The sequence below is a fragment of the Thermobia domestica genome, chromosome 13 (assembly GCF_964235325.1).
Source record: "Thermobia domestica chromosome 13, izTheDome1.hap1.1, whole genome shotgun sequence".
Lineage (NCBI taxonomy): Eukaryota > Metazoa > Arthropoda > Insecta > Zygentoma > Lepismatidae > Thermobia > Thermobia domestica.
This window is the reverse complement of record NC_137466.1, coordinates 99,629,736-99,769,201: the sequence shown is the minus strand read 5'-3', so window position 1 is coordinate 99,769,201 and position 139,466 is coordinate 99,629,736. Positions and strand designations below refer to the sequence as shown.

The 139,466-nt window shown below is 34.9% G+C and overlaps 1 protein-coding gene across 1 annotated transcript; it reads right to left on the bottom strand.

The window, feature by feature from the left end:
- Positions 1-24,144: 24,144 nt before the first annotated feature.
- On the bottom strand, positions 24,145-105,510 carry LOC145668386 (serine protease snk-like). The gene is made up of 7 exons (XM_081736174.1): positions 105,218-105,510; positions 67,984-68,628; positions 59,574-59,734; positions 49,744-49,850; positions 46,585-46,844; positions 31,146-31,312; positions 24,145-25,148 (listed from the first exon to the last, which is right to left on the bottom strand). The coding sequence occupies exons 1-7, from the start codon at positions 105,297-105,299 to the stop codon at positions 24,981-24,983; spliced, it is 1,590 nt and encodes a 529-aa protein (XP_081592300.1). The 5' UTR covers positions 105,300-105,510; the 3' UTR covers positions 24,145-24,980.
- Between the last annotated feature and the right edge of the window lie 33,956 nt (positions 105,511-139,466).

Here is a 139,466-nt window from a genome sequence, read left to right as displayed (position 1 = left end):
AAAATGTTTATTTTAGTGAGTTATACCATAGGCGGAGCTAGGAATTGTCTGCTGGGGGGCAGTGGGGCAGACCTTTCGGTCGGTCTCGGAGGTCTTGGTAGATGGTCTTCTTATAGGTGGCATTTTTATTTTTTGTCAAAAAGTTGAGGGGCGATGCCCCCCATAACTCCGCCCATGAGTTATACACTGGTATTACAAGGCTATTACCTTTGTAAACAGTTCATACTTGAAGGTATTCCTTGTACAAAGTGGATTCTGGTCTCAGTAAAGTCTAAAATGTATGTTAGTTATCAACACTTGATATTAGCGTTGTTAGTGTGCCAAAGACGAAAAAGAAAAAGACAAAACTTTTTTTTAGATTTATTTAATTATCTATTATTATTATTATTATTATTATTATTATTATTATTATTATTATTATTATTATTATTATTATTATTATTATTATTATTATTATTATTATTATTATTGACGAAATTTGTCATGAACATCACGTTACGAGATTCAGTTTACATTAAAATTAACCAACGATGGTAATATGACAGAGGTGCTACTATTAGGGATGCGCACGAGACAAGATTTGTGACTGTCTCGTCTCGAAAATGTGCTGTAAAAGTGATGTCTCGACTCGAAAAATGTATATTTTTCTATTGGAAGAGCCGTGTCTCGACTCGAATTTTGTCAGGGAAATCCTGTCTCGACTCGTCTCGTGCGCATCCCTAGCTACTATTGTTAGGTAAGAAACTGTTATATCCTGTAATACCTGTCTCCTATTTTTTGTGTTTATGTATAACGTTCGGGACGAATGTTGATGGGGTTGTAGCAAACGTGCAACCTTCCCCCTACTATTGTTATTTTTGTTCTCTTCGACGGATACCATCAGCGTTGTGGACAACCAAAATATCGTCCGCTTGCTGAAGATTTTTGGACACAATACAATGAATATGAGTATACTAAGGTGATGGACAGTGCGCTTCAGAAATAGTGAAAAGCATGAGCACGACAAACCATTAGGTTGTCTCATACTAGTCCAGTAGGTTTCGACACATTTTCATGCGCTGACTTCTGTGATCGTCTGTAAGCATCCTCGGGACCCATCTAACTAAAACTTTGCAATAACCCAGATTATCCAAAATCTTTTCCAAGATACTACAGCCGATATTCAGCTGCACACACAATTTCTTTCGTAATCCGCGATCACACTTGATCAAAGCGCTCTTCATTGTGACAGATGGCAGCTGAGCAGGAACGCCCGGACCGTGACTTGTCGTGCACATCCTTTTCACCACTTTTGAAACCACACTGCTCACCATCGCCTTACTTTCAGCAAGCGTTAATGAGTATTAGTGGGGTGCAATTTATTCAGCAGTCAGAATCTCAATAACACATTTCTGTTTTGTACACACCTGAATGTCATACGCCATTCAGGTTGACTGCTGTACTGCTGTTATCTGACGAAAGAGAACTAAAATAACAGGATGTTAGCAGGAAGATTCTGCCTTTATAAAATAAAAACAACATTTGTTTCGGACGGTATACATGTACACAAAATAGTATGAGGCATTAAGTTCGAAATGTCGCTCATATATCTGTAATGTCTGCGATGTATAGACAGTGATGATTTCAGATTTGCTACGGAGATGACTTTTAATACACGGGAGGTGAAAATAGTAGAGATGCAAGGACTCGGAAAAAAAACAGGCTTTTTTGGAAAAAACTCGGTTTTTTTCTGCTTCGCTTTTTTGCTGGGGAAATTTTGCTTTAAACTAATAAAGCAGACTTTGTTTCGCTTCTCTACAACAAAAAACTCATTTAAATAGTGGTTGATGCAGATAATAATATGAAACCTCGAAAATAAACCATGAAAAATTTCAAAAAGATTTTTTAAAATTCTTAACATATTTACATTATGAATTCCAAAGGATTAACCAATATATGTAATAATATTTTAACCTCTTATATACAATAAGTACTTTAAAAATGATACACAAATAACTAGCAAAATTGTATGTAGTATTTTTACTTCAAAATATCACACACCCTCTTTTTGAAACAAAATAAACAAAAACATGAGAGAAATCTGCACATTAAGAGCTTTGTTTCGGGTGGTTCAGTACTTTCTTGTAATTTTTCAGTTAAGTTTTAACTTTCATATACATTGTATGAATATTTCGAACAAATTTTTCACTGATTGATCACATACGTAATAATATGTTACCACCTATCAGGTGTTTCGGATCTGCAAAATCGGTAAAGCTCCAAAGTCTGTAATGCACTGACTGCTCCTTAAGCTTGTTTAGAATCGGGAAAGTGTCGAATTTTCTGTTTATGGATCATATACGTAATAGACGGTTCATCTGAGCGTATGGGTTTCCTAGGCTGTAGAACATATAACCACCATCACGGTTTCTGAATTTTTAACAAGAAAATTCAACACATAGTCACGAAACTTTTTTTTATATAAAAAAGAAAACTATGGAATACATTTAAAAAGAGTGGAAGAATCAATCACTGTTCCAATTCACAAGAAAGACGACAAAATTGATTGTAATAATTATCGAGGCACTTCTCTTAACATTCTATTAATAAGATTGACCCCATACGCAGATGAAATTATTGGAGATTATCAGTGTGAATTTAGTCGAAATCGACCAGATATTTACCATTCGAAAAATACTAGAAAAGAAATGGACATATATTACTCAGTATATCAACTGTTTATTGATTTTAGAAAGGCTTACAACTCGGTAAGGAGGGAAACATTGTACAACATTCTTACAGAATTTGGAATACCGAAAAAGCTAGATTTATTAAGTGTTTAAATGAATTCCATAGAGTAAAGTCCGAGTAGAAAAATGCGAGCTTCCACGTCGATATTGGCCTGAAACAAGGATATGCGTTATCGCCGTTATTATTCAGCTTTGTTCCGGAGTACGCTATAAGAAAAATCAAAGATAGGAACCAGGGCCTAGAGTTGAATGGTATTCAGCAGGTCATGGTGTATGCTGATGATGTAAATCTGATAGAACGATCGAAAGAAATGCAGAGGCCTTATTAAACGCTTGCAGGGACATGAGTAAATGCAGAGAAATCTAAATACAAGGAAGTTCACAAGGAAGTTACGGCAAATAATGAATGCGTTAAAATATCAATTAATACTTTCGACACAGTGGATACTTTCAAATATCTTGGATCAGTATTACCAGACCAAAATCATACCCACAAAGAAATTAAATGTCGACTAAAATCAGGAAATCCTTGTTATTATTCAGTTCAAAATATTTCTGTCAAAGAATTTAAAGCTTAAAATATATAAAATGATAATCATGCCAGTTATGCTTTATGGTTGTGAAACATGGATGCTTACGCTGAGGGAAGAACGCAGACTGAAATTATTTGAGAACAAAATTCTGAGGCGAATATTTGGACCCAAGAGGAACGGGAATGGGAAATGGCGGAAACTTCATAAGGAGGAACTACATAATTTATACGATGTACCAAACATCGTTAGAGTCATCAAGTCTAGGAGGCTCAGGTGGGCAGGTCATGTAGCCAGAATGGAAGAAAGTAGGAACGCTTTCAAAATTTTAACTGGAAATCCAATCAGAAAACGTCCATTACGAAAACCTAGGCCCAGATGGGAAGACAATATTAAGATGGATTTAGCAGAAATAGGGATGCAGAGTGGAAACTGGATTGAATTGGATAAGGACAGAAGTCAATGGAGAGCTTTTGTAGCCACAAAGAAAGAAAGAGAGAGAATACATTTAAGTTAAGCACAACTGCACAACAAATATGAGTGAGTGGTTAGCTTTCGCGCTTCTATCGTTAAGTCCGGGATTCAACCCCGCATTCGACCATTTTGACAAAAGTTTTTCTTAATTCCACCTGTGAATGTAGAGATAGTGCTTGTACTGTGAGTCCTGGCCGACTTACTTTCTAATCGTTTTTAAATCTTTGTTATTGTTAATTACCAATAGTGATGGGTTTGTGAAGAGGGTTAGGGTGGGGATGTCTTTCGGATTGAAGCCTCTACCAGAAATTACGGAATTTCTAAAACAAACTAAATATTAGTTTTGCCTTTACTCATAAACTTCAAGCTGTCCTCAAATAAAAAATTAGGAATTTTTAGAAAAACTAAGCATTAATAAGAAAAGCCCCACCCAAAATACTTTTCTAAATCCGCCACTGATTATCAGTATAAAATGGTCTTCAAGGTTGTATCTGGAAGATTATAGTTGAATATACAAACGGAACGAAATATTTGTTATGCCCGTACTCATAAACTTAAGCTCCTCTTAAATAAAAGTTAGGAACTTTTAGAAAAAAAACACTATTCAGAAAAAACACTCCCAAATATTTTTCTAAATCCGATACTGATTATTCCTATGAAATGGTATTCAAGGTTGTATCCAGAAGATTATTGTTAAATCATTGCACAGCTACAGTATAACGGAAATGTGGAAGTACGCTCTGACAGATATATTAAAAAACGTACGCTTTAATAGATATATTGAAAAACATCAGTTTAATTATGCGCTAGAAGGTAGAGTACTAAGCTCTAAGAAGTGAAACACGGATGACTAAAATGAAATGATCTAGAGAAGAAAAAATGTCGATAATTCAGAAGTTAAAATAAAGTTAAATAACTTCTAAAATTGCCCTCAAATACTACGTACTTTTACTTTAATTCATAAACCATGTGCTCCATCCATCAGGATGGTGAATTCCAGAGTGAAATATGGCATTCAGGTCATGGAATCTTATTTAACTTTAGAGTATACTATAAGAAAGCTATTTAAACAGAAAAATCATGAAAAAGAAAAAAGCCAAAATTTTCAAAATTCTCGTTTTTTTCCCAAAAAAGCCGGCTTTTTATGTGCAAAAAACCATCGATTCAAAACAGCCGGCTTTTTTGCATCTCTAGAAAATAGTACTGCGAAAATATTGGTAAACTGCATTGAGTACAATCGCGGGCAAATTTCAGAACAAACTGATCATTCGGGGACAATACTTACTTTTTTTCTTCTATCCGGTATTGCGTGAATTTGTAAATGTTGAACATAAAAAAATTGGAATGAATTGTAGTCTTCTTTCCAGATCCCATTTGCTTCGGTAGAGTAAAAACTATTATCAGAATTTTAAATAATTTCTTTTATTAAATTTTCACTCCTATATTTTCTTCTTTTCCTTCTAAACCGTTTTGCCAGTTAGCTGAGTTTGATTTTTCGGATCACTGACCTTCAGCTGTTTCCATTTTGTGTTAAATCTACTGTAACACTATATTATACCATATCATTCTCCATACTTCTTTGGCCGGCCTCGTGCGCATTTCCTATTTAGTTCTGTAGCATCCACGTGATAAGCTGCATATTTCGAAGGTATTCTTTTTGCATGCCCAAACAATCTCAGTCTACTTTCTTGTAGCTTTTCAACAACTGGTGTCACCTTTACTTTTCCTCGAATCACTTTATTCTTAATTCTGTTCTTTCCTGTCACCGTAGCATCTTAATCTCCGCTATATTCATATTCTGTTCCTCTCTCTTTTTCGTCGTTCAGCATTCCGCTCTGTATAATATGGAAAGTCTCATTACTGTTTTGTAAACTTTTCCTTTAAGGGGTATGGGTACCCTACGGTCACACAATACTCCTGCCGCTCCTCTCCATTTTGTCCAATCCTGCTAATTCTACTGTTTACATCTTCTATTCTTGCATTATCCTGCAGTATTGATCCAAAGTATTTGAATTTCGTTGTCATTACCACTTCTTCGTCAAGTCATATTCTTGTAGTGTCGATTACGTTTTTCCTCAAAGAACAATATAAATATTCTTTCTTGGTTTTACTAATTCTACGCTCTTTGCTCTCCAATACTTCTCTCCAGTGCTGTCTTGGTTTCACTCATCAGCACGATGTCGTCTGCAAATACCATATTGAAAGGTACTAACTAGTGTTTGAAGTGAAAAAGAACCAGAGGCGGTATGTTTTATTACGATTTTGACTTGATATACGGGCTACCTAATTGTTGAAATGCAGTGAGGGTATGTTGCCTAAAAGATTGCATTTCTATTTACATAGTGAGTCAAAACCATTGAAGAGCTTCTCTGTAGTAATGCGCAGGAGGACATGTAGAGGCTTTGAACCCCTCCAACTTTCTGAAAAAATATCCCCTTATATTGTGTTATAGAGAATTAGGGGTCATCTACATATTACGTAACGCATTAAGAGGAGGAGGGGGTTCGGACTTGCTTTACGAAATGTGACAAGGGGGGAAGACGGGGTTTGCGTTCTCGTTACGTAATGCATGTTTTGCTGTAATTTTTATTTTTATTCTGATGTTTATATGCAATCTTCCCAACAAATGATTTTATTCACTTTTTTAAAAATAAATACATATTTCTATTGTTTCGGGAAATTCGAGAATCATGCAGAATGGATTCGAAGACGCTACTAGACATCAGCATGACTGGTGACGAACATTTCGTGTTTGTGGCTATCTCAGCATTGCATTTACGGCACAGGCTTTTCTGGAGTTAGTTGTTAATGATCGTAACCGATGCTTGAAAATGGCTTTGCGTTCCCACTCATATCGCTATTTCTGAGAATATTATTTAAAACTTTACATCTGAATCATTACCGCACTCTATTCTTGTAACGGGTTTCGCATGTAGAACAACAACAACAAAAAATCTTTTTCGTGAAATAATATTTTCCGCGACGGATGGTCCACGATATAGAGCAAAATACCATATTGAGAACCTAATTCTTCGGATATCCATCTCGTACTGATTTTTTTTTTTTTTTTTAACTTTTGCATTTGAATATTTCTAGTAAAATCGAGTTTATTTGGATTCTGGCACTGATTTAGTACAAGAATAATTTAAAAAGGGATGAACTGAAATTAAAAGTCCAAAGAAGATGCTCGAAAGCTTGTTCTCAGAGATGTCCCTGCTCCTTCAAGTGTGCTGTCACTTCAAATCTGTGGTCGACGAGGTAGAGAATTTCTTTGCATTGTCGATACTGGCGAATTTCAAATACAAGAAGCATCCTGGATCCCGGAAAATGAGGTTGATGTCAGTTATTTAGATCCTGTTTCACCTGTATTTTTCGGCAGTATTTTTTCTTTGCTACTCATCAGTGGCCTAAAAGGATGGGTGCGATTTCCTTAGGAAAACGACAGTATGCAATTTCGAAAAATTAAAACTGGTTAATTAGGCAATCTTATGGGGTTAAAATAATATTACGGTACTATCATTTTCTAGTATTTTGATTTGTTGGTGAAAAGCACTACAAATATATTCAGATTACAAGTATTTTGTAATAAAAGTTTCTAGCATTAAACATAGTTTTTTTTATATAATAAGCCGCAAAATAAGCAAAATTGGTGAAAAAAACACATATCAAAAAATGTTGCGTAACAAAGGGGATAGGAGTTCTGTCTTGCGTTACGAAGTGTGACAAGGGGGAAGGAGGGGGTAAAAATTGGTCAAAAATAGCGTTACGTAATATGTGGACAGCCTCTTATACACAAAAATACTCAAAAACCGAATGAGGATATTAATAATTTCCTGCGGGAAAACTCCCGGTCCCCCACTCGACTGTGGAGTATTCCAAACACCCGGGAGGTCCGCTCCCACAGTAGACAACTCCTAAACCCTCTCAAGCTCAAAACATGGCATTTATATGCATTAAGGCAAGAAGACACACACATACACACATAGGTACGTAATAAAATAATAATTCAATATAACACATCAAAATATTAAACTAGGTGAACTTCTTTGCAGACATCTCATTTTAAAAACAAAAGGTAGGGAAAATATCGGTGTTGTCAGTTTAGAAATTATTTCTACATAAGAAACATAATCTTTTACGTGCAAAGCTAATCGTCAATTACTGTGTAAAAAAATTGATTTATTAAAGGTATTTAACATCTACTTTCCAGTGACGGTATGTTTTAATCATTGAAAAACCAGAGACGGTATGGCTTCGTCACTGAAAAACCAGAGGCGGCATGGCATACCACTGCATACCGTCTCACTTTGACCCAGGGGCGGACCCAGGGCGGCGATCAGGGCGATCTCCCCCCCGCCCTTAGAAGAGGAAACTTTCCTATTTTATATACATAAATAAAACCCATCCCAGAGTTTGGAGCTCTTAAAAGTAACTTTACGTAGCAGTATTACAACCCACCGCCCCCAGAAGTCCATCCTGGATCCGCCCATGCTTCGAGCACTGGTACTAACTCCTGGGTGTTAGACGTACATTCAAGTCCAAAATGATTGTCGCATATCTATAACTGTCTTCTTGTAAAAATATAATTTGATAATGATTTTGGAGGGTACTTTTCATATTGATACTATGTGTATAATCGGGAAATGTATATTTGTGGTAAATTTCATAGGAAAAGAATTATAAATACGAAAATTAGAATGAATAAAACAAAATGTTGCTAAATGGACAAGAAAGTTTTATTTTCGTTTTATTGTTCTTATTTACTGATCTTTTGACATGAAATTTGCCACATACATGTCTTTGCCAATTATACACTTACTAACATTGTAAAAAAAATACCGGCCGAATTCGTTATCAAATTATATTCCTAGAACAACATATATATATATATATATATATATATATATATATATATATATATATATATATATACATGCGACAATAATTTTGGACATGAGTGTACATCATAACTGCAAAAAACGTATAGACTAAGACCAGATCCCTGACGAAATCCCACTTGAACTGTGAAGTCATCTGCTATTCCATCTGCGCTTTTCACTCCTGCCCTACATCCATCATACCCGTACATATATATATATATATATATATATATATATATATATATATATATATATATATATATATATATATATATATATATAAAGAGGTAGACAAAAAATCTAAACACTTCATACAGGACACGTAAGTTTGGCCCTCCACTGTGCAACACGTATTGCCGTTGCCGATCGCTTTTTATTTTCAATGTGTCATGTGGACCTTCCTCTCCCCTCGGCAGTAACCAGTTTACCTGTGAGTTTCGTGGTGTGAAAGTGGTGCGGTAAAATGGGCGACCTGACAGGCTTCCAAAGAGGCATGATCGTTGGTGCCGGTCTGATTGGAGCTTCAGTGGGAATAGTGGCAAACATTGTGGGAGTATCGAAAGGCACTTTGTCCAATGCCACGAGGGCATACACAATTCATGGGCAAAGACGTCTTCAAAGCACAACAGTGGTCGATAGACAATCCTGTCAGATAGGGACCGGAGGGCATTAAAACGGATTGTAGCAGCTAAAAAGAAGACTACTGTAATGAAAATTACGTCTGAACTTAATTCCAGCCTACAGAACCCGGTTTCATCGAAAACAGTGCGACGGGAACTTCATAAAATGAAAATTCATGGCAGGGCCGCTATCGCCAAACCCCTGGTCACTGCAGTAAATGCGAAGAGACGTATCCAGTGGTGCAAGGACCACAAGGCGTGAACTCATGAGCAGTGGAAACACGTAATGTGGTCCGATGAATTGACCTTCACCTTGTTTCCAACAACCGGTCGTGTTTACGTATGGAGAACACCGTCACCGATGATACGGACTGTCTTCTCCCAACTGCAAAGCAGGGGGTGGTTCTGTTACAGTATGGGCAGCGATATCTTGATTTTCTGCAGATCCCATCATAGCCCTGCATGGAATGATGAATGCTAAGGCGTATGAGGCCATTTTGGGGGACCAGGTTCTACCCATGGCCCAAATATTGTTCCCAGATGGTGATGGCATCTACCAAGATGATTTGGCACCCTGTTACGCTGCAAAAACGGTGAAATCATGGTTTGAGCAGCATGACCAGGAGCTATTACACCTTCCCTGGGTCGCACAATCACCAGATCTGAACATCATTGAGCCATTGTGATCTGAGTTAGAAAGGCGTGTTCGGTCTCATTACCCTCCACCAGCATCACTTAAGGAACCGGAGCATGTTTTGGAGGAACAATGATACAAAATTCCACACACCACGATTTATGAGCTGTATACGTCCATTCCACGTCGAATCCAAGCTGTTTTGGACGCAAAAGGAGGCCCCACACCATACTAGGTATGATTTTCACACTTTTACAAACGTTTTAGATTTTTTGTACAATCCCTATATATACATATATCTGGAATTATACAGAGGTGTATGTTCGGAACACGCTTTTTCAGTGTCCACTAAATAAGGTATCGTGACACTCTATCAATACGCTTTCTGTAGGTCGATAAAAACCATGATGATCCTTCTGGTATTCTCTATACTTTTCCATTAACATCCTTGCAAATATTGTATCCATTGTCGATGGTCCTGGCAGAAAACCAAATTGGTTCTCTGTTGTCTTCCCTTTCTCTTCTTCCCTCAATCTTTCTTCTCTCACTCTCTCCCAGAACTCCATTGCATGGCATCATCACCGTCTCCTTTAGTCTAACCGGCATAATCATGGGACGTAAAACTTAAAAATTTCATTTCATTTTCCATTGCATGGCTTATAAGTTTTATTCCCTGTTGTTCATAAGTTTCCTGTAGTAGCCACATTCTTGCATATCTCCTTTATTTTTAACACCGAAACAACGTAGCTGCTTCTCCATTCTTTTGGCATATTTTCTTTTTCCAATACCGTATTAAAAAGTCGAGTAAACCACTGCACTTCTTATTTACCTAAACTTCTTTATGCTTCAATAAGGATATTACCCGGTTCTTGTGGTTTACCACTTTCTGTGTTTTCCATGTATTTTTCTACCTCTGTCATGGTCACAGACCGAATCAGTCCCTGATTCGTGAGTAAAATTTCGCAAGTTTCCCTCAGGTTTTCTTCTTTGTGAAGTTTCTGGAAATACTCCTTCCACCTCTTCTTTATCTTCTCTTCACTTGTCATTACCTCGTTATTTTCTTCTTTGATACATGTACATGCGAAATGTATTTCTTTTGTCTCTCTCTTATCTTCGAGTGCTTGTAAATCATCTTTTCTCCCTTTTGTGTTTCCAGATAGTTGTACAACTCATCTTAAGTTTGACTTTTTGCTACACTAACTGCCTTCTTGACGTTCTTCTTCGCTTTCTTGTAGTTCCTCAGATCTTGTTGATTGACAGATATCTGCCACTTTTTGTATCGTTCTTTTCTCTCCTTTACAGTTGCTTGAACTTCTTTATTTTACCACCACGTTTCCTTATCAAGAGGCCTCTTTCTTTTATTTCTCGCACAATTTTTCTTGCGGTTTCCCTGAGCGCTACTGAACTCTGGTCCACTCCCCTTTCGCAAGCATCCTTGATTTGCAGTATTTGCGATGTGGTAATTTCCTTCCGAATATTTTCAGCATTTGCCTTATTTAGTTTCCACCATTTTATTTGAACAGATACACTTTGTCGTCTTCTTCCTGCTTTTTCCTTGATGCAGATATCGGCTACTAGAAGGTGGTGTTGCTCCGTTAAACTCTCGCATGGTATTACTTCAGAGTCCTTTGCATCACGTTGCTTTTGTCTCCTCCATAAGACAAAGCCGATCTGGAAACTTATCTGTAATAACTAGCTGAAATGCCCATTCTTCGCATGAGGGCTGTATTTGGAAATCAACAGCTGTGGGAGTATCACCATTCATCTCAGCGACCGCGAAAGCTATGGATTTGACACAAATATCGGTCATTTTGGATTATTTTTACATGTCTCGGTACCCCCCCCCCCGCAGGTGACCCCGGCCTGCATGCAATGGTAGCTGAATTTGAAAGTCATAGCTAACAGAAGTGTCACCATTGAACTCAGCGACCGCGAAAAGTATGGATTTGACACTAATATCGGTCATTTTAGATTATTTTTACGTTTCGCCTCCCTTGAGACCCCCTGGTTCGAATTTAAATAGAAAAAACGCTTCGTCTTGTTCTGAGGCCTGGACCAAGGTACCTGTGACCAAACTTTGGTAACTCTCGGTCGACTTGTCTGGTCCCCCAGGCACTATTGGTCCCGTGACAACCCCGCTTGAACAGATCCCTCGAAAATGAGCGGTGCAGGGAAAACTATGGTATGGGCAGTCATATGGGGAACAAAAATCGTCAGTTCGTTTTTCATTCCAGGAACGTTAAATGCAGACCGATACCTCGCGTTGTTGCAGGAGAACATAATGCCGGCTCTGATGTCCGAGGATGGTACCTTCCCCAAGTTCTTCCAACAAGATGGTGCACCTCCAAATTATGGCATCCAGGTGCGTCACCTCCTGGATGAACAATTCCATGGGACGTGGATTGGTCGACGTGGACCAGTGGAATGGCCTGCCCGATCACCAGACTTAACCCCCCTTGATTTCTACCTGTGGGGACATGTGAAGGCTATGGTGTATGCTGTGAAAATTCGTGATGTTCGCCATCTGGAACAATGTATCATGGCTGCTGTGAGCAAATATCTCCAGAAACCTTAATACGTGTCCATAGCAATTGGGAGAAGCGTCTGAACACGTGCATTGCCCAGCACGGACAACATGTTGAGCACATTATGTAATACGAAAGTCACACCTGCAATTGTTGATAACTGTTTACCAGATAAACATAAATGCATTTTGACTTCAGATTCGATTTTCTGGTAAAATTCTAGCCTATGGTCATGTATCACATGACCCACGTAGCGTTTGTAATAAAAAAGTTAAATTCAAGGTGGCGGCCGTCCGCGTACTCTACGCCAGAAAGTGTCCCCCTAACCTTCAAGTATACCTACCACATCAAATTCGCTGAAAGTACATCCATTTGGATTTTAATAGGGGTGGTAAGGGACTTTTGAGACATCCTATATATATATATATATATATATATATATATATATATATATATATATATATATATATATATATATATGTATATATATATATATATATAAGCTTGTATCCATTTACTATTTTCTTTAACTTGAACCAAGAGGGGAAATTGCCTCCTCCCTTCAATTTTCGAAAGAGAGTCTGTTCTTCGAAATATGTTAGATTTGCTTACTCACACAATACGTTTTTAACATATTTATTGTAGTTAATAACATGCGTTATTCTTTTACATGAAGTATTGTGTGCATTAAGGTGTGCGCGTGTTCGCAGCCTCACATGTGTGTCGATGTCTTATCACCTATCCACACCTTCTTGGAAAAATCCTGCATTTCTGAATGCAGTGTATATTTATTAAGATCACACAGTGTGATTTACAATATTCTGTTGTTAGTCAGTCCGTTCGTCTGTTACTCCGCATGATAACTTTTGAACGAATATGAATTTTTTAAGATTTTTTTTTTTTTTTTTTTTGCAATTGATAACTAGATCAATTACCTCGGCCAACTTCGTTAACAGAGTCAGTCCGTTAAAAACTTAACAGATAACGGCGACTTCAACGTTCGCTATCTATAACATCTCATATTCCATAAAAAGTAGGACGACTATGAGGGAATGTGAGCGAATTTTTGAGTTCTACTTTCTGTAACAGATAGTAAGAGCGATTATCTCGGCTGAGTTACTTAATGGAGTCAATCCGTTAATGTACTAACGGATAACGGCGAATTTAGCTGTAGCTATCTATAGCCCATATCCCATACATAAAGTGATTTGTCAAATTCTGTGTTTTTCCAACTGATATCAAAATCAATTACCTCGACTAACAAGCAAGGGTTTTCAAGTGTCACACTCCGATTTGCTTGAAACTCCTGGAGTGAATAAAGAAATCAAAAGTAGGACATACGTGTTATATATATATATCGGCCAACTTGGGGGATAAAAGGTGTAAACCACACCCCTAAAGTGTGAACATAGGACAATATGACACATTTTAGCAAGGCCATAACTAGCAACGCACAATGGGAATCTCGACTTAGTTCGTTAATGGAGTCGGTGCATTAACATATTAACGGATAACGGTGACCATCCATATCCCATACCTATATTTCGCTTAATCCTCTCTACTGTCTTTACTGGAGTTTATTACTGCATGATTTACTGAAATCAATGAAGGAGTAATTTTGTTTTGATTGGATGAACGTTTTGATTTGGCAGTAAGAAAGTTACAGATTCCAATCAAACGCCTAACCATTCTCACATAATTTTTTTCAATTTTTTTCTTTTCTCCAGTTCACGACGCCAATGTGGGGAGAGTCTCTTTATACAAGCTCTGGATTACTTCTTTCAATTCTTAGTTTCCCTATACTAAATGGAATAATATAATGTTGGTCGACTAGAGCTTTGTTTACAAAAAAAAAAAAAAAAAAGATTTTACTTTGTTCTCTATTACATCTTCCCATAATGTGGTCTTTCTGTGTAAAATCCCTTCTCTTCGTTCTTAGCCAGTTAGTATTTTAATGTTTACGAAAGAGATAAAGAAGACCATTATTCTGTTTACTGGTGCTTCCAGTTGTGGGTAAGATGATAGATAGCCAGAGGCAGATGACATTACCACACCTTGTTGTTCTTAACCTTGGGAAGAAGAAGACTGGTAGAGAATTTATTAAGGAAGGCGCGCATTCTTATGAAGAAATGACGTCAGGGTATATCAGACTACAATTCCTCCTTTTCTTCTATTCCAAGAAAACATTCACACCAGATGTGTCTAATCTCAAAGTCATTCTAGCCTTCACTAATTAGTAGCAAGCATACAATAGAATATATGTCCTATATATTCTTTTATCTTCCGTTTGGGAACACATTGAAAACTGGAGAAGTCCCAAGGTTAAGTTTGAGGAAATGTGTGGCTGTATTATGTACCGTAAAAAAGATTATGATAATCTATGATACGCATACATTATATTATAGTTGAAAGAAGATAATCTAATTTTAATCCACAAATATTACCAGCCTTATTGTGGTGCAAAGCTTTAGTTGCTATTGTTATTGAAGAAATTAAAAGCAATACCCTAAAAAAAAAATGTCCGTTATGCTCTATGGAGAAGTGTAATAGGTGCAGAGAGGAAGAGGTTGGGTGTTTTTGGCAGCTAAGCTTTGAAGGAAAATATTTCGTTTAACCCTTTATTGGGCACTGTTGCTCTCAAGCAACATCGCATTTCATTGCGTTATCCGCACGAATTAGAACTTCAATGATCATTTAATTGGCATTATTGCTTTCATGCGATATTCATAAACATAATTTACGGATCGTTTCTTTAGATACTTCTAATCTTCGTCAACAGGGGACAGTCAAATTTAGTATTGTAGAAGCTTTATCTCCTGCGTTTCGCGAAAGTTTTTTCTTTATTTCCTTTTATTTGTGGTGGGAAAATATTTCAATGAAACTGTCGCTAATTACTTAATTCTTATTATATTTGACCATAATAGTGCAATGTTGTTCAGTAGCTACACATACGACCTATTTTATCTTTCTATGGCAATGTTGGTTTGAAATAAACACCGTGTATTTTGTAACCAAAATACAAAAATACTTTAAAAATTACGAAATTATGATCAGGAAGACATGGTTCAACCATAAAAGCAAACGAAGTATTTTAAATGTAATGCTATCAATGCTTACCAATTAAAGGAATAAAAAGTAAAAGAAAGAAAAAGAAACGTGAGGATGAAAAAAAAAATAATACAGAAAACTTAACAACAACACATATTGAGTACGGATGTGCACGAAAGAGAGTAAAGAGCCTGACATTAAAAATAATACAAAATTTACCATTTTTTTTTTGCTTGTTTTTTATAAATGAAAGGAGATAATGAAATGCAACTTACCACAATCATAGATAACGTCATTCTACAAGAGAAAATATGAACCTGATTACCTGAAGAACTTTCAGTGTTGCCAGAATAACATTTCCTTCAAAATGTAAGTTAAGGCAGCGACGAGAGTAACGAACTCAACTGCATTTGATTCGCATCATGTTGTTTTGGTATCCTGTCAACTACTTTTTAAATAATAGTTGTATTTAGTTTGTAATAAACAAAATGGTTTTAACATACAGTTATTAAAATTAAATAATAATAATGCTATTTAAAAAGTAGTTCACAAGATACCAAAACAACATGATACGTTATCAAATGCAGTTGAGTTCCTTCCCCTGTTGCTGTCTTAGCTTAGATTTTGGGAGAAATGTTATTTTGGCAACATTGTAATTCCTATGGATGGCAACACTGAAAGTTCTTCATATTTTCTGTATGTTGAACAACGAACATTATCCATGATTGTGATAAGTTACATTTCATTATCTCCTTTTACTTATGGAAAACAAGCAAAAGAAAAATGGTAAATTTTGGATAACTTTTAGTATGTCAGGCTCTTAAGGCTGCCTCGTCTCGAAAATATTTTTGTTAAAATGGTGTCTCGTTTCGAATCTCGTCCCGAAAGTTTAGTCACTTTTTATTTAGTGCGCAACCATGTTCAGTAAATCCTGTTAATTTTGCCATCTCTCTAAATTGGTTATGGAGAGTATAAATGAGAACTCTGCCCCAAAATGTGGTTAATCTGTTATCTATATATTAATAGCGGTGTCTGAGAACAAAAAACTTCAGATCTAAATTGAAAGTGACTATATTTGTGACTCTTAATCTCTTCGTCCCGCCCATGTTTATATTGCCACGGCGTCGCGTGTCACAACAATTAAAAAAGACGTCCAGTAAGTGAAATCTATTTCTGCAGTAACAATGGATGGATTAATGAAGATTGTTGATGCAATGGATTTATAACTTTAGAAATGTTTTGCGCCCATCTACGACTGGTCCAGTACTTCTAATACTTGACAACCATGCTAGTCATATTTCACTCCTAATTCACATCTCTTGTTGAGAAAATAATACCATAATATTATCAATACCTCCCCATACATCTCATAGGATTCAGCCGTTCGACATTCCTTTCTACGCACCACTGAAAACAATGCTCTCTGTTTTTACGCTCATTATTTCAATGCACTCAAAAATATGTATTTTTTTCAGTTATAAAACAAGTAGACAATAAAGTACATAGTAGACTAAAATTTGTAGCCCCTCTTGTCGTTCTTATTCTGAACTCACTTCTTCCATTGTTTCTTTCAGAAACAACGTTCCGGGGGGACACTTAGTATTCTGGGGGTCACTGCTTGCACTATTCTATTTATTATTACATTATAGACGTGTTATATTGGTCTCCTCCGGGGGCACTCTCAGAGCCCCGGGAGGGCAGTGGCTCCCAAAACCCACTGACTCAATGTAGATATATATCTAAGTATGTTATTTGCTATGAAAATGTTTTCTTGCTTTAAACATATATATTCGTTTCGCGCAGAATTATGCTATATTACGCGCAGTATTGCCCACCTAGTTGGGTAATTCTGCACAAATGTATAGTTCAGGTTTTTTGTCTATTATCGAGTACTGGTGTGAGCTTTTATTCAAACTTCGTCTTTATCTTGTCTACTACATAGCAAACAATGGATGTGCAAATTTATGTCGTTATGCTTACAAAAACAACGGAGAAATGACGATTTTCCCTTAAGTGCGCAGAATTCGACCACTTTCCTCTATACCATAGTATTTTGTAGGTAATTAGCGTTTAGATTGTAGTTTGCGACTGGCGAACTAAGATAGATATTTATAATACAAATATTTTTTTACTGTAAAAGTGTTTTTTATTATTTATGAAGTAGAAACCAATCGTTTAATATTAATTTATTATCATATTAGCAGTGCTTAAGTCACAATACGTGTACAAAAGTTTTTGTTTCAAAATACATCATCTTCCGTAAGTTGACAAGTTTGGAATGGGAATGATGGTGGTCAATAGAAACAGGTCTCACTGTGGATATGTATAAAGGTCACCAAGAAAGTTCTATCGCTTTTTCACCCACCACATTCGAACATCGATATGTCACATAAGACGTACCTGGAAGGTCAAAAATAGTCCTCATCAGCATCGAAGACCTTCTGCCAACGTTCTGGAAGGCCATGGATTCCATCGCCATAGAACTTGGTAGGCCGTGAAGCGAAGAAGTTATCAAGTGCATTTTGCACCTCTACTAGGAATGTGAACTGGCGCTCTCTAAGGTGATTTTCCAAGGAACGGAACACGTGATAATTGGACGGTGCAATGTCCGGCGAGTATAGCGGATGCAGTAATGTTTCCCATCCAAGGCGTAAAATGGTGTCCCGGGTCACCCTAGCCACATGGGGCTTAGCGTTATCCTGTAACAGGAGGACCCTTTGCGATTAAGAAGTGCTGGCTCCAGAGTTCTGAGTTTTTCTTGAACACGGTTCAACTGCTGACAGTACACAATTGCTTTGGTGCTCTGACCAGTTGGTAGCAGTTCCCGATGCACGATGCCGTCCACCAAACACACAGGAGGACCTTCTTCTGGTGCAGTACTGGTTTCGGCTGTTTTGGAATCGGCTCATGGGATACTAACCAATGATGACGGCACCGTGGAGCTTCGTACACGACCCATGTCAACACTCTGTCCAGAAATGGCTCCTTCCTTTGACGAGACAGCAAAGAAACATAGGTGTCTGTTTGTGTTGCCTTTTGATCCGGACTCAAATCGTGTGGGACCCATTAACGCAACTTGTAGTGCTTCCCAAGTTGATGGAGGTACTGCCGAATGGTTTCTCCACTCACACTTGTAGTCCCAGTTCCTCACATGTCTGGCCACTGTTCACCTCAATTGCTGCCTGCATATCTTCATTTTGTACATGTCTTGATCTTCCGGCACGTGGTGAGTCTTCGAGCGTTTCGTTACCGTCCTTAAACTTGTTAAACCAGCGCTGCGGTGTGCGCGTAGTCACGACGCCCTCACCAAAGGTCTAACATATCTTCCGCCCCACTGAAACGGTGTTTGATACCGTAGAGCATACATACCCTTACGACGCTCTGTAGAGGTCCCATGTTCACTATGTCCTTACGCAAGTTCACGGTGTAAGTGAACTGCCACAACCAGATAGTAGTTGGATATACCCACATCAAGAACTGGCCGCATTATCCCCATTCGCATTCAACTCACGGTGTGAGGGCCAATTGAACACACACCTCCACAAAAAGCGACAGAACTTTCTTGGTTACTTTTATATAACGGAATATTATGCTTATAATAAGACCGAGACATTTCAGAGGGATATGATATGTCGCTCGTATGAGGAGTAAGAGTGAACTATAGTCAGTGGCTGATTTAGGCATCTTGCGGCTCCAAGCAATTTATAGCCGGAGGCCTGGCACCCACCAGTACACGCATACTGTGTCCACTAATGAACATATATTTGACAGTTTTGCTTTAGCCACAGACGGTTTTACAGTACATTTACTTTTTTGGAACATAAACGTGTTTTTGTGGGTTTAGATAGTTTAGATACATAAATTTCCATAGCAATATAAAACTTTTAAAAGAATTAGTTCATTCCTCAAACGGTTTTTAGAGAATTGCCAAAATAACAATAAAAAAGACGCGAACTATAAAGTCGTTTTGCCATAAAATATAATATTGTAATTTTAGAGTAATAATGAAATGTATCAAACCAAACAAAAAGGTAAAATGTTTAAAAAATAATAATGAAAATAAAATAATTGTTCAAAATGTTTATTTATTTCGATCCCTTTGACTCCTGCGGCCCTAGTCAACTTGCCTAGCCGGAAATTCGAAGATGAACATAGTATAGTAGTCGGAAAACCTTTTGGAAAAGAGTGTTGGGCGTCAGGGGCAAATATAAAAAGTATGGATTGAGAAAGTTGTTTAATGGATTAGTGGCACATAAGAAAATTGAAACTTCTGTGGCGACACAAGTTTCGTAAGTCATGGAATTTGTTGATTGTAAAGCTAGACCTTAAACTAGTTGCATAAATTTTAAACTTGGCTCTGGCGTTCTAGATCCATAGTAAACACCTATTACTTTTACTTATTCAGATGATTGGACGACTTTCTACACTTTACAAATCTAAATTAATAAGTTCTATTTTGAAATGGTTAAAGAAACGACGAGCTCTTGTTTGATTACACACAATTTAACTATAATAAAGTGGTTAAGGTATTCACTTCCAATTGTGACCGTTATGTTCGGAGGAAGGAAAGAGGGAGAACACAAATAGCATAGGATAATAGTATAAAGCAGCACAAATAGCCCTTTCCGGATCCGGGGTTTTTGGGGTATTTTTTAGACTTTCAGTCAAGCAGCTACTGCATCGTCACTATTTATCCAAGGATCATGGTTCATACCTCATTCTCTTCAGAATGGAGCTGGCTTTCAAATGGTACCACTTGCATGCTCATACCATATACCAGGAGAGAGAAAAGTGATGTCAAATGGAAAATTTCGAGGGATTTTTTTCACACTTTGGGCCCCTCTGGAACGGCCCTGTGTGAACGTAGAGATCTCAAAAAATCTGATAAATAGTACTTGGTATACTGAATATGTGTGCCAAATTTCAAGTATCTATCTTGAATACTAAGGGCGGGAGAAATTTTATCAAGAATCCCCACAATGCCCCAAATTACCGTAAAACACCATGATCTCAGGTAAAAAATGTCCTGAGACATCTCTATTTACCCTAGGACTATAATCCGCCAATCATTCTCTTCAGAATAGAACTGCCTTTCAGGTGGTACCATTCACGTGTCTCCATCATGTATCTAAGTGGGGAAATTCCAAAAAAAAGGATTTTTTGGGTCTAAATATACTTTTTTTCAACTTTTAGCCCCTCTGGACCCCCCCTGTTTTAACGCAGAGATCTGAAAAAAAATCTGATAAATACTACTAGGTGGGCTGAATTTTTATGCACAATTCCAATTTTCCAGGTGCAAAAGTAAGCCCGACAAAAATATATATACCGATAATGTCACATATTCCCGTATACAGAGGGAAATTTTTAAACATTCCCTGAGACATCCCTAATTATCCTAGGATCATGGTTTGCACATCATTCTCTTCAGAATAGAACTGACTTTCAGGCGGTACCATTCACTTGTCTAAGGCGGGAAAATTCCGTGAAAGATTTTTTGGTAAAAATTTCCCTTTTTCAACTTTTAGCCCCTCTGGACCCCCCAGTTTTAACACAGAAATACGAAAAAAAATCTGTTAAATACTCTTCGGTGGACTGAATGTTTGTGCACAATTTCAATCTTCTAGGTGCAAAAATAAGCCCGCACAAAAATAATACCGAACATGTCCAAAATTCCCCTATACAGAAGTATATTTTGATAAAAATTCCCTGACACTTCCCTAATTACCCTAGGGTCATGTTTCGCCCATCACTCTCTTCAGAATAGAACTGCCTTTCAGGCGGTACCATTCACATGTCACCATCATGTATCTAAGGAGGGAAAATCACGAAGGGATTTTTTGGTAAAAATATCCCTTTTTTCAACTTTCTGCCCCTCTGGATCCCCCCTCCTGTTTTAACGCAGAAATCTAAAAAAAAATCTGATAAATACTACTCGCTGGACTGAATGTTTGTGCAAAATTTCAATCTTCTACGTGCAAAAATAAGCCCGCCAAAAAATAATGAACCTAGACCCGCCAAAAAATAATAAAATAAAACATATATTTTAGATTTATGACGTCATTACCTGCTATGTCTCGACGCAGGAAGGTGTGAAACCATACGTAAGGTCTTCTACAATGCCTCTGGACTTGAAAAACAAAACAAAACAACAAAAAAAAACGTACGATAAAGCTCAAATAGGAGAGTTATAACGCAATGTACCATGAAACACCCGTATGGTACAAATTGTACCATGGGATTGCGAAAGGGATAGTAAAGCAGTAGTATTAGTAAACAGCCATTACTTTTACTTATTTAGATGATTGGACGACTTTCTACACTTTACAAATCTAAATTAATAAGTTCTATTTTGAAATGGTTAAAGAAACGACGCGCTCTTTTTTTGATTGCACACAATTTAACTATAATAAAGTGGTTAAGGTACTCACTTCCAATTGTGACCGTTATGTTCGGAGGAAGGAAAGAGGGATTACACAAATAGCATAGGATAATAGTATAAAGCAGCACAAATAGTAAAGCAGTAGTATTAGTACATCCAAACAGTAGGAGGAGGAATGGGAGAAAACAGGTGTCTGTAGCATATGCAAAACCCGAAGTACACGGTCACGAGTATTATGCCTGCAAAATCTGCATTACCTTATTTTGCCCGACAATACTATAATTTCTCAACGCTAGATAACCTACCTTCTTCTACCCCTCTCTGTCTAATTTATTGACAATGAAACAGCAAGTGTGGCGTCAGAGAATATGAAGTTGAAAATGACTTGGTTAAGGATATCGAATATTGGGGGACTCCCGGACTACGCTTGTGCAACTAGTTACTTATTCCTTCACTGTTCTCAATCAGATTATTAAATTTGATCGATAGACAAAAACAAAAAGTCTCTTCTTTTATGGGCTTAATTTATGCTATTACTTCAGACACGTAGGTGTCATATATATATATATATATATATATATATATATATATATATATATATATATATATGTGTGTGTGTGTGTGTGTGTGTGTGTCAAAATATAGTATAAATTAAGACTGTGTCTAACACCTGGAAAGCAATAAATAGAACTTCCCGATATAACAACATGGTATATTTCTTTCGAAAGTTTTATTAGAACTATTTATTTCACATATTCCAAAATTCGTCAAGATCTGTATTATTATTAATACTATATGTTCACCTTTAGTTTTTCTTGCTAGGAGTACTATTAGAATGCGCTAATTACAAATTATGTATCTTCCATTTGAAAACTGTTTAAAATATGTCCTGCATTTGGCAGCAGCGGCTAGAGATTTATTTTATAACGAGAAAGGATTGCTTTTTGATAATCTCCTGCAAGATCAAAACGCCTGAGTCCGAAGACAAAAAACAGATAGACTGCTAATAAGCCCAAAACGTGATTCCTCTCTCCATTGAGTGTAAAGATTTCATTAATGCTATGTAAGCACCTCCGCGAAGAGAGCCATTTGTACTGTTTGAGGTATATCCCAGATAACAACATAAAGAAGTTTGAGAAAAATTTGTGTCCATGCTATTTACAAGAAAAGTGTTTCTAATCGGTGTGTTTATCTTCTGTAAGTAGTTTGGAACTGTACATTATTTAATCGAGAAAGTTGAAGCTGCTACTAGTGTAAGTAGTGGAAGTGAAAGTATGCGTTATTGGCCACTTGGGTATGAAGGAGTTACTTGTGAGGAAAGAAAGTAGCATGTCATTTTCTTTCATCGGTAGCTTACGCTGTACATACAACACGGTAAAGAAGTGCAATTGGCACCAAAATTGCTAATTGAATTTCATTGCCATGTTTCAAACTATCTTGCAACCTTGTACCTCTGCGCGGACAGTAAAATGAACAACCAAGTAATAGGTCATCCTTCAATTACCACGAATACTTTACCAAATAAATTAACACAAAAATGATTGATGAGCTAAACCAATTTGAATATGCAATAACAATACGCGACTTTCACATGTAATGCTCCGCTATTATACATCTACACCGTCTTATTACAGGAAATCTGGAAGAATGGTGATAAAGGGTTTTGACCGGTTTCATATGATGTTAAAATCTAAGGATTTTTTTTTTCGAATCATTATTAGAAAATAACCGAATTGAACATAAAACATTACATTTAAGTTTGTTTGTGATCAATAATTTAGATTAAATATGCTGCTATAAATTAATTAACGCCTCGCATCAATATTTAGCAAATGCAAAATCCAACTGTATCAGTGTTTTTATGGGTAACTGTATTTGGAATAATTGACTCATAATGTACACATGGATTCGAAAATCGACGTTATGGTGAACTGAAGCAAAAGTATTAATATTCTTTGTCTCTGATGTGCAGCTAAGGAAGATAAATGAGAAACAATAACTTATGATTTTAATTATGACTGTATTGAACGTGTAATTCTAGCTTTTGGAAACAGTTTCTATGGAATCTAATGTTGATGGAATATGGATTATTTTAATGTGGGGAAAAATAGTCTATGATTATGGATGTATAATGGATGTATAATGGATAAATAATAATAATAATAATAATAATGAATATGCTTGAATGCCAAATATAATTTAGAAAGCTGTTCAAGTTAGAAGGAACTCGATTAAAGTCAAATAATCATTCATATGTTGATTTGTTTGTATCTATATTGCACAATCGGATCGGCAATTTCATGCGCAGCTTTATCATTTATTCGCCAATTATCCATAAGTATGTTGCAATTCTGTACTATAGTGTGGGACTTTCTCATCTGCGCACCGAACCTCCAATCTGTTTACAACGGAATATGTACCTGTGTGAGGAGGTGCACTTCACGCACTAAACGAATAAAAATAATAATAATTAAGATACACATATTTCTATGAAGTACGTTCCTTCTAATTACAAATGTTTGTTTATAGAGTAGGAAGACGTATTAAACGAATGACAGATATTTTGGTGATAAAATGAAACTTTACTTTTTGGTTCAAGATTAATAATGAGATTGCAAATATTTCAAATTAACATGATTTTACTTGGTCTTTGAAAAACAGAAATAAACTAAAAGCAATTATGAAACAATTCTCTATATTTATCAATGTATTTATTCTTACAAGATTGCAGTACAAAGTACAAAGCAATATACGAAATACAAAACGAGATTACTTATAAATAATATTCATATTTTACAAAGACAAGATTTCTTTAGCTTAATAACTAAAATATTACCTAAACAGGCTGTACGAATGAATTCGTATATGTCAGAACGAAACAAAATTTTGCTATGTATTAGTTAACATATGTCAATATATATATATATATATATATATATATATATATGTCAATATATATATATATATATTTAAAAATTCAATTTCAATATGCTTTTATTTTTCAAACATTTTGATTTTGGTCTTTATCATACATGTCCTCAACACAGTGAAGATACTATTTCCTAACAAAGTTTCTTTGGCACCGAGGTTTTATCGTTTTCAATACAATATTTCCCTACATATGGAGAGAAATTGCATGCAATATATATTTTATTTTTTCTTTAAGGCCATACAACACTCTCAATCCATGGCACATAATAAGAAACTCTCGTATAAACTCCTGGTGCATTCGGAGCAGCACAATACTTGCCAAAAGATGTTACACCAACGATATAATACACACATTGATTATTGCGACTCTTAATTTGAAGTGGGCCACCTGAATCGCCCTAGAAAAAAAAACATTAAAAAAGTGTTAAACACAGTACACATATATAAGTTGTATACATATACAAATTATCATATATACATATAAATTACACAATATTATTAGTGTTTAACGAAAACAAAAGATCATATGGACATACATTTATTGATAGATTTTATTGATCCGAACAGAATGATATAGGTGGGTGCAAATCCTCATGCGTACTTTTCGAGAAAATAGATAAAACATATTTGTGTAAACCTAACAAGTAGCAATGTCATGTGTACACCACGTGAAGAAATTTGGTCTGTATGGCGTGATATTTTATCAATTAATATTGAAACCGGAAGTGGTGTTCATTTTTATCACTGAAGGTGTTAGTAGATATATTAGAATGGAGAAGAAATATAGTCTTGGGACAATTAAGTCGTGAAATCCGTTTCTAGCTATCTGTTACCGATTCTATTCTATAAAGATCGATGTTGAAACCGGAAATGGTTGAATTCTACCACATCCGGTTTGAATATAATCTCCGAACGAATCTGACGACGAACGCGTGGTCAACGCGCTGCGTTGCCTTGTCCCTAATAGGCGTATCAGGAGCTTTCTGGACCTAGTGGCTTCCACGTCTTTTAACCACGTGACTCCCCAGTTTGCCTGACGACGCTGGCTGGACGCCGAAAATTGGGAAGCACCGACCAGAAATCAAACCCGGGATCACGCACATGAGAGTCAAACGCTCTAACCATTAGGCTATGGTGCCCCTTTCTCCCTCTACATTCTGGCCAAAATTCACCCTGATTCATCAAGTGAACATATTAAGATCAAACTGATACAAAATTATACCCTTATAAAGATTATTATTATTATTATTATTATTATTATTATTATTATTATTATTATTATTATTATTATTATTATTATTATTACGTTTGGGAGACGACAGCGAAAATTATGATTAATTCTTTAAATTTTGATTAAGTATAATATTCTCTAAAGACGAGAGATATACCAACTGACAAGTCACAATAAGCTGAACAAAATGTTATGCTTGACTGAGGGTAAATTCTAATGCGTAGTATTTGAGAAAATGAATAAAATAAAATCATACTTATTACGCTAAAGAGCAAGTCATCTGTTGCCAATAATAACTAATTGTATTTAATTTGTTGAAACAATTTATTAATTTTGTACTATACTGTATGCGTAAAAATAAAGATATATACTATTTCCTTTTAAACTATGATCTATAATTTTTGACACCGTAAGTAATAGTAAATCAAGTGCTATCCAAACCTATAATATAATGACTTTTCCTTATGAAACGCTGAGTTGCAATCACGACCACTTGTATAATAAATAATGTAAAAAAACTATGTTTAAAAATATCAAAAATGTCATTTACATTTACTAGGAACACAACTGGAGATATTGTATCACGGATGTTGGGCTATTGCACGTCGGTGCTCAACCAGTTATCTCATACATTAACCGAAAATAAACAATACAATAGATGACTATTTGGTAAGAAAGTAAGATGCTTTCCATATATCCAGTTGTGTTGTTAACATAACGATGTCTTTAAGATGAGATACCATAAGCGAATGTAGATTATTGTTTTAAGAAATTCTGGCCGCACATTTGTTTTGGAAAGACCTATATTCTTACCTTATGGACACAACTGACAAGTAAACCTTACGTTTGGGTGAATCGAGTTGCTGACTGAGACACATATGAGAAAGTAGTACTAAATGTGGTCAGTATTTCAGTGAAGTTTTAGGTGCGAAGCTCCAGGGGTTTAGGAGATACAGCTACCAGAACATCACATGGAAGTACAGAATAGTCTTCATACAGTTGGAGGTAAAAGCTCTGTAAGTCCTCTTGTAACGCCAAAAGGTGAATAACAAATATATGGGTACATATTAGGATTAGGAGGAAGCCATATAGTAAGGGTATACCTGACGGCGGCCATCTTGAAATCCGCCATTTTGAATTAAGGTTAAGTTTTTAAAATAGGAATAGGGTCATGTGATACATGATTTAAGGCGCAAATTTAATCAGAAGAACAATGGTGACGTTAATTTTGATTTACGCGCAGTTGGTAAAATGTTACAGGGAAATTAAATATTGTTGCAGCATATGTATTAGTCCGTTACCGCACATTGTAAATTTTGTGTTAATGATAATAATTAAATAAAAAGCAGGTGGATAAATATTAGGTCTATGGTAAGAGTTGCCTTGATGGCGGTCATGTTCAAATCCGCCATTTTGAATCAGACAAAAGTTTTAAACAAAACGCATAACATTGACACCTTATTAATAGCAAATTTTACCATAACCATTTTTGCTTTATCATTAACCAGCACAAAATTAAATGGATCGCTCCTTACGACTACTGCTTTGACGGAATTGTTCACGACAGATGTGTCATGTGTAACTCGATTGCCTTTGTCAGGTGTGCTCACTGTGAGCAGAGCATTTGTGCAAGTCATGCACTCTTTTCTGAACTACATATTGATTGTACTAATTGAGGACTTTTCTGGAAGAAAGACTCAAGTTCAATTATGACTGAATTCCTCTTTGGTCATTTTTCCTTAAATTAGCAACTTGTTTATGCGATAACAAATGCTGGTAAATGATAAAGCAAAAATGGTTATACCGTTGGATTTATGGTAAAATTTGCTATTAATAAGGTGTCAATGTTATGCGTTTTGTTTAAAACTTTTGTCTGATTCAAAATGGCGGATTTAAACATGGCCGCCATCAAGGCAACTCTTACCATAGACCTAATACTTATTCACCTGCTTTTTATTTAATTATTATCATTAACACAAAATTTACAATGTGGGGTAACGGACTAATACATATGCTGCAACAATATTTAATTTCCCTGTAACTTTTTACCAATTGCGCGTAATTCAAAATTAACGTCACCATTGTTCTTCTGATTAAATTTGCGCCTTAAATCATATATCACATGACCCTATTCCTATTTCAAAAACTTAACCTTAATTCAAAATGGCGGATTTCAAGATGGCCGCTGTCAGGTATACCCTTACTATATGACTTCCCCCTAGTCCTAATATGTACCCATATATTTGTTATTCACCTTTTGTCGTTACAAGAGGTCTTACAGGGCTTTTACCTCCAACTGTATGAAGACTATTCTGTACTTCCATGTGATGTTCTGGTAGCTGTATCTCCGAAACCCCTGGAGCTTCGCACCTAAAACTTCACTGAAATACTGACCACATTTAGTACTACTTTCTCATATGTGTCTCAGTCAGCAACTCGATTCACCCAAATGTAAGGTTTACTTGTGAGTAAAAACAAAGATGAATTTTCTTCATCTCATTAAGATTTTTAATTCAAGCCTACGTGATCAAGTTCTATTTACTGCCTTTAGAACCTTTTTTTTCTGAAAATGAATGCACACATTGTTAATTTTGAAGTTGTTTCTTTGTGCAAATACACATCAAACCTACCAACAGTAAGTAATATTTCCATTTCAAACGCTTATATATTCACCATATTAAATTAACATTCATTACACTCAAGAGCTCATCTGCACGTTTTACAGATACTTTTTTTCTTTCTTTAATTTTTCTATCTACTTCTTTTCCCTATCTGATGAATAGCTCAACGAAAGTGCTTACGGTGTACTTTCTAGTCTCTGGTAAGCAATTCGTGTTACATCACCGTTTCCTGATGTGTGTAAATACGTAATGTAGTGACATTGAGAATATGAAAAAAAAAATGTAGAAATAAATGTGAACCTCCTTTAACCAAAAAGAGCATACAAAGAAAGACATTGGTCGGTTGGTTAGTTTGGAGTTTCATCTGTCTTTTACCACCGAGGCTATATAAAGTGTGGAGCTACAGCTTAACATGGGATTCAAAAAATATGATTTCCCAACAGGAATTGAACTTGGGTCTCCTGTGCCGAAGACGAGTGCGCTAACCAATTAGACACAAGGGAACTCACAACGCAAAGAAAGAATGCAATTTTATACTATACAATAAATCACCCATTAAGTTTAAAAATGAGAAAAAATGTAAATGTAAATTTTAACAAGTGATAAAGAATTCACTATATGATGAATTAAAATATTGATGAGTGTTGTATACTAGTTCGGGTCAGAAACGATGCTACTATCTGTATATTCCTTTCGTTTCTATAAGTTTCTTTTGGGTATGACTACTTGATGGGTGATCCACTACTTTCGGCATGGCTTCCGTTTTTTCTTTCCCTGTCGTCAAGTACTTTAAATTTTGTTTCTGGAATCACATGTAAGTTAGTGCCAAGCTACGAGTATTACAGCTTCTATTTTTAGGTTATTTTTGAGGCATTTGTCTTGGTGAAGTTGGAGAAACCGGAAGAACATCGAGAAAAACCATGTCACGATGTTATTTCACAACCAACTTACATTGCCTGTGATCAAACCAGAGACTTCTCATACCAGAGATAAGCACTTTACAATTAAGCCACCGTACTACCCAAATCAAACCTAAAGTGTATTTCTAACATTGTTATGCATTAAACTTGTACGCAGTTGTATATTTGCATACAGTCAAATGTGCGAATTGATATTGGGGGGATAAAATGAGGCCGAACAGGACACAGAAGTCAGAAGCTGCAATGATTCAAAAAGAGACAAGGACATCCTCTCCTTCCTTCCAAGCACACACACAAATATGATCATCTCACAACAGTAATAAACAACAAATTTATTGAATCAACTTAGTAACAATAGCTAAATTGTCTGAGATATCAGCACCTAACCTTTTTGAATGTGTTTCAGTATAGAATTGGAAGTATCTTATATCGTATATGCAACACAATATAAGACGTTTGCTAATCCATGCATGACTTCGTTACTCGTAGTTAGTATAACGTCGTCATCCAAATTCACCTCCGACGACGAACTGGACGGTATGAGGATACGATTGCAAATGAAAATTACAGACTCAGTAAAATAGTTAAACTGGGCAGCCGTAAAAAACAAGAATGAATGAATGTGTATATTATGGTAGATGCGGATATATATACGTATTTAGAAGTCATAATTTAATAGTTTACATCTTTCTTTTCGGAATACTGCTAGCATATTTAAGTTACACAAAAAGACAAAAATTAATGAAATTTGATAATACTTAAAATTTTTATCACTAGACATAGTTTGATCGAAGGGGAGAAGAAGAACAAGCATTCCCGGCGAAGATGCTTCAGTTCGTTTATTTGTGGGGATTAAAATGCTATTGATGAGGAAAATGAACCTCAACTCTGGATGATAAAGTATTATGCTTTCTACTCCTATTATCCTACATTTTTCATATCTTATACTAAATTTACTCGTTGTTTACCTTTCTTTGTGCACTAACATTGCTTGCATTTGTGTTCAGATTTGAATGTATTTTCGCTAATATTTTGGTCACTGAAACGTAATAAAATATAAAGTAATCTACTATTAATGACGAGATTAAATAATACATCTTTAAATAAGACAGATAGATTGAAAAATGAGAATTGGCTAATAATTTAATATCGTCTGTAACGAATATTTAAGTAATTGGGAACAACTCCTCATGATGTATAATGGGATTTTGTCAGGTCCCGGAGAGGTTCGAGTCCTAAGCCGTTTGAGTTATTTCATTAAACAAAATCAGGAGTATTCAGAAAAAAAATCAGACTTTTTCCAAAAACTAAAAGTACAGAACATTGTATACAATGTAAAAATTACAGAATACCTCTTGCAATCAATACATCATATTAATTCGAGCATATATTTTAATTTTCCTCTAATTTAGTAAATATTAAGCTTTTTATCTGTAACGCATATCGAAGTAATAGAGACCCTTCAGTAATATATGCACGAATCGAACAACAGTTGGATTCTTGAGGTGTTTCAGCGTAATAAACTAATTTTCCCACAAAATGTTGTTATACTGTTATTTTATTTCACTAGTTACTACTTCCACATTTTCGAAAAAGTATTACTTTGAATATTTGTATACTTACTTGGCAAGTATCTTTTCCTCCTTCCAGTTCACCAGCACACATCATAGAAGATACAATCCCCTGCGACAACTTGTTTGTTGTACTATCTGCTCTATATAGACGATTGCAAATCTTATTGTCAATGACTGGAAGTCCGACTTTTAATAATATGTCACTGGGGTCTTCAGCTAAAACCGAACAAATAGAATTATATATTAATAACATTGCTTTAAGTACACAATATGAAGCAGACGATATAAAATGGAGAGAAACAAAATAAGCTACGCTAGGGTAGATGAGTGTTTTCCGTTTGTAGCATACTTTTTAAAACGAAAATCGAAAACATGCTGTATTAAAATTTCAATTGAGATTTTGTTTCATGTATGCACTTGAAATACATTTGTTCATTAGTTTGACTCTTAAAATGTACTGATATACAAAATATGGTAAAACTCTACGGTCTAAAGGTGTAAAAATAGTAGCAATTTTATGGGCTTATGTATTAGAAAAAAGAAATAATTTATCTTTGTATAGAAGTCATATACCAAAATGTGTTTGCATGAGTGTTTAAAGTAAAGATACACTTAAACACTAAACTATTTTCATTTTCATTTCAATAACTTAGTATTATTTTTGTATAACGATAATTCAATATATCTACAGATATTCACCCCTCTTATTGAAGTACTTTATGTTTATTGTTGATTATTTGTTTGACTATCGTTTTTTTGAAACTATCGCTATTTATCCATTCATGTTGTTTTTCCCATCATTCTTTGTGATTTTTAAACAATAAGAAGTAATCGAGCTTCTTTGTTTATTCGTTTATCTATTATTGCACCCAACTAACTCAATTTTCGTGTTCTTATCGATTCCAACAGCCAAAAAACTGGTGAGGTGTTCTTACTGGCTTGTTCGTCATCGCTTCTGATATATGAAATATGTAAATTACTTTCCTCCCCGCTGGTCTAATGGCCAGCGACTGTGTCTTTAGTGCATGTAGTTCCAGGTTCGATTTCCGATGGGGAAGCACAAAAAATTTGAACATATTACGGTGGCTCGAATTTCGCCTTAAATGTAGCTTTGGAGCTAAGCTTCAACAAAATAACAGCAGTACTTATATATATTGTGTTAGTTTAATAGGTTTGGTCTTATTCTAATTGCACTTCAACATTTTTGTTCAATTTCCAAACTATATGATCAAACACACTTGATTTTACAATAATAAATCTATTCTAGAATGTCGAAGAGAGTGTATGTGCTTATTGGTGTGTCGTGAATTTAGTGAACCATAAATTTGGAGTCAACGCATCTGTCTATTCAATGTTTGCATCGTGTTCAGTGTTGCAAAATTGTATTTAAAGTTACAAACTCGGAACTACAGTTGTTTTACTTTGGACTTGTTATTTCCATAATGCTTGTAATAAGAGGTGTGGAATTGAATCTTGGTCCGCGGACCATGGGCGATATTTCTGTGCAAAGCAATCACTTTCGTAACAAGTGCATAGTGTGGTTATTGAGTTAAGTGACGTGAAAGAAGAAAACAAACGACTCCAGCAGGAAGTTTTATTAAACAGTCAATTTATTGATAATATCAAGAATCAATCGAGAAGGAATAATCTTATCTTTAAAAATATATGCGGGAAAGCCAAAAAATGTGGGAAGACACTAAAAATAGCGTCCGTAAATTCATTGCTGAGCAGTTACAAATCGTTTAGGACTACAAGACATCGAAAGGGCACACAGACGAACTAGAAGAAAAGACAGCCCGATCAAAGTGAAATTTTCTTTCTATAAAAGAAAACCTTAAGTCCTAAGGAAAGTGTTTATGGCTAACGACACACCTGTAGTTATCCAAGAAGACTTTTCTATCCATACTGGTGAAGTCCAAAGAGAACTAGTCACATATATGAAGGACGCCAGATCTCGTGGTCAAAATGAATTTCTTTGATTCGACAAACTATATACTGATAAGCCATTTACACTAGACGATTTGAGTAGCAGGAATCTTCAAATTTTGCAGAATGCATCGAGAGAATCTCAAGTGAATGAACTTTAACAAAGTGTGATACGAAACGGAAACAATAGAACTTTTTCTCTGCAAGAACACTTGAAGGCAAAGGCAAGTGAATGTTCAGTTAATAAGGCAGTGAAAGTTTCGACTCCCCTCAATGTAAAACGACAGGATGACGAGTTTCCTGATTCAGAAGTAGCAACATTGAGAGATGATCCGAGAGCTAATAGTGTTAGAGTTAGGAGGGGCGTTGAAAATGCAATTAACGGGAGTAAATCGCGTGTTGGTGAAAGTGTTATTTCTGAAGATGCTGAAGAATTTGACCCTGGAAACCTGCAGCTGAGAAGGAGTTCAAGGCGAATGAATGTTCATCCTCAAGCTACGTCTTCTAAGTGACAAATACGGCACAAAGAGGAAGTCTTTAAACCAGGTATGAATAAATGTCAAATCTCATATAAATCAAGAAACGTTGAAAGGCAGCAATGGTAAAACATTATTTAATATTTTCTATCAAAAGATTCGAGAATTAATTCGAAATTAAATTAATTTTATTGCAATGTCCTCGTTGCTAATTACGATATAACAACCACGACTGAATTTTGGTTAAATAATTCACACACTTACTCTGTTATTTGACGGGTGATATAGGATGTTTAGAAAAGACCGCAATACTGAAGCAATTGTAAAAAGTATGGCAGTAAGTGCTTCTTGTTGTAGGTCGTAGGTATAATGCTAACATAATTAATAATCCATTTTAGGACACTGATTGTATTTTAATTACGTTTGTAAATCAGTTCTCGAAGTTTTATTTTTGTCTTACATATTTCCAACCTGATATTAGGACGGATTATTTTGGACAGTTGTTTTGTACCTAGAAGAAAACAGAATTCTGGAAAGCACAATCTGGGTTGTACGTAACTTCAACATTGTTGAGATTAAAGTTGCGAAACTAAACAAAGTTGATGGATCACCAAGGTTTGAAAAATTAACTAATTTCATGCCATATTTCAATTTGCAATCAAGTGTTGAATAAAAGTGGGCACTTTGATCTAGTCTTATCTAAAACTTGTAACACCATTGTACAGCATGAAAATTCCCCATTAGTTTACAACGGTATGTTGTATGTTGTATATTTCATTATTATGTTGTACTATTATCTATCTGTACTGGTCTTAGGAATACGATCAGAGGTGCAATAACGAAGCAGATTTTGTAAAGGAAGAAAAGGAAATTGTAATGAGTATTATTGTTCCTTAGTTACGGTATTAAATAAATAGATGGATGATAGATTGAAGATTAGGAAGTTCTCAGAACTATTGATGTTAAAAGAATTATAAGTTTGTATCCTGAACACTAAGCGAAGGTAAAAATAAATAATACTTACGTTTTAATGTTCTTTTATATATATTGTGGCTCAAATAATATTTATTAACAACCACGGGAAAGGAACAAATTATAAGATTACTGTTCCATATTTAAATGGTGCCTTCACACCGGGAATTAGTGTATCGTTCCGAAGCAGAGTAACAACGAACACAATTGAGCCCAATATTTATGTTACCGTTTTAACAAGTGGTAAACAAATATACAGAGGTATGTCGGAAACAGAAGGTGTCCAAGACAGACTTATACAAAGGGAGATTCCTGCTCCTGAAAGTATGACAGATCTCTTAAAGCAGATATCTTGTCAAATGAATCAACTTCAGCAGAAAATAGTGACTCATCAGCAATTTGAGGAATTCCGACAGAAAATGTTAACTCAACAACAATTTGCGGAATTCCAGCAGGTAAATCATCAGCAATTTGAGGAATTCCAACAGAAAATGGTAACTCAACAACAATTTGAGGAATTGCAGCAGAAAATGGTAACTCACCAGCAGTTTGAGGAGTTCCAGCAGAAAATGGTAACTCAACAACAGTTTAATGAATTCCAGCAGGTAACTCATCAACAATTTGAGGACTCAATAAAGCAACTACAACTTAAAATTGAGGAACGACTTGAAGATAAAATGAACCAATTACAATGCAAAATAGAAGGTCAATTGGAGGAGCAAATTTCTACGAGATTCAAGCAGTATGATCATAAGATGGAACGAGTGTCCCAAAATTATACTGAAATACAGGAGGTGGCTAAAGTAATGGAATCAGTGATTAATGAACACACTTTTCACATCCAAGAACTTAGAGAGGATATGAATTGTTTTCAAGAGCTGTACAATTCTACTAAGGGAGAGCACGACGGTGGACATAGACATCAGTCCCACGGTGAACATAGAAATCAGGCTTCAGAAACAGTAATCCCTCGCGACGGTGGATATAGAAACAGCCTCTTTTTAAGGAACCAGAACCAGTAACACCTCATCGAGTTTTTGAGGACAGTGAGTCGTCGGGATATAGCGAAGGAAGTACCGAAGATGGAAGAAGGAAGAAACATTCATCTTGTAGGAATCCAAAATATTATGGTAAATATAAATATTTAAAATCCCATAATAATGACAGACCTTTGCAATTTAGCGAGGTAAAATCATTGACAAAAATTAGCGGTGGACCCGATGATATACCTGCACGGGTATTTATTGAGAAGTTTGAGGACGAATGTGAATTAATAGGAATAAAGGAGTCAAAATTCTTGAAGATCCTTCCGCACGTCCTACAGCCACCATGTTTAACGTGGTTCAAAGCAATCAGAGAAAACCTTCATGCTTATTCGGATTTTAAAGCTGCTTTATTATCCAATTATGAAAATGACTATGCTGACCAATAGAGATGCTTTATTACGTACCAAGGTCTTCGATCCCCGAAGCCACAAGAATGTCACGGAATTTGTAGTATCGACGTATAATAAATTAAAAGCTCTAAATCCTAATCATCCTGAATCAAGTATAATTGCTTCTATTCGCATCCTATTGCCGTTCCGATTGCAACAAATGCTAATGTCTGCACAATGCGTCAATTTTAGTCATCTGATCATGCTAGTGCAGAACTTTGAAAGCCAATATTTAATGCAGAAGAACAATAAAAATCCCAATAGAGGTCAGGGTAATTCTGGACGTAATCAGACTCAATATGCTTCAGTTCGTAATATAAATGTACAACCTGGAAATAATTTTAATGTGCCTAGTTTTAATGATAGAATGAATGGCTATAATGATACCGGTAATCGAACGCAATCTAATTACAGAAATGGAACTAGGAATTTTAGAAACAGCAACAGAAATTTCAGTAGGAACAATAATCATCACCGATTTTCACAAAATCGATTTGCAAATGGCAGGAGTTTTGTAAATAGGAATCAAAATATGGTAACATCCTGTGAAAGACAAAGAAGTATTATAGATTGTGCTATACAATGTTGCTTAAATGCGACCTTTGAACGTATAACTTGAACCATTAAAAAGGCGTCCGACGAATTTGTATTAGATTGACCTCTGCTTACGTCTATGGTTAATGTGTTCTTCATTCTTCATTCAATTTATTATTAAAATGTACGTTAAAAACATATGCAATTGTGAAATATTACGAAATGTCGATAAAATAAAGTTATGGCAGCCTACCGAAAGTACTAGAAAAAAATGGATGGACTTAGTCAAAATTGTAGTCCCTTCTGTGATTATACGTAAAATTAATATAAATAATGTCTAAAAGAGGGAACTTAATCTCAAATGAGATAAAAGCAATGTTTCATAGTTATATAACTTAGTTATTGTATTTTTCTTTGTGTTATTTTACCTTTAACTATTAATCTTTATCTTTATCTAGTATAGTTACTATTTCTTTCAATGTTACTGTACACTATATTGTTTTATTGCGTTCACAACATTATAATTACTCCATAATCTCTTTATGTTTTCTATATGTATATTCGCGTAGTATGTTTATTCCGTGTTTATATCAAATGATATAAAAAAATGGATCAAATTTTATAGAGAATATGTTTATATATAACTCTTTGTAATTATACTCAATTTTATGAATTCAACTATATACATTATATTAAATATATCCCAATGAATGTAAAAATAATTGGGAACCGTATTATTATGGTTGTTTGTCTGTTGATGCACCTAGTTATCAATATGGCAACGCGAGGCTAAAGAATATGCTTAATTATGAGATTAATATATGTGATAGTGAGGTAAAATGTAATCTTAGATATATACAAGGGTCATTCAGAATGTGTATTCTCTTTCGGTCCAGGATTCTTTGTTCGTGACGCCATATACAACGGTATGTTGTATGTTGTATATTTCATTATTATGTTGTACTATTATCTATCTGTACTGGTCTTAGGAATACGATCAGAGGTGCAATAACGAAGCAGATTTTGTAAAGGAAGAAAAGGAAATTGTAATGAGTATTATTGTTCCTTAGTTACGGTATTAAATAAAATAAATAGATGGATGATAGATTGAAGATTAGGAAGTTCTCAGAACTATTGATGTTAAAGGAATTATAAGTTTGTATCCTGAACACTAAGCGAAGGTAAAAATAAATAATATTTACGTTTTAATGTTCTTTTTATATATATTGTGGCTCAAATAATATTTATTAAGAGCCACGGGAAAGGAACAAATTATAAGATTATTGTTCCAAGTTGCAGAGGATATGCATCATTCTGCTTTAATTGTCACATCTGAATGTACTCTTACTAAGAGTTATAAATCAAAACTTAAATATAATATTCGGACTTAAAATTTGAGGAAAGCAAATTTCGAAATTCCTTATAGGGAATTGCTCCAAGTTAATTGGCTCTTCCTGAGTGAACACCAGGATGTCAATGCTCCACTCGAGAGGTTTTACGAATTACTTTATAATGTATTTGATAAATGTGTTCTTACAAATAAGCGTACTTTCAATAGATTCTGATGTTGGTTCACTAAAAACATCATATCAAACATTAATTGTAAATCATACCACTTCAAGATTTAAGCAAATATTTTATAACTATAATTACCATTATAACGAATTTGTTAGTTTCCGTAAACTAACTAAGAAAGATCCATTTCAAGCTTATCGTGACTTTGTATCTCAAGCTAACATAATAAGTAATCCTAGCAATTTTTCGGAATTCCTAAAATAATAATAATAAAAAAAGACACGTCAATTCTCATTTTTTAACACATAATGGAAAGGATACTGTTAGTAATGAAGAAGCTGCAGACTGATTTGCTTCACACTTTCAGTCCGTCCACAAAGACATTCCGGAAATATATGGAATTGATGAAACTATAAAATCTGAGTCTAAATGTGACTCATTTTTCTTAGCGTAATGCTAGAAATAACGAGGGAAACGGAGGTTGAGAAAGTCATAAAGAAATTGGAACCGAAACGTTTTCCTGGATCTGATTTTATTCGACATTAATGTTGTAAAGGGCTGCGGGATATTAAAAAACTCCTATCCACATAACAAATTTGTCAGTTAAAAGTTTTACATTTCCGACTAGATGGAATGAAACAATTGTTTGTCCTATTCTGAAATCCGATTCTACATGTGAGATTAACAATTAGCAACTCATTTCCATTCTTTCCTCCTTTGCAAAAGTGTATGAAAATACACTATTTGATAGCATTATGAGTCGCACACTCTTGCCATATCAACATGGCTTTTTAACACGAAGATCACCTATTTCTAATTTAACATTAATTACAGACATATTGGCAGTGCTGTAGTCCTAAAATTTTTAGAGGGTATACGCTGTTTCGTGATCATCTGTGATTGTCATAAAAGACATAGAAGGCATTTTTAATGAACAATGTAAATCTATGTATTACTTAATTTAATTACAATATAAAGAATACATTACTGCTTTCTGGTCTAAAAGCATTTCATCCTATTTTCTTGACGACACTCCTTACTTAATCACGCTATTAATAACATAAATGGGTTTAGATATGGTGAAGGAACAATCTCAACTCAAAAAACAGCAGGAAATATCGCCCCGGTTTTTTTCATGACTCATATATTTGAACCGGTGCAACGACATTCCGAAATTTTTTCTAAGATCGTTGATAATCTTTGTAATCTCTAACTTATTAACGAGGAGCAAAAAGTGCTGAAATCGCGCAAATTTCCACCGCGACGTTGCCAATAACAGGATTCAGGAAATTGTGTGAAATTTTGCACCGAAATAAGATGTATAAACGCGATTCTTTTGTGAGTTATACTTGTATTGCATTTTAATATTTGCAAAACAAAAGCACACTGACCACTCATCTTGTAACAATTTATACGATAATAATATATCCTATCTTTCTCACAGCATCTAAGAACAGTAACTAAGATGCAAATGCGAACATAAGGATCATTTATAGAAAGGTGAAAGGACAGTTACTAAGACACATGGTAGACACACCTGAAATATGTAAACTAATGCTTGTTTGTGATTGGACAAAACTGGAAAATGTAAATAAATCCTTATCTCTGATTGGTCGAACGCCTGTCCAAGATATTTCAAGGGAACTTCCAGAAATATTTATATTTTTTGTTTATTTTATGTAAGTTTGTTTTCCTTACAGTTTTCCAAAAACTATTTTCTTACAGTTTCAATCTTACAGGCAATCTTACAGTTAGATATGATAAAGAAAATTATTGACTGGGACATGTTGCCCCGTCCCCCTCTCTAACGACGCCCGTGCACACACATAATAGCGATAACTGAAAATGATATTGTCATTCATTACTTTGTATTTTTTTTCCTAAAACGACTTGCTTTTTGGTGACTCTTTTCATTAGTCGAAATGCTCTTAGTAATGATGGCAACGTTGCACATTTTTGCGCAATTTCCAATTTTGTTGCCTGCACATTAAGGCTTTATCCGTGTCAACAGATAAGGGAGTGAAAGTTTGCGCAATTTCGGTGCACGCATTAGAACACTTGCTAAGACTATAAGAGAAAAAGGAGTTATAGTCACTTTGTCATTGGAGTCATGGCCCGATTAAATCAATAAATATAAACGAAACAAAAATAGAAAGTACTATACGCTTTGAAGCAGAAGGTACACTCTAATGACTAAGATTAAGCAGAGAGTATACGGCGTGCACCGCCATGTACCTTCGACTACAGCCCTGCATATTGGCTACAATTCTTGATAGTAGTGGAAAAATAGATGTTAAACACATTAATCTAGGAAAGGCACTTGACACTGTCGATCATGACATATCACTACATAAGCTAAGTCTTTTAAGTTTTGTAAAACCTGCTCTAAAGCCTCTGTTTCATATTTAAAAGACCGTAAGCAGTCTATCTTTTATGGTGAGTGTATTTCTAAGTTCATAGACGTTCTATCTGGAGTATTTTAAGGATCAAATCTAGAACCGTATTTTTTATTATGAATGACTTAACGAATTCTGTCAAAAACAAACAACCAAACATCTGTAAATCGAATCCGGAGTACATTAAATATACTAGCAAAATAGAAAACATACAATCCAAAGATTAGTGATTTCTCACTTTCAGTCAGACTTAGAACTATCCCAAATATGATTCAACTTCTCTACTAAAAGTTAATTTTAATTTACCATCCTTGGAAAGAAGAATATTTAATTATGATCTTGTGTTTTTACCGAAAATACTATACAATGGAATTGACTGTATTGACTTGTTAGAATAGATTAATTTGGGGGTCTCATCCAAACACACAATATCGAAATAAGGTTCTGTTCTATTGCAATAAAGCTAAAACAAATATCTTAACAAAGTCTCCTACGTGGAAGATCCTATGTTCCCTACAATAGAGTTCACTACTTAGGATAGACAATAGATATTCTTAATGACAATGAGAATAAATTAAAAATACAACTTGATAAATTATATTTAGATATGTTATAATCAGTATCTTATGTATATATTATATTCTAATAACGTACATAAATAGTCTTAATAATATTGTCTAACTGTTATATTAATTAGATAATATCAAATATTATTACTGTAACCTAGAAAACTGCAATTGGGCAGTTGCCTGTTGTATTCTTCTTTAAATAAACAAAAAAATAATTATATTTTATAGGTTGTATTTATATAAATACATTAAATGGTGACATATACATTCTGTATAAATGTTTAGAATATATACAAACTGGAAGACCCTAATAGAAACAATTAACTGTTATGAAATGAACAGCTCATCATCGGAGTGTACAGAACAAAGAAAAATGCTACGAAAATCAAAAAGTATTCTGTCAATATTATGTAACTCAATTTCACTGGAAATCGCGCTTATCATTGTGTTCAGCAGAGCCACTCATATATATAATCTTCACATAACCAGAAAACTTGTAGTCCCCTCTACATTGTAATTTATAAAATTACTTTTATAGTTCGCGAGATGTTTATTAATTTTCTCCCTAGCTTTACCGATGAATTTAGACTATACTTTTTTTTTTTTTTTTTAAAAAAATTAAAGCTATTATTACCTAGTTAAGGTTTCAAACATTTTTGAGTGAATGTATTGGATAATCATTTTTTAAACCTTACTTTTAATCCTCAAACTTAATGCAACATTATTTTCTGGGAATCTTTCCTACAACTTCAGAAGATCTCAGATATCAAAAACATGTGATAAGGATCATTATAGGTTCACCGAAACGCACTAGCTGGAAGAAACTATTTGCATCACTGAATAGAGAGACAGTTCTTTCATTATTCATATTTGAACTAGATGGAAAACTTCACAAGATCACTTGGATAATATTAGAATAAATGAATATACTGACGTCTTTCTGGTAGGCGAAACGACAATTGAACTATTGTGTAGCTTTGAATATTTGCATAGGGATAGTTACATATTTATATAGGTATAAAATTGTAAAATAATTCTTTCGTCAATTTCGTGCCCAAATCAGTATTCAGCAACACATTCTGTACAGTCAGGGCTATCATCGAGGGTATACGGCAGTATAGGCTGTACACCCTCTGTTTAATCTTAATCGTTATCGTATATCTTTTACTTTAAGGTGAATAGTACTTTTATTTCGGTTGTATTTCTGTACTTATTTATTTAATCGAGTCATGACTCCAGTGATAAAGTGATTATATCTCTTCCTAGCTGCTGTTCAAATATATCGATCGTGCAAAATAATCCATTTTCTCACTACTCTATAATCACAAAAGAGATTAGGTACATAGAATTCAGTTTAATGTATCTTCCATCATCGAGGCTATAAGAGACATGGACATACAGCTTAACATGGAATCTGAACCATACAAGCGCCCGCAGGGAATCGAACCTAGAGCTTCAGCACCGAAGACGCAAATGCTAATTATGTACTCACGAGAGAGAGAGAGAGAGAGAGAGAGAGAGAGAGAGAGAAAGAAAAAACTGGAAAAATTACTTGCAGTTGTCTCTCTCCAAGTTTATGTTATATTGATTAGGGGTCATTCCATATCAATCCAACACAGTGACTTAACCTCACAATCTTAGGTCTTAATGAAATTTGGTACATAGATGCCTTCTAGATAGACTAAGAAAAATACCAAATTTCAATTTTATATATCAACCGGTATTGAAGATAGGGCTATGTAAAATTTAAAAAAAAAAAAAAAAAAAATCCCCAAAATAGCATGTTCAATGAATTTTTAAATTGGAATTGCAGCTCTCCTAATTGAGCTAGAGAGCTGGCTTAGATGTCATTTTGCAGCATTTTTCATGCCCTTTGCTATGGTGTACAGCATCATATAGGGTAATAGAGAATTGTCTTTTTGAAAATCAAAATTTACTTCAAAATTTTTCAAAAAGTACACATTTTAAAATTTTGAAATTAACTTCATGAATAGATAGTATTGTTGTAAAGCACCTGGAAAAATTTGAATTTGGGATGATAATGGGTTTATTGATAAGAAAAATTAAAACTAACACTTGATTTTTGAAGAATACTCTGTACATTGGATATTAACACAAGAATGCTAAGTTTACACTTCTGTAAAAATAAAAATGAACACTTACTTGAAGAAAGAGTACAGATGAGTCGATAGTAAAACGTTTCAATAAGTAATAGGATATGTTTATAATTTAAGGTTTGAAAAAGTCACATATTTGTTCGACATACATCACTTTCAAGGAGAACATAACTTCCTCCAGTGGGAGTTACAGGATTCACTTTTGTTAGAACGTCTACTACTAACATCCACAGAACATCAGCATTTCTTGGATATGAGAATGATGGAGATGGCCACGTGGATGAAGAAGTTATTTTTACTTCAAGTTCTTAATTTTTCTGTAAAACATACCTGAGCCACCAATTTCCTTTATAGATAGCGGTGAAATAGCCTGATATGTCTTCTAATTGAAGTTTGTTTGGAGATTTTCACACTTCCTTTTCCCAACCCTACAAACCGTCTGAAAATGTTAATACAATTTGCCCTCATATTGAATTTGAACCACCCCCTGAAAAGCTGTGGATTCCCCGAAACAAATTCCTGGGTACGTCCCTGATAATCAGTGCGCTAAAATGGTGTTTATTCAAACAATGAATACTGAAATATTAAAATTAAAAATTTGGTGTGATATATCATTCAATAAAATTAAAATGTTCAATTGATAAGTTACGGATGTAGTCGATAAAGTTTTGCCTATTTTTTATCAGTATATTTAACCAAAGTTAAACATATTAATAACTAGGAAACAGACATTCAGGAAAGCAGACAGATAAGATAGAATTTGTTTCGTTAGCAGGGATGGCTTCAGGATTTTAAATTTTGAGTAGGCTATTTTTTAATTTTATTTTTTAAAATATAAATGTATAGGCCATTTTTAAAATATAAATTCCTTTGAAGTAAATATATACTTACTATCTTTTAGACGTTTATATTTTTCCAAATTTTTGGGTAGGTCCAGGCTACCCGCTACAGCCGATTCAGTTCATTTGGTTTCTTTAGGCTTAACGTCCTTCTGTAACAGCGAGGTTATGAAGGATTGGACATATTACTTAAAGTGGCATCTGAAGCACTACTCAATTTCCAGCTAGGAGAAATTTTGTGGGCTCATCGGGATCCCTTATTTACAAGGCGAAAATTAGATTCAACTAACACAGATGATTCGAGATGTGTAAAAACGTTACTATGAAATTCATACAATTTGTGGCATTTTTGCTTTTTTATTTGTTTGCGCCATTTTTTTAAACATCTGGTTTAAACCAGCCAATCCTGCTGTTATACCAGTGCTAGGTGTATACTTTTTACAAACCATGTTCATTTACAGAAACATTTTTAATTGTGAAACTTGTATTAATATTATTTTATTAACTTTTATGAAACTAAAGTTCAAAAGTATCAGCACTTTAACTTAAAGTTTTTAGAATATAAGCTAATAAGTATTGTCAGCAGATTACAAGTCTGTATGATATGTTTTAGAACCATTACTCCACTCTTCATATTTATTCCCACAAGTAAAACAAAAAACATTGCATACTTGAATTTTTCAACTAGGTACAGGGTATTAATGAAAACTCTAGCGTTAGGTTTGAATATTTTCTAACAATGAACCCATTATCATCCCAAATTCATACTTTTTCCAGGTGCTTTACAACAATACTATCTATTCCTGGAATTAATTTCAAAATTTTAAAATATGTACTTTTGAAAAATTTTGAATTAAAATTTTGATTTGATTTTTAAAGAAAGAAAAAAACAATTCTCTACTAGCCTATATGATGCTCTACACCATAGGAAAGGGTATGAAAAATGCTGTAAAACGACACCTCAAAAAGCTCTCTAGCTCAATTAGAAGAGCCACAATTCCAGTTTCAAAATATATTGAACATACTGTTTTGGGCAATTTTTTGAAACTATCTAGCCTTATCTACAATATCGGTTGATATATAAAGTTGAAATTTGGTATTTTTCTTAGTCTATATCAATAGTACCCTTGTGCAAAATTGTATGACAATCTGAGATGGTAAGGTAAATTTTGTTTTCAAAATATGTTGATTTGACCTGGAGCGGCTCTTAGTGAATATCACTTATATTAGCTTTGCTTAACTGTGATATTGGTATTTCCTCGCTACTCCTCTACGATTCTTTTAACTCCTCCTGATACACGGAGCGTGATTTTCTCTGTTCCTTCTGCGTACCTACATTCATTTATGTTATTAATGGAGTAGTTTATCTCAGCAGTATTATAAAGAAAATAGCATAAAATGCTTTCAGACTATGAAACAGTATCGCAGCCTTTATATTTGAATGGTAATACGTACGTTTTACATTGTTAATTTTAAAAGATGTCTTCTCAATTGTCATATGTCTTTATGCCAATTAAAAATGTTCATAAATCAGACTATATCCTACGAAACTTTTAAGACCACACCATTGTATACAGTAGATGATTATCTAAGCAGTTAACTGTGCTACCTCAAAAAATTATTAAATTATTTCTAAATTATATATATAATTAGTAAATACAAATAAATAAACGTTAATTGAAATAGTGTGTAATGAATTTCATATATTCTTAGTATTATTTAGTGTAGAAATGATTTTATGTTACGATTTTCATCAAAATGGAAAGCTTCACGAATTGTTAAAACAAAATACTGTACAGAGTTTGAGCACTGACGAATTCTATCCCATTTTCCACAAACATACATGTAATGTAGCATGGAAAATGATTAATAAATCAAATTAATAACAGTCACAAAGGTAAAAGATGTTGTACAGTGTGGTAATTACACATATTTAACTCTTAATTCCTCGTTAATTTAGCGATGAGTTGTTACAATTATGCGTATTTTAATTTCTTCAGCTCTTCTATATTACTGTCATGGAGTACAATACTTCCGTTGATCCGTGATGTTTTTAAAACTATGTTTTGATCTGCTACTAAAATTATTAACTAATGAATATTATTTTAATATTTTTTAATGTGTATTGATGTTTCCTGCTTCGATTAAATACGTTTCAAAAGTACCAAAACGATTAAATACGTATCCACTAAAATTGACAGAGTCGGCCGAGGCAGGGTAAATTTAAAGAAATATCTATAAAAAAAAAAAAAAAAAAAAAAAAAAAAAAAAAAAACCGGCGCCTGAAATAAATAAATACAACTCAGAACTTGTTAACGATGTACATTCCGGATTGATCTTCGATGTGATATCAATATGTTTGTTAGTTTACAGGAGACTAAACTTCGTATTTCATGGTGAAAAGTTTGATATATTAAATCGTGACATGCAAAAATTAAATTGTATAGTGAGAAGCATAAAAAGAAGGTATAACCAATACAATGTGTGTCAGAAGAGAAAGATTGTTGATCGTTAGATTATGTAATGATGCAATCTTTAAGCAGCAATATAATGAGCATAAACTAATAGATAGTACATAATCAACTTTAAAATTGTAATAATTGCAATAATAATCAACAAATTTATCCCTTAAGTAAAAATCTAAGAAAAATTTTAAGTTCTTTTTATCTACTAGTTACTAGTACTATGGCATCATAGTGAATAACATACCATAATCTATTCTACCCCATCCAGTAGCCACTGTTTTGTTGTCTGTGAAAGTCTCTCTTGTATATAGACAAGCTGGTCGAATGAAATTCGTAAATTGGACTTTTCTCCTTAAACGAAGTAATGCAATGTCATTATATTTAGCTGTAGCTTTGTATTCTGGGTGAACAATAATATCAGCGATCTCATAGTTCATCGGCTGAGCTCCATCGTCGTCTCGCACCAAATTCAATTCTCCAAGACGAGCTATCACAGGTGGTCCTCTACAAAATAATAAATTTTCTTTTTCACATTATAATGATAACATGATCATAGTATGAAGAAACCATCTAAAACATTAATGCATTCTTGTGTTATATGCTTCCAACAGTAGCAAACGATCACCAACTATGATAAATATAAACGCAAAACACAGTATTATATATCGTCCAAGTATGAGAATCATCAGATTACATTAGAGAATATTACATGCTATTTTTTCTTTTCTGCAAGAAAATGTTTCGTTAAGTACTTATTATTAAAATATTAAACTTCATAGAATATATAATAAAATATTCTAATAAATTTAAATATCTTTAGAAATTACAATATTTATCTTACATAAAATTATATTTATAAGCAGATATGAATCAAAGTTCAGTGATCAGTACCATGAATGTACACAAAAGACAAAACTAAAATCAGCACTGAAAAGCTTATCACAAATGTGGATACATTTTCGTATCAATTAATCACTATTTTACACATGGGTTTCCTTTTTTTTTACGTAAAGAACTAATGAATTAATAATTATAAAGTTTAACTATAATAATGTTTCCAAATACTTCTGAGATGGCTCCCAAATAAATATTTAATTAACGCAAAATCTCCGGAATGATAAGACTTGTATTTCAGACAGTGCATTAAAATTAATTCTTTCTATAAAGTTATCTGAAATTTTAAGCAAATTTTGCAACATATACAATTCAATTTTTGAACGTGCTTCATTATTTTATTTAGTATTTAGATTTGTAATATCTTAAATAAAATTTGTTGTAAGCTTAAAACGAAGTTGTAACTTAGTATAAAGTATTGATAAATTATTGAGTTCCTGTTGCAAATGATGTTGATTTCTCATTATTAAATGTTGGGTAATAATAATAATGTCTTATTATGAGAAGGAGTTTATTAAAATTAATTTAGACATCTTTGTTCTGCATTAAGGAAATTCTATTTTAACTTTTTATTATTATTATTATTATTATTATTATTATTATTATTATTATTATTATTATTATTATTATTATTATTATTCGCCTACTTCATAATCCAGTTTGAGTAATTATTCAACTGTTATCTTTCCCATCAAAGAAACAGTTTCAACAAGTTTCCTCTTGCATCTGAGAAGTGATACATCACAAAAACTAATCAGTTGCGATCGATTATATAAAAGATTCATATACTACAATTTTATTGATATGCTGAAATCGGAAGTAATAAATCTGAGCGTGTTCCTACTAGTAAAACGAACTTTCAAAACAAAGAAAATGAAATGGAAGAGAAAAAAATATTACTTTATTAATGTTTTTTCACGGTTTTTAAGTTCTAGTTGGTTTGTTGTGTGTGTGTCTGTAATTAATATACTATCATCAACTCAGTTCTCAAGTCATCTGTATTGTATTTTAGTGCTCTACTAGAAAATTGATTGATTTATTTATTGCAGTGTCACAAAACGAAAGTGTTATTTAAAGTGAAACTAGATTTTTTTTTGGTCAAATGAAAATGGTATTTCCTAGTATAAAGGTTATGGGCCAATCGACACGTAATCGTTTCAATCAAAACGAATCGGGTTCTCTGCTTTAGCACTCGTTTATTACGTTCATAGACGTCGCCATACTTGAACCAGAGTTGCCAGCTTTGTTTTCTTTCTTATACTAACTTATAATACAAAAGAGCTATTCGCAATACACAGTATAGATAACTACTAGTACAAAAATTATAATAACAATTATTTCTCTCACACCTAATTTACTTTAAGCATTTTGTTTGTAATTTTTGGTGTCTAATTTTCAAGCTTATATTTTCATGGCCATCAACATTTTTCAGGAGGTTTTAATACCGAAACCCTGGACTCTGTTCATTATACATATTTCCAGGAGTTAAATGCAGCTCTTACAATTTTAAAAGATGGCGTGTACCTTACGCTAATCGCAATGTTTGAATACCTGATTGATATACGGCATGAATGCAGAAATTTGATAGACAAACATTATATATAATAGTTTTGAAGGCAATTAAGATTACTGAAAATGTTGGCGGGAAATAATACTACAATAGACCTGATCTGAATCATAAGTGAATCATAAGTGACAGACTTCGATTTGTATTAAAGAGTAAAATTGACAGAAAAGTTGCGTTCATTTTATATATATATATAGTGTCTCAGCTTTCTTATACTGCACAGGATGCCAGTAGCGAGTGTGGTCATTTGAAATGAACAATACACACATAATTATACAATTGAATAAGTGTGAGAAGAAATGACATTTGTGTTACATAGAAACAGTCATATTTGGAAGGTGATATCCATTTTCTATAATACAGTTTTCAAGCCGAGAGAACGATGAAGTTGCCGCACGTGTTTCAATGCTTCCTGAGTGATCTGCTGCATCTCTCGACTTGGAAAGTGCATTATGGAAGATATGAACATCACCTTACATATGGGATTTTTTCTATGTAACACAAATGGCATTTCTTCCTCCACCTATTCAAACCAAAATAGTAAAGTTTGGCGTAAAATTATCCATGTAATGTTTATTTAAAAATGAGAACACTCTCTTGTGTCATTCTGTGTTATCGTAAAAGTAAATCCCTGAAGAAACAGGTCAACAATGACGACCTCAAAAGCTAAGAGGTTAATGTGTTAGCAAAAGAGTTTTTTAATTTTAAATATGATTGTGCATAATAGGATACGGCAATTTACATGGTTTCATTTCCCAGCAGGTCAAACTAAATTTCACCAGTAACGACAGCACTTCTTCTAGCAAAATAAGAATTATATAATGGGAGTATTCAGCTGAGAAATTTTAGATTATGATGTGTAAATAGATATTCAAAATGGTGAAAACAAACAGAATTCATAATTCGTTTTCTTTCTTTCACTGTGATATTTAAAATACTTACGAACGAGTAGAAGCACAGTGTGCAGCTGTGAGAATATATCTTTCACTAATCAGTGATCCTCCGCATGCCCATAAAATTCGACCATCTTGTTCATAACCAAGGGCTGCCTGAAATTGAAATAGAAATATAACTACAATTAATATGATGCTAGTTTGCTTTAAAGAAAAAAATAAGTAGCTGATAAAGAGAACCTTAGAACCCAGAGTTAATCTTAGTTTCACGAGCAACGACAAGCTTTGTGTACTAATGGATACTGAGTTCTTATCGAAAATAGAACCTAAGATTATGCCCAAATGCTTTGCGTTTAAAAGCAAATGAAAAACAATGCAACACAAAAAAGATTGTCATAAAAAGTAAGGTAACTTAAAACAAAACTTAGAATAATGAAAATCTCAAATTCACAATTGTTATCTTCTAAATAATAATATTTAAAAAAAAAAAAAGTTTGTAATTTAACACAAAACATTGACAGCTTTTAGGAAGACTTTATATGTGCTAAAAGATAATGTGTAAGAGCGCCGCGTAAGAAATACTAATTGAAAAAAAAAAATGAAATCTTTTTGTACTCATGAGTATGTCCTTCAGACTAGGGAAGACGGATGATTAAAGCAGTGAATGATGATGGAAGGATTGGTGGAATGTGAATGTGGGAAGAAAACCCATGGACACAATGTTGTCCAACACAAACTTACTTGGCTAGGAACGTCTAGAGACCCCACGCACCAAATATAAGTGCTCTACCATTGAGTCACCATGTTCCTCGAAATATTTATTGAAAGAATTAGTGTATATATAAATGAAACAATGTAAAACAAATCACGCTGCAGCCCATGAAGAACTCTGCCTGCAAGGAGGCACCTGTTCAGTTAGGCGATAACGTAATCCAAGCCCTTAACTCTATTGGCCTTTTAGTCAATAGTCCGCTTTTATATGATATAACGTTTTTATCTAGTTTCTTATTCATCTTTAGAACATTAAGTTACCAGTGAAAAATTTTGAATATCCATCAATAATGGAACCATAGACTATGAGCAAAACAAAAGCAAGTTTGTTAACCATTAGGCCTCGGAAGCTCTATAAAATAATAGGTATTAATGAAAAAGAAGTACTATACCATATACTTTATATAAAGAATGGTAGAAAACTACTAGGAATCATTTTTACTTTCTATATAAGCAAACTTTTGTGTTGGTTTATTTCTATTGTGCCTTTTCAACACTGATGCTACTATAAGGCTTGGACTTACTACAACTTTACGGAACTTTAACGTACGTAAGCTTTCATTGTCAATCAAACTTGGGCTGTCTTAATAAAGATGTTTTCCATTACCGTTAGATTAACTCAACAAATGAATAAGGAGACAGATTAAAATTGACATGATGCTTTTGGGTACGAATAACACTATGAAACTTATCTTTAAAATAACTGGAATTAAACAAAATAGTGATGATAGCTGAGATCTTGTTTAAAGAATTGGTTTAAATTTTGGTGAACTAATATATAAATCGAGAAAACAGCATTATAAACAAAGAATAATATGTTTATTTTGCTGAAAAAAATTAAATTTTCGTTATTAACAGCGATTTATCTTCAATCGTCTTATAGAAACTCGGTCAGCACATACGTAATCTAAACTATCTCAGACTTATTCAACAATTATTTTGTAAATTCACCCTTGCCATTACGGCAGCTCAACCGAAAGTTTGTGTGGAGATTCGCAGATATTGATTCATTTTACTGGCATCATGTTCATAAATCCAGTGGCCATTAAAAGAAATTATTTAGGAAAGTCAATAGAAGTTATATTAAAATCTATCGACTGATACCAATTTTATCATAATTCGCAAAATGATTAAATATTTATAGCACAACTTCATAAATTTAAATTTGCAATTTTGCTGCTTTTTATTTAACTACTGGAGTTTTAAGTAATAAATAATACGCAATTGGGAATTCTGAAGGATTCTGATGATCGTAAAGGTCTTCTTATAAAACAATTTACTATGACAATAAAGGGAACTGTAACATTTCTCCAAGAAAAAAAAAAGACTTTAGTCTGGACACTGAAACAGCTGATTAGTTACTTCCGCATACAGTTAGCAACTATGATCTATGTTAGTAGGTCAGGTTCAATGAACATTGTGCTTCGTTTGTTCATCGAGAGTTAACAGCGCCACCTATGAACTGTGGTTGAAATGTCAACCCGCGATTAGCGTCAGAACAGAAGAAAAGGTAATCGTCGACGGATCTAAAATTACTCTTTGGAAATAAGAATACAAATTAGAAATCGTAATGGGTTTGTTAAATGGAATTAGAAGAAAATTTTGTGAATAGTGTTGGATATTAATTTAAGATCCGCTTGTGAAGTGGTGTGAAAGTAAAGCCTGAAATGTGAATAATTATATAATCATATTGTAAGTGTGTTTGATTGGCATGTTCAACGGAACCGTAAGTATGTTCTAAATTCTATCCTTTTTATTTTTGCGCCATTTTGGACCGATTAATACTTCGATTCCGGGGGATATGTTCATCGAATCACACGTAACTATTTCTTTAGTTATATTGAAATTAACCTATAAATTATTTGAAATATTTTTGGATTTAATATTGAAAGCTTTAAAATATTATTTGGACAGAAATAATTCATGGGCGTTAAATTGCGGAATTGTTCACACCGCTATCAAAAGAATTGAAAGGGGAAGATTTCAATTTAAGTGTTGTTTGTTAAGTGTTAAAAATATATATTTAGTTGTTGCTATTATTCTAGTTGTTACATATATTGGAAATAAATTGTTAATTATATTGAAATTTGCTGAATACTTTTTGCTCACTAAATCATTTGCCTTCAGTTCCGCATCAAAGGAGATTACATTAAACCCTTTCGAGAATAGCAGTGTACCCGTTATGGCGCATTACTGCTACATATAAATTAAAAGTTACCTTTTCTTCTGTTCTCGGTAACTAACTTTGATGCGTGAGGGAATCGAATCTGACTGTATTGAAGGCAAACAACTTGATTTAGTAGGAAATATATGCTGGATAATATTCTTTGTGTTTGGTTTAGGCAGATAACTAGAAAAAAAAGAAAATGAGTATTTATAATGCGCAGAGAGGGTTACGAGTTAACCAATTACGGCGTGCGACAGCACCTTACGTTCCGGTGGCAGACCCACCCCTTATAGTTTTTGATAACGAAAATCATGAGGAGGGGAGAGAAAGACAGCCAGTTGCGGCTAACATAGAGAGACATTGGAATCAACCAGTGTTGCGAGCTCCCATAGTTTGTAATTTCCAGAAGCAATTTTCTCAAAGTATTTTTCACTCTTTAGAAAAACAAATTAGTGAAGTACCGGAAATAGATGGAACGGATGGGTTACTGGTTTGTCATTTCCTATTAAAGCTTGACATGTTAATTGTTAAGGAAATAGCTCCTGTAGAAGCTATCTTGGTTTCAAGTCTTCAGAAATGTAGAAAACAAGCTTACGAGGAATTACAACGTTTATTATCTATCACTACAGATTGGGAACATATTTGCCATTCGTTATTGGTTAAGTTTGTAACTCCTTTGGTAAATACTGAATTTATGAAATCGGTTTTATATAGAGTTATGCGGGAAGATGAGAATTTATTGAATTTCATTCAAGAGAAGTTTAGTACTTTGAATATTTTGGAAATGGAAATGTGTGAGGAGGAAATATGTAAAATGATTAGTAATTTAGTAACTCCGGAAATTAGAAATTTGTTATTAATTGTAAGTGTTCCGAAAACTATACATGAGTATGTAGATTTCGCTGAGAGTTTTGAAATTAATGAAAAGTATAGTCAAGATTATAAAAGGGTTATGAGGAAGGACCATATGCCTCCCCCGAGATTTAAAGCCCCTCTAAGGAGTATGAACACTCGCCAAACATTAGAGAATAGAACATTTAAGCATAGAGGAAATTTTTCGAAATCAAATCACGCTTTAGGATTTCATAGTGCTTCAAACTCAATCAAGGAAGACGGTAATGATGGAACATTATTACAGTTACCTGTTAGCATTTGTCATACGTTGTTTCCCTGTATCATTGACACGGGATCAAGTTTAAATTTCGTCGAGGAAAAGGTTTTAGAGGCAATTCGAACAAAATGTCAACCTGTGGTGAAACAAGTAAATTATTCCGTCACTATAATGCAAGACAAGGAACTAGTAGTGCGTGAATTGGTACAAATCATATTTTTCATTAATGGTGTTCGATTTTCTGCCTGGTTTGGTGTAGTGAAACATCCAAAACTTAAATTGTTAATTGGTATAAACTTTCTTCGCGAAAATTTTGCTCATATTAACGTTAATGCTCAAGAACTTTGGTTTGAGAAAGTGAATCTTAAAGTGGGATTAAAACCTTTAGATTTGGAATCTTGTGTTATGAACAGTAAGCTGTGCGATTCTCCATATATTTTCAGGTCTGTCCGGAATGCCCCCAGGCAACTTGGCGCCACAGCCTGGGAGTCCTACGGAAATAACAGACCTGATTTTCCACAACATGCATCGGGCCGAGCAAAAATTCAAAATTCACCACAGCCAAGGAGTTTTGGGAAAAAGAGCCAGACCAGCAATGGTAGAGGAAGGAGGCAGAGAGGAGAAAAGGTTCCATTGGAAACTTCGTGCGTGGGGCTGATGTCGCCAGAAACATCGACGGCGCATGAGAATGTGGGAGAACCAGCTGGCTCCAGGGTTTCCAATCCTACGTATAGAGATATCTCCATGGAGGAGGCCGAAATAAAATCAAAAGGTATTAATGATTTTGAGAATATTGTTAATGAAAATTTAATTGACTATGTGAAAAATTTAGCTATAGAATTTCAAGACGTTATAACGGAAAATTTAGGTCAGGTTAAGGACTATCAGTATGAAATTCAGTTAACAGATCCTTCTCCTAGCATAACTCAGCCTTATTCAGTTCCTAAGCATAAATTGAAAGAAATTAATCAGTATATAGATAAATTAATAGAATCTGGTGTAGTTGAAGAGATTGATAGTAGTCCTTACATTTCTCCATGTTTCTTGGTGACGAATAAGGACAATTCTAAGAGACTTGTCATAAATTATTTTTCTGTCAACAAAAAGTTGTTATTGACAGCTTATCCGTCACCTAATTTAGAGGGCATTATTTCTAATATTGGACGTCATACTCTGTATACAACGGTCGATTTAAAAAGTTCTTTTTTCCAAGTAAATATTAAGCCAGAATGTAGGAAAATAACTGCCTTTGCAACACCTAATAGGCTATTACAAATGGTTAAGCTCCCGATGGGTCTAGCTGTTAGCCCATTTATTCTTTCTAGCTTAATGCATAAAATCTTTAGAGATCTCGAAGGTGACTATTTAGATATTTATTGTGACGATTTGATTATTCACACAGATTCAATAGAAAAGCATAAAGAAATATTAGAAAAAGTACTTAAACGTCTTCGTGAATGGGGGATTACTATCAGTCCTCATAAAGCAAAAATTTTGAAATCAAAAATTAAAATCTTAGGATATGAATTTAGTAATGGGGAAATGAAAATAGATGAAGATAGAGTCAAGGTAATTAGAGATTTACCTAAACCAAAGAACAAGCGTGCTTTAAATAAGATGTTAGGATTTTTGAATTACTATCTCAGATTTCTTAAAGATTATGCTGATTTGTTGACTCCATTAAATGCAATGAGGTCTCCCTCAGTTCCATTTGTCTGGGGAAAGGAGGAGGATGAACTTTTAGAGAAAATTAAGGAAGCTATCATAAATCACGTGATTCTTAGAGTTCCAGATATGGATGCTCCCTTTGTAATTCATGTCGATGCTTCGACTAAAAATTATGGGGCCATATTAAGTCAATATGATGGAGAAGGTAAATTAAGACCTGTTTATTTTCTTAGTAAACGTATACCCCCATCAGACTGGTCCAAGAGCATTTTTGAACTAGAATTGAGAAGTTTAGTTCACGCTCTTGATAAATTCGATATGTATTTACATAAAAGGTTCACGGTCTATTGTGACAATTCAGCTTTGACGTGGATTTTGCGAAATCATAAGCGTCAAAAGAAATATGGTTCCCTTATAGAAAAAGTTAGTAAATATCAGTTTGATATAGTTTATTTGCGTAGTGGACACAATAATTTAGCGGATTATATTTCTCGCATGAATAATTATATCGATTTTACCCCTCCTTCGAAGGACATTATGGAAATTGAGAAAGTAGATGGGAAGGATGTACATTTAAATTTTGTAAATTTTTGGAGAAATCCATTTTTCCATAGACCTTTGAGTGAGCATCAGCGAGAGGATCCATCTTTGGGTACTATTATCCAAGAAATTGAGAGTGGTAAGAATAAACATCCTTATTTGATTAAAGATGGTGTATTGTTAAAGAAAACTAAGGGAAAACAATATGGTGGCTTAAGAGCTGTTATTCCTGAATCACTTAAATATAGCATTATTAAATATCATCACGAAGACCCTGTGGGTGGTGGCCACAGTGGTTCGCAACGTACGATTGCTAAGATAGCTAGTAGATATACTTGTAAAGATTTATTTCCAAGTATTCGAGAGTTTATACAAAAATGTCAAATTTGTCAATTTTGTAAAGACAGGAATACCACTCAATATGGTACTTACTACTCACATAAAGAAAGATATCCGAACAACTCCGTATATTTAGATGTAATGGGTCCCTGGCCTGTTAGTAATGGTTTTAAATATGTTTTGGTATTAACAGATGGTTATTCACGATTTGTAATTATCGAACCTCTTAGAAATTTAAATGCAAAATCTATCTGTTTAAAATTAGATAAGATATTCTACTCTTACGGATATCCAAATAAAATTATATGTGACAATGCAAGTTATTTTCAAAGCGAATATTTCAAGAGTTACTTATTTAGTCTAGGCATTAAACGTATTCATACGTCTCCTTACTCCATGTCCAGTAATTTGACGGAGCGTCAAAATAAAAACATAAAACAAATAATAAAATGTTATGTACATAAAAACCAAACTCAATGGTCAAAGTATATATATCAGGTGCAATATACTTTAAACACTAGTGAGAATAGTGAAACGAGGAAGACAGCGAGTGAATTATTTTTAGGACGCAAAATGTTTAATCCTTTGGACATTAATTGGATTTTAGACTTAGGAATTCTTGAAACTTCGCAAAATAAAGAAGAATTAAATGAAATTATTGTAGAAAACATTGAAAAGGCCTGGAAAAGAAAAGAGAAGATTTATTCAAAGAAACATAGGGACATAGATTTGCCAGTAGGGGAGAAAGTACTTGTAAAGAGAATAATGAAGGCTTCTCTTGAAAAGAGGTTTCAACCAAAGTTAAGCAGTCAGTACCATGGCCCATTTGAAATCCTTTCTTACCCAACAAGGAACACCGTCTGGTTACAGTTAGTAGCGGATAAGAATATTAAGATCAAAAGGCATGTTAGTTTCATTAAGAAATATTATCCTAGCAATACTAATAACTCTAACATTTCTTGCAATTTTAGTAATATTAACTATCGAAGACAGCTTGATAATTTTGGTTCTGAAAATTGTAACGCTAATAATAGCTGTGAAATAAATAGTAACAACAATAATAGTAATCACTCTGACTTTGTAACATGAAAATTTTAAAGAAAGAATTTGTCATAAATATTGTGTTAAATTTATAAATGTAATCTCGTTGTGTTTGTTGTATACTGTGCTTGTTGTTCAATTCTGCAGGTTCAGAATTGGCAAGGTCATGCCATGGCTGTGAACGTCCTTGTGTACGTCGAGACCCTCGTCATGTCAAACCCTTTCATTCCTGTCTGACGCCCGACCTGAGCCATAAGGTGGATGGAAAAGCTCTGTATGCGCAACATACTGGTTATTTGTCATCTCTTCAGTAATGGATGGACACTTGTCATCTGAATTCATCAAATGGAAAATGGAGCTCCTGTTGACATCTACTTGTGAAAGACGTTGGTGAATTTCGTGGTGAGTTTGTTCCAATTCTTCTGCATGCTGTGATTAAGATAAACAATATTTTTTTTTCTTTTCGAAATTTCTATAACCAGTTTATAAAAAAAAACTTGACCGTGGGGGAATTTTATATGTAACATTTCTCCAAGAAAAAAAAAAGACTTTAGTCTGGACACTGAAACAGCTGATTAGTTACTTCCGCATACAGTTAGCAACTATGATCTATGTTAGTAGGTCAGGTTCAATGAACATTGTGCTTCGTTTGTTCATCGAGAGTTAACAGCGCCACCTATGAACTGTGGTTGAAATGTCAACCCGCGATTAGCGTCAGAACAGAAGAAAAGGTAATCGTCGACGGATCTAAAATTACTCTTTGGAAATAAGAATACAAATTAGAAATCGTAATGGGTTTGTTAAATGGAATTAGAAGAAAATTTTGTGAATAGTGTTGGATATTAATTTAAGATCCGCTTGTGAAGTGGTGTGAAAGTAAAGCCTGAAATGTGAATAATTATATAATCATATTGTAAGTGTGTTTGATTGGCATGTTCAACGGAACCGTAAGTATGTTCTAAATTCTATCCTTTTTATTTTTGCGCCATTTTGGACCGATTAATACTTCGATTCCGGGGGATATGTTCATCGAATCACACGTAACTATTTCTTTAGTTATATTGAAATTAACCTATAAATTATTTGAAATATTTTTGGATTTAATATTGAAAGCTTTAAAATATTATTTGGACAGAAATAATTCATGGGCGTTAAATTGCGGAATTGTTCACACCGCTATCAAAAGAATTGAAAGGGGAAGATTTCAATTTAAGTGTTGTTTGTTAAGTGTTAAAAATATATATTTAGTTGTTGCTATTATTCTAGTTGTTACATATATTGGAAATAAATTGTTAATTATATTGAAATTTGCTGAATACTTTTTGCTCACTAAATCATTTGCCTTCAGTTCCGCATCAAAGGAGATTACATTAAACCCTTTCGAGAATAGCAGTGTACCCGTTATGGCGCATTACTGCTACAGAACAAAGACTGCTAATTTGAACATCATTTAAAAATTAGACATAACACAGGAAAACTGGGCAAAATTCACCAATCCATTTCTTTTATGAAAGAAATTAAAACTATTGCGTCGAACGGTTCTCTTTTTACACCATCTATTTCTCTTGTACTTTACTGACTTGCCAAAAAATATGTTAGTTCTCCAATGAAGTGCATTCTCCTTGCGGATGGTACTGGAAACTGATTGAGACAGTGGCAGGAAATTGTTGATATTGCATAGGCTATAATTGTATAACCAAAGAATATACAAATAGATCTCTTCAAATTTAAACATTCATTTTCTAAACATATTTTAAACTTACACTTTGCTCAATATTAAGTCAATCCCCCTCCCCAACAACTAACATTTTTAAATGGAGACTAAAATAAACCTGGAACTATGAATTGACATTTGTCCTATTCGTATCTTGAATCATATGGTATTCAATTTATATAACATTCATAAAAATCGAATCAATTTCGAATTTGAATTTGATGAAGTTGGCGAGATGCTATCACGTTCGTAAAGTAAAATGCTTATTAACAATCAGTGCAAGATCTACAAATGTTCTTCACTTAATAACATGACTAACATTATCACACGAAAACACGAAAAAAAGTAATCATTGCAATCTCATGCAGAAGCAGAGGAAAGAGAAATAAAGAATGAAATTACGAATTACCTAGAAAAAAAATGATAACGACCACACACGATTATAAAAGAAGACAGAAAGATAATTATGAATAATGTAAAGAGTGTTAGGGGAAGCATTCATAAAGAAAAGAACTATATCATACATACCATATGTGGAAATTCTCCAGGCATTGTTTTCTCTCCTCCAACAATAAGAGGTAACCCAGTAATTTCACACTTTTCAACGTCTACTGAAATAGTTTCGGGATTTGGCAACAGCGGCAAAGCTTCTACCGTCTCTGTAACTTGGTCAGCATATTCTCTGCACTCTGAAAAAAAAAAAAAAATCAAATAACTTCAGGATATTATAGAACACGAAACTATATCTTTACTCTAAACATGTATACTCTTTTAAAATTTCTTTAATCTCACAAACCTCTGGACTTCTTAGATATTGTTCAGAAAGTATATGGTTTTCAGATGTGAAATTACTTACAGAATTTTAATGTAAAAGTAGGAGTACAAAATTGAAAGTAAACATATAATTCCAGTATATTTTATTTCAGGATAAATTCAAATCAATAACTGTGTAAATTCATAGTAACTCTTAGAATACTCATCAGACTTAACGAAAAAGTAGTAACAAAATCTATTCTCTAAGGATACATCGTAAAACAAAGATAGATTATCTACCTGAAAACAGTTTTAATGGTATGAGGTAGTTTCTAACAAACTGATAAATTACAATCATTACATTACATTTGAAAAATATATCTGATATAGTAAAGAGAAGTTATTATTCAACTTTATGAGGGTGTATACTAGTTTTACTAAAATTAGCTGAAGAATTTGAATCCATAGCCGGGCAATATAAACTCAAACTTGAGTTTTCTCTTTCAATCCTTAAATAGTCGCGTAATTCATATCTCGAGCTATGAGTGTCTTTTTTTACTAGTACAATAAAATCTGTCTATGTTGGCCATCATCAGTTCCATTAGAAAGTGCCAACCTGCAGAAAATACGATTTATTTATTTATTTATTTATTTAGAGAGATGAATACTACAGGTAAAGATATCAATTGAAATCTATTTTGAAGCAAAAATTATTAGAGGTTGTAATATACTTGTTTCTAGTGCAAAACTATGTATTAGTTTGTATGTGTCTATAAATAACTAGCTCTTGCGCCCCGACTTTTGGTCTTCTGTACACTACAGGTTAAAATCGTTCGTAATTAAAAGTTCTAATTAGTTACATTTTACTTTTCTCTTTTTAAAAAAAGATAGCCCACTAACCAACATGAAGCAATACAAATACTAATTCTCAAATCTATATATGGTTACCGCCTTTGTTCTAATAATAAACAACAGAATATGCCCAAGTTTAATATCTTTACAATTCATTTTGAAATAATTACATTGAAATAACACCGTTTAAGTTGGAACTAAATCGTCACAATATGATTGTAGAAATGCACAAATACTCAAATCTAAATATGGTTAAAGCCTTGTCCTATTTTGAGATAACTAGATTGAAACAATGTAGTTTTTAAGCTGCAATTTAATCGTCACAATAGCTTTTAATCGACAAATCACTAACGAGATCTATTGGCATCAGGCAGGGGAGGCAGCGACACCTATTAGCGTGACGCATAACATGTTTGTTTTTCATAAATAGGACATATAGTAAAAATTAATTATACAATATAAAACACTGCGTGTAATGCGAATGAATGTAAGTTTGTTATTCGCATAATAGCTATGTTTTAAATGTAATTTCGACATGCTACAAAACAGTATGGCTCAAAACTGACCATGTTGTGCATTTGAAAACAACTGGTAGTAGGTATTTGCCAACAAGCTCCAGAACGAGGAATAAGTCTATTTTTTTTAACACTTTGCAACATCAATCTGACAAACTGTTATAAATTTCTTGCAATTCCCCATATTCAAAAGAACTAGAACGTGTGGCGAAAACAAAGGACATCCACAGCTTAATAAATTCATCTGAACACCAAATATCTAGCAACGTAAGGTACCATGGGAATCCTTAGTAACATCAATCTTTTCATATTCTCGCTGACAACAAAGAACAGACATAAAAACAATAAAGAGTACGATTTTTTTTAAAGTTACTTTGATTGGACAACTTTCTTTCCGTTTTCTCCATTGAGTTTATTGATGTTCCTAAACATACAATAGTTAAAAATGTTCTGAAAGGGTTTCTACGAAATTAAGATAACACAAGTGTCCAACATACAAATGATATTATCAAGGGATCTCATGTTGTGGTTTCCAAGGGGGCACAAATATAAGCGAGGTTTCAAATTTTGCTATAACTAATGTAAAAATTCTATTGGGCTTTCGATATTCCCAAGTACGATTTTCTCTTAGGGGGGGGGAGAGTGCTCCACCTTGCCCCCCTGATGGGCGCCCTTGGGTATTATTATTATTATCATCATTACCGGTACCATAATAATAACGTTGCTTCAATGTGGCTAAATTTCAAGATAGACAGCTGGCCAACTTATGAGTAATAAGTATTACAAATCTTACGAGGAAATGTGTGTTCTGTAAGAATCGTGCGAAGTTGCACAAATGGTCAAGTTCACATGTTTCACTGTGTTAAATTACTTGCCTGATTCTTGAAGTTTGATACACCTAAGGAACCAAAGAACCTGTCAAGGCCAAGTATCTCGTTATTGTGTCGTAAGGGCCTTGAAAAGTAAGTAGGAATAAGATTTTCCCTCGACGCAATTACTTAGGACAAACTTACACAAGGTGTCCACCAAGAGATTTCAATAATTGAAACGCCCTTTATTTGTATTTTACGGGTTATGAATATGTGCTTCTAGATAAGACAGAAGCAAAGTTTAATGTAGTGTGGTTGACTTGAAGCTGTAGTAGACATTGTCTAGAATAGCGGAGCCGAGAGGAGGAGGACAAATGTTGTATTTTAATGGAATCCAGGAACAAGACCAAGCATTCAGATGCAATGAAACTTTCGTCTTACGTATAATAAGGACTTTCTGTCATTTAAGGTAATCAAGAAATTATGTGATCATTCTTTGATTATTGTTAGTCTGGTGAAGGGACACGGTGGTGGAAATGCCGGAAGAGATTGTCGAAAACTACGAAGATCACTTGAAAGATAAGTCAAGCAGCACGAAAATTTAGTATGAAAAGGCTGGCGATGCACAATGATTTTCATTGACAATTATATCCCTGCTACTTACAAGTACAAATTTTGCATGAAATCATGTCAAATGGCCAACCACAGTGAGAAATAGTTCAATTATTACGTTAGACTGAATAATTGATGACAACTTTCTATTACGCACAGTGTTCTCCAAGAAAACTCCTTCCATATACATCTAGACGTGTTCGTTGGTAAAATGTTAGGATTTTAGGTTTTGAAAAGCTTATTACTGTGGTAGTACACGTATGTAATGGTTTAAATGTGAACATATGGTTCACATCAAGCACAACAGGATCCTGGGCCATTTTTATTCGCAGAAGATACAATTTCCGGTATAGTATATTTAAGCACTTTGTCGTCCACAAATGGAAGACAGCACGATGGTACCTCATCACGTCAGAACTGCAGCATCTACACACAAACTCTTGAACAATACATTCTCCAACTGGTGGATGGGCGTGATCGTCTAATCTGATCTCCACATTGCTAAGGCACTACTCCATTCGATTTCTTTATATGGAGTTACGTGAAAGCTCTATACAAGCTATCACAACATAGAATTTGAAACATGCCATGCACTCTGTCACATTGGATATGTTCTTGAACATAAATATAGCGTGAAACTGAGTATAGACTGGATGTTCTTCGTGCAACTGGAGGCGCCCACGTAAAGATCTATTGATAGGTAAATTGTAACTTGGTTACATTGTCATGTCATTTGCATGTATAAAACTATACAAATACTGTATTTATTTGTTTCCACTAAATATGCATCTGAAAATTTGGAGTCTCATTGTTAATGCCCAGCAAAGTATTTAGTGAATTAACTATCCGATAAAATTGATTCTTGTCTTAATTGCATCTTAAATTCATATTGGCAGAGAACAAAACAATTTAGATATTGGGATGTTTAAATAACTAACACTTTTTTTAGTTTTAATAAATAAATGTAAAACAATTTAGATATTGGGATGTTTAAATAACTAACACATTTTTTTAGTTTTAATAAATAAATGTATTACTCTAATCGAAAAGTATTAGTTATTTATGTAATAAGTTCCCGAGTTACATTAGAATTCAGGGGCACACCGTTCTGTTTAGCTGATCAAAAGTAAAAATTAGGCACTCTCGAACACTTCTTGTACAGAATGTACGACCTAGGTTGTCAATGATTCTCATTACTCAAGTTAGTTTGTTTTATAATTGCTGACTTGGCAATACTGTTTATTTAGCATTTAATGCTGGATTATGTAGTCTGGTTGGTTAAAAAAAATAAAAAATAAAATACAACGAATTCAGTTACTTTTCTCTGTTGAGTGGAATAGAGAGAAAATTCCCTAACATTTAAGAGGTTCAGCGTACCATGAAATCAGCGCGTGTGTAGGAGGCCAACAATTATGAACAATTTCAAACAAAGGTCCAACAGTCAGAGCATATGCATATAATGAAACTGGGTTTTCCGTGGCTTTTTACGTTCGCTTTCTTTAATGACGTTGGAATACAATTTATGTACTTGGATAAAACCTTGTGTATTTAATATCACATTTCGTTTTGTTTTCTTTTAGAGAGATCATTGTAAAAAAAAAAAAAAAAAAAAATAGAGAGACGTTGACAGAAAGAACAATGCATCAGTATTATTGTTCCACTACAGCTTAAGAAATTTCAACCTTTAAGATGCTATCTTCGAAACAGAAGTTTTGATTTATTTGTAACTTAGAACGAAGATTAAAGTTCGTTACTACATATAACCTGATTTAATTATTGTGTGTTTCTGATATTTCAACGGAAGGCTGTTGTGGGGAAGCAGGATTAGGAATAATATCTGAATAATTACTGATGCGGACCACAGGTAATGAATCATGAATTGCCCAAGATAGATCTTCTGTTCCCACAACCCTTAGATCTTTCCGGTCGCTTTTCGAACTTTCAGAAACAATAAGAAATTTAACTCAAATTTGAAATGAAATTTACATCAAATTTAAGAACATGTTTTCTTAAAGACATTCTAACAATCCGAAGCATTTTGGTACGTACGTTATCGGCAACCATCTGCCGGGCCAAGTGTTCATCCTGTATCTTTTCATCTTTTTCTCTTTCTATATTAAATATCAAGAAATGTAGAAACGCGTGTTTAAATATTTTAAATGTAATGTCTAAATATCAAATTTGATTTCTCTAATGAATTCCGAGATATGAGTATCTCAATGGACAACCCCATCCCTTTTTCTTCCCTTGTAGGTCAAATAAAAAAAAATTGAAACTAATTACACTGTTAGTAAAGAAAACTTTTTTCCTATTTCTCGAGAAAAAAAAGTTGTGATTCTAGTCATTTGAGAGCTGAATTCAAATATCTGCCTAGTTTTTCTACATCAGTAATCATCATTATCGTAGGTATCCTGACATTATTGGAAGATAACTTGCTGCAATTAAGTTTTCATGCGCCACGCTCTTCTGCTAACCTCTTCGTTTTCACGTAGGAAGTTTCTATTTTAATACTGGCCGTCAACTAATGCCTCTTTCTTCAGTCCCTCTTTTTCCTGCTATCATACCTTATAGTATGTAACTCATGATACAGATTCTTCTCCAACAATTTCTTAACCACTTTCTCTTTCTCTTTCTAATTATAGGCCCCATTAAAAATCATTCTTTCCTTCTCTACTGTTTCTAAAACCATCTAACTCGTTTCCGTTCGACCAAGCTCTTTTCTACCCCTTCATGTCGAAAGCCTCCTGTCTATTTTCATCAGTTTTGCGTAAGGATTCTGTTTCTGCCCAATAAAGTATAACAGCAAGAAGAAAGAAAAAAAAAACATTTAAAGAGTAACAGAAGGTAGCATGTGACAGTGTTCAACAATACCATAACGTGTGTGGGGACAGGAAGGAATCTAACCCCTACCCATTTAAGCTCCCACCGTTCGAGTGGGGGTCACTATATTGCTGCAAATAATGGTGACTCGTGTTATCCCTACTTCGAATTATAATTGCTGGAATCACTGCAAATTACTGCAAAACAATCCCTGAGAGCAAAATTCTAATTTCATGTCAGATTTAAATTTACCGATGTAAATTCCATGTTATACATATACATTCAAACTGTAATTACTGGAATGATTGGAAAAATATAGCTCAAAGTAAAATTCTTATTTTAGATTTGAATTTACCGCTGTAAACTCCTTGTTATCCATTCGTAATCCATTTACAGTATAATTAGTGGTATTTCTGGAAATAACGAACTACCCCTGACAGTGGAATTTCGATTTCAGATTTGAATTACCGCTCTAAATTTATTTAGAATTTCTAATTTTCATTGCAAAAATAGAATCCTCCTAACATAGTGTTATTTAAAATGAAAAGTTTAAATACCTAATTTAATGTCCCTATACTTAAAGGATTCTGAGAGACATATTAATATAATCATTGCAACTCCCACAGCTTCTCTTCCTATCTCTTTCCTTCCCTTCTGGGTCTTATATCAAAAACCAAAAACCACTAAAACACGTTTTTAATTATTTTAAATGATAGCTAAGTCCAAACGCCAACTTTCATGTCTCTAACCTTAAGATATTTCCCAGTGTTGGGTAAGTTACTTGTAAAAATGTAACGCGTTACAAGTTACTTTACTTTCTCTTAAAATGTAACGCGTTAGTAACGCGTTACTTGCCCCCAAAAGTAATTGTTACTTTACTTCGAAAGTAACGCGTTACTAACGCGTCACTTTTAGGTCCGAAACTTTAAAAATGTGAAAAAAATATGACTTCAATTTTCCGTACTACTATTACTACCGCTATTATTATTATTATTATTATTATTATTATTATTATTATTATTATTATTATTATTATTATTATTACTGCACGTTCTGAATCGCTTTATGAAAATGCAAGGACAAATTTTTTACTTGATATATGAACATTCTCATATAAAGCAACATTGATAAAATGCCATACTGCGTTACTCGTAGGGATGGACACGAGCGAGTTCGAGCGAGTTTTCTTTGACACTCGATTCGACTAGAAACAGATATCTTTGAGCTCGACCCGAGAACTCGACTCGAAAAATGTCCTCCAACTCGACTTGAATTGGGGTCGAGTTTCGAGTCGACTCGAGCCAAATCCGGTGTGGAGTTTCGTCGACACCAATTTCAGTCTTTGCGATATTTTATTTTTCACCCTTTCTCACCTCCATGCCGATAGAAGCTGCGCTTTCGGGATTGTAATTGTTAATCTTAGCGACATCGAGAACTTTGAATTCGAGATTAATATCGGTCGTTTTCCATTATTTTTATATGTTAATTCCTTCCAACCAGCCTAGGGATGCTTACGGGGGGAAGGAGGAGTTAAATGTAAACTTGGTAAATGCTATAACTAGTGTCATCCATTAAATTAGCAACCCGAAAAACTATGGATTTGACAGTACTATGGGTCACCAATCCCCGCGTCTCAGGAGTACTAATAGAGCTAAATTTGGTTTTCAACGGCGTCGGAAGTGTCACTGTTCATCTCAACACACTGAAAACTACGGATGCGACGCTAATATCGGCCGTTTTCGGTCATTCTTATGTGTGTTTTCCTCACCCTAGGTGTGCAAAGAGGTCTTATTCTCACTGGGTGGCTGAAGTTGGACTTAAGAGGCATCGAAACTGTCACCATAGAACGGCTATCTATGTTCATTTGTCTGTCGACAAGATCAGTAATGCACTGCAATTTCCAGTACCAATACTGATTGTAATATAGCAAAAGCGTTAAGAGATATCAATAAATTGCTTTTTGATATGAATTCAGCGTATCAAGAATAAATTTGATCTCTATTGCTTTATTGAAACCAGAAGTAAAATCAGAAGTGACAAAGTGAAAAACTGTAACAGATTGTGAAAAAGGAATTTTAAAGTAACTTTAGTACCGCAAAAATAGGGTCCATTCTCGATTTTATTCCACTTTTGGGACCACCACTTGCGGTTCCAATATTGATTGCCATAGAACAAAAACGGAAAATAAAATTGACAAACGATATTTTGATATGGATTCAGGCAGGAGCTTGAGCGTAACCCCTCAAATTTACTATTCTTATTGTACTTTTCTCTTTCCTAACTAAATTTACCATACTTCAGTTTGATCGTGCCATTTCAAAGAAAGAAATAAACTATTTCCCTCCAAATAACCTCATGGGCGCGACATGCGCGCTATAACTCATCTGTGACACCTCTGAACTTAGGATCCTATCTTATTTGTTACATCTTTTTTTTTTTTTAATAAATCGTAGTAGATTTCGCTTGAAAACTTCAATCAAGTTCGTCTGTCGTAAGGATACTTGTGGATTTTACTATATATAGTATAAATATAAATAAAATATTAAATTAAAAGTGAATTAAACCACGAATACTTACTTTGTTCACTTTTTCTTAGCTGAGCATTCCATGGATTTGAAGGTCTTTGTGTTGGCTTTCCACTGTGTATGCCTGCACTTCCAGAAGATGGAGGTCTTGAGTGAGATGGTTTATGCAATGGTGGGGGACGGGAACTGGAATGCGGCCTTTTGGAAGTATAAGGCGGTCTTGTAGTTTGATATTCAGGCTCTTCACCAAAAGAAATTGGCCTATGTACATTTTCTTCCTGAGGAGGCGGCCTATAATAGTTTTCCTCTTGTGGAGGTCTTGGATATGGTTCAATCGGTCTATTATTATTGTTATAATTATTATTGTTATAGTTATTGTTATTGTTATTATTATTATTGTAATTATAAGTTTCCTGAGTAATTGGTCTTTTTGTTCCCGAAGTTTGAGGTCTAAAATTTGTATAAGGAGTTCTTGTACTTGTTGTGAGTTGAGGTCTATGCACATACACTGGTCTTCTAGTACTTGTAGTTCTAATAGGTAATCTTTCATCACAACACACAACTGGTATATTTCCACGAAAATCACAAATTTTAGGATGTTCTCCGTTTTGTTGTAACATTTCCACAGCTATTGAACACTGAGGTAGTAACTTGCATACTCCAACTGCACCATGGTCATCTGCACACCAGGCTCCCACTAAAACATAAATAACATTTATTTTATGTTAGTAATACCTTAAGCTGACAAAATAACCAGTTCTATGATCTACTAATAAGTTTCACGTTTTTTAACTAGCACATAAGACTAGTTAAAGATCTATGTGTGGCATTAGTATCTAGGACTATCAGACGATGACAGAATTACTAATATTCATGTGTTAAATTTTATCAGGAACTTACCAGACGAGTGTAAAACTAGTACTAACTAAAATAAAAGATACAAATGAATAAAAACTATAACTGTTATTTTAAATAGGGTTTTTCAAATATGGATTTAAAAAGGTAACGTACGAAAGTTGGAGAGGAAGCAAGTAATAGACAGCCGAATATTTTTAATTATTGCTAATGAAGATATGACACGCAAATGGAAAAGAGAAGTAAGGATAGGAATGAGAACCATTAAACCAAGTTGCATCTTTAACCCTTATCCGGGCAAGCTATTTTTGCAATGTAGACTGCGACTGGGGCCTTACCAACTCTATTAGTCTTACCAACTCTTACCAACTTCCAACAGTTATGTCCTTCAGGCTAAAAAAGACAATGATTAATGAAAGTGAAGTATTATGAAAAAAATGATGGAATGAGAATGGAGGAGGAAATGGAACAGAACCGAGAAAACCTACCAACACGAGCACCGCAAATTCATATGACTTGGGATCGAACCGCGGATCATTCCCACCAGAGGAGATTGCTCCACCAGTGACGCAGTGGGGAATAATAATAATAATAATAATAATAATAATAATAATAATAATAATAATAATAATAATAATAATAATAATAATAAACTTGTAGAAAGATCTGTCAGGTTCAGTAGTTCGAAATGAGACTTCAGATTTATTATACATTTGGTTAGTAGGATTTGATTTCAGTGTCCTTTTAGGCAGCGACGCTATATGAGATGTGGACTTTCAGGTATGTGTGGGATTCAAACCACATGAGCTTTTGCGGGGAATCGAACGTGGGTCTTCCGCATCAAAGATGCGTAACGCTAACCACATACCCACAACTTCTTCATAGATTACAAATCATTAGGTTACATAAAACATCAAAAATTTGTTACTGAGAAGTAATTCACTTGTAACTTTTGATCCTGACTCACTTTATTATTAGGAGGGCGCGGTGGCTCAGTGGTAGAGCGTTCAGCTCTGGCGCATGGGGTTCATAGTTCAATCCCAGTTCGCACAAGTGGGTTTATGGTGGACAAACACAGTTTGTGGGGGTTTTCTCGGGACACTCCCGTTTCCTCCCACTTTCTTCATTCCACCATTTCATTTATTTATTATCAGCACAGTCTCCTTTAGCATACTCGGCATATACGTGAGACGTAAAACTGAAAAAAATCATTTCGGTTTATTATTAGACTTCACCATGTCATTGTAGGGATGATGAGGTTAAGCACTGATTTTGCGCTTTCTGAATAAGTTCATGAAACATTGGTTGAGAGCAGAGAAGGTAGTTGCATTTACGATTAAAATAAAATAAAAATAATTAATTATGGAGCTGATAAACAAGGGGAGGTAGCTCTGGATGCTATTCCCTCCTCCTTTAGTTCGACTCTGCCCAGAATAAGGCCAGCTCCACATTGACTAGAGGAAAGCCAACCAAGCCGAGGCAGGAGAAGATGCGGAGAGAGAGAAAGATCTGAGTGCGCTGACTGTGTGCTTTAGTCATAATTTTGAGAGTCCTTTGTCTAGCACGTGCTGTAGTGAAATGCGCTACGAGGTTTGGTTGCATTGCTCACAGTACTGAATCTCAACTGTTCTGTCTTCTGGTCCATATACGGCCGGCCTAAGAGGGGTTGACTCCTACTAGGATCGAAACCGAGCATAATATGCTAATAATCATTAATGCTGTAACACCACAAATAAGAATAAAGTTATCAGCGTGTAACCTTGAGTTGACTTTGCATCAGTGTCCTGCATACATGACAGTACGATCATATGCGTTTCTTTCCTTATAACCTGAATACTTGAATATGTGTGTGGTAGAAGAACATGCATTTTCAAACCTATTTCGGACTTGTAGCTTGTTGTGTGTTGCAAAGAGAGACAGCTCGTCCCACACAACGGGATTTACCACTATAAAATTGAACACTCCTTCTGGACAAGTTTACTGGAGAAAGAATTCCTAAGTGAGAAAACAGAATCGTTTAATTTATGATGATATACGTATGTTGAAAACTACGAACAGTGAGTTTGCGGCTCAAACGTTGCTGAAGCATGGGAAAGACCAGTTTGATACAGAACAATGGGTTTCCCCAAAAGGATTCTCAGTTGTTTCTCTGCTTAAGGTAAGCAGAGTCAATGTGTTGATATGTCTGATACTTGGAACCAGACTTGTCTTTACATACGGACAAGGAACGAAGTGCATTAAAAATATAATTCGAATCAGTATCATTCCAAATATATGTATTATTCTCGTTATCTTGAATTTATAACATTTTGTTAAGTTCTGAAGTAGCTTCAGTTAACTGATTTTCATGAGAATTCTAAGATTGTAAGTAGAGTGGGTTCAAATACAGAATGGGATGTTTGGACTAGTTTAATCTTTAACTTAAGAACTAAATTTAAAACACTTAACACAATTATATTGATGATAATGACGAGAGAGAGAGAGAGAGAGAGAGAGAAAATGAAAAGGTGGGACTCGAACAGCAAAATTGAGCTGAGCGACCTTACCAGATACCAGCACCTCTCGCGCTATATGCAAATTACAGTTAATTCATTGGAGAGCTCATTATCCGCCATTCTTCTAAGACACGGTCCATATTTGATATCTCGACGTTAAAAAACAACTGTTCATGAAAGAAATAATAGACTTTTAGTATATGTTTCGCTATAGACGCTTTCAAATGTTCCATAAACTTCTTCATCTTGTGAACTATTGATGAAACTAAATGACAAATCTCTTACTCCATCCAATTTTCAGTTTACAACACTTTTACAAATTGTAAATTTAATACTTATTATGGTAATACTATTAGATTTCATTTTTTAAAAATCGATTATAAAAGCAAACGCAATAAATATTAGTTCGAAATTGCCTTTGAAATTATTTTATAGCTAGGTATTTAACAGGGGCGGATCCAGGACGGACTTCTGGGGGGGGGGGAGGTTTGTAATACTGCTACTTAGAGCTACTTTAAACTCTGGGATGGGTTTTATTTATATATAATACAAGAAAGTTTCCTCTTCTGGTCGCCCCCCTGGATCTGCCCCTGGCATTTAATAAGTAGTGTCGTATATACACGAAATTCAAAATTCACTTGCAAGACAGGCCAAATCGACTGCCGCACCTAGTATCCTATTGTAGGAAGTTGAACTAACGGATAGGAGTGATAAAAAAGATTTATATAGGTATTACACATTGTCTATTCACCATTCATTTCATTATCATTAAGGCGCGACATATATGACGTCATTTTTTTTATCCTAGCATCTTTATACATGCCTAATTAGAAATAAAGACATTTCTGACTCGTGTGAGCAGAAAAATACGATTTATATTGGCGATATAAATGCATATTGGTGCTCAAAGTAATATAAAAAAAACATATTTTTGGTCATATTTTACGCGAATTTTACACGTTGCTTACAAATACTCTTGTATTTGCCAGTATTTCCAAGTTTTTTTTTTTAAAGAAATACTAGCATCAAACATTTTGTTCGCTGGTTAAATTAAGAAAAATAGTAATATCTTCCGTTAGTCAGTCACTTTTTACTATTATTAAAGCGCTCTCTGATATCGGTCATTTTCGATATTTTTAATGACCCCGAAAACTATGAATTCGACACTGATATCATTCATATTATACCCCATCCCCCTTCCCCAAGTTACGGGGCTGAATTTGGATTTAAACAGCATCAGAAGTGTCACTGTTCATCTCAACGACCACGAAAACTGGATTCGGCACTTATATCAATCATTTTTGATAATTATATAAATCCCCTCCCCCTACGTTGCACCGTCAAAGTAAAATGATAAAAATTGTCACAGGCCTGAACCTAATCTATGTTGGAAATTTAATCGAGATGAGTTGGATGATTCAATAGTTAAGTTTTATCTTTTATACCTCCCCCTTCACTAAGTTCTATCATCAAAGTGAAATAACAAAACCACTTCCAGGACCGAGCCGCATCTACGTTGAAAATTTGATCGAGATCGGTCGGTAGTTCAAGAGATTAAGAGTCACAAACATAGTCACTTTCAATTTTATAATGTAAATTTGGTTTTCTGTAACAAGAATTTGAATGAATACTGTACAGTGTGAGATGAGAGTGGTTAACCCGGAGTGGAATCAATCACTTTAAAAAGACAATACATTAAGTCAGCTTTTGTATTGCTGTTTCTTCTCGTCCGTAAAGATATCTGAAGTCCAGTTTGTTGATTGCATAATACACGGGAGATTAAAGTGGTACTGTACTGCGAAAATACTAGTAATGCACATTAGGAATGCTCGGATATATATGACCCAAGGAGAACTTCTCCCTGGCCAACTTTTTGAAATCATTACTGGATCTCTCCCTGTTTTTCTTTCTTTCTTCTACACTAGTGGCATCATTAGGGGAGGGCAGGGGGCAATTACCCCACTGAGTTTCAGATTTTTTTGCTCAACTCTATACTAATTGTGAAACTCTTATGTCGGCATAGAGTCTTGCTCCTCCCTCTCCCCAGCAAAGTCCGAAATGACGCCACTGTTTTACGCTGAGCGTACGGATAATTTTCGAGTGTTACAAACGTTGGAGGTATTTTGGTCATAGAACTGGCATCACTGAGTACAAGTTTCAAGATGGTTAACATCAAGTGCTGCAGTAGTGTGAAGTTGCGTGATTATTATTAGTAGTGTCATTTTAACGTTTTCTATTATGTTTTACGTTTTTATTTGTATATCATCATTCATTCCTCATAATATCCTTTGGCTTAAAGGAAAACCGTCCTTATGCGAAAAATTTTATTTCTGAGAAACATGTAATCCATCTAGACCAAAATTAGCATTTGGTGACTTGTGATTTGTTTTAATTGCTTCTAATCGATAAAGGCCAAAAGCCAGACTCGACAAATGTAAAAAGCCTGCAAGACATGATAATAGATTATCTAAGTTTAAGGTTGTAAGCGGAATGAATAGATATACACATTGGTACATAACAATATTTCTTCGTCGGATTACGGTGAGTAACTGGCAAACCTACGACAATTCGATCGTTGTTAAATTACAGTGATGTATAACAAGATCTTAAGATTTATTTAAACTATTTTCTTACTCTCCTGTGTTCTTTTCTTTAAGTATTTATTTCAAATCGATGCTATTGTGAAACAACGCTGATTTAAGTAAGCTTTTGCGATACTGTAAAACAGTACAAAGGTATCTTGACTTTGTGACGTAAGCATGCAGCATGTGCAGTTCTGTTCTTTTTTTGGTAGAATGACATATTTAGTCATACTTCAATATGTCATGCTTAAGCCTAAACAGTTAGGTTTCCCCCACCCCTTTTCTTCTTAGCATCATGGAGTTTCACGATTTGCAAGAATATAACTAGTTGCAATTTAGTGTTAAAAGAGCGAGAATTTCGAACAGTACAGAAACGAATACGTGTATGTAAAGAATACAGTTACATACATGTAACGAATGTAAATAGCCATAGTGATTTAATTTTTTAAAAGGCATTAATCACCTGCTAAATCCTTCAGAATTATTTTACCGCTATGAGAGGCAAGCACTTTTCTTACACGTTCTTCCTCAACGCATTGATGCAGATGTGTATCTAAGCGAGTGGAGATGAATAAGAACAAGAAGCCATATGCATATAACGCATATACTTCCGGGAAGTTTAGCTCTGTCGGAGAGGGGAGACTTGGTGGAAAAAAGCGCGCTGATATATATTTACTATCACCTTGAAACCGAGAGAAAGATCGATTACGTTTTCGCTACCTAGAATAAGCATTTGTCTATACACGCGACAAAAATAAGGAAGAATATAAGGGGGGAGTGAGGGGGGTAGAAGAGAAGGGAAAAGTCATGCCACAAAAATACATTCCTTGTGAAGATAAATTCCTTGTCACACTTCCGTTCTGAAAGGTCTCTTGCATTTGGAGGAAAACTGGAATGACGTCATGATTCGGTGTTATGGTCCTGTTGTGATTGTGTCATCAGAGATAAGAAGCTGTTTCCATGCCTGATGTTCATTACGAAATTTTGAAGAAAGAAAAAAGCGACCTTTTTATTGCACTACGACTACAGAAAAGTTACAAAGTTATTAATATCGATTGGTTTGCAATTGATCGATTTGAAATTTAAGCTCAACTGTCAGATTATTTTATATTACCTAGGCAGAATATTTGGGCACTAAGAACGAAAAATACTACAAAATATTATTAGCGTTTAACAGTGTGAAAATGTACAAAGATGAGGCATATACCAATTGATATATCTCACCCAGCTGCACGAAATGATATGGGTGACTAAGTCCTCATCCGTATTTTGAGAAAATCGACATAAAATTGATATTATACATATGACAACCACACATCACCTCTTAAGACGAAACTGATATTGAAGCATAGCTTCATTAAGCCTTTCATTAAGACACTAGCAAGAGGACAGTATACAACATAGTTAATGAGAAACAGTTCAACTTTATCCACCTTATGCAGAGTCGTTTTGACATATGATTAGCGTCTTACTAAAGCCCTGACTACTACAGGAAACTTATGTTAATCGAAGTCTTTAGTATGGTACTAATCACGCTTCAAAACGACTCTGCATAAGGCCCTATATTTTTAACCGACTTAAAAAAGGAGGATATATATATATATATAATGGGCCTTGTGCAAAGTCGTTCTGACGTGTGATTAGTACCGTACTAAAGAGTTCTACTAACGTATGTTTCCTGCAGTAGTCAGGCCATTAATATGACGCTAATCATACGTCAAAACGAATCTGCATAAGGCCCAATGTGTCTATGTTCACGCGTAACTTTAATATAAGGTCCACCGGTTTTGATAATTCCTTTTTTTCTTTGAAAGAGTCGGTGGTCCCATATAGGCGCGCACCCAGAAATTTTTGTTGGGGAGGTCCATTAGATCTATGTAGTAGACTATTGAAGTGTATTATTCTGTACCAGATAAGTAATTGTAAAATATTTCTACCTACATTTTCAGGAATAAATAATAAAACTAGATTGTTTTTATAAGAGAAAGATTTAGAATTTAGATTTCTGGGCTTTCGGCATTTAAGACCATTTAGCCCTTCACGTTTTGAGGGATGACGTCCCTCGACGAGCACATAATCCGGGGAAAGGAAGGAAGGAACCACCAGGTTAGGTATAAGTTAGGTACCACCCCAGCATTTGCCCGGATATGAGTGGTGAAAATCTCATTCAGAGTGGCTGGCCTGAAAAAGCGTGTTACACTTTTTCGACCGAGCGCCCCCACCGGGAATCGAACCCGGGACCGCTCGCACCAAAGGCGAGAGCGTTAGCGACCACTCTACGTGGGGCCACATTATAAGAGAAAGAGTAGAGATGACGTATAAAATCAGATGTTCATGCTACATCAATCATTTTTCAGTTAAACAAGTAACTTTTATTAAGAAAGTGTGCAAATGTACGTTGGAAGTTCTTTTTTGGGGGGAAGGGGGAATCCGGACCTGGTGGACTTCCCCGTGGGTGCATCTCTAGTCCCATATAATTTTAGCTTCGAAGTCCTTCAGTTTTACTTCCCACGAGTATGCCGTGTGGGCTAAGGAAGACTGTGAAGATGAGAAATGAATAAAATGATGGGATTAAGAGTGGGAGGAAACGGAAGAACCCCGAGGAAAACCCACGCACAAGGTGTTCATCCACCACAAAGTCTATTTAGCGCGAACTGGAATCGAACCCGGGACCCCACACACCAGAGGTAAATGCAGAGGTCACTGCATATAAATTTCATCAGGATATAATCATAGTTTTTGAAGCTAGATTATGAAACTTCTCAATGAGTGTGGTTTGGAAAGCGTAATTAATCGACGTTAATATGCATATTCTGACGCATAACTTCGACATAGGTGCACTGATCTTCATGGCTCTTCTTTTGCTTGAAAGCGTGTAACTTTGAGGTGGTCGAGTATAAATTTCATTTGACCTCATGGTCTTCTGAGCTACACCATGAAATGTTTCAACGCCCGACAGTGGTAATATCTTAATTAACAGACTTTATTCTGTGCCTGTTTACATGTAACTTCAACACAGACGTACCAAGTTTGATTATTCTCATTTACTGTAGTCTCAAAAAGTATACTTTCTCGGAGGTTCCATGTATGGGTCTTTGAAGTTAGAGCATCAAAACTTCTCAACAGATGATAGTGTTAATCATGGGAGTCTCTGGCATATAAAACTTCAGGGGGACGACTAGAACAAAGAATGATTGTAGATCCCCAACTAAATTTACGTCAAAATTTTGTGGTTATGCTTAAGGTTTACACTTGAATTCCTAATTGGGGTGCATTGCGAGAGGTTTTCGTAACAAACATAACCAACTCTTTCCTATAGTCCTGATAGGAGAGTTATACAACATTAATTTAACCTGGTAAACCTAGGTATGAATAAAAGATCAATATAATCTAACAAATACGTAATAACACTGCGAAGTAATGTGAAAAAGAATTGTTGAACATAGATGGTTGTGGAGAACAGTCCTAGAGATCTTCATTCCGCAGAAGGTTGACTGTGAGAACCCTGAATGTTCAGTGAGATGCAAATAGCGAACATGTCAATATGCCGAATTTCAATTAACTCAAAATTAATCGTGTAACTGTGTTCAAAGTTTCTAAAAAACGTGAACGTGATATATATATATGGGCTATACCTCCAGCTATAGGCTATATATACAGACGTATACAGACGCTGATCCAAGGGGAGGGCTATGTGGGCTATACCTCCCCTTGACGCTCAGGTATACACTGGATAAAATGGGCTTCAATCCTACGTTCTTTACACTAGAAAGCGGCAAACTATAGTTTAGCCTCTCCCTTGATCATATTCTGGATCCGCGGCTGTATATGTATACAAAGTCATTTCTGTTTTTAGAAAACCCGTGTGTTGTTATCCACAAACTCATATGGCGTGGTATCGAATAAAAGTCAGAGGTGCATCAGAGGTGAACGCTCTACTACTGAGCTAATGTGTCCAAATTATTATTATTATTATTATTATTATTATTATTATTATTATTATTATTATTAATAATAATAATAATAATAATAATAATAATAATAATAATAATAATAATAATAATAATAATAATAATAATAATAATAATAGTAGTAGTAGTAGTAGTAGTAGTAGTAGTAGTAGTAGTAGTAGTAGTATAAGAAGAAGAAGACCACGAAATGGAGCAGGGGAGGAAATAGATTGACTATTCCACTTCCTAACATGAAATGAATGCATAACACGAAGCTTTCGCATGTGACTTTCAATTGTAAATTCCATTTATTTTCACCACTATCCAAGTGTAGTCTTTTCAGTGTCTGTTCGCTATTATATACGTATGTATAAATGAACCAAGATGACATAACATAGACAAGGGAATTTGCATGGGAATTGATAATTATGAACTTGTAGTGGTACCTGTATGATCGCAACAAATTTATGGTTTTTATGTCATTTTCCCTGCGGGACGTCAGTGTCAGAAGAATGTTATGTCATTGGAATGAAATTTCTTCTTGGGTTGACCTTCGATTGACTTTTCTTGACGTAATAATAGGAACGACACGTTTCGTTAAATGCTCTGCAACATTGATATTTATTTTGCCCTGAAGTTGTAAAATAAAAATGGGCCACTGTTTCTGCCTTCATCATTATGTTCACTCGCTAAATAGGCTATTTCTAAATGTATTATTTTCACATAGTCTGTACACGTGTTTTCTCCTTTTTCTCTCCTTCCCCTTTAAACGAAAAAGAAGAAAAGAACATAGGCCTATAAGCAATTTTGCACGTGCCGGAATATTACCTCATTTGATTAATTTCTCATTTAAAATCGTTTGATAAAAAAGATGAGACATTAGACATCGATAGTATTCATAAACTGAACAAAATGACATCAGTAGGTTTAAAAAGTCTCGCGTAATTTTCGCAAATACAGGTCCGACTCCAGGCAATTTGCCGTCCCGTGCAATGACATCATTTCCCGGCCCCCTTTCTCCAGAAAAAACAAATCTTAAAAGTCACGATTTGAAGTATGCTACCCCATCATGAACAACGAAGGGGAGAAACAGTGTACTCGCACTCAGAAAGGCCTAAACACCACAAACGTAATCTCGTTTTCGTTTTGTTTCTTTAAATAATAATCTATTATGTTAGTGAAAAATAAAGCTAACACACCTGCAGAGGAAAGATGATAATCCTTTTCATCAGAACTCAATATCGAGCTTCAATCCCAACATATCATTTTGCAGTTCCAGTGCAACTAGCTCTTTTATCTTTATTTCTAGGTTTTCCTTCTAAATATGTTAAAATAATAATAATAATATTTAAAGAAAAAAATTGTTTCCACCTTCAATGATAAGGAACTTGTTTCTAACAAAGACAACACTAATGTTCATATCAAAACTATGATAACTAACTAAGTGGAACAAATGTTCGCTACTATTCGGGAATTGAATTCTTGTATTTGACAGCAATCAAGCAATTCATGCTGGGATTTGTTTGACCATTTGACTTAGCACTGTCCATGTGACTTTAAACTAATGTGACCTAAACATGATGTTTGAATATACCTAGGTATTATTCAAATAGAAAGTCGGCTTAGTAAATTTAACTACCATCATCACGAAGTCTGCTTCCAACAAGAAATATTTATTTTAAAGAATATAGTTTGACAAATTTCGCCGCCCCGTGTTATGTTTCTCGCAAACTTGAAAACTGATGCTCTACGATAATCACGGCAACTATTAGGACGAAACTGATACTGTACTATCCTCTAATCAGATTTTTCATTACGATGGTAGCAAGACAACATTACATGGCATGGTTAATGAGATGTAACCCAAAATTATGATCAACAGTTAAACTCTAATTTTCCTTTAATTATAATGTGGTCCAAAGATAAAACGGATATATTTCGGTTAATAGAACTTGAGCTGAAGAAAATAGCGTATTTTGAAGGTAAATTATCATCCGTACTGTTTTGGTAAATATTTGAATTGTGTTAGCAACAGGTGTTCTGAAAATGTAGTTATTAGTAGTTGTTCTGAAAATGTAGTGACTAAAAATTATTGTTTACAATCTCTCTCTCTCTCTCTCTCCATATATATATATATATATATATATATATATATATAGGAGAAAAAAAATTACGTTTTATGTCCCATGGTTATGCCGGCTAAGCTAAAGGAGACGGTAATGATCAAAAATGAATGAAATGGTGGAATGGAGAAATTGAGAGAACCCCGAGAAAACCCACACACATTGTGTTTGTCCAGCACAAAGCTCACTTAGCGCAAGCTGGGATCGAACCAAGGACGCCATGCACCAGAGGGAACATTCCACTACTGATCCACCGCGGTCCCTTAAAAAGTTCTCACTGACTGATCAACGCTCAGGCCAAAGTCCTCAAGCTAGAAACTTGCAATTTGCACAGGACATACGATAGGTGATGTAAGGTCCCATTAAGGAAAGATTTTTGGAAATTCGAGGAGAAATTAGGGAGGAAGATAAGTGACAATGTTTTAATGCCCATATCTCGGAATCTGAAGATTAGAGACATGAAATTTGATATATGGACTTCTTATTTAAAACAATTAGTCACGTCTTTCAGTGTTTTTTGATATTTGATCAAGATGGAAAGAAAATTGGATGAGAAGGAAAAAGTGTGAGAATTACAATTATTTTAATAATATGTTCATTTCTTGGAACTTTTCAAGATTAGAGTCACGATATTCGATATTTGAACTACTCGTTTAAAATAATTAGACATGCTTTTCACCAGGCCCGCAACCAGCCACAGAGGTTTGGGGGGGGGGGGGCGGTTTTCAAAACTGACATTTCGGTTTTATGAAATTTCACTTTTTTCAAAAACCAATTTCGACAGCACTAGTTCTAATATATTTGAAGCTCACAATAGTGTTTCCCAACGGCAAACGAGATGCAACCAAAATCTAATACCAAAAAGGGAAATTATGTACCTTTGTTGGTTTATGATACCTTTCTCTGGTCCGCCAGTTTGAACTTAGGTAACCTATGAAACACATACGGCAAGATTTATAACTTACAACAGCCTTTCCCAACCGGTGTGCCGCGAATGGTCCGCTGGTGTGCCGCGGGGAAATCGAAACAAATTATTAATTCTATAGAAACCAAATTGTAAGACATAGGGGAAAGTGTATATTTGTATTTCACATTACTATGAACCTCTACTCTACTATAAATCTACAATTTTAAGTTTCATACTGTGTTACTTTTCTGTGCATTTTTTAATGTTGAAAAACGTATTTATCATTATCATAACCATTATTGCTTCTTTATTGTTGCAGACTATTTCGTAACTTGAAATTTTAACATATCATTCAATAAATTCAACAAAGCAAACATGCATACAAGTTACCTACATTTGTATTTTAAAGTTATAGGAGATTTGTTTATTTGTTCGTTATGTAGTGATCTTCCTTTTTAGTGAAAGGTTAGATACAGTTTTGGAAAGAGAAAGTAAATTTTAAAAAACTCCAGTCCTGTATTTCATTGCAATTGTTTTCTATTTTAAAATTAAAATGAAAAATAAGCATAATGATTTACCACGGGAGAAAACCAGTGATCGAGCTTTCTTCTCTGTAAAAAGGAGATCAGTAATCACAGAAAAATACCACGATATTTTATATTTACAAATAATAATAGTAATATTATATATATAGCACTACAAAGAGTATATGCGTTGTCGCCATTACTATTTAACTTCGTTCTGGAATACGCTATAAGGAAAATCAAAGATAGCAACCAGGGTCTAGAATTGAACGGTATTCACCAGGTTATGGCATATGCTGATGACGTAAATTTAATAGGTGATGATAGGAGAACAATAGAAAGAAATGCAGAGATCTTATTAAACGCTTGCAGGGACATGGGTTTAGAAGTAAATGCAGAGAAAACTAAATACATGGAAGTGCGTCGGGACCGGAATACAGCAAATTACGGATGCGTTAAAATATTAAATAATACTTTTGATAAAGTGGATACTTTCAAATATCTAGGATCAATATTAACAGACGAAAATCATATTCACGGAGAAATTAAATGTCTACTAAAAGCAGGGAATTCGTGTTACTATTCGGTTCAAAATCTCTTGTCGTCGCGAATTCTGTCGAGGAATTTGAAACTTAAAATATACAAAACGATAATCATGCCTGTTGTTCTGTATGGCTGCGAAACATGGTCACTTACTCTGAGGGAAGAACATAGACTGAAAGTATTTGAGAACAAGATCCTGAGACGAATATTCGGACCCAAGAGGAACGGGAATGGGGAATGGCGGAAACTTCATAACGAGGAACTACATAATTTATATGGTTTACCCAACATTGTTAGGGTCGTGAAGTCTAGGAGGCTTAGGTGGGCGGGTCATGTAGCTAGAATGGAAGAAAGTAGAAACGCTTTCAAAGTCTTGAGAGGAAGACCAATCGGAAAACGACCATTAGGAAGACCTAGGCGCAGATGGGAGGACAATATTAAGATGGATCTCGCAGAGATTGGAATACAAAGTAGAAACTGGATGCAGTTAGCTAAGGATAGAAGTCAGTGGAGAGCATTTGTGAACGCGGCATTGAACCTCCGGGTTCCATAGGCCATAGAGTTAGTTAGTTAATATTATATATAATATTAACTAACTAACTCTATGGCCTATGGAACCCGGAGGTTCAATGCCGCGTTCACAAAAGCTCTCCACTGACTTCTATCCTTAGCTAACTGCATCCAGTTTCTACTTTGTATTCCAATAATATACAATATGGGTGTGCCGCGAGAATTCAAGTTACACATGTAGTGTGCCGCAAGTTGAAAAAGGTTAGGAAACGCTGACTTACAAGTACTGGAGTAAGTACTTAGGCAACCAAACTAAAACCATAGATATGGTGGGATGCATAACATAAATTTCCTGGAACCCAAGGAAATGCCAATTTGAAAACCAATCAAAATATTGAAATGAAAATGAAATCTGAAATGAATTTAATTTTCATTTCAATATTTTGATTGGTTTTCAAATTGGCATTTCCTTGGGTTCCAGGGTTCCGACGATTATGCTAAGGGAGACGGATGATTAAGGCAAGTGAATGATGATGGAATAATTGGTGGAATGAGAATATGGGAGGAAACGAGTATTTTGAGAAAACCCATGGACACAAATTTCCTTGGCCGGGGATTGAACCAGGGACCCCATGCAGCAGAGGTAAGCGCTCTACTGAGCCACCGTGTAGTTTTCGCGCCAGAGTTTTATCTGAAGCCATTAGATTAACCATAGTCTAAATGCCAAAATTCAGAAGATAAATTGTAACACGCCGAAAGGCTCATTATACCCTAATAAAAAATCACCAACCGTGCGAAGCTAGTGCTATGCAAACTTTTCCTACCCCCTCCATCTTCTTTTCCACCCTCCAAAACCAAAATGTATTTCTATTCAAAAAGTGTTAAATTCGATTTCGTTAAGCAATCCAGAGCATAATCCCGTTACCTTTTGCTCTAAAGTTTTAGTTTACAAAATCCTGGGATGAACTTATCAATTCTAAACCCCAAACGCATAATTTTCTCTTTGTTGTAACGAGTTACAAAAATTAACAGGTGGAGATGTTCCGTATTTTCTTAAATACTTTGATTCAGAACATTTTTAAAAACTTACTATGGATTGATAAGCAAAAAATATAAACAATATTGGAAATTGAGAAAATAATTAATCTACCATGAAAATAATCAAAAAGCTAGTTATCTGCAATTGGTAGCAGTTTATGAAGTCATTAATTGTCGGACTTTAAATTTATATAGTGCGTGAAAGAAGTTCAAAGAATCGGGAAACTATTTCTAGTTGATTTAATAGCATTTTAAAATTAATAAACTGCTCACTTCCCCAAATTATCATTGTTATTTAGAAAATACGTGAAATCAGGTGGGAAATGTCAAGAGTAGGGATGCCACTCATCGCGATTTTGGAGAAAAATTTCCTAAATTGTCCTGACTTTCATATCTATTGATGAAGTTGGTAACTACTACTACTACTACTACTATTATTATTATTATTATTATTATTATTATTATTATTATTATTATTATTATTATTATTATTATTATTATTATTATTATTATTATTATTATTATTATTATTCGAACTTAGTTTCGACATTATTTATACAGATCCTTGAAAATAAGAGGAAACTACAACAGCGACAGACAGATAGCGGGCTCCCTGCCAACAGAAAGTCTAAGCTCATTTTATAATTGGTGAAGATCGACTTTTCAAGGCTATAACAACTAACCAGAAATATACATTTAGATGAGAGCAGCAAATGCAGCAGAACTGGAGCTGGAAGTTGCAGCAGCCGAAGTAATAACAAACGGTACTGTTCCAACAACAAAAAATACATTAAAATATTGGGTAGAGTTGACTATTTCTATTTTTAATTTCACATGTATTTAGATACGTAACATATAATGAATGCTATACATAAACTACATCAGGGGCGGATCCAGGACGGACTTCTGAGGGGAAGGGGTTGTAATACTGCTATTTAGAACTACTTTTAAGAGTTCCAAACTCTGAGATGGATTTTATTTATATATAAAATAAGAAAGTTTCCTCTTCTGGGGGGGCATCGCCCCGATCGCTACATACTATTCAAATTGGTTATATATAGCTGCATGAAGCATTGACATTTTGTTTTGGAAAGGTGGTAACCCTAGTAACGAAAATTGTTAAAACCTTAAAGTTAGTGTGCTTTCTATATGTGTCATAGGCTATTATAATACTGTTTATGATAACATAAATGTGTTATGAATGTTTACAAAAAAAACTGGAGCTCCCTAGCCTCTGTCATCCCATAGACATAATGAAAAGTGAAAAACCAGATCAATGCAAACTACGTACATTAGTTGTTAATAACAATAATAATAAATCTGATAATATGGCATTTATTTATACAGGCTACCTCTAAATCCTTAAAAGAATTATTATTTCCTGTGGGCGGGGGGGGGGGGGACTGGACGACATGGAAACTAAATCAACAAAGAGAGGTCAAGAACCACGAACAATGAGTAATTTTAATCACGGAATGTCAAGCTAAAAATTTAACTTAAAAATTAATGAGTCATTATCCGGAAGCCATTTTCCGTGACGACTTAAAAATTTTCCATTCTACGGACGAAGTACTAGTTTCCAGATTATGTGTCACAGAATTAGTTGAATCATCTGCATGATACATGTCAACTAATGTTAAAATTATGCAATATAGGTCTATATATAGTTCTACAAAAATTACACAGTTCTCGTACTTGGTGTTTCTAATCCTAATTCTATATACAGTATATCCATGTACTCCGATTGCTTAATTTTCAACTTTCAATACACCGTTGGGTTTTGCTCGGGTTTTCACGGGGTTATCCCGATTCTTCCTACGTACCGTACTTAATTCTATCACTTCATTCATCCTCATCATCCTTCTCCTTTAACCTACACGACATAATCGTGGGACGTAAAACTGGCAAATTTAATTTTCAGTTTTTTTTCAACCTTCAATATATATATTTTTGATAGAAGCAAATGAAAAAGGAACTGGACAAACTATCTCTGGTTTACTGGTCTATGGCACCGCCTAGCTTCTATGGTCTACAACAGCGCTTCTCAAACTTTTCCACATAGGGATCACTTTTATTAGTCAGATTGTTATACGATGCACTCTACACTTCTGAACTTTTTAAGCAAATTTATTGTTTCTTAAAACAATGTTTAAGTATTTGTTAATAACAATATACTTATATTTTTATAATAGTAATACTCTAATTAAAATATCCTTAATTTTATATTAGCAGTATTAGTTTTTTTTTTTTAATATTAAGAATATTGTACAATAATACATACATCTGTAGTATTACAATGTGTATAATCTATACCAGTTTAGGATGGGCAAACATAGTGTTAAACGCAATCCACTTCAACTTCATTTTTTTTTCTGTCAACTTTTGGCGTAACGTACAGTCTTAGAGGAGCACAAGAGCAGACCTCGAGGGCCACAGTTTAGGAAATATTAGTTAATAATTTGCCGTCACATAGATCATTAATAAGGCATGATCTTAACTACTCTGCTAATTCGTGGCCAAGGGACGCATTCTATGCGCGTGATCCAGAGCTTGGTCTACACTTGAGACACTGAACTAGACGAAAATCCGAGTATGGTTGATTGTAAGAAAATTACGAGACAGGAATTAAAGGAAAAGTAGGCGACGGAAAATTACGAGATGAAAAAAAAAAGTAGCGGAAAATTTGGTTATAAAAAGCAGCGGAAAATTTGTCGTTGGAAAATCAAGTGAAATATAGGAATAAATTGCTAAAAATTTGATGATAAACTATTTCTAAGTATACCCAGTAATCAAATTTAATACTCACGCCTATCTCTAAAGCTGAAGAAAAATGTATTTGCCACAAAATGTAAATAAATATAATGGAAATACTTCTTTATGTTTCACGGTGTGCTTTGCCTGTGAAATGAATAGGCCCGATACATACATACTGAGATAAATACAGAAATTTTAGACAGAAAATCGGAAAATTGATACAAAAATAAATATGTGCATATACATTGTTTTTTAAAATACAATTACACATCTAATTATACATCTAATCTACTTATACAAATTGTGACCAATTGAGGGAAGAAACTCTGCCATGTCATTTGTCCATTCCTCAACTTGTCACATAAGTTTCTAAATCTCTCGTACAAATTTTTATAATTTTTGATTTTTGCTTTCTTTGAGAATCCCTCTTAGGCCTTGAGGTAATGTTGCACGAACCATGCTCTCCTCAAGCTGGAAGGGAGTAAAGAGCTTCCAAATCAGGAGACTTTTGCTCAAATTAAGAGAAAAAATACATTTTTTTATTCCATCCTTTGCCATAATTATTCGTTTTTGAGTTAATGCACCACCAGTTTCGTTTCAAACTTCTGAGAAGAAGATACGAGGGTTCCTCCGCATCCTCCGTACTGTAAAACCTTCAGTACGTATCAACTTTTCTACGACTAAAGTTTTCTGAAATATTAATAGTCAAAACAATCGACAAGGTATGTAGCTTCTTTTGGTATTACTTCACGCAAATAATTCACATCTTTTGTAGCTTTACTTAATGACAAAACGTTACAACTTGTAATTTCCAGCAGAACAAAACAAGAGCTATACCTTGGTTGCATACGTGCCTTTGGCGCGGGAGACCAGGTTTTGATTCCTGGCGAGAGCTCGTGTGGTTTGGATCACACGTTAAACTGTAGGTCCACGTCCTCGCTTCTGAAAGAGGCACTAAACCCCAAATCGAATACCCCCCATATATATATATATACAAACCATTGTTCTTCAATTTTGTATTTTCTTGCAAGTTCTATTTTTTCCCCCACAAACTTTGACTTACATGCAAAAAGCACCCTTGCATCTGTACATTCTCTCCGAGTGTGCCTGTATTACTGTATATTAAATCAATTAAGAAACATGCTTTAACTGTGATCTCCAAAAGAAACACACTGGAAAAGATAATGGTTTAACAGGTAACCCGTGTGTATCATCTAATTTTAAGTCACCTAATTTTCCGCTATTTGCTGTGCCATCTACTGTAAGTATCCTCCTATTAGTGTCTCCTATCTCTCTGTCGCCTAAATTTTAATTTAGCGTGCTTCGAATCTCATTAATTAGAATATCCTGTCTCATATAGGCTTGATACTGGAAAGGGACATTAAATTCTAGTCAGTTCATCAATGAAAATATTAAATAATAATATACGGTAGTAGGCTACTTTAATAATAAAATGAAATATTTAGTTTGAACGCGTCAGAGGAAAAAGACAGCAGAAAGGAAAAATGAAATAAAATCCGAATAATGACCTATATTTCTATGTTTATACGCAACGATAGTAAAGCACTTTCATCTTGAGTTAAGAACAATGATTCGACTGCAAGATGAGCTAGATGGACAATAGTTAAACATGGAACTTTTTTTATTATTTTATCCCACCCCTTAATTAATCATTGATTGCTTTATAAACGACTGATTCTTGGTGGTTCCATTACGATATAGAATAGAGTATAGGAAAGTACTACTTTCAGAAGCCTCCAGATTTGAGTCAAAAATGTTGAAGCTGTATCCTTATTGGAAAAACAAAACTCTTTAGTCTGTCAGTGACATTCCTAAAAAAAAGTTCACAGTAAAGCTAATAGCTGTCGCTATAGAGTGCAGACAATTTACAGACGAATCGAAGGTTTATCTAGACATAAGTGGATGCAAATGAATTCTGGCTTCGCAACCACAAGGTTGTAGGCATGATTGATTTACATTTAAGTTCTTTGCCAGTAGCGTCAGAAATGTGAAATTAGATGTACTAGTTTAAAGTGAGATCTCTATGAGTGTAATACGATTACAGAAGAAATTTACTCATAATTGATTTTGATTGATTGATTGATATTTAATGTGAACGTCAACAGCGAGCCTATTTGTTCCCGTGTCGGATCATTGATTTTGGAAACACTTCTTACTTAACATTTAACCGAAAAGAAACGCTTATTATACCAGATTGTTCTAGGTAGGTAAGCGCTCTACCACTGAGCCATCGCGTCCATTTATTTCACATACAAACGAATGTATACATCCATGCCAAGTTTGGTCAAGAATAAGCAGAGTTCTGTAGATATTATCCTTCTTACTGATTGAGAAAATAAATAAATAAATATAAGGTAATAAGTGTGAATTCAATCAATTAAAACAGGAAGAGACACTGCTTGGGATAGTGGCTAAGAAGGAACTGTCGCATGAGGAATGTGATAAAAAAAAAAAAAGTGCGGTGGAAGGAAAAAGGGAAAGGGTGAAAAAGAATAGGCTACAACTGTGATGGACGGTTTTTAAAACAAAATTTCTACGTGAAGAAAACCTAACAGGTTAGCTGAAAACTGTGATGCATGGAAGCTCCTTAATTTGCGCGAAGTACGCGAATAGCAATATATATTATATTTACTTTTTATTTTTTTTACTTCATTTCTTTCTCTTTTGTAATGTAGTATTTGTTTCCTCCATTTTATTTTCATTTAATCAATGAAGAACTATGACAGCATACTAGGAGCAGGGATCAAAGTCGGAGAGAGGATAAGCTAAAGGAAATGCGCTTCCGCTTAATTACGTAATTATACTCGAAAGGACTATTCGAAAAACAAATCATCTAGCTTGGTTCAACAACCTGTACTCGTCAAAAGTTATACGAAGCACTTTTAATTTACTTACTTACAGCAAATAAGACGAAGAGCAGTGACTTAACTCCTAATTGAAGATACGTTTATTTACTTACTGAAACATTTTCAGTCAGCTGGTGGTCCTAATTCAATTAGCAGGTGGTATAAGCTACGGTCTAAAAAAATTAAAAAAAAAAAAAGTTTGAGTTTTCGAGGTGGACCACACACTACTTAACTGAAAATCATGTAGCTACTTTTTCGTGATGTATAACGCCAGTGCTCTAATATAAGTTATTAATTATATTTAAGTTCCACTTACAGCCAGTATGAGGCAATTTTACATCAGACAATCTAAGAATTAGATAATCTTACCAGGGTGCGAAATCATAACACTAGAAGTGTCTGTGTAAGTTGGAGTGGAGAAAAGGAGGGACGGGAGTGTATACAAGAAAGAAAGAAAGAAAAACACCTATTCGCACTAGAATGTTTCGACATAGAGGTGTCACACATTTAAACGGCTATAATTTTTAAACTCTGTAAGACTAAGGAATACTACTAATTCAACCATTAATTACATATGAAATACATGCTAATTGCATACGAATTATAGTAATTAATTTTATAAACTTCTGACAATAGTGTTATTTTATTCACGTCTCGAATAAGTTATTATTTGCGGGGAGGGGTGTTCTCCCAAAAATATGAAGTGGGGGAAATTCCACCCAACACCCCAAGATTTCGCACCTTGACGACTACTTGCTATTAAAAGAGCTCACTCAAGACCTTTTTCTAACGAATCTCCGTGATTCACACAGAGAAAGAGACAGGTGAAAAAAAAAAAAAAAAATGGAGGAAAATTTCCATACATGAAATGGGAACGACATACATCACACAATTTAATCGTATTATCCGCCTCTCGAAAATCTTCCCTGCTCTTCAACTTTCTACCAAGGATCATCCAACCGACATAATTCAGAAATTAGTGTTTTATGGGATAACAAATCAAAGATTTATCTCATTGTTAAGATATTTGACAATGTAATAATACAATACTGGGTAAGGAATAATAATAATAATAATAATAATAATAATAATAATAATAATAATAATAATAATAATAATAATAGGATCTAGACGTGCAGAACTGAGACAAAGTACGGTTCTATCTGCCGTTGTTGAATGCTAATGATTACTATCAAAGTCAAATTGATGAATAATAATCAATCGTTGTTGCATATTCGATTTCTATATATTGTGAGAGTTCCCTTGTGGTTATATGATTAGCTTCTTAGGGCCTATAGAGCAAGAGACCCAAATTCAATTCTCGGTGGGAGCTCATGTGGTTTGGATCTCACATTAAGCTTTAGGTCTACATATCATATAACCTCGCTGTTAAAAGAAATGCTAGACTCAAACCCAACCAAAAATTTCACATATTGTGGGATGTGATTTCAAAGAATTTATCCCATTTTTACGAAGTTCGACGCTTGCATTTTATTCTAGTTTTAGAAATATTGTATTCTAGTTTTAGGAATATAATGAAACAGAAAAGAAATCATGCATATTCCTAGCTTCTAACTTGATATCAAGTAGGCCTATCAAGTGATCAATCAAACTTTACAGTTTTACTAGATGTGTACTAATTAGGGATGGCCAATTCCGGAATTTTTACTTTCCGGAATCCGGAAAGTAAAATCGGAAAATTCCGGAATTCGGAAAAATTCCGGATTTCGGAAAAAATCCGGAATTCGGAAAAATTCCGGATTTCGGAAAAATTCCGGATTTCGGAAAAATTCCGGAATTCGGAAAAATTCCGGATTTCGGAAAAATTCCGGAATTCGGAAAAATTCCGGATTTCGGAAAAATTCCGGAATTTAGAAAAATTCCGGATTTCGGAAAAATTCCGGAATTTAGAAAAATTCCGGAATTCGGAAAAATTCCGGATTTCGGAAAAATTCCGGAATTCGGAAAAATTCCGGATTTCGGAAAAATTCCGGAATTTAGAAAAATTCCGGATTTCGGAAAAATTCCGGAATTTAGAAAAATTCCGGAATTCGGAAAAATTCCGGAATTTAGAAAAAATCCGGAATTCGGAAAAATTCCGGAATTCGGAAAAATTCCGGATTTCGGAAAAATTCCGGAATTCGGAAAAAATCCGGATTTCGGAAAAATTCCAGATTTCGGAAAAAAACCGGAATTCGGAAAAATTCCGGAACTCGGAAAAATTCCGGAATTCGGAAAAAATCCGGAATTCGGAAAAAATCCGGATTTCGGAAAAAATCTGGATTTCGGAAAAATTATTTTTTCTTTTTGTAATCCTAAGAATTTTGTTCAAACGCAAACGAACAAATTTCCTTTTTGTAATCCTAAGAATGTATGATGCAAGTTAAGCTGAAACTTACATCCTAAAGTATACACTACTCAATCTTCCCATGGTTAATGAGATGTAGTCCAAAAGTACGATGTACTCCTAATATTTAATATTTGTTTTACTGTGATATTGTCCAGAGGTAAGACATATATCACACTGAGATAAACAACTTGACATAATGAAGATGTTATCATACGTAGTTTTCCAGAAAATCGTGAGAAACTAATTTTTGTGAAGTTAAAATATGCGTCGCTTGTTGCCAGTGGGATGCAATTGATAACTTTTATGCTGGAATAGTCTTATTATTATTATTATTATTATTATTATTATTATTATTATTATTACTATTATTATTATTATTATTAATCGTTTATGTACTGTAAAAGAAAAATGTGAACCGTTAAGTAGTAGATTTTATCTGTTGTTTTTTGATATCTTCTAACAGTAATAACAAACTGCTTGTAAATACGCAATGATTATCAAGGACAATGGCATATTAATGTAAGGACTACTCTGCAGACTAGCAATAAACAATAACAGATAAACAATAGTTGCAAAAAAAAAAAAAAAAAAAAGTAACTAACTTGAGCACGTCAGAATGTTCGCGAGAATATAGGGACGCATTGAGACTAGCAAAGAGCGTGCTATTATCATTACTCAAAGGGCCGTACGATGGAGGCATTAATGTTAATGGCACTAATGAGCACTTACTTGCTCTAACGGTTAACCTCATTTTTGAGATGATTCTTAGAAGTGGGCGTGTTGGCATGCAGTTAGAAGACCTATATCCATTATTTAAAAAGCACACGTTATCTGTGAAGTACTAACGATTTGCGTCACTATCGAACACTAACGTAGCACTAGCGACGTTTAAAGTCGAAATGGAGTCTGACATAAGTGGCTTGTCAACTTCACGGACATTATATTTTCCTTGAATGAGAGAATTTTGCGCCCAGGAAATTTGCGCCCTACCACAAAAATAGGAAAAAATGCGCTCGCAATATATTTGCACTGGGATGTTTGCGCCCTACCCCAAAAAGAGGGGAAAATGCGCCGGCTACATATTTGCACTGGGATGTTAGCGCCCTACAATTCAACTTATTTTTGTATTGTGTAAAGTAACTTCCACTCACACTTGAACTAGGCTTGCCTATCATCGTCTCAGTGAGTTACTCCATCCGTTATAATATTCCGAACAAATGAAAAAAGTACAATTTTAGTTCACTAAAGGGCAATCCATACAAATACAATTTTTCATTATACTACAAAATTTACAAAAAAGTATAAATGACTGATATATAATTATTAATATAATCAAAGAGTATAATTTAATCTACAAAAGGCTGTTTGGCTCTACCCAGATATCTCTGTTCACAATCCTTGCGAGTTGTTTGGCTTTTCAGGACACAAAATATAGAAAAGAAAATGTAAAGTGAATGTAAAATCAGTTCAGTAATATTATCAAGAAAACTATGTACAGTGTGTTTACTTGCTGGAATTCAAACACACAATTGCGTTCAGTCGTTCTTTCAGAAAAAAATTTTCCGGGGGGCACACTTAGTATTCCGGAGGGGGGTCACTGCTGGTACTATTCTATTTATTATTATATTATAGACGTATTATTTTGGTCTCCTCCGAGGGAGCACTCTGAGAGCTCTGGGGAGGCCAGTGTTCCCCCAAAATCATCTCTGGAAGAAGCAGTGATTGCGTTGATCCGTTGTGTTCTTTTGGCTTATATTGAAGTTTATTCTCCCCTTATATAGCCACAATGAAAATAAATCACAAATAGCATGGTTGTGGGGGGAGGATTGTTTATGCTGTAATGTCAGCCCCTCCGAGCAAATGCGTAAGCTCCAATAGGTTCTTTTATTTCGCAGGGCTCAACTTTCCGGTGGAGGTACATTGCAGGCGCAATTTTCCCTGTTCTTGAGGTAGGGCGCAAATTTCCCAGACGCAAAATTCTCGACACCGTTCGAATGACCTCGGAAAACTATATCTTTTTCAATACTTTTTTATATTCTTTTACTCGAGATTTCTTCATAGCTTCTTATTAAAATACTTACTAATATATCCTCATTTTATTGTCCTAACCAATCAATATGGGTATGTTGTCAGTAAAATATTTAGATTGATCGAGCCTCTGGTGTGTAACCACAGTATTTCATATCATCCCCCCATTAGAAATCTTGGCTAAACGAACCAATATATGTTGCCAATAAAATAGTTTAGAATGATTGAGCCCCTGGTAAATAACCACAGTATTTCGTGACAGACCCCCTCCCCTTCCTATTACCATATTCTAGCTACATGCCTGACTCAGCTAATTCTCTACATTCTTTACCAAGCACACATTTTCTAAAGCGGAAAATGCTCTCTAAATACCTAAGCTCATTATTTTCAGCAGATGCACAAATTGGGTAACATTCTATCTACATGAATGTTATATATATGTCGATTACTGGAAACCGCTTCTCGCTATCTATTACCATATTTACTATATAATGATTAACGTTAAAACCGGAAATGGTTGATTTGTACCGCTTCCGGTTTGAATATTACATTCATCAGGGAACTCGATTCTTAACTATTGACTCTGTACATCATGGCCAAAATTGATTGGTAATCCATCAGATAGTTCTTGAGACTGTTTGCTTCACTGACGGACAGAATGAATATATGGCTATAGAGTTTTGATAAACTAAATTCGTTAATGAGTGATGATGGAACAAATATAAGAAAGGTAGGCCTTCCACCGGGAAAATTTTCGAACACAAAATTAGCCATCGAAAACCCACATGTCCTGGGTTAGAATGCCATAGATGAAAACTCTACCACTGAGTCATCAATCACCCGCTTATTAGTTTTATTAATTATTATATTAATATAAATTAATGAATGCCTGCTTATGTTAATTATTGAACAATTACATTGCACACTTCGTAAAGTAAAAAATTATAAATTTGTATTTACTGTACATACAGTGAGCGCAGAAAGTGTTCGTACACCTATGCTATTGAAACGAGAATGTTTGCGAAAAAGAAACAGAAAATTTAAGAAGTGTAATAACACACACAATATGAATAATGAAAACTAAGCTTTATGAATATATCAATAAAGAACCACAAAGACAAGTTTAATGGTCAGAAAGTAAATAAATTCCGTAGAAAGTGTATAGAGTAGACGCAAAAAAGTGATCGTACACCTGACGTACGAATACGAAACAAAGATACCACAACTGGGGTTCACTAGTATTCACCTGAGTATACACCTTTGTATAGCATGACGAGTAACAGAATGAGTTTAGTTGTGAATAGAAGTGAAAAAACTGCACGGTGGGCTGTCAAAGTGGGAAGTGCAGCAATCTTCTTTATAAACTGAACATGACGTTTTAACTTTACATCAGGATTACTAATTAACTCAACCCACACAGTATTGGGTGTTACATAATTCAAAAGTTTGAATGGACCAGAATACTTAGTATCAAACTTGGCATAATATTTCTTATCTAAGGATGATTTTAACATTTTCTTTACAAGTACTAATTCTCCTACAGGCAAATTACTAGGTACATGTTTTTTATTATAAGCTTGTTGTCTCCTTTTCCAAGCTTTCTCGATGTTATCAACTATAATATCGTTAATCTCTTCTTTATTTTGTGACTTCTCTATTATACCCAAATCTAAAATCCAGTTAACATCTAATGGATTGAACATTTTACGCCCAAGATACAACTCACTTGGACTTTTCTGAGTTTCACAATTTTCAGTTATATTCAAAGTATATTGGATTTGATAAAGATAGTTGGCCCATTTGGTATGATTCTTATTAATATAAGATCTGAGTATCCCTTTAATCGTTTTATTCATACGCTCTGTTCTGTTCGAGGACATAGAATAAGGTGAAGTACAGATGTTCTTAATTCCTAGACTAAACAAATACTGTTTGAAGTACTCACTACTGAAGTATGACGCATTATCGTGCAAAATAGAAAATGGATACCCGTAAGTTAGAAAGATCTTATCTAATTTAGAACAGATTAATTTAGAATTCAGAGATCTTAAAGGTTCTATTATAACAAATCGACTATAACTATCTGTCAAGACCATAATGTATTTAAATCCATTACTAGTTGGCAAAGCTCCCATACAATCCAAGTGTAGGACATTATTTGGGTATCGAGGCTCCTTAGAATAATAAGTACCATACGGTTTCCTATTAAGTTCTTGGCTCTCTTGACAAATTTTACATCGTCTCACGAAATCACTAATTTCAGCATACATTTTATCCCATGTAAACCTAGATGCAACCTTTGAGATAGTTTTCTGGATCCCACCATGACATCCCCCCACTAATTCTTCGTGCCAATACTTTATAACAGAATAGCGCAAAGAATGGGGAATTACTGCACGTAAACCACCATATTTTCTACCATTAGTTCTTTTTAATAGCACACCTTCTTTCAATATGTAAGGATCCTTATTTTCCTTTCTCTCTAAAGCTAAAATTATCTCTCTTAACTGAGGATCTTCTCTTTGATGTTCAGCCAGTGGTTTATTAAAGATGGAATGACTCCAGAAATTAACAAAAGAAAGATGGACCTTCTGTTCATTAATAGTATTAATCTCTTCTATATCACTGTTGGGTGGAGTAAAATCTACATAATTATACATACGACTGATATAATCTGCGAGATGGTTTTTGAAAGAGCGCAGGTGGATTATATCAAAAGAATACTTGCTTATTTTCTCGATTAGAGAACCATACTTCTTTTGCCTTTTATGGTTTCTTAATATCCAAGATAAACTCGCATTATCAGTATAAATAGTAAATTTCTTTTGTAAGTAAATATCAAACTTATCTAAAGCATAGACTAAACTTTTCATTTCAAGATCGAAAATACTTTTAGACCAATCACTAGATGGAATCATTTTCGAAAAGAAATATACAGGACGAAGACGTCCTTCATCATCATATTGACTTAATATCGCACTATAAGCCCTACTACTACTATCTATGTGGATTACGAAAGGACTAGAGAAGTCCGGGACTTTCAATACAACATGATTTATAATGGCCTCTTTTATTTGATCTAGTATCTCATCTTCTTCTTTTCCCCAACGAAATGGTATTTTATTTGATTTTAAAGCATGTAAAGGACCCATTAGTTCACCATAATCTTTCACAAATTTTAAATAATATGACAAGAAACCAATCATCTTACTCAACGCCCTACGATTCTTAGGACGAGGTAGATTTTTAATTACCTGGACTCGGTCATCATCGATCATCATATATCCACCTGAAAATATATAACCTAAAAATTTTATTTTATTTTTACATAATTTAGTTTTTCTTTTAGAAATAGTAATACCCCATTTTCGTAATCTCTGTAAAACTAGCTCTAATATTTCTTTATGCTTTTCAATAGTATCAGTATGAATAATAATATCGTCACAAAATATATCTAAATAATCTCCTAAGAGATCCCTAAAGATTTTATTCATGATACTAGAGAGAATAAATGGTGAGTTTATAAAACCCATCGGCATTTTCAAATATCTTAACAACCTAGTTGGAGTAGCAAAAGTAGTATATTGCCTAGAGTTTTCATCTAACAATAATTGGTGAAAGGCTCCCTTGGCGTCCAAGACGCTGTAAATCTTATGTTTACCTATATTAGCAATAGTAGCTTCAGCATTAGGAGCTGGAAATCCAGTTACAAGCACTTTTGAATTAATATTAAAATAATTTACCACTAGCCGCTTGGTTCCATCACGATTATTAACGAGGAAGCACGGAGAAATATAGGCAGAACTGGAAACTTCCTCAATTACCTTTTTCTTAATTAATTCATCCAAGTATTCATCTAATTCACGCAACTTATGACGTGGCATAGGATATGGTTGAGCTATACTCGGACTTAAATCATTCATTTTAATTTCATAAACAAAATCTTTAACTGTTCCTAATTCTTCATTTATAACGTCCTTATATTGGTCTAACACGTTCTCAACATATGGTATTAAATCGTCAGAAAAAATATTTTCATGAAGATTTACTGTACCTGTATTTTCTTCCTCCGGATAAATATCATGGATGGTAGGATTGGAAATTGGTACTCCAGCTGGAATGTCTTGATACTGTTCACCTCCCCTAACATCATGATCCTGTAGTACAGTGGAAGATCGCTGGCTGGTCCCTGGTTTCGGTTGCCGAACTCTGGACTCCTCCCTACAAAAATTCCGCTTGGCTCTTTTGCGTTGTGTATGGAAACACTGCTGGGCTATCTGGCCGCTATTCATGGAATCAGCTGATCGAGGTTGACAAGTGGTTGACGGCTGAATCGTTCGCTGACTAGGTCTGGGTTTCCCCGCTCCCCCTGCGTCAAGGTCGTGCGGCGACACAGAGTTCTCAGGACCAGACCTAAAACGAGAAATTTGTGGGCACAGATCACTGGATTCACAACTAGTTTGTTTCCATTCAGTTAATTTTACGGTTAAATTAAGTTCCGTAAAGTTCAACTCACGTTTACGAATGTTTATATTAACGTTATATTTTTGTAGGAAATCAAGTCCCACTAGCAGTTTTAAAGATGAATGTTGAACCACCGAAAACCAGTTTACAAACCTAACACCATTTATAAAGTATATTAGTTCCACTTGTTTAGAGATTTTAATAGGTTCAGAATTCATGACTGAGAGGGTAAAGTTCACTACTCTAGTTTTTGGACGGCACCTACGTTCAATCCTGGCCAACACTCGTTCTTCAACTAAGGACAGACTACTTCCAGAGTCAATAATACAGGGATACAGTTCTCGACAAATCGAAACAGGCATTTGTAATAAGGAGGGAGGTTGTTCCTCACTAACATAGTATGTTTTTTCTCCCCGAATATTCCTTTTATTATAAGGACACATTTTCCAAAAATGATTATTAAGACCACATAAATTACATTTACTAAAATTATTCCTCTGCCTATTTTTCTCGTTAACATAACCAAGGGGCTTTACATTCTGATTTTGTTTTTGAGTAATAAATTTATAATCCAACCGGTAACGCCGATTCATTTTGTAACTTTCTGCGAATGCAATTAATTCCTTCTCAGTATGGGGAACTTGAGTAATTATCATTAAATCCCTTATTTCAGGTGGTACAAGGTTAGCAATAGTTTTAGTTAATTCATCCTCCGACATTTTCATATCAAAAATGAATAATACGCTTAATTTTTCCTTAATAAAATCTACCAAAGATTCCTCTAATTGCATTATTCTATACAACGTTATTTTCAAGAATTCCATTTTTACTAGCGGAGTAACAAATCTATCTAAAAATGCTGTTATAATTCTTTCCCAGTCAGTGGTGATATTTAATAACCTTTGCATTTCCTCGAATGCTGGGCCTGTACATTTACTCAGAGAGGCTACTAACAAAGCTTCTACACAATTTTCAAGTTGGGCTTGTAACAAGTCAAATTTTAATAGAAATTTACATATTTCAAAACCATTACTTCCATCTATTTCAGGTAACTGACTAACCTGCTTTTCTATAGCTTTATACATGTTATCACCCAAAAGCTTATTAAAATTACATCTTATAGCTGGTCTAACAGCTGGCTTTAACGCGCGATGTGGAGGAAGAGGAACACCTGCGAAATCAAGCGAGGAATCATTGTTTACTCGCTCGTGTCCGCAAGCATTCGCCCTTTCCCCTTCGCCAAGGTCAACTAGGAAAGAATTCTCTTGGCCATTCTCACCCGTTGAAAAACACTCAAGAAGGTTCTGTGTCATTTTTTTTTCCAGGTTTAAGTCCTAAAGCTATAATTTCTAATATTAAGCCTAAATACCTTCTCTCTATTTTCACTTATTATTACACTTTCAATTAATGACTGGTCTTTCATTCGTAATTTTCGTACTCAGGTTCAATTCCAAAATAATATACATCCCTTTCTTTCTAACCAAAGTCTTAATATTTCCGGCATTTTCGCAAGGTAACTAAATTAACTATGCAGCAATCTTGTCAAAGGGAACAACAAGTACACTGCATTTTCCGAGTGGTTACGGAAAACAAGACTTGGAGAAAGGGTTATTAAACTGTATTTAAATTAGAAGGAATCAGTTTCAATTGAGACATAATTTATTATAACAAATAATTTAATGAACAACATATAAATATATTAACAACTAACAAACCGATTCCTTGGTGAAATTGCCTCGCAATCACGGTTTGATGTCGGAAGTCGAAAATTAGCTATTCTTCCAAAACTCATTTAATTTCTAATAATATGATTGAAATTTGTAGTTTTCATTTAGTCTCCAAATTAGAAAATAGAAATCAATTACCAAACAAATATTAAAAGTACATACAGAAATAATCTAATAGGAGTCGGGGCCATTAATAAGTGGGTGACCAATACTCACCTTGTCGTCTGATCGAAAATGGCAAAAATAAAAAAAAAGGTTATAAATTTAGAATCAGGGAATATTAACCACACACTCACTATGCTCCCGTTTCCTTATACAAACCACAATACACTATACACTTTTAACTTCTCATCTTCCCGACACAATTTCGACACAATTTCACTCTCAAAATTATAACATGTTGACTCCTGTCAATTACCTTGCGAAAATGCAAGGTTCGATAGGTCAATTTATCAAACGTAAGTTTATAGATGGCAGCACATTAACTATTCATAGCAATGTTCAATGTTTCCAACTCTGATAATCACAATCTCGTTTGACTTTTTTTTTTTTTTTTCATTATGCTTCAGAAGCAACCGAACAGAAACAAATGAGGAGACAAGAAAAGTAATTATTAAATTGCATAAGAAGGGTAAGTCTTTGACAAAGATAGCAAACCTTGCAGACAGGCCTCGTTCAACAGTACAAACAATAATTGCGATGTATAATGTTTCTATCACTGTGCGAAAAAAAAAACAAAAAAACTGGAAGACCAAGAGTGTTGAGTGAACAAGATAAACGTTACATTATTAGGGAAAGAAAAAAGGTTCCAAAAAATAGTGCTGTGCAATTGGCAACGGATCTGGAAACACGCGGTGTTAAAGTATCAGCCAGTACAGTGCGGAATATTTGCAAGGTATCATGGTCGGATAGCCAGGAAAATGTTCTGGGTGAACAAGACGAATCGTATAAAGAGACTAAAGTTTGAAAAAGAGTATAAAGATAAGGGATCAGGCTTCTTTCTGGAATAGGGTCATATTTTCGGACGAAAGTAAATTTAACTTTATCGAGTCCAATGGGAGGCGTATTGTATGGCGCAAGGTGAATACAGAGATGAATCCTCAAAATCTCGTCCCTAAAGTAAGACACGGAGGAGGGTCCGTGCTCGTCTGGGCTTGTATGAGTGCTTCAGGAGTGGGTCGTCTCCACCTTATCGATGGAGTGATGATCCACAAAGTGTATATTAACATATTAAAGGAAAATTTCCATACTAGTGCGCAGAAGATGGTTCTTGAAAACAATTTATTGTTCAGCAAGACAACGACTCCAAACATACAGCGGAAAATACTCGATTGTGGCTACTCTATAATACCTTGAAACAGCTTCGCACACCTCCCCAATCCCCAGATATGAACCCCATAGAATATCTATGGTCTGTTCTGGAGACAACAATCAGAAGGCACAGCTTCTCTACTCAGGGCCGGCGCTAGCAATTTTGACGCCTTGGGCGGTGCTTTCACATGCCGCCCCTTTAATCCGCAAACCTTATTTTGACAGATAACGTTCAAGTGTCATTTAAAAACATGTATAAAATGGAAAAGTAAACAAAAAAAAAAAAAAAAAGAACTACCTTTCTGGAATGTTCACGTAATATTTAAACGACTCTATACTGACACAATATTCAGTATGCTCGTTTTCGCTGTATATCTGTAATATAGAGCAGCGCATACAGAAAATAAAATTTTAAAAATATACTTTAATCATGACTAAGAATTTTAATTTTTAGGCTTATTTTATATCAAAAGGCGTTTTCAACAGAGTATGGAGCAAGAAGATAATACAGTAAATCAGATATTATGGTAAATGTAAGTGATTAGCTTAAGCCTTATAATGTACTAAAACACAATAGACATACATAAATTTAACATACCTTAATTGAAAGAAACTTTTCTTGCTTTGATATGAGCAAATTTCTTTATCACATCACGTAGTCCAATGTTTTAGCCAATTTGTGTTCTATTGATATCGTCGCTAGACCACTCAAGCGTGTTTCAGACATAGAAGAGTGTAGATAGTTTCTAATAAACTTAAATTTCCAAAAACTTCTTTCTCCACTTGCCACTGTTACAGGCAAGATTAACAAAATTCTACGTGCAATACTAACATTGGGAGCAAAGTCATGTTCCTAATATATTTTTTTTTTTTTTAACTTTCACAGGCTTAATTATAGTGGATAACACTTTCAGTTTGTCTTTCAAATCACTGGGGTTAATATCTTTCAATTCTTCGTGTGTTAAAATGGTAAGTTTAGTACACTTTTCAGACAAAAAAATCAGGTGGTAGGCTATATCTTTACGATTATTTATATCGCAAAGAAAATTGAAATACTCGCTGTGATGTTTAAGTTGCTCAAATCTTTCTCTTAAAAGCTAACACAATCACTTCTAGAACTTTGTAATAAAAATCGATCTTGTATCTTGTTTGTGGCTGTTTTCAGTAGCTTCATCCTCTGCCTCGTACTGAAACAGTCTCTTCTTTCGACTTCGAGCTTGCACTGTATTACGTATCAGTGGATCACCCGTATCTAATGCTGATGCCAAGTCCATCGTATCAACTAAGTAAGATTTAAACTTTGCATAATTTCTGCTCCTCTCAAAGTACCCAGATATATTTTCAAGAAATCCTACTGCATCCAACACATGAGAATCAATGCTTTAAAGTCATATCAGACAACGAGTGAGTAAAGGAAAGAAAAGTAACTCAGCTGGTTTGCTATACACAGAGCATCGTGGACGACCATTCTATCGGTTCTATTGTCATTACTTATTTGAAGTAAGGCATCATAAACTTCCTATATTTGATAACTGAGTCAGAGCATCAATTCGGCTCTCCCACCTTGTGGTGGATTATGATTTTAAAGTGAGACTACTAATATGTTCCTTTAGTATGGCCTAACGTTGAACTGACGCAGAAAAAAAAGTCATAAACTTTTTTTTAGCTATACAAAAAATGAGACATTTCTCAAGAAATAATACGCTGTACGATTTACTATATTCGGAATGAACAATTTGTAAACTGGTCAAAAACTCGCTATTAGAACCTAAATGTCTCTAGATGCTACCAGGGGCGGATCCAGGGGGGCGATCGGGCGATCGCCCCCCCCAGAAGAGGAAACTTTTTATTTTATATATAAATAAAATATATAGTTTATTTTTTGACGCTCTTAAAAGTAGCTCTAAGTAGCAGTATTACAACCCACCGCCCCCCCAGAAGTCCGTCCTGGATCCGCCCCTGGATGCTACAGGCTAGAACGGCCTGTCTCAAGTGGGAGTGTACCTTTTGCATACTTGGAGCGGAGCGTTAGAACATTATTGAATAGAAAAAAATATAAAAAGACACCGTGATAATCTTATGCACTCTAGCTCAAAATCCTATCTACACTGCTGCAAGGGAAATATTGAACGAGATACCTGTGGCTAGTAGTTTGATAATTGAAAACGAGGAGGAATGCTCTGAATTTCCTGAGAGAGTATTTTCTTGAATGTGAGTAAAGTTCAATTACATTCTCAGGTTAACACAATCTTATTTTTCCATGTGAGCCTATTACGAAGCATTATATTTTGATAGTATTCTTTTCTTTTTCAAATTTTGCCGCCCATTAGACTTGCCGCTCTGGGCGGTGGCACGGCTCGACCCTCTCTCGCGCCGGCCCTGTCTCTACTAAAGAAGGCCTAAGAAAAGCTATTCAAGAAGAATGGGACATAATCAGTCCCGAAGCTACAGAACTACGAACTACTACAGGTGAAATCAATGCCACGAAGACTACAATCATTAACGCACAGGGTAATCCCACAAAATATCAAATAAGGTAATATACTTTATAAGCACTAATTCAAGCATAAGTGTACGGTGACATTTTGCGTTTACAAAAAAGGAATTCTCTCTTTTCTTCTGAACAAAACAGTGATTGTGTTTGTTTGGCCTTTCTCTTGTATATAGAAATAAAATGTATGAATGTGTAGTCTTAATTCTGGTTATATATATATTTTCCACCTCCCGTTCTCATGCTAGCTGTTTTCAATATAAAGTATGCACGGTGTACGAACACTTTCTGCGCTCACTGTAGGTATGTTGACAATAAGCGAATGTTATTAGAATATTTGTTGAGATTTCTTTTCCTCCACTGCCTTTCGCCTGGTTAAAAAGTAGTTTGCAGTGCTTTGGAGCAGCTGCAGGTGGGAACGCGATAATGTTTGAGACATACCGGCGACTTTTTTGTGTGTGAAAATAAGACCTTCTTTATAAAACAGTAAATAACTGCAGTAGCAATTGTCTACGTAAGTGATAAAGACATATCCAACTACAAGAAACTAATACAGTATATATATTCATTATTGTGTTTTGTCTTTTAACAGCTACTAGCTAGGGATGGCCAATTCCAGAATTTTTACTTTCCGGAATCCGGAAAGTAAAATCGGAAAAATTCCGGATTTCGGAAAAATTCCGATTTTTTCTAAATTCCGGATTTTTTCCGAAATCCGGAATTTTTCCGAATTCCGGAATTTTTCCGAAATCCGGAATTTTTCCGAATTCCGGAATTTTTCTGGATTCCGGAATTTTTCCGAATTCCGGATTTTTTCCGAAATCCGGAATTTTTCTGAATTCCGGAATTTTTCCGAATTCCGGATTTTTTCCGAATTCCGGAATTTTTCCGAATTCCGGATTTTTTCCGAATTCCGGATTTTTTCCGAATTCCGGATTTTTTCCGAATTCCGGAATTTTTCCGAAATCCGGAAAGTAAATTTTCCGATTCCGGAAAACAAAATTTCCGGAATCCGGATTCCGGAAAATTTTGGCCATCCCTAGTACTAATACATATCTGCAACGTAATCGCATCTGTTTCTATTTAACTAGATATTGCCCTGTCATGGCAATACCAAATACCAACTGACTACCTTACGAAAATTTAAAAGCAACTTTTAGCATTTTATAGGATATCAAATCAATTATGTATCTTCTTGCTAAAAATTTTACACTTGCTTTCATATATTCTTATGTATGGGCGCGAAGCTTCGAGTTCAGTCCCGGTGGGAGTTTTACTTCGAATATAAACCCGAGTAGTGGTTCAAATTTCTTTTATTAAAAAATAAAAACAGAAGCCCCATCTCGTTTAGCAGGTACTCTTGCATTTTATCCATAGATTGTTATACACTTAAAAGAAAATTTTGTATTTCGGATATATCATATGGTGCTCTGCCCCCGCATGAGTAAAACATATGCATAGTCCTAATGACAGCTCTTTCTTAATATGACCTTCCAGGAGAACACAAGAAGAAGAAAAAAAGTCAAGGTAAATTTCTGCCACCTCCTTCTTAGGTAACCTTGTATGCTTCACGAAGCGCGGCCACGGTTCGCTGAAGAAGCTACATCTCCACTAATAGGAAGAAGATAGTGTCTACCACACAGCTGTCAAAACGACGAATCTTCTTGAATAATTTCAATCTTAAAATATGCACTATTTTCAAGATAACATCGGCAATAACTAGGCAGTATGCAAAGATAAAAGAAACCTAATCTTTTTTATACTCACATGATTGTGCTGGAACCTCCTGCAACCTTGATAATAGTATCAGAGAGACAATACACCAGCAAGTCCATAAAACACTCTCCATGTTGTCTGTTATCAGTTATTTTTTCACCAATGTTTACTAAGATATCTCATGTTAAACAACCACACATTAACACTTTGAACAGTCACAGTAAATGGACGCATCTACCTAATTTCTTTTCACCAAATCACAACAGCGATTTCCAGCGTCTTGCTTTTATAAGCCGCAAACAAACCTAATAGTAGCGCTGGAAGAACGCGAAATGTACGTCGCTTGTTTGTTCCTTTCACGTGACAGGGCACGTTCCCCCGAGGTCATGACGTCACAAGCTGATTTCTGAATCGTGACGGGTGGAAGATACAGGATAGAAAGTTAGCAAGCAAGAGAGAAGGGGAAAGGGAGATTTTCGGGAAGCGGGATGATATGGTTAAATCATGTATTGTATTTCGACTTTGTGGGTGGAATTTCCCCTCTTTCTATATGGATCATGAAGTGACGTAATATTGTGGTTACGTTGTTAGTACCCTCTTTCACTGTTTTAATAGACAGCTAGTAAACATGTGGGCTATTTCCTAATATATTATAACTAATTACGTGATATGTCATGTGAAGTACTTACTGTAAAGGCAAGCCCGCATTTATTGTATTATTATTTGATATTTTTTTCGTAGAAAATACTACAACTTTTATGGATTTGCTGCTCGTATATTCTGAAGCAGTTATGTGTACTACTTTGTACAGTGAGAGAAAATTTTATCTTATAATTGCAAATTCACACGCAATAAGTTATTTGTAGAACAAAACAGGGAAAATTCCCTGGAACTTTCAAGAGTTTTCCATGCAACTTGAACTAGTTACTTTTCAGACGGGAGAAACACTTTTACTAACTATTTCACTACTGAAATGTAAGAACTGCGCATCATGCAGTACATAAAGTATTCCTCTGCGGACTGACAGATTGAAATTAAAGTTCTACTATGAGAGCTCTTCTACAATAGTAGCTGAATGAGTGCACCGTCGTCCATTCTGGATATATTATTACGGATAGGTTCCTTAATTCAAGGTTATCTTGTAAATTAAGTTCAAGTCAGAACTATTCAGTCTCATATAGCTGTACTGCTGAAAAGGAAAGTCAAATTTGAAACAAAGAGTCTACATACAGTATGGCATGCTCAGGAACTTATTAATTGAAAATGAAATGAAACGAATTGTTTCACTTAAACGTCTCACGTTTATGCCCCTTAGGCAAGGGCGCCGATTTCTCTGTAAATTTAAGGGGGGGGGGGACGCATTCAGATGCAGAAAGAATATATAAGGATTTTAAGATAAATTGTATTCAAATTATGCCAAATATTGTAAATTTACAAGTACAATGAGGAGGCGCACATGAGCTTTGGGGAGGCCGGGGCCCCTCGGCCCTCCAAGGATCGGTGCCCTTGCCCTTAGGCTAAGGGAGACGGAAGATTAAGAAGGTAAGTGAATGATGATGGAAGAATCCGTGGAATGAGATTATGGAAGGAAACGGAAGTACCCAGAGAGAAAAAACATACACACGATATTTTCCACCACAAACTTACTTGGCCGGAGATCGAACCACGAACCTTACACACCAGAGGTAAGCGTCCTACCACTGAACCACCGTACCTCCCAACTTGATAATTGATTATAAATGTTTTGTTCACTTAATACTCGAAACAACAAGAACCAAAAGAAAAAAGAAAAAAATGAGATTACTATCCATTTCATAAAGATAGGCCCCTGACTTGGCGGTGCTGCCGTGACGTCCAGTCAAAACTTATATTACATTGTCGTACCTCGTTGGAATTGTTGGAATGTTGTCTTTTCAATACTTAAGACATACAAATTTTCTTTGTACTGTGTAGTGAGAAAAAAATAGAAATTAATGAAAAAGTGCGTATTTTTTCGTACTTTTTTGGTAAATCAATGTTTATAGGACTATATCTCGGAAAGGAGATAACATGAAATAATTTCCTGTGCACCATATGTAGATGCATATGTTACCTGTAAGTTCTGAAAATTTCATCACTCAACACGTAGTAATTTTCTTGTTATTCAGTAAAAAGTGAGACATCATTATCTCTGAATTGCTGCGGTGTATTAACAATCTTAAAAAAACTTTTAGAAAGATCTTAAAGTAGCTTTTTCAACCAAACTGTTTTGACTTGTTTTAAAAGATAAATAATCACAAATATGACATTATGATTTTCTCAGCTTTGCGCCCTTCGCTATCGCAGTTTATACGGAGTGCTACGTTGCCACATTTTCCTGGCGCGTATACACTCTCAGACGGACGGGTATTTAAACTTGTCACGCACACTGTCCGGCACTTTTTAGAGATATTTTTAAAATTTTATCTCCACAGATTTTAAACCAATTTCTTAGAAATTAACAGGATATACAGAAAATGTGCCAAATGTTCAAAATTAGAAAAGCGAACTCTTATTTTGTTTGGATTTGCATGTGATGATCTTCGAAAATTTGTTGCTTTTTATCAGTTTTTCACTTACTGCACGCAGTACAAAATACACTTGCACAGAAACAAATACAAGCATAAACTTTATTATATGATACAACCTTAGTTGATATGTAATATTGAGTTTACACTTCACAGAAAATCTGTTCCACCACTTGACAGACATACTAATAGCTCTTGCGTAGTTGATTTGTAAAACCGCGTAAAGCTGGCTTCCGTACAAGGCTTATGTGAATAATTAGTGTAAAAATTTCCTTGTTTTTAATTAAAGTAACACGCTTTCATTTAGAAAACAAAGATTTTTGTTTTAGTATTTTTTTCTTTTTCTCAATCTGCTGTTTTGCGTATTGATTCATAACTTTTACTACTATTCCTGGGAGAAGCTCATGTAGTTTGGATTCCACGTTAATCAGTAGGTCGACGTCTCATATAGCCTCACTGCTGAACAAGACGTTCAACTCAAAATCAATTCAACTTTTTTTTTTTTTTTTTACTATAAAACTTCATCGGTAAAAACAGCTGAAACACTTTATATGCGGAATACTCTGTAGATAGCCCAGCATTTTGATAAATTTCCGGGATACCACTAAACAGGGGTCTGCATTTACTTGAATTTTATCGCTCCAAGCTACATCAGAATCTGTCTTTGAATAGGAACGACACTTTTTTTCTCTCTTTCCCGGCGCAGCCTCAGGTTCACTTGAAACAGAGTTACTATCTTGTTCACTCCCGAATACGCCACTGAGCACAGAATAATCAATGTCATTACTATTCATTACTAACTCATAACCGTCTGAGTCGGAGTCATTCATCAGTTCTGCAATTTCATTATCCCTAAAAATTTTGTCTCTTCTTTTTGTAATACCACCGCTCGTAAAGGAATATCCATATATATATATAATCAAAAGCCACGACATATAGGGTGATTGTGCCAGTCTTCGACCACCCCCTAGTTGGCGACCACTTTTCACTTTAAAACCATATATTAGCCTTATTTTCCTATAAAAAAGCATGCTTTTTCGTTATAATTGAATTGCAGCTTATTCTGAACCAATCACAAAGATACTGTCAAAATATATTGCACATGCATTCGGTAATAGCCAATCAAATATATGCCTACGAAAGACGCACTGAGTTTACGACAACTTTAATCTGTTGCAAATGGGAACGACATCGCCCTGTTTTTCGTGCTTTTCCATAGTTTTATCTCACCAGGTAAGAAATGCACATATTATTCTGTTACATGGAACTGTAGAGCACATTTTAGTAATTAAATTTTAGTGATAACTGTAAAGTATGAAGAATAAATCAATAAAATGTAGTGGTCGGACAATAACTTATGAAATATTCTTTGTTAACTAGTGTTCGACCACGGGGGGTCGAGCACTGAAAAATTGTAGAAATATCAATAACGACTAACTTTCGATTCATCTGCATGAAATGAGCACCTAGTTACCAATTCTGAAGTTATAATGGAATACGAAAACATTTACTAATGTTCGACCACTTCTTTTCGTAATACATTTGTACTGGTCGAAGATTAGCTGTTTCTTTCTCAGTGTCCGACCATGCTTTGCGTTTGTATTTTCTCGCATAATTTCTTGATTCAAACACTAATTCAGTGATCAATTTACATTTGTATCATCTGCTGAGTCTTACCGTTAATACATGAATATTCACCGAATGGCCGTGGCTCAGTGGTAATGGTGAAGAGGCAATCCACTGAGGGTTCGAATCTCTCTCAAGAGCAAAGGTATTTTTAATTGTCCTCGATATTTCTGTGTACGTGTCCCTGTCAGGATTGGATTCCCTCCAATTGGCTCGAGGAGCATTCACGCTTAATGTCTCCGCTGAGACGAACTTTGAAAAAAACAGTAAAGCGTTGGCTTAGCATTCGGAAGGTCCTCGGTTCGATCCCAGCGGTCGACCATCTTGACTGAGTTCTTTCGGGTTTTTCCTCAATCACACCAGGCAAATGCTGGGATGATATCTTCTAAATAGGCCCTGGCCGTCTAACTTCCAACATCCTCTCCCCCACTCTATCCCGGTCGGAACCGTAGATGCCTAAAAGCCATAAAAATAAATTCAAATTCAAGTAACTGAATATTCATGTAGTTTCCCAACATTTTCATGGAAAATTAGCGGCACTGTTAGGGTATGACATTTAGTTTGAATAATAAATTTATTATATTTGGTCTAATTCGTTTAATACTGAACTACACTATTCACGCTTCGTCGTGGAACGCATTCAAATATTGTTAGCGAAATAGCTACTATCAGCTTACGTCTGGAATACATCTGTTTTCCTTGCACGTCCTTAAGAAGTTTTGTTTCTTTCAGAGCTAATGAGTGAGTAGGCCTAAGCTTAAACTGCCAGCTTATTCAAACGAGGATCTACAAAAAGCTCTGGAGGCTTGTCGCAAAAAAAAAAAAAAAAAAAAAAAAAAGCGCTCCATACGAAAGGCATCAGTAATTTATGGAATTCCTCGGGTTAACGCTGATGGATAAATTTCATGGTCACAGTCCCAAAAAGCGAAAAATAGATCCAGGACCATACCTAACACAGAAAGAAGAAGAAGGATTAGCAAACTGGCTCCTTAATGTGAGCAAAAGGGCTTTCTACAGAAGAAATACGAGCTTCTGAACAGTGTTAAAAAAATTGTCGATTCAGAAAAACGGAAAACGCCGTTCAAAGATAATCGAGCTTGTGAATCCTGGTACTACACTTACTTGGGGAGACACCCACAAATCGTGTCCCTAAACTTTGAACAAGGCGCGATACGCTGTAATCGAGGGAAACATTCGCTTGTGGTTTTAGGACCTTGAGAAATACTTGAAACAAACGGGACAATCTGATATTCTAAATGATTCTGAGCGAATATTTAATGCTGATGAATCCAGCTTTCAACTGTGTCCCAAATCAGGAAAGGCGTTGGGTCCAAAGCGTGGAAAAATATGTACGAGGTGAAGGGCAACGAGAAAGAAACATTAACACTGCTTTGCACTTTTTCCGCAGCAGTAGAAATCGTATCCCCGATGGCCGTATATCTGTATGTAAGACATCTTCCAAAGGACGTCATCAATGCAGTTTCTTCAGATATTTTCATAGGCAGGTCAGGTCAGTTAGCGGCTGGATGCGAAGTGGAAAACTACGAATGGATAGCAAACGGCTTCCTAAAATGGGTGAATGATCCCTCTATCAAGAAACCAGTCCTTCTGCTAATCGACGGCCACAAGACTCACTTGGCAATGGAAGTCAGCGAATTTTATTCCAGCCATGCTATAGTACTCTACTGCCTTCCACCAAACAGCACACATATTCTTCAACCCTGCGACGTATCAGTGTTCAACTCGTTTTCGAGAGTTCTACATGGAAACTGAGTAAAATGTTACACGTGTTATTTCTGCACCACTAATTAAAGAGTGATATACAAGGTAGCAACACAATTAGTAATTAAAAACGAATTTAGAAGATGGGGTTTATACCCCTTCAATCCAGAGAAGACGAAGCATGTTTGGTGCTGCATTCCACTGAACCTTAAATGAATTTGATTGTCCCTTTCTTGACAAAACTATCACAAAATTACTTAATCTCAGCGACTATTGTGCGAAACTGCGAAGTGATATCTAAAAAGCTAATGATGTAGTATCTACGGATGCTATTAGTTTGGTAAAGTTATGCTTTAGCCTTCATACTGTAATTAAAAGCACATTAACCGAGTAGTGGTCGATGACTAAACAGTAGGCGGTCGAACATTAACGAAAAATGGTCGAACACTAAAAGAAATCAGTTACTGGTATTTCTCCGACTAATATTACATAAATGGTATAAGTTATCTCAGTTTTGGATAAAGTATAGATAAAATATAGTTTTAGGAACACTATGAGCTACTTGCATCCTCCTAAGTTGTTCCATTTAGTGAAAAACGATTAAGGACCATAAGAAAATGAGTTAGGTGGTCGAGGACTGGCACATTTACCCTACTAAGGAAAATATAAATGCCTATTCGTCCGTCTCATTGCAATGAACCCATATGGTGTGAGTGCATGTCTAAGTTTTTGACGCCTACGAACCGAAGGGAAGTGTTGAAGACGTAATCAGTGCAACGTGATTAGACCCAAATACAGCCCTCGTCACCTACTCATTGCTTTGTTTTTTTTTTTCGTTGAAAGAAAACAAAGGACCCATTCTGTGTTATTGTACATTCGGCAGGGGAATTGATCGCAGAACTTAGGTGAACACGTGATTGCCAAGGATACATTTCTTTTTAACCTTTAACATGTTCGTTAAGCTGGAAAGTGTGTATACTGATACAGGATCTTGAGGTAGAAATGGAGCCATTGTTAATAAGTATACAGGAAGATAACAGGAGCAGCGATGAGTCAACAAACCCATTACGAAAGTGAATGAAGTAAATAGATGAGTTTTCGGATGTTTTACTTCAACGTTTTATTTCGATTAAATTGAGATGTGTAATGCATTATTATTATTTTTATGATGTTGTGAAAGGTTATAATAAATACTTTTTCCTATTACATTCTTATGAAGTAAGCTTCGCGCTACAAACTTCCTGAACGCGACAACACTGCACGACAGCGTTGCCGCACTTCCACTTACTGTATGCTGTTTCTTCATATAAGCGCGGGGAATTTAAAGATTGGGCTGCAACATGGCTCACCGCTTAACGCAGAGAACATGTTGAAGTAAAAAAAAAATTTAAAAAAAATAAATACTCTACCAACTAAACCTTTTTATGTTAATAGTTTCAAATATTTGGAACACTAGACTTCCAAATTTTCGAACAGTGTTTTGTACGTTTCTCTAACTACCATGGTAAAGGAGATCAGAGCGTCGTACATTTGTTTTAATTACACAAAAAGTATCAAGTGATGAAAATTGAACTTTTCACAACTTACAGTTAATGGATGCATCTACATATTGTGCACAGGAAATTATTTCACGTGATCTCTTTTCTGAGATATAGTCCTCTAAACATTGACATACCAAAAAAGTACGAAAAATACGCACTTTTTCATTAATTTTTATTTTTTTCTCACTACATAGTACAGAGAAAATTTTTATGTCTTAAGTATTGAAAATACAACATTTCAGCAATTCCAAAGAGGTACGACAATGCAATATAAGTTTTGACTGAACGTCACGGCAGCACCTCGAAGTCAGGGGCCTATCTTTATGAAATGGATAGTAGTTACCCTCGAGACGAGAAATAAGATTTTTCTCGTTTTGTGACGTAAATTTTTGTAGCACTCTCGTCTCGTCTTGACTGCCGAAAAAAATACCGTATTTCTCTCTTGTTTCGTCTCGATTTTCGAAAAGTTTTTCTCTTCTCTTCTCATTTTGTAAATTTATGTATACAATTTATGCCCTGATTATTTTCTTAAGTGAATCTAGAAATTATCAGAATCCTTCCACGTTAGGAGAGGTTCACAAGAATTTGATATAGCAATATTTAAACCATACTTATAATTGGAGTATATTGTGTAATGACCGGCGTATCTTTAAACGTTGATAAATGCTATTTACTGTGTTCGTGCAATCACTTTATCAATTTATAGCTTTTATACTATGGATATTGTAACACTAAGATACTAGATTATATTTAGGTTACATCTAGATTTAAGACTTGGGCGGTCTAATTGTCCAAGAGACTTGAGAAGTTTGAACAAGTACTTCTCGCATCATGAACAACACTAATCGAGACTGGGTGAGTAATAAAATATAAGGATTAAAGAAAAAAAAAAAAAAGATCCAGTTAAGTTGGCTACCTCTCTAAGTTAGACTCGTTTCCGTAGAACTTAACATTTTCTTATAAGACACACACTATATATTATTTTGTCAGTTGGACACTTTGTCTTGAAACTTGTACAGTTCGAAGCAGCGTTGTGTCTGTGTTGTTAATGTTAAATTCACCTTTGTATGTTGGACACCTACATGATGGAAAACATTTCAGAGTAACAATTGTGTGATTCAGGAAGTGAATAAAACCAAGGGAGAAAGGGGGAAAACTGGTCCATTCAAAGTAACTTTTACAAAAACAGAAAAAAATCTTTGAGTTCTACGTCCCGCGGTTATGCTGGTTAGGCTAAAGGAGACGGTGATGATGAATAGTGAGTGAAATCAAGAAAGTGCGAGGAAACGGGAGAACCCCGATAAAACCCACGCACACGGTGTTTGTCTGTCCACCACAAAGTTCACTTGGTGGGGACTGGGATCGAACCCGGGACCCCAAGCACCACAGGTGAACGCTCTACCACTGAGCCACCGCGGCCCAATTTATAAAAACAAAGGAAGAGGTTGTGCTGTTTATTGCTTTTATGTCTGCACAAGCCTTCGGCCCCCCACATGCCTTGTTTCCCCACAAGCCTTCGGCCAACTTACCTGCACGCTAGTGACATCTCTTGGGTCAGATAGAAGACAAGGCAGCTAGTGACTCTGACTACTATTACCCTGTGAAGTATTAATATTAGGAACGATGGCGTATTTAAAGAGAGTTTCCGGGTTTAAGCCACCAGAATTTTATTTACTATAGCCCCTGGAAACAAAATCGTAAATACGCCACTGATTAAGAATTAGCGTGAATGGGATAATGATGCGTCTTGCACTTATAATAAATATTAAAAATATTTAAATACCTAATTGTTTATGCAACCCGTAATTTTAAATGTTTTGAAGTTTGCATATTAGCGTTACTCACTGATTGAGATGTTTTTCTATTATAAATAGGATTGTCGGCGAGAGCATGTATGGATAGATTGACCTCAATAAGGCTTCCCACTCATATTCTACGCTGCAAGAAGACCTTGCTAGTAGTTCAATTCAGACGGATATCCTTTGCTTTCGACACGTCTCTGTTTATTTTTATTTTTTCCTTTGGGAGAGCTTGCAGGAAATTTACAGCTAATGACGATTGGATTAATATTACAAAATGATGAAAAACGAAAATAACATAATAGTACAAGTCTACTAGCTGTAACCTGTAATTTTCGATAATTATTATTTTCTTTTAGATTCTACATTGCTATTATAGGACTACTATGTTTTGTGAATCCAAAATAGCCGAAACCAGAATTGCATCAGAAGAAGGTCCTCCTGTGTATTTGGTGGACTGCTCGTGGCATCGTGCATCGGGAACTGCTACCAGCTGATCAGAGCATCAATGCAACTGTGTACTGTCAGCAGTTTAGCAGTGCTTAAGAAAAACTCAAAACTCTGGAGCCAGCTCTTCTGAATAGCAAAGGAGTCCTCCTGTTACAGGAGAATGCTAAGCCCCACTTCACTAGAACACCATTGTATGCTTTGAATGGGAAACACTATTGCATCCGCCATACTCTCTGGACATTGCGCCGTTTGATTATCACCTGTGCCATTCCTTGAATGCAAATATATATCCTACACATTTCATGAATGCAAATGATATTTTCTGATTCGGATTTAACTATCGAATAGAGTTTATTTTATAGTCTTTGTTTCGAAGCTATGGAACTAACCTTAAATTGTCCTAATAAATCCCAACAAATATGTGGATTTGCTGAACTGTTTCACAGCGAATGTTTATCAATAAATTGATTCATAAAATATATATATATATATATATATATATATATATATATATATATATATATATATATATATATATATATATATATATATATATATATATATATATATATATATAGAATGTTTTCTCTGAATTGGTAATAAATATGACGTATAACATTTCTACATGGCTGTACCGAAATGATAACTTTATTTTTGATTTATTAACTTGATTCTGATTAAACGTAAAAATATTGTGTTTGTGTACATTCAATTTTCCAAAGTTTCAATGTAAAATCCTTCAGAAATCCAAATTAAAAGAATGAATTTTGAGTGACAGTGTTGCATACAAACCCATTAGGTTCACCTCTCATCGGGATGTATAGTGACGTTAACGAAAACATATTTATCACTTTCATTATAGTTATCCGTTGACCACATTAGTAATGGGGTCAACATGCATTTTGTATAGATATAACGCCAATGGAAGCATGTTTTTTTTTTCCCGATTTGTGGATATTTTCCTACTATTCCGGTTATTTCCCCACATAAGTAGTCCGGAAAAATTGTGAGTATATTGTAGGCTTGTTACTCACATAAAATGTACCTAAAAGGTGTTTATCTCTCACTGACCTTACAGCATTGTTTTTCTATTCTTTTGTTGAAATGCCTAGTGACAAATACCTATTTTGAAGATTTCTTTTAAAATTATTTGTAACTATGACTGGTCACAAAGATACCTATTTTGATAACTTTACCAACACATTTCCTTTAAAACAGAATCGATATGACTCAGTATCAATTGCATAAATCCCTTATTTATTACATTCAATATAGGACAAAAATGAGAAAGACTGATCGAATAAAGCAGAATCTCTGAATAAGTATAAATGAAGTAGGCCTATAAAATAATTCACAATAGGATATGAAACTAAGTAAATACATTTCGAGGGAAAACATGAACAGGAAATTTGAACGAATTTAACTAACGTCCTGTTGTCACAAACAAAGCAAATCTGTGAAGATAACGCTTGAAATGGATTATTCACCTTTCCAAAATAAGGGAAATGGATTTGTTTCCTCTTCGCAGTTCTATCTAGAGCGAACTTAATAGTCTTTCCTATATTCTCCACCACTTTTTTTAAAAAAAAAAATTAATGAAAATCTTAAGAGAATAAAGAATATATAAAATATAGAAAATGAGCCAAGTACTATCTACAAAACGCTATTAAATAAACTAAGAACTGTTCCAACATCTTATCTTTTAGACCAGAAATTTGGGTGCGCGGGCTCTTTAATTCCCATTATATGATAAAGCATCGAAACAAGTATTGTTGATTTATGAGTGTTCAATACCTGCTATCGGGGGTAGCTTAACCATTACATTAAAATAAGCACGTGCTTAAGGCATCAAGAGAAGAGGCCATCACAGAAATTTTCCATAGCCAAATTTGCCACGGCCTATGGGCCACGACATGGTGAAACACTGAAAATGATGCAGCCTAACCAGGGTCCGTAAAAGGGACTTCTACATAAAAAAAAAAAAAATAGTACATACAGATACGGTCTAGGTATTTACAAGAACACTCAGAGTAGCCTACAGACTTCCGTGAAGGGTCATGAAATCGAAAGGAAATAATTCTTCCCGTATAAATAAAAGCAGGGGAAACTGCACGCACTCTTTGAATTTTAGTGCTCTTAAAAGTTGATTGATGCTTACCAAGAGAACTTCAACAGTAATTCCTCAGCTGAGTTTCACCACTTTTATTTATACGTGTGTCGTAAGTTCAGTGCAACAAAAAAAGGTGAAAACAAGATTCAGTAATGATGAACTTCATAGAATGTTGAGTGTGCGTTTCCAAATGTAGACATTGGCTTTCATATGTTTTTTTAACATTAATGGTTACAAATTGCTCAGCTGAGCATTCATTTTCTTAATTGAAGTACACTTAAGCTTGGTTTTCAGGACCTGATCAAATACTTTGCAATTAAAGGACAACAGAATCATTTTAATGCGTAGGACCTATAAGGATCTTTATCCGGCCCTACCTGCCACCTTTAGCCCATTGATTTATATCGGAAATTATCATACTTTTTACATCGGATTCCAGGCCCAGTCCTGATTCTGAGCCCATGTTAATAGTAGGTTATGTGCTTCATGACCTGAGTGTTACTGACCCTATAAGTCTACTGTTTGAGTATGAAATCTTTAAGTTTTACGTCCTACGGTTCTGCCGGCTAGGCTAAAAGAGGCGGTGATGATGAGAAATGGAGGAAATGGCAAAATGAATAAAGAGGGAGAAAACGGGTAAACCCCGAAAAAACCACGCATACGGTGTTTGTCCACTACAATGTCCACTTGGCGCGAGCTGAGATCGAACCAAGGACACCAGGCACCAGAGGTGAACGCTCTACTACTGAGCCACCGCAGCCCCTCCTATATGGTAAGAACCCGTAATATGAGGATAGGCACCTAAATTCAGACCCCTACCTATCTTGTAAAGCATGAGCTGCAATCTAGTGGAAGCGAGCTAAAGCAGAAGGAAATAGCCCGCCACAGCACCGGAAGTCATGTGAGCTCTTTATGTGGAGAGTTGTTAGTATAGTGGGGGCTGGAAGAAATTGCGCCCCTACAAAGTTTTCTTAACGTGCACACATCAGGCGCTGAAAATGGAGAAGGTAAATTGATATTTATTCTATCTTTACTTTCTTTTATACCAGTGAAAATGTGTATTACAACATGTAATGAGTTACCGAATTTGTTCCACTTATATTTGAGATGGCGTTAGTCATTTGTTTATCGGTCGAATGTCCTATTATGAGACTCTTAACGGGTTCAGTATATAAGACCGATCTCATAATGTGACCCATATAGTAATATTGGGTCTTATATTAGGAGCTCATTTGTATCGACATTTCTGTATTCACAAAGTAGTCTCTTAGACTTAGTCCTGTACATAGAGCCAGTGATTTCGTTGGCATTGTACTGTCATTTTGGAGACATGTCTTCTCATTTGGTACATATTTGAATATTAAAAGAAGTAATTAAAAATCGTTGCAGTTTACGAGCACAATAAGTGTAAAATTTTACAGTACGTATACTCTAAAATTGACGAAAGTGAGTTAGATTAAAGTGTAACGTTTTATATTTTTGTGCCATCACAGGATTTGACTTAAAGATAGTGTTGAATGGTGAATTAAGAAAAGAACTCTTTTAAGGGTACACAAACAGACGGGGTCTGTTATTAGGTACCCCTCATAAAAATGGCAGTGTAGCAACTTTGGTCACATTTTTAAATATAATTTTTTATTGTTATATTTTTATTATTCCAATAGTTTGTATCGTAAATTAGAAATTCCACAGAATATATTAAAGTAACAACAATTTTTGTTTATGCTATAATTAACCAGTATATAGCATCTAACTTTTAGGGTCTCATGTTTGGGGTTCTTACCCTACTCTTTGCTTAATTAGATAGTTTGATCGACATTTTTTTTTTTTTTTTAGTTGTTGAGAAAGTCCATATTAGATTCTTCAAATCTTCAATAGTTTACCAGCTATTAACAAAATAAATTTTATATCAGAAGATATTCTCTTTTCAAGTGAGTCTACAACACATAAAAGAGAAATAACATAACAACAAAAGTGCAGATGCCTATTTTCTTCCTTATTTGCTTAAGTTGCATGTCTAACGGTTTGTAATAACTGTAGTCATTAGCACTTTAGTGCGTTTCCTTGAAATAGCTAGTCATCTTCATATAGGCCTGCTTGACAAAAGACATTGACTTTGTCCTTGCTATGTTCAAGTGTCAGTCTGTAAAATGCATATATATATATATATATATATATATATATATATATATATATATATATATATATATATACAATATTATTGTTTTCTTAACAGTGTTTAGTACGTGCGCCATCTTCGCTCATTCATTTATAAGCGATTTTTTTTTCAAATGAACTGGAATTTTAATGATTTATTTTTCAAGTCTAATTAATGACTATTGTTCTTTCAAAATGGATTTGCATTACACATTTAATTTAATATTGCTAAATTAAATTTAATTATTAAATATTAAAATCATACATAACAAATTTTAATTTTCACAAAGTAAGGAACATTTAAATTGATTGGAAGAAGAATCAGTACAATGTGAATCATTAAAATTAGCCTACAGTTCATTTCAAAGGAAAAAAAAAATCCCTTATAAATAAATGAGCTAAGACAATAAAGATGGCACAGGTATTCAATACTGTTAACTCTTTATCACGTCAATCTACGTAGTCATAAAAAAAATAAAGACAATAACTTAAATTACATTTTTTTTTAAAAAAAATAGCATAAACCCACATTTGTTTTACAATCTTTACAGTTAGAAACGAAATATTTAGTATTTAACCGTATGTTCTGATGGCTAAGATAAACACTTGGCATTAGTAAATGCAGTTGCATCATAGGGGCCACGGTGGCTCAGTGGTAGAGCGTTCACCTCTGGTGCTTGGGGTCCCGGGTTCGATCCCAGCCTCCGCCAAGTGAATTTTGTGGTGGACAAACACCGTGTGCGTGGGTTTTCTCGGGGTTCTCCCGTTTCCTCCCACTTTCTTCATTCCACCATTTTATTCATTACTTACCTCCTTTAGCCTAACAGGCATAATAGTGGGACGTAGGACCTTTCAAAAGCCACGGATGACACAGAGAAAGCTTCCACTCCAAACACTGAACTTGGGAAGGTTGAGAAAATAGACGATATGAAGACTACGTCAGACGTAACCAAAATTTGGATATACATATACCGTACAATTATCCTCCTACCTAGGTTTATAATTTACAACAATTAATAACTAAAGAAACTATTAAAGAACTTCTTCAACTTCTGAAGGATTTAAACTTGACCAACATAGTACACACCATTCGCACCTACACATGCTCAAGCTGAAAGCCGCCCTAGATCTGCTGAGCAAATTCACCATCCTCATGAGTTTCTAGGAACTATAACCATGAAGTTACAAAAATTTTTTAGCACTACAGCACTTTATTGCTTGTTATAAAATTCATTTTCTTGTTTTATTTTGTATTGTTCTGTAGTTTTGTATTTTGTAATTTTATTTTGTACCCAACCAAACACATCAATAAATAAATAAATCCTGCTACCCATCTCCAAATGAAAATACAAATAAATGAATACTCATGGCCAAAGAGAAGGCATTATCTTCTGCGGCCCACCTATCTCTAGATGGGAATGAAATTGCACTGAAAACAATTCGTTGTAATTCCCATTATATTTGTGTTGTGTGATGTTTAGTGTTTAAGTGGACATGGAGAAGTGCATGCTTTGGGAACGAAGTTCGAAGGAAAGTGAAACAAGAAAAGTGGGTGACCGAGGTAAGAAGTCTTTTATCGAATCCACTTTGGAGAGGGATGATTCATTATACCTGGTATTGGAAGAGCAAGCAGTGCCATTGATTATCCATTCTTCATGTAGAAAGGGTTACACACGGCAAAGGAATATTAAGGCTCATTTGGCTAAATAGTTGCAAGATCGAATGTCTGCAAGGAGTCGTAGGTCTGATTATGTGAACTTTGATTTTAACACTCAGTGCTTATATTGTTCGGGACTTATACCTGTAATTAATACTTTGACTTTGAAATGCCGGAAAAATTGCCGTAAAGTTCGCGCTATTGAATTTAAAGATGTCATTTTGAGAAGGGCTAATACGAGAAATGATCAGTGACGAATTTTTTTTGCAGAAAGAGTGTGGTCAGTAATAAACTTGGTTGCCGCTGAAGCTTGGTATCATATTAGCTACGTCATCCAATTTGGTAGAAGTAACGTTCATGCGTATGCCGGTAGACCTATTACGGTTTCGTTTTGCTTTCAAAAGCTTTGCAAACACATAGAAGAATGAGGTTGAGCAGTTTTCCCTGAATTAATTAATGATTAAATTAAGAGAATTCTCAGACACTGATTATGTTTGTTCTGAAAAACGTTTGGAACCAAAGTTGTCCTTATGCTTTGGTGATCGATTAACAGCTTATTTTCGCAAAAACAAACTATTCACTATGGCAAGTGAAGGTAACAAAGTTAGTGCAGCAAAGTGGTACTCAGAGCGAATGGCTGATCCAGAAGAAGAAAAACTGAAATATTCGTATGGTTGCCTGTATCATTCTCGAAGAAATTTTTTTATAAAAATATTTCGATTGTGAATATTATCCGATTCCATCAGAAATTGTTGAAGGGAATTTTGATCTTGTACAAAGACCTTGCAAATTTTGATGGACGAAGTTACTAGAAGATATTGAGTCCAATTAAATTGCTCGCAAGAGGAAAGCCGTGAGCATATCATTATTAATATATGCAGACCTAGATATTTTATTTCGCCGATATTTACTACTCTAATGTCGTATGGTTCAAAATATCTTGTATAGGTACTGAACTCGCAAAGATTGTGTCCATCTTACTATGATATTGAATTTTACCAGTAATCTTTATTAAAATATGGAACACCAATTACTGATTCTTAAGCTTTTGTTCATCAGTATGCGTTCGACAATGCTGATATCAATGTGAGAACTTTGGATGGGGTTGATACTTTTAATCTTTTAGGTGGAATAAAGTTCATCACTCCCAAAAACGCTGTCTCAGTTTATGGTCCTGTCTCTCAAGATGCTTTTCAAAAAACAATGAGTGACGACTTTTGAATACCAGTGCTTAGCTGTGGCGAGCAAAGTTTAAACGCGTTTGGGAAAATTGCTGTTGAAGATTTTTCCCATTTTTCCAGCGAAAATTTTTGTTTATCCTTTCAGTTTCCTGTAGCTCAGTGGATTTGTTTCGATCACAGAATGCATTTCTGAGTGGACTGGATTCAAGAATAGTATTTTTCAACGAGGAATCTAGAGAATGTGTAGCATCCTATATTTTAGGATTGCCTTTTGTAAACATTGATCCTTGCAACCCGTCTGCTATTTTTCTGCCCTTTAGTTTGTTGCGGCAGAATGTGTCAAATTGGAAAATAGGGTCTTTGTGATGTTTGATCAATCACCATATCTTAAAGCTGCTGAGATTCTGGTTAGTACACGTGAAAACAGTGGCCTAAATAACATCATTGTTCGTTTTGGCGGATTTCATTTGGCGATGTCTTCTTTAGGGTGTATGAGAAAATTTATGGAAGATAGCGGAATTCAAGAATTTTGAAAAATTGTACATGCATCTGTTACAGTGCTCCGTCCATCATCTGGGAAAGAACATGTTTATTCAGGTCGAGCACATATGCTAACACAAGTTTCTATTATGAGGTTCTTGCGAATCAAGATAACGTCAAACATTTGTTTAATGAAGACGTGTATGCCGTTCATTTAAAGATAATTTCAGAATAGTTGAGTCCAGAATCAGCTTCATCTTCAGAAATAGTAAATGATGTCATTGCTAAATTTCAGACATAAGTAATATCAATCTTTTAATGGAGGAAAGTAGAACTCTAAAGTTGTGGATGCAAGGAAACATTTAGTTCTAGTTTTTCGATTTCTTATTGCAGAAATAAAAGATGATTGGCAACTTCACTTGAATACAGCCTGTAAAATGCTACCTTATTTCCATGCAACTGGCCACTTCCCTAATCAGCTCATTTATACTACCAGGAAATTAAGAAATTGGAAATTAAATTGGACCCAGAAGAATTTCAAGAATTTTGCAATGAAAGGGTTTTCACTGTAAGAAGAACAAATAAATTTTCCTGTGGAATTTCTCCTGACATGTGCATACGCTGAGAAAAATAATTGGGTTGAAACGTGACCACGCAGTGTGGTTAGAAAGTTTTAAACCAAATTGGGTTGTTTGGCAACGGTGGGTGATCACTTACAATCCAACTGCATTTTAACAGTTGGGTCAACAAAATAACTATATATCACTGTAGAATATATACTTTAAACCAACACTTGGTCATACCTGGTTAACGGAACTTGTCAATATGCGTGAAACATACAGCCTAAAGAAAGCTAATGTAAGTGGACAATTTAGTACTACAAAAAATTATAACACATGTTTGTTATTTATTGTCTATTTAGTCGAAATTATACAGAGTTATATCTTGAAAGAGCACGATTACTATAGCAACGTTAGCTATGGCCCAAGCGGAAGGCTACAGACGAAGATAATAGCGCGAAAGGAAACGAACATTACATTGAAGCCACAATACATGAATAGCAGTGTCGTAATCTTTTTTCCTTATCTGTTGTTCTTATGTCCTAGCATATAAAAACAACAGATGCGCCTGCTCCTTATGCAACTATTGTCAGACTATTCACAAGTTTAAAATACGATTATTGTCACAATTACAGAAAACATAGAATCTTATTTGTTGCTTGGCATAAATGCCAAATATACTGTGAAAAGCTTTGAAATAACTATTTACTGGCTGGAGCAATGCAAATACTCACAGCAACTAAGATGTTACTTCTGATATGCTCAGAAGGCGATATCCTTGGTCAATGCACCAACTCCACCAGCAAATTCGTTACATCATCCAGTTACTGTAGAAGATCTCCGTTTTCTCACTATTTCATTACAGAACATTCATCCATTTCTTCGCAACCACATTCTAACTCAAATCATGCACGCAGCCAAACTATTGTTTAATTTACAACTTCAGGCAATTTACTCCGGACCAACAGTGCATTTACAAATCCAACTACTTGAAGTTTATGTTTAATATGGATCAGTCAACCTATTCAATTATATTCTTTATCATTATGAGTTACAACTTACTGTTTCTTAACATACGATCTCTGTTGACGCATCAAGTACTCTTCACACAGCTTCTCCAGGAAGAACAAATTGCCGCATTTGCACTAAATGAAACTTACCTTGCACCATATGTAACGTGTTATATACCAAAGTATAATCTACTTCGTCACGACGCTCCAACAGGTCCACGTCTCTACGGAGGTACAGCTATTGGTATCCGGCACAATCTTCCTTATCTTGCAGTTACGGTTCCACCTACACTTCATCTTCCCTAACATAACATCACGACGGTCTATTTTCGAGACCGCACAGTTACCTTTGTCACCATATCGTTCAGGACGAGCTATCAACTATGATTTCTTCCGCCATATTGATTTTAATTTCCGGCATTACATTATCATGGCCGACCTAAATTTTCGTAGTCGCTCACAACGTGACAAGGACAACTTTTTAGATTTTGTTCAGAATGAAACAGGAGCTGAATTCCATAATTTACCGAAACCTACACGTCCTATCAGTAGCACTACTCCTGACGTAGTCATAAGTACCTCATCTTCTCTCTCTCAGTCCATCCATATATCTGTACTAGACTCCATAAGTAGCTACCATGTTCCCATCAAAGTCGAACTTCACTGTTATCCTAGCACTCAGCCTAAGCCCTCTCCTCAGAAGATCTATTGCTACCAAAGGGCAAATTGGAACCAATATCGTTCCGATTAGACGCTGCCATAACTTCGCTTACTATGCCTAGTACACACAATACGAACTTGATAGAACAATAACTGCTCCAACTATAGTCATACAGGACGCAGCACAACGTTCCATTCCAACAATCGAAGTTCAGTTACATAAACCTAAGATACCTCCTCAATATTTACCACTTATTACAACCTCACGCAGAGCTTTCCGTGAATATATAACTATGGGCAACCTTGAAGCGCTTCGACTTCATCGCCAATACTTAAGGATCACTCATAACTATATCGTTGCGTTTAAGAAACGTCACTGGATCGAAACTTGTAACACACTTGCTAACGAAGCACAGTTCTTCTACGAAATATTGGCGCAAATTTCATCAGCTAACTGGTAGAGTTCCTCGTATGCCATACTCCATTGTTCATAACCATCAAGCAGTCCTTACGGATACGGACAAGGCCAATATATTTGCTTCCTATTTTCAAGGCATTTTTACACCACTACCCGGTTGGTATACACCAGACCGCCTAAATCAGCTATCAACCGAAATACCGATGCAGCTTCTGCTTCTCTTCGAGCATCTGCTGATCATACTTTAGAACCAAATAATCCTCTAACCATGGCAATTCACCCCGATACAATTAGTAATGTTCTTATAAGCAAACGGAATACTGCACCAGGCTTTGACTCTGTTACATATGTTCTCGTCAGACAGGCGTCTTATTCTTTCCTCCTCTTTCTTAGCAGCATTTATAACTTTACTCTACGAACTGGATTTTTCCGCTCGACTGGAAGTACTCCAAAGTTCTTCTTTTCCATAAACCAAAGAAACCTCCATCAGAAGTCACATCGTACCGTCCTATTTACCTCACAAGCTGTCTCTGCAAAATCTTGGAACAAATCCTTGTACGTCGCATGCACGACCATCTCAACTCACATAACCTTATTCCAATTCATCAAGCTGGATTTAGACCATATTTTAGCACTCTAGATCAATTATTCTGTCTCACCACAGCCGTTTATAATCAGTTTAATACAGGATTTCCTTCTTGTCTTGTAACGTTTGATCTAGAAAAAGCTTTCGACAAAGTTTGGCACCCTGGCTTGCTAAACAAACTTTGTAACTACCTTCTACCAACCTCCTACATCCGATTCCTACATTCCTTCTTAATAGAGCGACTAACTTATATCTCGATCAATGGAACGCTATCTCCTCCCATCTTCTTACAATCTGGAATATCGCAAGGCTCATCTTTGTCTCCTTTATTATACTTATTGCACGTCGCGGACCTAGTCGTTCCTAGTACCACCACAATATTCCAGTTTGCGGATGACACTGTATTTTTCACAACTCCCGTACTGTACGATCTCAAAATCTCAAGAATAACTGCTCCAAATCCCTTGCATATATTTAAAAGGTGTATAATGAAGATATTATACAAATTCTAATATCCTATTAACCCAGAGGATATCAGTTTCTGGCTATGTCTAGGGGTATAAAATTTGATCCAATGAAAATTACATACGGGAACATATCCTGTTAATAAAATCCTTATATTCTTTCCTCTCTATGCTTTATTTATAAAAGAAAAATCTTTGGGCTTAACTTTGAATCAATCTAATTTGCAAAAGAGTAATCGAGTCCACAAGTTGGCTCTCGGAAACTATATTACAAACTATAGCCCGTATTCGAGATATAGCTCCTACTCTGCTGTCTCTTTAAGAACGTTAAATGAAATCTTAATTCGACTAAAGTTTCTCTAAATCTTTGGGCCTGCGGACTCACCTTCTTTGCATTCACTTACACGAATTCCAGTGAGCCCTTAAATTTCAAAGGTTCCTTCGGCACTCGTTCAGAAACCTGGCCTAACACCTACTCGTAGTAAAACCTGTCAGAGGCAGTACTACTAAATAAAGGATTCTAATCTAATCAGTTTACAAGGAGTGGGTAACGTTAAAGGTAAGGCAATATTTCCTCAAGTAGGAAATAATTATGTCCCTCACTTCGGAACAGGGTAAATTGTTGAATGTCGAACAAAACGATATAGGCTCATAATCTCTATCGTTTAAGAGTAAGACCTATAAACTCTATCCAGCAGGCCGATCACGATACCTGCCTTCATAAGGGGAATCGAACCCAAAACAATAGGATCCGTAAATACCAATTTGGCCTGTCTGCTGGCCCTCAAGTAGAAACCAGACTTAACTGAGAGCTTACAAAGCCTCAGAAAAAACTCTAATAAAAATCCAATTTCCAAAATAGGAGTAGGATTAAAATCACATATATTATCTTAATAACTTCTAACTAAATCCTTATATTTCAGAAAAGAAAGAAATTCCTAACCAGGGACTGCCCTACCAAACCTATCTTACCCAGGAATACAGCCTCTCATTTGAAAAGCTGTGAAACTTTACAACGGTTTATCGTTGTACTGTCATTGTCTGTACGCCCCTGTCATTGTCAATCTGTACCTGTTTTATGTAAAGGATCAGAGGCGTCATAGTTGAGCAGCTATGCGAAAAGGAAGATAAAAAAAAGAAATGTCTTGAGGTTGCTAGGAATAATAAATGTATATGTGTGAAGTAACGATTATTGAAATGTAATGTGGTGAGACTTCTTTTAGAATAAAAAAAAGGTAAAAATATAGTTACCCTCGAAAAGGATTTATTAATCTGCTAATATAATAATTCTGCTGATTACCAGTTATTCATACGTGTTGACTTGTCGTATTATGTTTATAAGCTGTATGTCATTATATCTTTTTGGTGCAACGAAACCCGGGACCCTGTACAAATCTTGAAGTAGAGTAAAGATAGGGTCTTATTTTTTTGTAAAAAGAGACGTATGAATATTGAATGTACCTTTTTGCGTAGTGGGAGAAAAATTATACGCCAGTCAACTATGACTAGTATACGCAGTGAAGATATGTCCGTAATTTGTAACTCAGAAGAATCTATGTCTGAAATAATAAATACTAAGCAGATCTTAGATATGATTCAACAATTAAGTCAATCCATGCAATCGAGGGATGATAACTTGATACAACAAATTAATGATGTTGCAGTGAAAGTTAATCAACAAACTAATGATGTTTCGGTGAAAATTGATCAGCAGGTACAACAAATATCTAACGATATTGCATTGAAAGTTGATGAAATTAAACAAAATACAAATTAACAAATACAGCAAATTTCTCAGGAAATTGATGAGAAATTAGATGAAAAATTTCAACAGTTTGCTGATAAATCGTCACAAGATATCAATACTTTGAAAAGATCTATAGAAGTTTTGGAATCCGCTATAACTCAACAAGCATCACAAATGAAAGACACGACTTCTAAAATTAATAATCATAGTCTACAAATAGAAGTTTTGGAGTCTGTTACTACACAACAAGCGACTCAAATAAAGGATAATATATCTAAAATTCACAACCATAGTTGTTTGATACAGGATATGCAGAAGGAAATCAGATCGATGCAACAAAGGCTAAGTAACAGGAGTAATGCCTCAGTTCCTTCTGTGAAGTATCTGTCTATTGGAAATGAAGTGACTGTGTATTTGATATAAGGAAGCATGAACTTTTGGAAACTTATTGAAGAAAACTTTGACTAGAAGTGTACATTCTCAGACACCTGTTGTAAATGCATATTTGTTAAATAAACTCGACTAGCTTCCTTCTTTCCTTTCCGCATACCTTCGAGCACAGCCTGATACTTCCCGATTAAGTCATCATTCTTGAGTTGGACAAAACTAGGAGGAACAGAACAACAAGGGGTATTCGACACGCGATCAAGAGAGGTGCAGGATCATCGGAGAGAAGCGGATCCCACCATTGGAGGACCACCGACTCCAAGTTCAAAGAATACCATTCTGCTGGATCATCGCCGCAGATACATTTGTTAGTTACGATTAGTAGAATGGGAATGTAAAAGGACATCATAGAGACGCATCACGGAGAGAGTTCGACGCCCCTAGCAGTCCAGCAGGATTGAATTCCAGTTGTTGGCTGTTACCAGAAGATCCAGGTTCCTTCGCGGCAAACCTTTCATCGTGCCAGATGACCAGGACGACGCCAGTCTTGATGGATCAATCAGGCTAGTGCTCATCCCTTATTTTTTAGTCATAACCTTTCTCTTTCTCTCACCCTTTTCCCCCAACTAGTCATTTTCTAAATTAGAAGCATTTGAATTTTATTTAAATTCAACCACAATTTTACAGTTAAGTACCGTGTTGTGCATCAGTTCCATCCCCATTTGATTGCATTTATTTATTTCATATTCTGAGTCATAACTGATGACACAGCACCGGCACATGGTGGAGATGTTGTGAGGCTTACGCCTTTGTTACGATCCTAAAATTTTGATAAATTACGATTCTAAATATTCGGTAGATGCTTTAAGATCCCAAATTTTGAGTAATTTGTACTGTGTAATTTTGTTTTTCGAGAGAAATTAAGTAGAGTTACTTTTAACCCACCCGCCCACCCTCGCTACTTTATTCATTTGCTCTGTTAGAGTAATTTTTTGTTTTGTTGTATTTTAATCGAATGATAAGTGGGTGAGAAGAGAAAATTTTGCCAAGTTATTATATTTTGTTTTTTTTTGTGTTAGTACATAAGAAAGAAGTGTTATTTACATTTTGGTGTTGTATACATAGTAGTGTAAGATATTTATTATAAGTGTAATTTTGAAAATAGATATAATGGAGAATACTAGTGTTATGTCTTCTGCTATAGATCGTTTAGTAGAACCCCCCAAATTTTCCGGCAAATTGAACTAGTCATTTCAATCATTTTTTAGTCATTTTGAGGATTTTTCTGTCCTTCATAACCTACGTGATGTACAGAAACGTCATTTGTTGCCGTATTGTTTAGAAAATGGGGCTCGTGCTTATCTGCTAGCTTTACAATCAATCGCAGAATATGATAATCTCATGTATGTTCAAATTAAGAAGAAATTAATAGAGGCTTATGAAGATAATATAGTTTCGCAAGTTTTAGAGCAAGAAATGAGAAATAGGGAGCAGTTAGATTCTGAATCTGTCCTAGATTACATTTTTCATAAATGGAAATTAATACTTAAGTACGATCCGAAGATGTCAGTGACCGAACAAATTAACTTGATAATCGATGGGTTATTGCCTTCATTTTATTCTGTAGTTGTAAGAAAATCGTATAAGACTGTTATTGAGTTAGCAAAGTCCTTAGGTCTAGAGGAAAGAGTTAATTTTCTTGTCAGCATGCGTAGTCAGCAATTGAAGTCCTTGGCAATAACAAACGAATACAATATACATCCTGTTAGTAAGAATGCTATACAGCAAAAAGAAAATACTTTAGATGTTAATATTCAGAACGAAAATGAAATTGTAAGTCAGCCTGAAAGAAATAGCTTGATAGCTCAGTTAGACGGTATCAAAGTCCAGTTACAAGATCTCGTGCAACGAACAGCGGCCGCAAAAGTTTCTCACGCACACAAAGGAAAATCTGTGTGTATACAATCTTATGAGCATGCGCGTTTGGAGCAAAGAAATCCACCCAACGCATCCTTCTATCCCTCACAGCGTTTTGCTTCCGTCAATGCAGGCAATGTAAATGAGAATGTTAAATCGAATAATAGGAATAAAGTAGACAATAATATGTGTAATAATGTTAGAAATAGTAAGCGATATTATGTTCCTATTCAATATGAAGCTGATTTGCCTCATGTTAAAGCATATATTGATAATAAGCCGCATTTATTTCTATTGGATTCAGGCAGTACTGTTAGCTTAATTTCTGGTAATAGTTTAAGCAATAAGCATAAAATACTCAAAGGAACGACTTTTATTCGTGGTATCACTGGAAATTCTCAAGGAAGTGATCAAATCGCTTTAGTGAAATTTAAATTAGGAGGACAGTATTTTACGCATCCTTTTCGAGTGTATAATAATTTTCCGTATAATAGCATAATTGGCCAAGATTTTTTGAAAAATCATCTTGCAATGGTTGATCACAATAAGAATTCTTTTAGTTTTGTTAAATTTGGTATTCCTCCAAGAATTGAATTGCCGCCATACGTTTCTTTTGAAGAAATTTCTAACCATATAGCAAAATTATATAAACCTCAATTTTTAGTGGCTCGCTCTGTTGTTTTGCCTCCTAATTCAAGTGTTCAAGTTACATTGAAAAAAGTAAATGATCTTGCAGGAAATCGCAATTTATTAGTTCCCAATGAGTTAATAGATACGCAGGCAGAAATTTTTGTGCGTAAATCAGTTGTAGACGAAATTCATCCGGTAATATCTGTGATTAATCCTACCAAAAGTAAACTCTACTTGAAAAAAGATGTTGTGTTGGGTTCTGCCGAACATGTTATCAGTGATACCAACTTCAAGAAACAAAATAGCACTAATAATAAGGTTCATCAAGTTAATGCAGTAGATACGAAATCTTTTCCTGAAGGTTATGATAAATATAGAGTAAATGTTAACCCTGAATTGTTGCCACATCAACAGCAGCAATTATATGATTTAGTAGAGGAATTTTATTCTAGTTTTTCTTGGAATGAATTTGACTATGGTTGTGCTAAAGGATATAAGCATAAAATTGAATTAGTAGACAATATCCCAGTAAATCGACCCCAATTTTCGATACCATTTCATCTACGGGATGAGATAAAAAAAAAACAAGTAGATATTTTATTGAAAAGTAAGATCATTGAACCTAGTATTAGTCCGTATAATTCTCCGGTAATGCTTGTTAAAAAGAAGAATGGACAGTATAGATTTATACAGGATGGGAGATTTTTGAACAAAAAAATGGTTCCTGACAGTTTTCCGGTTCCTCCTATCCAGGATATTTTGACTAATTTGGCAGGACGCAAATATCTATGTTCTAGTGACGTTTTTGGAGCTTTCTTTAATATTCCCCTCACTGAAGAATCAAAACCTATTACAGCTTTTTCGATTCCGGGCGTGGGATCGTACCATTTTAATTTTTTGCCTCAGGGTGTCAAGACAACTACTAGCGGTATGAACAGATTAGTGAAACTCACCTTAGAAGGTCTTCCACAAGATAAAATATTTGCCTATGTTGACGATTATTTTTGGTCTAGTGATAGTTTTGATGAAATTTTGCAGTTAACTCGTATGTTGCTTCAAAGAATAAAAGAAATTGGTTTAAAGCTTTCCCCAGAAAAAACAAAATTGGGATATTTTTCATTAGATGTTTTAGGTCACACTGTTAGTAAAGATGGTTTGTCTATTTCGAACGAATAATTAACTCAATCTCCAACTATCAACGTCCCAAAACAAAGAAACAGGTCAAAAGTTTTTTAGGATTGGCTTCTTTTGTTCGTTCGTATTTACCTAATTTCAGTCAATTAGCAGAAGCGTTACTTTCTTTGTTGAAAAAAGACGCTCCTTTTCGTTGGAAGGACGCACAGGAGACAGCATTCAATAATATCAAACAAGCCATCATTTCAGCACCTTGTCTCATGAGATACAAGCCTGATTATCCTCTGTATCTCTATTTCGATGTCAGCAAACTCGCTCTTTCTGGACTAATCAAACAACCTCAAAATTCACCTGACGACACAAATCTAGTTCCCATTAGTTATTGTAGTCGTGCAACGTCTCCTAGCGAGAGAAAATTGCACCCATATCAGCTTGAATTACTAGCATTATTGTACTCATTACGTTCATTTAGGTATTTTCTTTTGGGATGTCATTTTTATTTGAAGACAGATTGTCATAGTTTAATTTATTTGAAGCAAACAAAGAATGTAAGTAAGATTTCTAGATGGTTGAGTGAAATCGAATCGTATAATTTCACTATTTCACATATCAGTGGCTCCAGTAACGTAGAGGCAGACGCCATTTCACGTTTTTCTAACCCCCCTAGAGATTTGGAAGACGAGAAAAAGAATCAAGAAGATCCGAAAATTTTGTTTACTCAGACCACAAATTCATTTTCAATTTTAAATGAGCCAAATCTGGCAACAGAACAGCGTAAAGATCCGTTTTTTAAAGATATTTTTTCTTGGTTGGAACAGAAAGAAAATAGAAATTCTAAAATAGAACGCCAAGCATTATATTTTACTATTAAAGATGGAATTTTGTATAGAAAGCAGAAAACTTCTCAAGGTATAAAATTTTTAGTTGCAGTTCCCACTTCTTTGCGTTATAAAGTTTTTAATACTTGTCATACGTCAGCATTGGGATCATCTCATTCTGGTTATTCTAAAACCTATGATATGTTAGTAAAAACAGTATATTTTCCCAATATGAAGAAATATATATATCAGAAGTGTAAAGAATGTACGATATGTCAAGTATCGAAATCAAAAATTGGTTCTCCGTATGGCACATTGCTTACTTATCCCTCCGTTCCCCCCTTCTATCGCATCCACATAGATGTAGCTGGGAATTATTCCCCCAATAATATGTTAAATCACAAATATATGATAGTTGTAGTAGACAGTTGTACTAGATACATAATTGCAGATTCCCTTCCTGATGTTACAGCAAGTACTTTGGCTTCGTTTCTTTATCACAAAGTAATTTTAAAGTTTGGAATTTTCTATGAAATTGTCTTAGACAAAGGCAGTGCATTCACTAGTGGACTATTTAAAGAATTATGTGCCATGATTGGTGCTAACATGCGTTTTGTAAATGTACATGGGCATTATAGTAATGGTGTTTGTGAAATTAGTATTAGAAACATAGAACAACGATTGAAATCAGCTTTATGTGACAAGGATTTAGGAGAATGGATTGACTTATTACAACCCATAGTTTTTTCGCTTAACGTCACCAAGAATTTATCGTCTCAAATTTCACCATTTGAATGTCTTTTTGGCTTCAAACCTAGGTTACTTCATCAGGCAATTTTAAATACCCCGTGTCAATACGAAGAAAATGCCGTTCGTTTACAGCAATTACAAGAGATTAGAGATAAAGCGCAAGAAAATCTTTACAAACGTCATAAAACGGCGACAAAATTTTTTGACAAGAGACATACGAAACCTGCTTTTAAAGAAGGAGAAAAAGTTTTGATTTTAGACACCACAAGAAAAAAAAGGTCACGCCAAGGCATTTAGGGGAAAGTTTATTGGTCCAGGCATAATTGAACGTGTGGAAAATCCAAATTCATATTTTGTTAAGTATAAGACCGCCAGAGGATCTTACAAGATAGACAGCATAGCAGTCCAGAGATTGAAGAAGTTTTATGAGAAGGAAAACCCGGAAGAGGAAGACCACCTTGAAGACTCTGACGAAGAGATGCCTATCAACGTCTGCACGGAAGACCATACGATGAAAAAGAAGAAGACGAGACGCGAAGACCATCAAGGACCACCAACTGAAGAGATTTTCAACCCCAGGAAACAATGTTTAGAAGAAGAAATTTTCATCCCTTCTCTTCATATTAAGGATGTTGTGATTGCCGAAAATCTACCAACGTGGGCAACTATAGGGAAGAATTCTACAGAAGAAAAACCGAAATTTGCCTGTAATACTGCCATCAATCAGAAGATTAGTATTTATAAAGGTAACATAGTGGATATAAAAGCAGATGCCTTAGTAAATCCGACGAATGAAACCTTAACTCCTTTAGGTGGTGCAGATAAAGCCATTCAAGATGCAGCTGGATCTGAATTTTTAGAAGAATGTTTGACCATATCATCATTGAAGCCAGGAGAAGCGAAGATTGCCAATGGTTATCGTCTACCAGCTAATTATGTGATTATGACATGTGGACCACGGAATTCAGACAAGAAGATTTTACGAGAGACGTACAAAAATTGTTTTAAAGTGATGTTGGAGAATGACCTATCCACAATTGTATTACCTAATATTTCAACTGGAGCATTTAAATTTCCGAAGTTAGAAGCTGCCAAAATTGCCTTAGCTACAACAAGAATATTTTTAGAGGAACATCTTGATGACGTAAACCGTGTCGTATTTTGTGTTTATGATAGAGAGAATTGGGACATTTATCAGCGATTACTCCCCATATATTTTCCCATTGATGAAGAATCTGTTAGTCCGTCTGTCCGCACGTAACTTGTATGTGGACTACTTTTCTTGAAGATTGGATTGTGGATAGGAACACCTTGTAGATGGATGATGAACTTTCTTTTAGCACTGGCCACGCTTAGAAGTTAGTTTATCTTGGTTTTGATTTGTGCATCCAAATCTACCGGTAGAACACTTCGAAAATTTAGAACACTTTGAAACTTGGAATACTTCGAATTTTGGAACATGTTGGTATCTTCAAGAATTGTACCATTTCGTTTGATTGGACAGCGTATCACTACAGAACTTTCTTTTATTTATTTTTTTTCAAATGTGAGTATGTGAAGAATTAAGAAAATTAACGACACGCGTATGGATAGTTACTTCGATGGATATATTAAGAAGATGTAAGAAGATTGAAGACAAGATTGCAAGAACCATGCTCCATCCTTTAGATGTCCAGTATTCGATGCCCGAAGAGGACAAGATTCAAGAAGAAAGAAGATGAAGATAAGAATAATTTATATGTTAGTTAGGGTTGTAGGTTATATGTGGTGAATAGTTCTGTCGTGCTGATTTCATATAGTTTGATTACAGCCAGTATATGGGGCTATAACCATATCTTGGAATTCTTTTCCAGTCTACGGACGCTTTAAGCCTAAATAACTTAAAGCTCATTTTTCTCAAACTGAAATCAGTACCCTTCTTGTGCAGTCTAACTTTACTATCTTTGGTTAGCTAGATAGTATTACACCGTTTTTTTTTCTTTTCGCGTATTAGTCACGTGTGATATTGATGTTATTTTCTGCATTAGAGGAACATATATATATATAGAGGTCTACATTGGATTATGAAATATTTATTTATTTGATTATGATTTTTTATTATACGCATCTAAGTTTTGATAATCTGTGTAAGTGATAATTAAATTTAGTATTATTCCTACCTTTCATTTCCCTTCCCTGAGCACTTAACGGAACTCGAAACTAACACATGTCACTCACAATGATATTATGCAAGCACTAATGTTTATTTTTCTTTTTCTTATTTTCCATTTTCCCAGAGACGCTGTCGTCATATCTTCAGGTTACCTAGTAAACTATATGAACTGTCTTAGGAACGCACACTCAGCATTTTGCAGTTTGTGGTTAAGGATTAATTCAAAACAAACAATATGTTACACAAAGAACTCTCTTACCTTTAACGAACAATTTTTTTGGACTTTCTTCAATATTTTTATTTTTTCTTTTTCTACTACGGAAAATTAAAATTTTCGTGTATTTTGATTTCGAGGAGGGGGTGTGAAGTATCTGTCTATTGGAAATGAAGTGACTGTGTATTTGATATAAGGAAGCATGAACTTTTGGAAACTTATTGAAGAAAACTTTGACTAGAAGTGTACATTCTCAGACACCTGTTGTAAATGCATATTTGTTAAATAAACTCGACTAGCTTCCTTCTTTCCTTTCCGCATACCTTCGAGCACAGCCTGATACTTCCCGATTAAGTCATCATTCTTGAGTTGGACAAAACTAGGAGGAACAGAACAACAAGGGGTATTCGACACGCGATCAAGAGAGGTGCAGGATCATCGGAGAGAAGCGGATCCCACCATTGGAGGACCACCGACTCCAAGTTCAAAGAATACCATTCTGCTGGATCATCGCCGCAGATACATTTGTTAGTTACGATTAGTAGAATGGGAATGTAAAAGGACATCATAGAGACGCATCACGGAGAGAGTTCGACGCCCCTAGCAGTCCAGCAGGATTGAATTCCAGTTGTTGGCTGTTACCAGAAGATCCAGGTTCCTTCGCGGCAAACCTTTCATCGTGCCAGATGACCAGGACGACGCCAGTCTTGATGGATCAATCAGGCTAGTGCTCATCCCTTATTTTTTAGTCATAACCTTTCTCTTTCTCTCACCCTTTTCCCCCAACTAGTCATTTTCTAAATTAGAAGCATTTGAATTTTATTTAAATTCAACCACAATTTTACAGTTAAGTACCGTGTTGTGCATCAGTTCCATCCCCATTTGATTGCATTTATTTATTTCATATTCTGAGCCATAACTGATGACACAGCACCGGCACACTTCTAATAATGAGGAGACGCTTCATCAACGAGAAATCCCAATTATTGAGTGTGATTCTACATCTCCTTCAGTTTATTCGTCTGAAGATAACATAGTACAAGATGCTAATGAAACGGCCGGAGTAAGATCACGAATGCCAGCAGATGAAAGGAGACAGGATCCACGAATGCCAGCAGTACGGTATGTTAAACGGCAACGGAAACGGGATATTGGAGAGTCTAAGGTTTGTTTTAAAGTAAGTGAAATCAAGGCGATGACTAAATTCAGTGGGAAATGTAATGAAATGACGGCCAGCTCTTTCTTAAAACGTTTTGAAGATGAGTGTAATCTAATGGGAATCGATCAATCTAAATACCTGAAATTATTGCCCCATGTTCTACTTCCACCGTGTTACACTTGGTACGAAGCCGTACGTAATAGAATAAGTAATTATGCAGATTTCAAAAGAGCTTTACTCGCAAATTATGAGAATGATTTTATGCTCGCAAATAGAGACGCGGTGATTAGAAATCGACCTTATAACTCCCGAATTGATAGATCCGTAACAGACTTTGTAGTGAATACATATAACGAGTTGAAAAATATAAATCCGTTACAGCCAGAATCCAGAATTATAGCTTCTATACGTATTTTACTACCGTTCAAGTTACAGCAGGTTTTATTATCAACTCAATGCGTTAGTTTCAACCATTTGATCATGCTAGTCCAACATTTTGAGAACCAATTTCAGGTACTGAATTGTAATAGTAATAGTAATAACAATCGTGGACCAGGAAACTACAATCGTAACCAAAGTAATCCAAATCAGCTAACAATCAGAAATGTAAATATGAGAAATGAAAAGACAGATGGTGCTCGATTTAACAGGAGATCTAATAGCATCAATGGAACTCAAACTCAGTCTAGAAACAGTGGTACTCGATTTTATAATAATAGACGAAATTTTATGGCTAGGCAAAATCGTTGGAATAGTGCAAATAATAATAGTAATGTAGGCAATAGATCTAATTTCTTTCGTAATAGAAATAACTTTGGTGCCAGAGAGAATAGAAATGATCAGAGTGGTGATAGTGTAGAACATACGCCTGAACAATATCGACAAAATAATCAGGATTGCGGTGTACAATGTACGATACTAGAATCTTTTCACGCTCACAATTTAAACTAATATCAGCTGATGTGGTTGGGGTTGAGTCCACATCAGCCAATGACATTTATGATTATCCTTTCTTGAATGTCTCTAATAAATCATCTATAACCAATACTGAAAACAGAAATAGTTTGAATACATTAAATAAGCGTTGTCAGTACCAATATATACCTATTGTAAATTATTGTTGGATGAATGATGATGATATCGATGATACATTCACTTGTGATACTGATTTTGTATTTTTGAAATCGTTTTGTACAGCAAGAATACCTGTAAAAATTAACGGTATTCCCTTAAATGCATTAATAGATACAGGGGCAAATGTATCCCTGTTATCATATTCTTTCTGGTGTATAATTGCTAAAGACTATTCTAATCCACAGTTGCATAAGTTAGAAAATTTAATATTAGTTGATTATACTGGCAAGCACAAAAAGAGAGTGATGGGAAAAACTCAGGTCGTTTTATCTTTGCAAGACCTGGATATTCCTATACCAATTTTAGTCGTGAATGAATTGAATGAGAATTTATTAATTGGTTTGGATTTTATAACACAATTCCGTGCAATTTTAAATTTTAATAATAAGACTTTTACATTGCCTGGGATACCGGATAATATCGTTCAAAAGTTAATTTCTAATACAGAAGATGTCGCGTCACAATGTGCTCCGGTTAATAACTTAACTATTGATGGTAATGAAGTATATCCTTTTGACGAGTATGTTCAAGAAATTGTAAATGGTGCAGGAATTAAAGATGAAGGTTTGATAACTCAATTCATTGATGTTCTGCGTAAACATCGGAAGGTATTTTCTAAACGCCCGGGTTGTTGTAAAGATTTTATGTACTCAATTGAAGTAGAAAGCAATAGTCCGATAGTCACGAAACCATATATAATTCCTTATAGATTCAGGGACAATGTAAGACAGCAAATTTCGGATATGTTACGTGATGATATAATTAGTCCATCACAGAGTATCCATTTGAACCCAATACATGTAGTACCAAAAAAGGATGGACGTCTCAGAATAGTAATGGATTTGAGAAAGTTGAACTCTCGTATAAAACTACAACAGGTTAGGTATCCACCTGTGGAAGAAATATTGAGTACATTACAAGGTAATGTTATTTTTGGAAATCTGGACCTAGTAATGGCATACAATCAAATCTTGTTAGATAAAGAATCTCGACCTTATACAGCATTTTCTTTCGAGGGACACCTTTATGAATATAATAGGGTGGTTTTTGGATTGGTTAATGGAAGCGCTGCACTAGCTTCCTGTTTAAATAAAGTACTTGGTCAAGATCTTAGAAGCAATGTAATTGTATATGCTGATGATATATTAATTATGGGAAAGGATCCAAATGATTATTTAAAATATCTTGATATTGTATTGGATCGTTTAGAGAAATCAGGCTTTACTATAAATTTAGAAAAGTCACAATTTTTCAAGAAATCTATAGAGTTTTTGGGTTATCAAATTGATGC

Bases quoted from the DNA above. Each gene is read 5' to 3' on its own strand.
- LOC145668386 (XM_081736174.1), bottom strand. From the start codon at position 105,299: ATGGAGAGTGTTTTATGGACTTGCTGGTGTATTGTCTCTCTGATACTA. The intron at 49,851-59,573 runs GTATGTATGATA...TTTCAATTTCAG, and splicing joins CTGGAGAATTTCCACATATG to GCAGCCCTTGGTTATGAACA. The intron at 46,845-49,743 runs GTAAGTATTTTA...ATTATTTTGTAG, and splicing joins CACTGTGCTTCTACTCGTTC to AGGACCACCTGTGATAGCTC.